This window comes from Mastigoproctus giganteus, chromosome 7, assembly GCF_048544385.1.
Source record: "Mastigoproctus giganteus isolate SK-2022 chromosome 7, ASM4854438v1, whole genome shotgun sequence".
Taxonomy (NCBI): domain Eukaryota; kingdom Metazoa; phylum Arthropoda; class Arachnida; order Uropygi; family Thelyphonidae; genus Mastigoproctus; species Mastigoproctus giganteus.
Window position 1 is genome coordinate 25,673,933 of NC_143581.1, and position 144,179 is coordinate 25,818,111.

General features: G+C 37.1%; 9 protein-coding genes and 6 long non-coding RNA genes across 15 annotated transcripts in view; 9 read left to right on the plus strand and 6 right to left on the minus strand.

Moving 5' to 3' along the window:
* Positions 1-16,123: 16,123 nt before the first annotated feature.
* LOC150082680 (uncharacterized) lies at positions 16,124-19,572 on the minus strand. Its single transcript, XM_090378745.1, has 3 exons — positions 19,452-19,572; positions 16,431-16,924; positions 16,124-16,311 (listed from the first exon to the last, which is right to left on the minus strand). The coding sequence occupies exons 1-2, from the start codon at positions 19,461-19,463 to the stop codon at positions 16,451-16,453; spliced, it is 486 nt and encodes a 161-aa protein (XP_090234871.1). The 5' UTR covers positions 19,464-19,572; the 3' UTR covers positions 16,124-16,311; positions 16,431-16,450.
* A 12,899-nt stretch (positions 19,573-32,471) lies between these two features.
* Positions 32,472-34,865, plus strand: LOC150082681 (uncharacterized). The gene is made up of 3 exons (XM_090378746.1): positions 32,472-32,567; positions 34,191-34,503; positions 34,740-34,865. The coding sequence occupies exons 1-2, from the start codon at positions 32,556-32,558 to the stop codon at positions 34,470-34,472; spliced, it is 294 nt and encodes a 97-aa protein (XP_090234872.1). The 5' UTR covers positions 32,472-32,555; the 3' UTR covers positions 34,473-34,503; positions 34,740-34,865.
* A 4,273-nt stretch (positions 34,866-39,138) lies between these two features.
* On the plus strand, positions 39,139-43,057 carry LOC150082682 (uncharacterized). The gene is made up of 3 exons (XR_016547234.1): positions 39,139-39,180; positions 39,702-39,966; positions 42,933-43,057. It is a non-coding gene; the product is annotated as an uncharacterized LOC150082682 (long non-coding RNA).
* A 3,741-nt stretch (positions 43,058-46,798) lies between these two features.
* Positions 46,799-48,673, minus strand: LOC150082683 (uncharacterized). Its single transcript, XM_090378748.1, has 3 exons — positions 48,592-48,673; positions 47,733-48,116; positions 46,799-46,925 (listed from the first exon to the last, which is right to left on the minus strand). The coding sequence occupies exons 1-2, from the start codon at positions 48,601-48,603 to the stop codon at positions 47,754-47,756; spliced, it is 375 nt and encodes a 124-aa protein (XP_090234874.1). The 5' UTR covers positions 48,604-48,673; the 3' UTR covers positions 46,799-46,925; positions 47,733-47,753.
* A 2,943-nt stretch (positions 48,674-51,616) lies between these two features.
* On the plus strand, positions 51,617-52,556 carry LOC150082684 (uncharacterized). The gene is made up of 3 exons (XM_090378749.1): positions 51,617-51,686; positions 51,928-52,181; positions 52,410-52,556. Exons 1-2 carry the CDS (start codon positions 51,675-51,677, stop codon positions 52,162-52,164), a joined length of 249 nt encoding a protein of 82 aa, XP_090234875.1. The 5' UTR covers positions 51,617-51,674; the 3' UTR covers positions 52,165-52,181; positions 52,410-52,556.
* A 5,107-nt stretch (positions 52,557-57,663) lies between these two features.
* LOC150082685 (uncharacterized) lies at positions 57,664-58,815 on the minus strand. The gene is made up of 3 exons (XR_016547235.1): positions 58,734-58,815; positions 58,087-58,351; positions 57,664-57,817 (listed from the first exon to the last, which is right to left on the minus strand). It is a non-coding gene; the product is annotated as an uncharacterized LOC150082685 (long non-coding RNA).
* Positions 58,816-60,844: 2,029 nt separating this feature from the next.
* On the plus strand, positions 60,845-64,415 carry LOC150082686 (uncharacterized). Its single transcript, XM_090378751.1, has 3 exons — positions 60,845-60,941; positions 61,927-62,260; positions 64,291-64,415. Exons 1-2 carry the CDS (start codon positions 60,930-60,932, stop codon positions 62,227-62,229), a joined length of 315 nt encoding a protein of 104 aa, XP_090234877.1. The 5' UTR covers positions 60,845-60,929; the 3' UTR covers positions 62,230-62,260; positions 64,291-64,415.
* Positions 64,416-73,768: 9,353 nt separating this feature from the next.
* On the minus strand, positions 73,769-74,953 carry LOC150082687 (uncharacterized). Its single transcript, XR_016547236.1, has 3 exons — positions 74,876-74,953; positions 74,243-74,504; positions 73,769-73,880 (listed from the first exon to the last, which is right to left on the minus strand). It is a non-coding gene; the product is annotated as an uncharacterized LOC150082687 (long non-coding RNA).
* A 1,817-nt stretch (positions 74,954-76,770) lies between these two features.
* LOC150082688 (uncharacterized) lies at positions 76,771-80,749 on the plus strand. The gene is made up of 3 exons (XM_090378752.1): positions 76,771-76,853; positions 77,751-78,093; positions 80,637-80,749. Exons 1-2 carry the CDS (start codon positions 76,842-76,844, stop codon positions 78,060-78,062), a joined length of 324 nt encoding a protein of 107 aa, XP_090234878.1. The 5' UTR covers positions 76,771-76,841; the 3' UTR covers positions 78,063-78,093; positions 80,637-80,749.
* An 8,476-nt stretch (positions 80,750-89,225) lies between these two features.
* LOC150082689 (uncharacterized) lies at positions 89,226-90,593 on the minus strand. Its single transcript, XM_090378753.1, has 3 exons — positions 90,468-90,593; positions 89,806-90,074; positions 89,226-89,396 (listed from the first exon to the last, which is right to left on the minus strand). The coding sequence occupies exons 1-2, from the start codon at positions 90,477-90,479 to the stop codon at positions 89,841-89,843; spliced, it is 246 nt and encodes an 81-aa protein (XP_090234879.1). The 5' UTR covers positions 90,480-90,593; the 3' UTR covers positions 89,226-89,396; positions 89,806-89,840.
* A 2,184-nt stretch (positions 90,594-92,777) lies between these two features.
* Positions 92,778-96,520, plus strand: LOC150082690 (uncharacterized). Its single transcript, XM_090378754.1, has 3 exons — positions 92,778-92,885; positions 93,790-94,189; positions 96,395-96,520. The coding sequence occupies exons 1-2, from the start codon at positions 92,874-92,876 to the stop codon at positions 94,156-94,158; spliced, it is 381 nt and encodes a 126-aa protein (XP_090234880.1). The 5' UTR covers positions 92,778-92,873; the 3' UTR covers positions 94,159-94,189; positions 96,395-96,520.
* A 5,855-nt stretch (positions 96,521-102,375) lies between these two features.
* On the plus strand, positions 102,376-106,041 carry LOC150082691 (uncharacterized). Its single transcript, XR_016547237.1, has 2 exons — positions 102,376-102,448; positions 105,815-106,041. It is a non-coding gene; the product is annotated as an uncharacterized LOC150082691 (long non-coding RNA).
* Positions 106,042-118,053: 12,012 nt separating this feature from the next.
* Positions 118,054-119,603, plus strand: LOC150082692 (uncharacterized). The gene is made up of 3 exons (XR_016547238.1): positions 118,054-118,120; positions 118,458-118,743; positions 119,446-119,603. It is a non-coding gene; the product is annotated as an uncharacterized LOC150082692 (long non-coding RNA).
* Positions 119,604-120,776: 1,173 nt separating this feature from the next.
* On the plus strand, positions 120,777-126,901 carry LOC150082693 (uncharacterized). The gene is made up of 3 exons (XR_016547239.1): positions 120,777-120,845; positions 123,053-123,361; positions 126,785-126,901. It is a non-coding gene; the product is annotated as an uncharacterized LOC150082693 (long non-coding RNA).
* Positions 126,902-142,206: 15,305 nt separating this feature from the next.
* LOC150082694 (uncharacterized) overlaps positions 142,207-144,179 on the minus strand; it is a 2,120-nt gene continuing 147 nt past the window's right edge. The window contains exon 2 of the mRNA XM_090378756.1: positions 142,207-143,300. Coding sequence (XP_090234882.1) covers positions 142,221-143,300 — 1,080 coding nt within the window. The 3' untranslated portion in view covers positions 142,207-142,220. The remainder of the gene's footprint in view (positions 143,301-144,179) is intronic.

Consider the following 144,179-nt stretch of genomic DNA (forward strand, 5'->3'; position numbering starts at 1 on the left):
TTATCCTACAACCGTCTTTCCTCAATTTGAATTTATGTCTCCTCAAGCGATTAATCTGGACAAGAGGAAAAATCCCATCAGCATTGAGCATTCTCAAACCATTCAAGGCTTTATACACCTCAATCAGATCATCTCACAGGTGCCTAGTCTTCAGACACTGTAATTTTCAAAACTTAAGCCTTTCTTCGTAAGAGCAACCCTTCGTTCCATTCACTAACCTTGTTGCCTTTCTCTGTACTCGTTCCAGCAGTTCTACATCCTTCTTGAAATGAGGCCTCCAGACCTGTATACAGTACTCTAGGTGTGGCCTGACCATTGCCTTATACAAGGGAATAATCACCTCCTTATCCCTGCTGGAAAAATTCCTGTATATCATTGACAAGACACCAGAGCTACTCTTGCAGACCGTCTGCACTGCTCAGAAAACTTCATATCTGACTGCACAATTACCCTCAGGTTCTTTTCATTTTCTACCACCCTAAGTGTAGCACCACACAATTGATATGTTCCTCTGGGATTACTGCTTTCCATATGCAGTATTTTGTCAATGTTAAACTTCAGTTGCCACCTCTCAGTCCATCTGCTTAACTTTTCTAGATCCTGTTGCAGTAGCGCACTATCATTAGTGTCATTAACAACCCTGCCGACCTTCGTATCGTCTGCAAACTTGGACATTAAGCCTGATATACCATCATCAATATCATTAATGATGATCAATGATGATGGTGATCAATATCATTTATAAATACAGAAAACAATGGACCCAACACTGAACCCTGAGGGACTCCACTAATAACATTAGTCCACGATGAGCAGTGACCATTGATTACCACCCTCTGTCTTCTCCCACTCAACCATCCCTTTATCCAGAGCAGCGATTTGCTTCCAATGCCACACTGTTCCAATTTGTGCAGCAGTCTTCCATATGCAACAAAACATTTTGACAGAGTTGCTCATGAGCTGGATTTAGGGAACAATTTTGACAGTTTATTGGGATTTTAGCAAAGCATTTGACACGGTCCGTCATGAGAGGAGATTGTAAAAGCTTCAACAGGCTGGGATTACTGGTATGATTCTAAGATGGACTGCTGAGTGGCTGCAAGCAGAGGTTGCGATTAATGAATATTTTTGAAATTTGCTGTAACATCAGCAGTGGGGTCCCTCAAGGATCGCTTTTTGGCCATTGTTGCTTTTCATTTTCATAAATGCATCGACGAAGGGATAGAAGGCATGATGTCAAAATTTGCAGGTGACGTAAAGATTGACAGAGCGGTTAATAACCAGTGCCAAGCAGCGCCCCATCAGGATGACTTGAACAGTCTTCAAAGATGGTCAGAGAAGTAGCAGCTGTGTTTTACTGCTACTAAATGCACGGTCTTACACTTGGGGAATGGGAATAACAACCCTTGGTGGGATAGAATTAAAAACAGTGGAGGAAGAAAGAGATCTGGGAGTTACAATACGGGCAGATATGAAGTTTTCTGAACAGTGTAAACAGGGTACCAGGACTGCCCATGTTGTCGTATCGATGATGTATCGAGCGTTATCCTGTAGAGATAGGGAGATCACAATCCCATTGAATAAAGTAATTGTAAGACCACTTTTGGAATACTGTGTTCAAATATGGAGAAACTCGAATGGTGCTATCAGCAGGACGACAGCATGAGGATAGACTCCGATTATGTGGGCTACGGAACTTGGTAACCAAACACTTCAGAGGCGACTTGATTGACGTTTATAAGGCTTTGAGAGGGATTAGTAAAATGAATGCAGGTGTAACCCTCACTGTTATAAAGAATTCCAGAACTAGGGGTCATAAATTCAAATTACTGGGCTTAATGTTTAGATTAGATTGTAAGAGGTTTTCTTTTAGCCAGCGAGTCATTGATTTTTGGAACAAGTTGCCTTCGCAGTTAGTTGAGGCTGACAATTTGAATGAATTCAATGGTCAACTGGATAGTTGCCTTTGGAGGAGGGAAGCATATAATTTGTATTTTCTTATCTACTTGTTTTTTTGTCAGTGCAGCAAAAGCCTGTAGCTTCTTTGCACTATGTGGAAAATACTATTATTATTACTATTACTATTGTTCTCCTGTTGCTATTAGAACATATGAAAAGGAACACACAATATTGCATATACACGTAGCGCCATGGTTCAGTACCCAAGCTGAGAATTTTTAATCTGTCTTCGCTCTCAGCTGCTCTAAAGTGATATAAAAGTTGTCCTCGGCTCACACGAGCGCTGTATGATCAGCCACACAGCTGAAATTTACAAGAGCATTTTGCGCAAATTACAAAGTTATTGAATAATAAGCAATAAAAGAGAGAAAACCATGGTTATGATATAGGTAAAGCTACATGGCCTCAGAGAAATTATAAGTTTTCAGGAATATTCTGTCCTTTTATCTGATTTTGCAGCCAGCAGGATTTAAGCAGCATGGATAACGCAATAATATTAATTCCCACACCAGAAGAAACTCGTCTGTGCAAGGAATTTCCCCTGTATTGAAACATTTAAAATCAGGGCCATTTATTCAAAAGGTGAGACTACTTTTGCTACCTTTCTTCACAATTTCCTTTAATTTAGAAAATAATTTATGGCGTCATTCGCGAGAGAGTAGGGCTTTGAGTTCCTGGTAGTATATGTGCTGCCCTCTAGTGTCTTTAATTCAAAGTTCAGTTATAATCTAAATTACAGTGTACTTTTTAAATACTACAATTATAAACAATTTATAAATATTATATTATAACTTAACTTATAAAAATTTATAAATTGTTTAAGCTGTGTTAAAAAACTTTATAAACTATAACATATGGCACTTTTATGTATTTTTTATATATTTCTCCTTTTTTTTTTATATTTTTATATTTTTCTTCTATGGAGGAGAAATTAGTTTGTTATTTCTGTCAGAAATTCAATTGAGGAACACGAGTGAGCAATCAAGAAAAAAATCACTGATTTTGGGGGACGTAGCTCGAAGATTTTTGAGCATCACCTCCAAATATATTGGAGAGAACGGCAAACATTTTAGTACCATTTATGCCCGTTAGAGGGAGGCACTTCTCTCACAACTTCAGAAGTTTACGTTGCAAGTACAGCGTATCACACAGTCTTCAGGATTTCAAGAATGTTATGAAAATTTAAATAATATTAGACTTTTATATTTTTCTGTCCTTATTGAGTGGAGTTGACCTTGACACGTTTCTGTGTCTTCTAGTAGCAGTTGAGCAGCTGATTAAGCTTTTTCAGTGAAGAACTGGTTCCAGGAACGTGGCAATGAATTCAGCCTACTGCGATGGTCTTCCAATCGCCAAATCTCAATCTAATTGGGCGTCTTTAGGATGAGGTGGAAGGAGCTCTTCGGAGGGGAAATGTGCAGCCGTCTAATTTGCAATGACTGGGAAGAGAAATTGGGTTAACACAGACTAGTGTCCCTGTAAAACATTTTGGATGAGTCTATTCCAGGGTACTGGTACAGCAGACATTGTCCATTATTTCTGAAATCCGTTAAAATCATTGAAAGCGAAGACGATATGTACTTGACTTTTGGGAAAAGGAAAAAGAGAAAGGAACAGATAAAGCACCTTGTTTTATAATATATCCTTCTACATGTTTCTTTTTCTCCAGTTTTTTAGATTCTAATTCTTAAAAGTTCTTTGAACTTTATCTGTTTTCTTTATTTAATTCCTGATAATGAAAACTACAGCAACTACGTATAAACACAGAATAAATAAAGTAAAAGAAAAGGAATTATACAGCAATAAAACTGAATGTGACTCAATTTTCAGATTAACGCTCTTCATCATCATGAAGAGCGTTGATTTGAAAATCATCACGAACGTTTGTGACGGTTAAGAAAAGATTGGTTAAGAGAACATACGGTTCTCTTAACCAATAAGCGTGAATTAACAGATAGTTCTTTATTTTTTTCTATTTTAGTGGAAAAAAATTAAATATATTATAGGCGCATCAGCGACTAAGGCCATATTGCTCCATGTATACGGTCTGCAGGTTGCGCGTGTTCTGAGGTTGTATCTGGACGAAAAACCCAAGTTTCCTGGAGGAAACTCCACGCTTCCCTCACCTGAGACCGACTAACTCAGCCACGTTATCAAAAAAGGCCTATAAAAATTTCTCAGAGTATCGACGGGACTCGAACTCAGGTCTTTTCCACCGGGTGTGCGATCCTTCCAACTGTACTACCGCGTCAGCTTCCTAAATTTAAAAACAGTTACTTTTAAGTGTTTTTTCTGTTAATTTGGAAAATTATCTTAATAGAATCAGAGAAGCTGCAATTTCTGTTGTCTTTTTTGCTCTAACGAGGCAGGGAAAACTATTATGCACAGTTTATAGTTTTTCTCTATTAAAACTATTTTGTGTACAGCGTTAGAATATTTTCTTCTTCAGCGAATTCCATTCTTCGAGGTTGAGGGAAACCAAGTCACTTGTCAACTTCATCATTAAATAACAGCTCGACATTGTGTCATACAACATTCATTATAATTGTGTCATTCTGTAGAACAGCTTGTTGCGCATTCGACCTTGGCCACAACGGTGCTACTCCACTTATTGCTACTCTACTTCTAGGAAGTGTCACAACAGCAGTGTTTTGTTTCCCTCTCTCCCTCCCTCTTTCTGGCTTTGTTATTATTATTATTATATTTTTTTCACGCACAATTCCTATGTGTACAAATGATAGTTATTACAGAATGCGAACATGAATCAAGGAGCAGCATCAGATCTCTGCTTAGCGTTACAGTGTGATGTCATGGAACCTTTCTTTAGTCTACATTTCTGTACTCACTTTCTGATGACGTAAAAAAACTACACAAAGCTAACAACTGAAGACATGATTGAAGTTAAACTACACCGTCTTTTTGATAATGATTTTAAGCACACGAATTGAAAATTCGATGGTAATAACTCTGACAGAATTAGAAAAATCTATAAAGAAATTTTTAAAATTTTCTTTAAGATTCAACATGACCTCCATCATTACCACATAAGTACTTGGCCTATCTCTACCAATCCATCTATCTGGGAAGTCTTTGTCTAAAAATTGTTGAAGGATCCGAGCAAAGTGGAAAGTGCTCCTTTTTGATAAATGGTATTGACTTCAAGTCTTAATGGTCTTGGTTCAGGAATTAAAACATCCTGTAGCGTTGCAAGATAACTACAACCATTAACCATTGTTTCATCAAAAAAGAGCAGATGAGTTATGCATCTTTGTCTTGGGGCACAATAGACATTGACTTTAGGGGAATCCCTTCCATTTTCCCAGCCTTCTTGTGGTTTCTCTGTACCCCAACTGCGCCAATTATGGCAATCAACTTCCCCACTAATGTGAAACGTTGCTTCATCAATAAAGATTAAGTTCTCAACAGATAAGGTGCCGTTTTCAACGTTTACATTAAATTAATTACAGAAAAAGCTAATCGTGCATGGCAGTCCTCTTCCAGCAACGTTTCATGCACTTGAATCTTGTAAGATTTATTGCGCAATATCACTCTAAGAATTTTATGCACTGTTGCTTTTGGAACACCGAGTTCCAGAGGTGCTCGTCTTAGTGATTTTCGTGGGCTTTGCTATAAAAGCTTACTATACAGATACCACAGTCATCTGTCGATTAAAACTGGGTTTTCCAGTTCGCGGCTTGTTTAAAACAAATAAAGGCAGTTGGTTTGAGGTAAACGATTTTGATCAGATGGACTGACATTTAAAGCTTAAAGTAGAATCGCACGCTCTCAAGCCAACAAAATAAAAGATTAGGGACAGAACGATATAAAGAAAACATACAGTAGTACTCTGTTTCAGAGTTTCTCACTTTCCAATATTTGTCTAAAACCTCTCCTTTGTTTTTCTAAATTAAGTAATTAGTGTCCAAGATTAGTTCGAATGATTTGTGTCCTAGGATTAAGTGCTGTCTGTACTGTGATTCCTGATAAGGAATTAACTTTCATCCCGCTTTAGAAAGACAATTTATTTGACACTAAAGTTGTTTTTTTAATGCGTTCAAGCTACTTAATCTTGGCAGTAATACTGGCATTTAGAAGAACACAATGGACAATGCAACGATTAAGCTCAACCCACGCAAAATCATAAAAAGTATGATTTAATGTCAGGTCGGTAAGCGAAGGGCATTCTCGAGCTACTGGTCAGACAGCTTCCTAGAGCATCCTATGTATGCTCCAACAAGTAACAATCAGGAAAGAAAGATGGCCAGTTCATGCCCTCAATAGCATCCTCATGTAGCTGTAATTGGTATAGCTTATGAATGAATCTACCCATGGAGGAGGACATTATCAGCAGTTTCCAAAGATACAGGAACGAACTTCAATTGTCCTGGTTGAGCTTTCATTTAATAATTTTTAAGCTGTTATTTAACACGCTGCAAAAACTACTAGTAGTGCATTGTGGGAAGTTAAAAAGGCTAAGCCAGTTGGATAACTCAACGCAGTATGGCACATTAAATTCGTAACTCTGAGAATTCTTGATTGATTGGTTTTATAGACATTTAAATATTTAACAAGACACTAGAAGAATTTCGCAACACTCAACAGAGATAAATTTGCAAGGTTGGAGAAAACCATCTTTTTTACGCTTGCGCTTTAAAGGTCAATAGGTTAAAGCATTAGCAAAGGTCACACCAACGCTTGTGAAAATCCCCGACTGTTCGTTTGTGTTCGGAGACTTTTTCCTCCTCGACTGAGCAGCTGCGATAGGTTGAAAAGGCGTACAAGTTTCCTTTTCACTCCTTTAGACGTCTGAGTAATTTTTACTTTAGCAATGTCATTCAGGGAAAAGATCCGTGAAAAGACAAGCGTGACACCACTTATCACGGCCCCTACCAGAGATTTACCCTTAAGAAAAGGCGAACGGTTACAAATATGCTTTGTCACTGGCAAAAAAAGGAAAAAGAAACGCAAGTGATCCATCTTCAAGACCATCAAACGAATGACAGATCGCTGTAGCAGCAGTGACGTCAGGTTAAAACCAGTTGGTATCTTAGATGTGCGTGCTTATCAGAGATTAAGTACACCTTTAATTAGCACGTGATAGTGCTGTTAAAGCTGTTGCTGTTACCATAATGTTATTTCCAAGCCGATTACATTGGCATTGTTTTTCCATCCCAGGAAATGCAATACTGAATGACTTCAGCAACTCTTCATAGAAGATTCCCTGAAATAATGGCGCTTAATCAAAGTTGGAACCAACAATTTGAACATTGGTAATAAATATAGCATCCACCAACACAAATTCTCCAATGTCTTTCATTATAGTAAACTTTTCAAAGTCATTTATTGCAAATTAAATTTATGAATACTAATTCTAATCAAATAAAACAGTTATTTGAATATAAGAATTGGAAATACTTTTAGGTACAATGTCCTCAATTGTAGTTTCGTGTGATTATTAGCAACATCTTTCTCTAGAATGCTTTATAAACTTCTTGATAGGCAATATTTTTAGTGAACACTTTCATTGATGGAGATCTAGGTCCATCTTTTGTAATGAAATATTGCTCAATATTTTACTCATATTCTTTAATGAATTACAAAGTTGGTTCTGTGAGTTTGGAGTTGGACAGTGAATGGATGCCAATTGGTTGCAGCCCGTGTTAGGACTAGTTTTCAAGAGAGTGTGGAAATTACAGATCCTAATTCGGAAGTTTCACCAACCTTTTATATCGAATTCGTCTAAAGATGAGTAATATAAGCCAACATATTGACACAAATGGAATCAGTATTGGCGATCATTGTTCAAATGGAAGGTTTCAAGATCTTTTAGGAGTTGGCGTTTAGTGGATTTTCTACATTACTTTGGAATGAGTAGAAGAAAGTTGAACGGATGGATTTGTCGCCCTTTTTAGGAACTGGCTGGACACGAGCAATTTCCAAACAGCAGGATAAATACAGTGGAGTAATTAAGTGTGAAACTCAGGAACACCACAGGTTTGAGGAGTGGAGAAATTCCACCAAGAGGTCATTTACCGAGATCATCGTAAAGTGATTAATTTTTCTGTCAAGGAATAATTAGAACAACAACAACAAACTTATTCTTTTCTTCATTTCATAATATTCGCCTTTCCACGAGCATCAACAGTTTTCTACGCAGTTGATTATCCGCGTATTCACTTATTTTTGAAAACCGTATTCGACTGCGGCTACCAAACCAAGGCCAGAAAGTATCCACACAACATAAAACAACAGCGGAGATCCCCCAGTGAACTTATTTATGAAACACGTGCTCGAAATTACAATAAACTCTAGGGGACCTGAGAATTCTAGATAAGTACTTCATAAACACATCTTAAATCACTCGAAGGACTTTCCACGGGACTGCTTCTTGAATTAATTTTCTTATTTACCGGTGATTATTGTGAGGGGAATTCAAAATATAAAGGTTATATAGGTGTGACTTAACTCAGATTTCTGCATCCTGTACTGCTCAGGAGCGACATTTTCATTTTCTAATTGCTTTACAGTTTTAGTATTCATTGTCAGTCGACCTTGCACAAACTTAAGCTCATAATTGTACTACTCATCTACTGCTTATTTCCTTGTATGCTCTTAAGTAACAGTAATGAAGCTTCCTTAGAGCCATCAGTAACTGCCTTCCGTTGGGGGAAGTCCAAAGAGGTGGAGGGGACACTTGTCTTTCTTTGGAATAGTCCCATTTATTTTATTTTACCCATGAAAAAGATTATTATCCACTCATATTTTATTTTCTACCAATACCCTATTTAATGACACTCTAGCAGTATTAAGGTACAATTTCCGGTACATATAGCATTATCATTAGTAGTGGCATAGATGCAACACGCACACACACACTTCCCATTTCACTTAATCATTCCTTCCTCCAAAAGTTGTCCAGCTCTTCCTTGAATTTATTTAAACTACCAACTTCCACAACGACAGACGGATGTTTATTCCAGCAATCATCCACTCGCTGGTGGCTGATTGCTGGAATAAACTACAACAGTCTTTCAATTTCAATTTATGCCCACTCAAGTGAGTAATCTGAACAAGAGGAAGAATCCTATCAACATTGAGCTTGCTCAAACCATTCAAAGCCCTGAACACCTCAATCAGATCACCTCGCAGGTGCCTAGTCTCCATACGCTGTAATTTTCAGAGCCTTTCTTGGTAAGAGTACCCCTTTGTTCCTCTCACCAATCTCGTTGCCCTTCTCTGCATTCGTACCAGCAACTCTACATTCTTCTTAAAATGAGACGCCTCCAGTCAGTATGCAGTACTCAAGGTGTGCACCGATGCCTTATACAAACGGATAATCGCCTCCTTATCCCTGCTATCAAAATTCCTGATATCATTGACAAAACCCCATGAGCTGTCCTGGCAGCCTGTGTGCACTGCTCAGAAAACTTCATATTTGACTGCACAATTACCCCAGGTCTTTTTCATTCTCCCCTAACCAGAGAAACAGTTGATACATTACTCTGGAGTTACTGCTACCCATATGCAGTACTTTACCTTTCTCAATGTTAAACTAGAGTTGACAAATTTGAGCCCATCCGCCTAACTTTTCTAGATCTTGTTGATGTAGCATACAGGCATTAACAACCTTGCCAACCTTTATACCATCTACAATCTTGGACATTAAGTCCGATATACCATCATCAATATCATTAATAAACATAGAAAACAACAATGGGCCCAACACCGAACCCTAGGAGACTCCACTAATAGCATTAGTCCACGAAGAGCAGTGTCCATTGATTACCACTCTCTGTCTTCTCCCATTCAACCATCCCTGTATCCATAGCAGCAACTTGCCCTTAAAGCAACACTATTCTATTTGACTATTCTAAAAGAGTATCTCTGGAACGTCAGCAATTTTTTTTTTTCTCTCAAGCGTTATGACGTCATCATCACATTTTTAGTTCATTTGTTGAAAGCCAATGAAAAATGAAATATGTTATGAATTTATTTATTTTATTTCAATTTATTTTCTTTTACCTATGAAAAAGGTTATTATCACTCATATTTTCTTTTTCACATTACCTTATTTAATGACACTCTCACTCTATCAATATTAAAAGAAAACTATGATAATTATATATTTCACTTAAGTTAGATAATGATATTTCCACATTTTTCTTTCTTTCTATTCGATTATCAGTGCAACGTGGGCGATGCTATTTTTTCTCCAGTGACGTCATAACGTTTTGCGATGCTCTTTTTTTTCTCTCAAACGTTATGACGTCATTAGCACCATTTTGGTATTTGTTGAAAGCATGAAAAATGAAATGCGTTATAAATTACAATTAGATGATCTTTCTAATCGATCCATTGTGTAAAAGAGGCTCTGAAATGGTGTGTCTAATACACAATCATAATGACCTCACTTTCGCCCCCTTTTGATGTCCTACTTTAGATTTGACCCACCTTCTAGATATCGGGGTGCACGTGGAAACACGTTCCTTATTCTCATAACGATGATGGGCCTCGCCTAGTTAAGTCAGGGACTCTGGAAAAAGGGAGCGGCACAAATGATTTTCAACATCTTTTTGTTGTTGCTGTTGTTTGTTGATGGTCTAAACTTGCAAAGGTGGCACGTGCAGTACTTGTCCATGACGTCCAATTCCTTTGAAATTTTTCTTCAGGATATCAAACTTCAGTCTCTTTCGCTTAACTTGAAATTGGATGATTCATACTTTAATTTCTCATTGATATGTCACGATTAAATTATACACTCACTGCCCAAAAAAATTAGAAACCATTCTTCAGTATCTCATTTAACTCGTACACGTCGTACCAGGGGAATTCAATAAATCATCTATAATCCCGATGGTGGCTGTGTTTGGCAGCAGTGCACGTTCAGAATACCAGCTGAAATTCTGGTCAAAACAATTCAAGTGGGTAGAGAGTCCATCGAAGATGATCCACGTCCAGGAAGGCCTGTAACAGCAACCACTCCAGAAATGTGGTGTCCAAATCTCTACGATATATATCTGAGAGAACAGTTATAACCATCTTTCATGAACATTTGTGGATGAGTAAGGTCAGTGCAAGGTGTGTCCCCAGATTTCTGACCCCCTGTGCAGAAGCAATTGAGAGTACGGTATTGTAAGGAGAATTTAGAGCTTTATGGAAGGGACTTGAAACTTTCATCTACAGAATTGTTATGGGTGACGAAACATGGGTTCATCACTGGGATCCGAAGACTACAGAATCCCAATGATTCCAACAGGTGTCTGAAGAACTCTAGCTCCAGATTTCACCATATTTCAACCAGGATATTTGTGAGCTACTGTATTGAGGTTTGTGGAGAACCTCGAAGCCGAACTAGCCTTGATGACCATGGTAGATATTAGAAATCTTGGAAATGTTCCAAGATTTGTAATATCTTTACAGAATAAAGGCTTCTTTCAGTTTATAAGATCAATTACGCCAAACGCATAATTCTACAAATAGGCCATAGCCTAACTTTGTAGAATGAACTTAAGTTGAAGCAGTGCTTTTTGTTTAAAGCACGTAGTGCAATACTTGGGCAACCCGTGGCAAGATACTTCCCCAAAATGAAATCGGTGTTGCAGAACGTGTAAAGTCTAGCGGAAAATTCCGAAACTGAGCAGCGTGTGTTTTGTTTAATAATAATAATAACTCATTGATCACCCTGTATAATCCAATAACATTGATATTATACACTCACTGCCCAAAAAATTAGAAACCTTTATTCGTTTTTTTTTTTTTCATCCCGAGTAATTCGCGATTTGGTCACATAATTAAGAGGGTGGAGCATTTACTGGGGAGATTACTTGGATATTAAAGGACAGTCACTCTGTGGTAAAATTACCTATTAAATGTATCGATTACTGCGCTGGTTCCGTGTCAGTGATTTCAAAATCATAATTATAACAATCCTAAATTCCATTAAGGATTTCTCAGAAACTGGCTGATCAGCGCGTGACACGCCGAGTTTTAAGACCAAAATTTGGTAGACAAGACGGCTACAATAGCCTGTCTTTTAGCAACTCCCCCGTAATACTCCCCAAGGAGTGGGTCAAGGACTCGCTGAAAGATCCTCTTTGCACACAAGAAGCGATCACCTAGCCCTAAGGGGCCGGCTGATGCTTCAGGAAAAACCGTCTCGTTGGTGGCACAGTTCTATCGCGGCAAGGCCACTGATGATTGGAATGATCATCACGTTCAAGAAGCTGTCCCACTGTTAGGTCAAGCGGGTTAGAAGAGAAGAAGCAGATAAGGAAATGACACCAGACGGTTTTCTTTTTAATCAGATGTACCTTATGATACCAAGATCGCAGGATCCGTTGGTGTGCGTCATCCTCAGAGCAAAACGCACACGTGAATATCACAGTTTTTCTCTCAATAATAAAATAAGATGAGAGCAACACACTCTTCCGAGTATGCAGCCGACTCAAGATGGGTTATCTCCTGTCAAATTGTGTTGCGAAGAGAAGATCCTTGAACAACTTTATAGATTTTTTAAAGGATCATTAAGAGCCGAATTCCTCCTAATGGATAATAATATTTTCATCCATAAAGGGCAACTCGTAGAAGACTTTCTTGTGAAGGTATTTTCCCATTGGAGTAGCCACTGAGGTCTGAATCCCATTGAGCATGGAAAGATGAATTCCGATTGGTCAAACATCCCACCTTTTCCGAATGAATTACGAACTATTCTCCTCAATGCAAGATTGTCTCTCTCGTTCTATTACCATGCACACGGAAAGAAAATAAATATATAGCCATGATTTCTTACTTTTACCCTGTCAACATTAAGAAAATGTGCTTATATTTTAGAGGGTGGTACTTTATTATCGGTTTATGTGCATGCACGCACGCACTTTACACTGGCGGTAGCAGAGTGGTTACGTTTCAGTTCCATCAAGACGTGAGGAATTTTTATGGACTTTCTTGACAACGTGGCTGTGTTCATTGGTCTCGGCGAGGGCACATGGTTTCTTTCTCCCAAAAATTAGGGGTTTTCTTCAATAAAATAGCAAACCGACCGAAGAATCCAAACAATTACAGACATGATATATGATATACTGATCCCTCGTAGCCTTAGAGGCTTTTGGGCTTAACGCACACCTAACCTAAAACAAAATAGCGCGCATTTTAGCATGGGCCATCCTTCAATACGTGTTATCTGACTATAACCAAAACTTCTAAACAGTTCCAAGCCCTAATTTCAGTCCTTGTGAGTTGAAGAACTGAAGAAGAAAAAAAGAACGCATTGTGCAACCCTCAACCGAGACCGATTAACTCAGTCACACCGGAACAAACCGTTCATAAAATTCAATTTTGTCTTAGCAGGATTCGAATCTAGGTTCTTGCATATGGTGTGAAAGAAAAGGCTAAGATTAGGAAACGTGTTTCTTGTCCAAATGGTAGTTGAACATTCTGGCCTCTTGAAAAAGCTATTGACTATAGCTTCTGTCAATCCCTTCTGCTTGTGGCAAGGGTGGCCATGTCTTCTTTATTATATGCTCTGAGGAAAGGAGTTCCCCTATACATTTTTGGCTTCCGGTCGTGCCCGAGTGAGGTGGTGGCTGACGGCCTTGATTTTTCCAATCGATCGGATTTTCTCAGAGTTGGTCTTGCGCCTGCCATATGGCAGGCGCAAGACCAACTTTGAGAAAGGAAGAATTTATTTTCCTTCATGCTCTTCGTTCATAATGTTGACCGTCTGCAGAGTCCGTGGTGCAGTTTTGGTTGTCGATCATTGCTGTCCTGACCGGACATGGCTTGAGGTCAAGGTAGTTTTACCAGTTGGGGTTAACTCCATCAGATCTGTTCTTCTGTGGAAGCCAGAAAGTGGCCTCCACATTGTGCTTATTTGCCCTTGTTATCAGGAGCTCAGACCTCACTTGGAGCGTCCATCGCTCCAAGTGAGGTCTGAGCTCCACGTGGGCCATCACATCCCCACTACGATAACTCGTAGTGGGAATGTGATGGCCCGTCTCCATCTTGAGGCTAAACGGTCGCTCTTCGCAAACAATTATTATTTTGTTTTTCTTTAAAATTTATTCATCTATATATTTGGTTAAGTTCCAATACACAGCTGAGAACTAGTCGAATATGGACGAAACCCCTGGTGGCGACTAGGATGGTTGCTTATTCAAATAACGAATGATATGTCTTCTGCTTGGAAATTTGTTCATATCCAGCCTGTTCCTAAAAAGGATGACAAATCCCTCCCATCCAATTATCGTCCCATTTCCCTTACTCTAGTCTTTCCAAACTAATGGAGAAATCCCTTAAACACCAACTCCTGAGCTGACTAGATACCTTCTATCTGATCAATAATCAGTATGGATCCCCATCAGTGTCGATTCACTGCTGATGTACTGGTTTATGTTACCCATCAATGGACAAATTTAATGGAAACGTTTGGTGAAACTCAAGCAGTTGCTCTGACATTTCAAAAATTTTTGATCTAATTTGACATATTGGTCTTCTAAATAAACTTCTATCTTATGGGTTGCCGATGTGATTGGGTATACAGATTTGTCCTTTATGACCAAGTCAGATTTGACCCGTTAGAATCGGTCTCCTAAAAATAGGATCGTATCGAATCATCAATCCCTCTTTGAAATCAAACAGAATCTAATATCTTCTCAGGACCCCTAGACAGTATATTGATTTTCACTTTCTAGTTTGGTCAACGCTGGTCTGTAGAAAAGCCTCGAATATCCACCACCAGTTCCTTAAATGCTGATCCCCAGATAATTCTTCAGTGGAGAGAAGAAATATTATTTAAAACGCAGTCTTCTGCTATCGCACTCATCTTAAGCAACACTAAGATTACATAAAGTCTTCTATGTGTACATATCGCATCAATCAGAGCAAATCCACATCTACATCTGTAAGTTTTCATTTCGTGATCCTGTACACACGGAAGTAGTACTAAATACGCTTACCGCTTTCTTTACAATCTACTGCTGTGTAATAAAATGTTACAATGAGAACTCAAAAGAAAGAACTTTTAAAATAATAAATCACTACATGAGATGCGACAGATGATGGTCTACGAAGCTTAAAGCACGAATTACGTTCAGAGTAAAATATAGAAGTCGTCTTATAGTCCGAAATATACGGTAATTAGCTTATGGATTGAATGTCTTGGGCTACAGATGTTTGGAAATAACTGAGGTAGGATTGATTATTCTTGTCCAAATTATTCTTATCCACTTTGGACATATGTTGTGTACATTATATGAGAAATTAGAAACTGGTCTTGTTTTCTAGCTGTTTGGTCGAATTTCTGATTGTTTGGTCATTGAAGGAGTCATATAAGGGTGTTGGTCATATGAGGAGTGACTTCGTGGTAAACGCATGGAGCGTGTACAAGCTCTTCGAACATGCTTGCAGGACAAAAATCTTAGGTTCTCACAGAGGAACAGACTTGCCTTTGCAACGAGTTTCCATGGTATTGTACAGCTTTCAAACAAATGGCCTCTCCTAAAAGTTAACTGCCATTTGTTTAAAAGCTGACACTGCTGTGAGAGCGTGTTTCAGGACTAACTGGTCCCTCAGCAGACAGTAGGTGGTCTCTAGTGACAACACAAAGAAGCAAAGATGTAAAGAATTGTTTCATGCTTTGCCTATACACGAAATCAGTTTTGAAAGTTGTAATATAGAAAAAGCTGTCCAAAGTAGTGCAATGCCAGGGCAACGCGTTATAATGGCAAGTCTGTTCCTCTGTGGGAATTAAGAATTGCATTACTCATCCAGTTTAAACACTGTTGCCCTCCAAAACAAATGAAAGGGCAAGATAGTCATTACATCTTTACTACGAGTTGCCTTAGTATTACACCACTTCAAACAGCACTTTCATTTAGAGACAGGAAAGTGCTGTTTGTAGTAGTGTAATGACAGTTAGTGTTTTTATTAGAGTTACTGAGAACCTATGAAAATTTAATGCCATTCACAGAAGAGTTTTATTTTTAATACAACTTAGTTGTCTTCATTTGAAGTAATGCAATATCAAGGCAACTCACAGTACTAATCTAAATCGTCCGAAACTAAACTTTAAATGTCTTTTCTTCATTTCTAGCGTATTCTTCGAGACATTATTTGGATGATTAATTACGCATGTGTTAATGAAAAGTAATGAACGAAAATAACAAAATTTTTAAAAAATTAAATAATGAAATTTATTTTAACATGCAGTGACAAAAGGTAATTACAAAAATGCAGAGAGCACAATGAAAGAGATTTAGTACATTTATACATGACCGCCAGGAGGTGCTGTCTGGATCCCTTCCACGTATTAGAGGCGATGAGACTGCTTCCAAATAGTTTTTGATTTTTGGGTGGCTAAAACAGAAAAAATACAAAAATTAATATTTTTATATTAATAAATTAATTAATATTAACATTAACAAAACTTAATTAAAAAATGTTAAAAATCTATGAAAGAGATTAATCAAACTCACCTTGAGCGGGAATTAGTTCTTTAGCCTTTGTACTTTCCATATCCACCGCCTCCATATCCTCCATATCCGCCTCCGCCGAATCCTCCATAGCCACCACCGCCGTATCCACCCTTACCTCCTCCACCCCATCCTCCACCTCCACGTCCTCCCCATCCACCACCACCGAAACCACCTTTTCCACCTCCTCCGTATCCTCCTCCATAACCGCCGTAACCACCGCCTCCCTTTCCACCTCCAAATCCGCCGCCTCCGTATCCCCCGTATCCACCACTACCTCCGTATCCACCGTATCCACCTCCGTATCCTCCCTTTCCACCTCCAAATCCGCCACCGCCGTATCCTCCGTATCCACCACCTCCGTAGCCTCCCTTACCTCCTCCTCCTCCGCCGTAGCCACCGTATCCACCTCCGCCGTAACCACCGTAGCCGCCTCCGCCGAAACCTCCGATGGCATACGCCGCCGATATGGCCACCACGAGAAGGGAAATCACGGCCTGCGGAAGAGAAAGTAGGTTCACACACTCACACTTTTAAATTATTATAAAATACACATCTTTCTGTCCGTAGGGCCGGCGCTAGGGGACTCAAGTGAGGCACAGGCGCCACCTAAAATAGGCGCTGCTAGATGCAGTACTTGTGTGTTAAGATACGATATGAATTAGGGCCTACAATGTTTTGCCTCAGGCGCCAAAAATGCTAGCGCCGGCCCTACTGACAGCAGATATCTTTAAGATAAATGCAAAAACCGAAATAGTCTCTTAAGAAAATGATTCCTTCCGTTATTTTTTTTAGCCAACTGGCTGAGCACGCTGTTGTCGCTCCAGTTACAGTAACAGCGCTCTGGCTTAAGCACTTAGAAACGACTACAAATATCCACGTTAGTAACATCATCGTTTTTAATCGGATAATGTCCCCCATTAACGAATCCGTTATATATTGAAAACTCAAGGAGCTGCTGTGACCAGTTTCGGAACTGTTTTGTTTCATTATTTATAGCGTGTAGTTCCTATTAGCAACCTGCCTGATGATGGAACCAAATAGTTCCGAAATTGGTCACAGCAGTGATTTGAGTTTTTAATTGATAATGGATTCGCCTAATGGGTGGTGGTATCCGATTAAAAGCGATATTAGTTATTTTAGGTTGAATACATGAACAAATTTTATTTAAATAGCAGTTATTATTTATTAATATTAACGAATAATTTATTATAAATAATTACTATATTTAAATAGTAGTTTTTTCTAAAGAGCTTAAGCTCCAGCAGAGTCACCGTCACTAAAGTGACAACAGCGTACCCAAACGGTCGATTGAGAAACATGAAGTAGAGAACGGTTATTGATTAGGTTATTTCAAAAGTATTAAATTAGATAAATATTCGCAGATTCACAGATAGAGAGAAAAAGAGACAAACAGGTTGAGATAGAGGGGAGATATAGCGGAGGAAGAAGAGATTATGTGGGAGAAAATTGTAAAGAAAGAGATATAGAGAAAAATAAAAAGAAAGCAAGATTTAGAGCAGACATACGGGAGGAGAAGAAAGGCATTACGAGAGAGAAAAGTGAAATTCAGAGAGAAAGAAAGACAGAAGGAGAGGGGAAGAGAAAGCGTAAATATCAGAGAGAAAGAGGAAAAGAAAGAAAGAGAGGTTTAAAGCAGACATAGCGGGGGAGGAGGCATATGTAAGAGAAAATGAAATTCAGAGCAAAAGAAAGAAAAAGTAAGAAAGATAGATAGAGAGGCACACAGATAGAGATGGAGAAAGACACGTAGCCGAGTATAGCGGTTGAGAAGGAAGGCATTATGCGAGAAAGTGAAAATCAGAGAGAATGAAAGGAAGAAATAAAAAAGTAAGAAAGACAGGAGTGAAAAGAGAGAAAAAAACGTGAAAATCTGAAAGAAAGAATGAAAGAAAGATTTAAAGCAGATGAAAGAAGAGAAAATGAAATTTAGAGGGAAAGAAAGAAAAAGTAAGATAGATGGAATAAAAGAGAAACACAGACAGATATGGAAACAGGAAATATAACTGAGATGGAAGAGATTATGTGGGAGAAAACGTAAAGGCAGAAAGAAAGAAAGAAGGAGGAAAAAGGGGAAAGGGAAAGAGAGAGAAAAGAAAGAGAAAGAGAGAGAAAAGAAAGAGAAAGAGAGAGAAAAGAAAGAGAAAGAGATTTAGATCAGACAGCAGAGGAACAGGAAACCATTATGTGAGAAAGTGAAATTCAGACAGAATGAAAAAAAAAAAAAAAGAAAAAAGTAAGAAACACAGAAGGAGTGAGGGAGGGAGAGCGAAGTGACATAGTAGAGGAAGAGGAAGGGATTATGTGAAAGAAAACGTGAAAATTAGAAAGAAACAAACAAAAAGAAAAGAAAAGAGAGATTTAAAGCAAACATAGGGTAAGAGGAGGAAGGCATTAAGTGAGAAAAAATTAAATTCAGAGGGATAGAAAGAAAAAGTAAGAGAGAGAGAGAGAGAGAGAGAGAGAGAGAGAGAGAGAGAGAGAGAGAGAGAGAGAGAGAGATAGGAAACATAGCGGAGTAGGAGAAAAATATTATGTGGGCAAAAACGTGAAAACAGAAAAAAGAAAACGAAAAAAAGAGATAGAGAAAGAGAGAAGAAAGGAAAAGGAGAGAGAGAGAGAGAGAGAGAGAGAGAGAGAGAGAGAGAGAGAGAGAGAGAGAGAGAGAAAGAGAAACGAAGGAAAGAGAGAGGGGGGAAAGCAGTGAGAGACCAATTTAGGGAGAAAAATAGCGGGTGAGGATGACATCAGGAGAGAAAGAAAGAAAGAAGAGAGAGCGAGATTTAGAAAAGAGAAGAGATTGCAGAGAGTAAAATAAGATACTAAGAGGATGTAAGAGTAAAGCATGCAAATGTAAGTTCCAGTCTAACACACTCTACCGTTGTGTGTCATCCTCAGAAGAGCACTGCTAAGCCAATACACACGCACACACACACACACACAATCCAAGCGCGCAATATTTCCACGGGCAAACAGATCTCAAGCAATGAAAGGAATACTTACAAGGGTCCTCATCTTGTATCGCGATGGAGTGATCCAGTACTCCTCCCGTTCGGAAGCCCACTTTATATAGTGTACGCGGGTTCCCGTATCGCACGAAAGGTGACGTCATTATGGCCTTGCTCACCCAATTATTGCCGTGGATTATTGGTTCGAAAGACCAGTTTGCCAGTAGAGAACTCTACGAGGATGGGTTTGCCCAAATGTCACAAGAGACGATAAGACGCGAGGCCATCGGGAAAAGTAAGGTCACGAGCGGTTGGCCAACGGAGAGAGAACATTGGCGAGTGACCCACAAAACACAACCGCTCTGAGTCATTATGCACATAAACGCAGAAAATACCGGTAATTATTCTGCACGATTTATGAGTGCTTCAGGAGCCAGACGAAGCGTGGAGAAAGTGCCATTGGGGGGGAGGGGGGGCCCGACTTACACGGGACCGTCGTTAACACTTGCTTCCGTAGGCGGAAACGCGGTTCTGCACCGTCACTCTGTATTATGAACAATTCGAAAGGAAAATTTGAGGACCGATTTATCTTTCTCTCTCGGTTTCTATTTTCTTCTCAGACCATCTCTTAAACGGACGTTTAAGGTACCGGAAGTGACCAATTCAGTAAACAACAACAACATCCTGGCATTTTCACGATTTAGATAACATTGTGCGCAGTAATTTCATAGAAAATTAACGAATAAGATCTACGTATAAAATCTATTTTTACAAATGTTTGCAATTGTCCTGAATTTCTTGCCTCTTTACAAGGACTACATTATAAAAAGTGTTCCTGTTTCCATTTTTAATTTCTTCTTCCTGGTGTTAGAAATAAGTTGAGTACGAATTTTTCCAATAGAGGGAGCTGAAAATTCAGACAAAAATATCCTGAAAATTGAGTTCCTAATGCGCATGCTTGCGGTTTCAATACAGTACTGTAATTGGAAAAAAGGTCTCTAAGAAACTTCAGTAACGTCATAATTTACTAAATAACGCTAAGCTATTTTGTTTTAGGTTAGGTGTGCGCATTAAGCACATCTAACTTTAAACAAAATTAAGAAGATAATGAATAATTTATAAAAAATATAATTATAGATTTAATTTAAAAATATTCTTTTAATAAAATCATTAAGTGATAGGAGTAATTCCTTACGTATTTTATTAATATGTGCGAACAGGAGAATAATCAGTTTGGCTCAATTTTTAATCATTGATCTGGATTTTTTAATAATCAGTCAGGATTCAATTTAATTTTTAATAATACAATTCTGGATTAATTTTTTTAAAAGTTTTTTTCTATTTTTATATTTTTTGATTTTGTTTTATATTTACGTTTTTTTTATTTTGATTTTATATAAAAGGGAAAAGGAGAAGTCCTGCCTTCCCATTTAAACTAACGAATTTCTTTGTAATATGCATAAAAATTCAAAATAATTTTGTTAAATCAATAAAATTATTTAAAAGAAAATTTGTTGTTAAAAAAACATTTATTATATTTCATATAAATAACTTTTATATATTATATTATATATATATATATATGTACATTTTTATTATATATTCACTTTCTTCCCTGAAGAAAGTGAAACTGTTCAGAACACATTAACCCGCAACGTTTTGCAAATACCCATGTGATTTGAGATCATTTCTAGAACTTTCAGCAGTAAAAGTTGTTTTATTTTATTGATGAGCATGATTAAATATAATTTTTAAAAATATATTTTCTTATTAAGGAAGAAAAGAAGATGGCATGTGTCTTTATTAGCTCTTACGAAGCACACAGTATAACTTTAAACCAATTCTTTCTTTAACAGGCCTGGGAAGACTCAGAAAATCCTCAGTGCTGCTAATCACATAAAAGATTGGTCACTGATCTGATGCAGACTAAGATTTGATTGTAGTACTTTCCTCGAGGAGACTAGTGGAATATAAGTAACGAAAAATAAGTTAAGATTTTTGCCTTAAAAATAAAAAAGTGGGAGAGGAGCAACTTCGAGACATTTTTTTTTAGTATTAAAAACTGGGATGCGGTGATTAAATTGTGAAACACAAGTGGGTGTGAATATAAAAAAAATAATAAATAATAAAAAAAAACATTCATCTTAACATATTAGTATAGTTCTATTTTAAATTTTTTCAACGCTTGGGTCTGTAACATTAAAATATAATCACAATAATAGCAGCCGATTTTCCCTTTGGAAAGGGGCGTATTTGTATCAATGGTCCCTTTCCAAAGGGAAACCAACAGTTATCTTTTTTATTTTCCAAAGGGAAAAGGGAAACCAACAGGTACAACAGGTGCCTGTTGATACAAATACGGTGCTTGTTTATACAAATATGCCCCCCCCTTTCCCTTTGGAAAGGGGCCATATTGGTATCGACAAGTATCATAGTAAGGGAACAATTCTTACAGCTCCAAGAAGGTCATAATAATATCATTCATCATATACACTACCCTACCATTAACTTCCGGACGCCCCTGCATGGATGGGAAAACATGTCCTATACATGCAGCACGTCACAGAACCTGATATAAATATGCACACTGGGCTTCGAACAGACCATTGCAAAAGTGGGCATACAAGAGGATACGTTCAACAGAATTAACAGACTTCCAACATGGAACGATAGTAGGATGCCACATAAGCAAGCGTTCTGTACGAGGCATCGCGGTCACTGGGTCAAAGTTAGTGACGTCATATGCAAATGGCAGAGGAATGGGACTCAGTCTTCCAAACAAAACGGCATGATAAACACCGAAAACTGACAGAATGGGACAAGAGAGGGTATTATTCCCAATACTCTCTGTGAGAGTATTATTCCCAATACTCTATGTGAGAGTATTGGAACTAATGTCAGCACTAGTACAATGCGAAGGATACTCTATGATATGGGTTACAATGGTAGTGCATCTGTTCACAAGCCACTGATCACCTCAAAAAATGCTAGACGCTGATTAACATGGTGTAAGGAGCGCGAATCCTGGACTGTAGAACAGTGGAAAACAGTCCTATGGACAGACGAGTCAAGGTTCGCACTTTACCAGTCTGATGGCCGTTCCTGGGTGTGGTGAATGCCAGGGGAATAGTTCCTTCCTGATTGTATCCTCCCAACAATGAAGTTTGGTGGAGGTATGAGGCTGCTTTTCACGGTTTTTCTTAGGCCCATTAGTCGTTATCGACAAAACCATGAATGCTGTGCAATACCAGGACATTCAAGACAATTCCGAACTTTCAACATTATGGCAATACCTATATCAGCAAGACAACGCGCCATGTCATACTGCTCGGGTTGTAACAGAATGGTTTCAGGACATGGGTGTGGATAGGTTGGATTGGCCAGCCCAAAATCCTGATCTGAACATCGAGCATCTTTAGGATGTATTGGATCGTCGTGTACGTGCACGTCGAGATCGCCCAAAGAACAAGGCCGAACTGGTGGCTGGTTAAAGGCCGAGTGGAGGAACATATCACCTGAAATTTATAAAAAGATGGTTGAGAGTATGCCGCGAAGATTAAAGGCCGTCATAAAGGCAAAAGGTTTCAGCACAAAATATTAAATGACACAATAAAAACTCTTTTTTTTTGTCTAAAGGCAGGTGTCCGGATATTAATGGTAGGGCAGTGTATATGCATTCAATGGATTCTTTTGAATATCCTTCACGTTCAGTCAAAATTACGAATTCAATTGCTATGAGCACCTTGATTGCTATCAACGTGACTATAGTACACTGTACATTGTATCTTTCTCAAGAAGCTCTTTAGTATTCTGAGGAGCAGTCCAACATGCGCTATGTTTGTAAGATAATAAATTTTCTCTGTACTCATTCACATGGGAAACAGAGGAAACAGTCCATTTATCAGCCAGAGAGAGGGACAACCTGTACGTTACGTAAAATAAAAATAAATAATAAATAAAAACTGTCAGAGAAATGTTTGTTTTTCCGGTACGCGTGTTCGTTCATATTTCAAGGTAGTGCATTAACTAATTCTAATTCTTCGCGTGACATACTGTGCTGTGCCCCCTGACAGGGGATAGATAGATAGTAGCCGTGATAAATTATTCACAAACAGCGAGAGAGAAATGCGTGTGAGAACAGTGGTTAGTGTTTAACTATAATTAACGATAAAATGAAGAGCTAGTATTGGAAGCCACGAAGGAGGGAAGGTATTCACATCAGCTGTTAAACCGGAAACACTGGCCTTAATTTCTTTGAGAGACTGAATGATGCAGAGAGAGAGAGAGCGAGCAAGGTGAGTCTCATTCAACGAGATGTTGCCGTTCCCACTTCACGATATACCATTGTGATGTTGGGTCACTTTTCTTAGGTCAGATTAACAAATTAGGCCATATCAGTTCTTTCACCTGGGTGAGTACTGAAGCGCCACCTTCTGGCACACTCTCGCTTCAAGGTCTACTTGAGATATTTCGGAGAAACTTTCACTTTCGTATTCTTTTTTGGAAGCTGTTTGTAAATCCTGGTATTGCATTACATTCAACATCGCATTAGACATACACTATTACAGTTTTGAAACTTCTTTACAACTATATTGTATGCGTGTTGTCACTAGAGACTAGCTACTGTCTAATGAGGGACCAGTTAACCCTGAAACAAGCTGTCCTACCAATCTCATCATTTAATGGACAAGTATCTTTTTTGGAGAGACCAGCTATAGTGCGATACCGAGGCAACTCATTGCAAAGGCAAGTTTGTTCTGCTCTAAGAATATAGGACAAGAAGGATTTAGGACGTTGAAGGATTAGCGCTGGATTGCTTCCTTTTTGATAAGCAACTGTACTCAACTTCTTCAAATTCCTGGAAAAGGCACTCCTTCCAGCATTAAGCCAGCAGCTCATGCATAGAAACCCAAAGAGTTCCACTTCAGAAACTTCATGGCAGCACAGCATTCATCCTTCTGGCCTTTGAAAATAAATTTGAATTAGTTATTGTGCACGCTGATATTGAAGCTGCTTTTGACAAGCATAGACATCACAGTCCTTCTCAGCTTCTGCAATTCTTCTTCAGGATTAAAGGCGCTCTACTAGCTTTCTTCACCGCTTTACTGAAGAATAAAAATGTCCACCTGGCAAATGAAAAAGTCCCACTATATCTGAAAGATCACTGCAGGAGTCCTACAAGGTGGGGTCCTTTCTGGCCTCCTATTCTTAGACATTTTTATTCATTTTGTATGTCCCCGCGACGATACTTTAATATATGGCGATGATATAAATTTGCTTGCCTTCAGGAAATTCAATGGTAATAGCTTCTTAAATCACCGAGAGCTTGATTGCTCTTTCAACTGGCTTGCGGATTTTCGGGTTAAATCTTAACACTTCTGCAATAATAATTTGGACTTCAACGACTCGTTGGCTAAAAGAAAATTAGTACAATCGAATCTAAACCTCAACCCATCTAATTTGAATTTATGGCCCCTTGTTCTGGAATTCTTTATAATAATGAGAATTCCACCTTCATTCATTTTACTAATCCCTCTCAGAGCCTTATAAACCTCAATCAGGCCACCTCTGATGTGCCTGGTTACCAAGCTCTGTAGCCCACATAACTGGAGTCTTTCCTCATATGGTCGTCCTTCTGCTGATGTCGTTCGAGTTGCCCGTCTTTGGACCCTTTCAAGAAACTCAATGTCTTTTTTTTAGATGAGGTCTCCATACGGTGTTAAAATTGCCTTATACTGTGGGGTTATGACCTCCTATCTCTACAGGACAGCGTTGGATACATCATCGATAGGACACCACCTGGCTGTCTGTTTACATTGTTCAGAAAACTTCATATCTGCCTATTGTAACTTCCAGATCTCTTTCCTCCTCCACTGTTTTTAATTCAACCCCATTGGATTATGCCAACGGAGGAGCCCTCTTGACAACCTAAGGGCCATCATCCTTCAGTTGAAAGACAGATTCCTGCCTGCTCAAATGCTTCACGCAGCACAATGCCTGGATGCCGATCTGAAACGCTTTGTGGGAGAGGACAAATATATGTTTATCTTCGAAAGGGTGCTTCAAATGTAATTAGGGAATGTGCCTTGTCGATAGTGACTGTGCAAATAGCGAATTAATTGGAACCTGTGCACAGGTTCCAAATAAATCTATTTTTTTTTTTTTTTATCATAATGCTCCTGTAAAATAAATGTTTCTGTCACAACGAGTTGCCCTGATAGTGTACCAATTTTAAACAAATGACATGTCTCTCTCTCTCTCTCACTTTCGAATTGTAGATGGATGGAATAAGAAGTGATCTGCCACTGGATTAGGGAAAAACTGCCTCTAGCATATTGGGGGGAGCAGATGACAGTGAAAGTTGTTTTTGGAAATTGCAGGTTTCTTACCTAAAGAGGTCAAGGGTGTTTAACGCAGACGGTTCTTCGAGGTCCAAGCGGATTGCTGTTAATACAAAATAAACGCAAGGAGCTAATTTTCTTTTTTCCTTCTAAGAATGAGAGACAGAGAGATATAAGAGGAAAACTAACGGTCAGGAACAAAAATTAGAAAAAAAAAAAGAAAAAGCAAAAGCTACACATATCTGTGCGCAAAAAAACATCACAAAATCATAGTGATAAAAATTATAATAAATCTGTCATATAAAAATTATAATAGATCTTAGAAATCACTAAATTGATTTTAGTTGCAAAATATCGGAATCGCATTTAATAAAGCCTGATGATCCTTGAATGATTCCTCAGGAGGTTATTTCGGAGAGTTAAATGATTTTAACCCGAAATATTGGATTTAATAAAGCCGGATAATCCTTGAATGATCCCTCAGGAGTTTATTTCGGAGAGTTAAATGATCTTAACCCAAAATATCGGATTTAATAAAGCTTGATGATCCTTGAATGATTCCTCAGGAGGTTATTTTGGAGAATTAAATGATCTTAAACCGAAACAGGAGGATTTAATAAAGCCGGATGATCCTTGAATGATGCCTCAGGAGTTTATTTCGGAGAGTTAAATGACTTTAACCCCAAATATTGGATTTAATAAAGAAGGATGATCTTCAATGATCCCTCAGGAGTTTATTTCGGAGAGTTAAATGACCTTAACCCGAAATATTGGATTTAATAAAGCTTGGTGATCCTTGAATGATTCCTCAGGAGGTTATTTCGGAGAGTTAAATGATCTTAAACCAAAATGTCAGATTTAATAAAGATGATCCTTGAATGATCCCTCAGGAGTTTATTTACAGTTAAATGATCTTAACCCGAAGTATCGGATTTAGATTTAACAAAACCTGATGATCCTTGAATGATTCATCAGGAGATTGTTTCGGAGAATTAAATGATCTTAATCTCGGAATAAAACGATAGAATTTCCTCTTTTATCGTATAACCAAAACTAATTCCACGTGATATAAATCTATACTGAAAAAATTTAGGAGGAAAAATTCTGTTCTTCAAACAGGTGTTTAAAAAAAATTATCATTTAATAACCGGAAATTAGGATTCTAAAAAGAATCCTAATTTCCACTTAAAATTTCATAACTATTTAAAAGAATATATTTTTTATAAAAATAAATAAACAAAATAGTAAAACAGATAAATAAATATCTATTATAAAAGAGTTAGTTAAATGTACTTAAAGAGTTATATTACTAGTAGTAAAGTGAAGTGTAAAGTGTATTTAGTGTCTAACGGCACCAAGGATTCTTCTCCCCCTCACCATCTTCGCGTTGCCTTCATTGTAGGTGTAAACAGTACCAATCCTGAGTCCCAGGGTGCAACTCGGAGGACTGCAGTTTGCACTCCGTCCATCATTATTTGGGGATATCCTCCGTTCACTATTGTCCCAGTGGGCTTTCAGTCTCGCTCGTTCTTGGTTCTTGGTCCTTTTAAGTGGATATGTTTTCCTCTTCAATTTGGGTTTTCTCCTGTTCCTTTCAGTTTTGGTCAGGTTTTCTCCTGTTCCTTTCAGTTTTGGTCAGGTCAAGTCAATGTTCTGGCTTGTCGGTCGTTGTGGAAAGCAAGTTCAGTTCTTCTTCATCTGTAGGCATCTTGCGCGTATCGGCTGAAGGATGTATGCTCATCTTCTATGTCCAGGAGATGACGTTCTTGGTTCTTTGGTGGTGGTAGCAGAGCTGCGGTCTTAGTCAAGTCTTGGGAAGTCTAAGGATGGAGTCAGCCTAGCATCCAAGTTATGAGGTGTTCATCATTTTGTTTTAATTAGTCTGGTCCGTAAATGGTTAGTAGTGTTCTTCTTCTGGAGAACAAGTCCTGGGAAAATTGCGAGAGTGCCCTGTATTCCTCCTCCTGGTCCTGCAGTGTATGTCTAATTACTAATCCTGGTAATTAGGAGGCATCGTAGATTCTCGTAATATTCGCATCTATGCATAAAATGATGCCAGGTCTCTGCCTCTCCACAGAATCAGAGCGGGCTATCGACCAGACCAAAGGCTCTCAATTTGGCATTGAAAGGGCCATGTCCTGTTATCAGATAGGTTGCGTTCTGTCCTGGGGGGGGGTCACCCTGTCAATGTCTGTGATGAATTTTCTTGTAATCTCTGCCTTGGTAGAGTGGGCCCATCCACTCTGCCATGCCTGCCGCAGGTGTTCAGTCAGCTTCGTTTTCTCGTGTCTTATGGTTGTTTGTGAGGTTGATGGTATGTCCCACATGGTTAATTTGTGCTCCTTTGGCAAGGTAATATAGCATCGCTGTTCTAGCAACTTCAAGATCCAGCTGTAGAGCACCCGCCAGGACCTGGAGGGCGTGTTTACTCACAGTGCGGCAGGCACCGGTGAGCAAAAGGGGGACAGATCTGTGGATAGCATCACGCGTTCTTCTGTTGACTGCAGTTGTGGCTTCTTGGTACCAGACTAGTGAGGCATACATGATTATGAGAAAAAAGGTGGTTTTTATAGTATAAGGTTTGGGTGCGTTTGTTCAGTCCCCAGTGCCTCCTGGTAACTCTGGCCACGAAGGCTGAGTAATTCCTTATTTTGCTTCTTATGTATTTCAAGTGGGGTTGAAATGAGAGGTTGGGGTCCAGAATGACGCCCTGATATTTGAGCTGGTGTTAAGTTCGAGAGTTGTGTTGCCAATCTTGATATGCGGCGGTCTTCGTGGTTATAGATTTCCTTTCAGGAGCATTGTGCTGGTCTTTGTCAGAGAGAGAGAGAGATCCGCAAGCAGTGGGTTAAGGCCCATTCATGAAGTATTGTCAAAGCTGGATTTTCAATGGCTTCTATGGCTTCTATTTGGGCTCTGGAGTCCACAGTTATTGTCATAATAAGGTCATCCACAAAGGCCTGAGTGCGAGCTTCTCCCAAGTCCATGGCCAGGAACTCATCCAAAACCATGTTCCACAGGAGCGGCCCCATGACAGATCCCTTGGGACAACCCCTGTAGACAAGTCTAGCTAGACTTCTGTATTCTTCTTCCGGACAAGTAGGTTTTCATTATGCTGTATAGATTCATTGGTATGGACACTTTCCGGCGTATGGCTAGGACGCTTGGCCACCATATAGTGTCAAACGCCCCAGCAAAATAAATTGAGATGACTAGGAAATGCTTCTTGTCACACGCCGCAGCAGCGTCCAGAAGGGTCTTTAGCGCATCAATAGTCGAGGTTCCAGGTTTGAAGCCAAATTGGTTCGGGATTGAGAGTTCGGCCGCATTGTAGTGGTTTTGAATTCTTTTATGTAGAAACCCCTTTAGAAGCTTGCTGGCCACGGTTAGCAGGGCAATTTTCTGGTACGACTCTGGTTTCTCTTCGTTGGGTTTTTGATGATCGACTTTACGTTTGCAGTGTTCCAGTCTTCTGGGAAGGTGCGTGTAGAGAGAGACATGTATTGAACAGTCGTAGCAGTAATTGTGGTGCGGTTTCCACTGTTTTCTTTACAGTTTATGGTTCCAGGAGATCGAGTTCTGGACACTTATTGTTTCTGCTCTGTGCGGCTGCTGTTTGGAGTTCCTCAACAGTGAAGGGCTCCTCCAGTTGCTCCGTGTGGTATTCCTCATTGGCTTGGCAGATCTGATGCTGCTTCAATGTGTAAAGCTGGACTAGTTGTAGGATTTTGTCCGTCCGTTCACATTTAACAACTCGACTCCCAGTGGTGAGATTTTGATGAAATTTTAGATTTGGAATTTATAAAAGTTTTGTCGATCCATTCCAAATTTCATTACACTCGGATCAATAGAAGATTGTGTTCGGCAATTATTATTTATTTTTTATACTTTCTCATGTAATAACTCGACTCCAAGTAGATGGGTTTTCATGAAATTTTATATTTGGCCTTTCAGAAAGACTTGTCATACCAAATTTAATTAAAATCGGAGCAAGGAAAATCCGAGAATTATTATTTATTGTCCGTCCGTTCTCATGTAATAACTCGATTCTTAGTGGATGGATTTTCATGAAATAGTTCTACCAGAAAGAAATATAAAATTTCGTTCTGTTAGGAGAAGTACTGTTCCAAATAACCCAAAACCGATGTCGGGTTGAATAAAATGAACCCCAGTTAACTATGCACATGATTTTAATGAGCGAAATTCTCTCTTTACGTACATGAGTCAAAGAGTTAAGAAATGACTTCCGGCATCTACTTAATCAAGTCACGACTTCCGTTGCATGCCCTTCTGAAGTAGAACGATATTTTGTACCAGGGATATCACTGTGTTTGCTATCAGTAGGCCAAATCAACAATCTTCTCCGAGATCTCGAATGTATTCGTCAACTTCCTTAAAAGTAGTGGAACTGAAACGAGAGAATGTAAGGGAACAGATTCGTCCTTTCCTTATATCGCTAACCGTGGAGGGTTCAGCGAGTTCTGCATCACGAATCTCAGCCAGGTAACAGGAAATATTCCCACCTTACTCGTGTGAGGTAATATGTGCACAGAAATGTCGGGCACTTGAGCAAGCAAAGTGAACGCGAATTCCACGCTTACCTTGAAGAAGTGTTCCTTCCACGAAAAAAAGAAAAATAGACCGCTTCGAAAGATAGATAGAAAGACAAAAATCGACAGATTGGTTATTTTAATTAAGAGAAAATGAATAATAAAATTAAAACAAATAAAAAGTACGCAATTCGATCACAAGAACACCTACTGGTACATACCTTACGTTTTAATTATAAGCAAACCACATTATTAGAATACTTGTAGGTGGACATTTCTAGATTGTAGAGATTGCGATACTGTCAGCAGTTTAACTCTCACACATTAGAGTTATCTTCCAATTGGTACTTACTTAATCCTGTAGGAATCGCAAGGGACTTTAGCAGGTGGATAGCACAGTGGTTGTAATCACCATCTTCCCCGCATCGGGTGGAAAAGACCTGAGTTCAAATTCTGTCAATGACGTGAGAAATTTTTATGGGTCTTTTTCACAACGTGGCCGAGTTAGTCGGTCTCAGGGGAGGTTAGCATGGAACTTTCTCAGCGGAACTCCCGTTTTTCATACGGCAAACAACAAATTGACCACAGGACACACACGCAGTTTAGAGACATAAGTTGCTGATGGCCTAAAAACCCTACAAAAAGCCTCTTTTAATCCAGAATCTCCTGAACATTTGCAATTTTTTCTGGAGTGGTGGAAGTTCTTCTTCAGTACTCAATGAAAGAGATATTTAAGGGCTTTGAAAGTAACGCGATGCAGGTCTTTGATAACAGCTAATTACTGTTCCAGGAGCTCTTTGATCCTGCCAAAATCAAATAAAATCATTCAAATGAATGCGCTCTACTTTTTTAACGTACACAAGTAATAATTTCAGCTTTAATTTATCAATATCGATTTAAAAATTCAAGTCAAAATACATTATATACTAAAAAGATATGGCACAGAGTAAGATGTCTGACAAATTTATCTCTTTTATCCGTAGTTGAACAAAAACAGGTTCTTTTTGGAAGAAATCTTAATATTTTAATCCTGAGATAGATTTATATTAAATTCAGACTGCTTTTATTGTTATTAGACTGGACTCTGCGAAGACTATATTGGAATTCTGATTTGTATACTGTGGGGACTGAAAAAAATAGGAATAACTCACAAGAAAGTCCCATTCAATCCTCCTGAGAGCAGTTAACTACAGTCCTGATTGAAAAAGCCTTTAGAAATTCTTCGTCAGACGGGATTAAATCCTGAAACCACTAATCACGAAGAACCATTGCTGGTTGTGTTACTGTTCTTTCTGGTTAGGTATTTAAACTCTGCAAATCTTCTTTCAAGAACAATATTAAAAAATAAAGAAATAATTGAAACAAGGCAATTAATGCAAAAACCACAATCATTGGCTGGTTGAATTGGATAGGGTTGTTTGGGATGAACTCTAAGAAAATAGCGTAGCCTAAATAGAGATTAGTGACACTAACTCAGCTACTGATTGTAAGTCCCTTTAGAATTCTTCTGATTCAAACAAATAGCATACTATATGTTCTAATCTGAAGAATTGGAAAAACCAAACAATCATCATCTTGACAAATATCATCCACTACAGCTACTTACTAATATTTTTGCAGTTCATAGTGTTCTTCCCCATCTATGTCAATTTGGGCACGTTCAGTAACATCCACTGGTGACACAACTATTGCAAAAGCAGTTTAAATCTATTTACAGACTGAATGTCAATGGTTAATACTTATCTCTGATATCAGCAGTTGTTGTCACGTGGTGGGCATTTCCGAATTGGAAAGTTCACCGAGAGACATCGCCCTGAGGGTTTCGAAACAAGAGCTAAGCGAAAATATTACCGGGAATTATTTTAATGGCACTTGCTGAAACCCAACAGTGTGGTATTTAGAGAAAATCAAAGGTCCTCGTTATTTCCCCTTGTTGTTAAAGAGTGACCTTGGACTGAACTACCAATAAGGAAAACTGGATAAGTGTCTTTTTGTCGAGTAGCTCCAGTAAATTGCAGGTGGGCTTGAAACAACCCCTCCTACGTACAGCAACCCCTGTTGATAACGTCCACTATGATGTATTTTATAATTATTTTTATTTCTTGTAGAAATTTGATCTCCGAGACCCCTGGATGAAAAATGTTACTTCGGTGACCTCACCGTGTCATTACAACGGTCTGGAGGTGTATATAAAGCTGAGCAGCAGTCCACAATCACTGAACTAGTGAGCAGGAATTCTAGTGACCTACCACTCACTCGTAACTCGCAATGAGGGCTTTGGTAAGTATATTCTTTGTTTCTTCAAATAGTTGAACCATGTGTGTTATAAGATTACCATTTCTGTTCTGAATAGGCGACAAATCTTCCTTGATAACAGTCCTCGATCATCTTTGAATATATTTTACTACGTTACTCTAAATTGTATCACTTTTATCTGAAATGGGTTTCCATAGAAAACGTTGGGACCTGCATCATATCAGAGAACTGCTTACCATACAAGAGGACTTCAAGGATGTGGGAGAAGTTTGGAGTGTTGGAAGTTTAATCTGATATTTAAACTCGAGTGCATGGATAAAATGTTTCTAGATATGAACTGGTTGCTTTTGTTTTTATCCTAAGCCGAGAAACTTATGTATTATATATTAATTTCTATTGTATATTCACTGTTCAATAAATTAGAAATCCTTTGCAATTGGCGTCAACAGATGCAAATATAAGTTATCAGATGGTATTAATACAAGTTGCTTGTTAAATACCATATGCTTTCTTGGAGCTTCTTAGCTTTCCGATTTTCAGAAAGGTGGCAGAAAGTTGGCATGGAAAATCTTTCAATTTCTGCAGTGGAACGAGCCGGAATTTAAAGAGTCAGAAGAGAACGTTCAATGTGTAGCAAATTACTGAAAAATTGAATTTAGGCAACCGAAGACCAATTTCCAATTGACCTATGAGACGGTGATTGAAGGACCTGAGATCTGGTAGTCGTGTGCCCATGATAAAAGTCACTTCTTTCTGAAAAAATTCGAAAGATTCGGCGGAATGGAGTCACCAAACGCCAAGGCTAGACTGTGGAACAGTGTAAAAAGGTCATGTGGTCATATGAGTCTCAATTTACACTTCTTTGCATGTAGAGAGAAAATGTGGCATGAGCCACATGAATCCATGCTCCAGAGTCCACTACTCAAGCGGCTGGAGGTCGAATCATGGTATTAGGTATGTTCGGTTGGTACGGAATGAATCTGCTCATACCGTTAGATGATTCTGTTACCACCAATGAATATCATTCTGTTGTTGGACCCAAGACTTCTAACATATGCTGTTGGAAGTCTTGGGAATGACAGTTCGACTTCACAGTTTCTCTACAACCATAATAGGACTGTATTTATGTATGTTGTAGGGTTCAAGGCACATCAGCAACTTAAGCCATATTGTGTCAAGTTTCGGGGAGAAAAAAACCACGCTCTCCTCTCCTGAGACCGACTAATTCAGCAACGTTGTGAAAAAACCCGATTTCTCGCATCATTGACGGGATTCGAACTTAGGTCTTTCCCACCCGGTGTGCGAAGGATGGAGATTATACCACCAGTGCTATCCACGAGGGCCCAATCATAATACAGCAGTTAATAAATATTCTGATGGAAGAATGATGAAATCTGGAGATGGACTCTCTGAAGCACCTAGAAATATCCATGCCAAAGACGGGTACCGACTGTAATTCTGGCAAAAGGATGGCTCTACTAGATGCTGAATAAAGTTTCTATTTTTATGGCCACTGAGTGTGTAATAATTCATAATAATTAATTTCTCCCAAAAAGCAAGTGCCAATTTTAAAAATTAAAAGTAGATAAACAATTATTTAATTATTATTTTTGTTTATAAATTTATATGTAATTACTTTTCTTCCAGATTTTAGCAATTTTTGTGGCAGTTGCGATGGTTGGAACAGTCGTTGCTGACAAATCCGGAGGCGGTTATGGAGGAGGATACGGTGGATATGGTGGATATGGTGGAGGAGGATATGGTGGTTATGGTGGAGGAGGATATGGTGGTTATGGAGGAGGCGGAGGATACAAAGGGGGTTATGGTGGAGGTCTCGGAGGAGGAACCGGTGGATACGGAGGCTACGGAGGTGGTGGATATGGTGGTTATGGAGGTGGATATGGAGGTGGCAAAGGATGGAAGGGTTAAAGGATAGCATCTGCACCCCATCAAACTTAAAGTAAGTATTCTTGTAGTCTGCACAATTTTACTGACATAAATAACTGAAAATTATTTTTCTGTTATTATTTATTTCTATAAACAAATTAAAAACTTTAATTATAAATTTAAATAATGAATAATTTGTCTAAAGCGATGTCTGTATTTTCCTTATAATATCTTTTTTAAATGAATTGTAAATTATTATTTAAATCCAAATTTTTCATAATATTCTAATATGTCTTATTATTTTTGTAGGATGAAAGATTAAAGTTCTTGACCGATCCAGCGCGCCTTAACAGCCTCCTCACTTCTGTCTATGTTCAGTTAGAACTACAATACATTAATTTCTGTAAACTTTACTACGTAATAAAGGTTACAAACTTCATCTGAAGACTTTAAGTGAATGTTTATTTTGTGTTAAGATACATAAAATTGAAATACAATATAAATTTTACAATTGAAAACTCTCATCTTTGGCACAGGGTAGAAAAGACCTCAGTGCATAGGTAGTGTGTCTGAATTCATCGTTCATGGTGTTCATGTTGTGTGCTGTTATCCATTGTGCCAGCGACTAACTATGCCGCAGTCGACAGCATTGTCCCATACATTTTATGTAGTCGTTTATAAATGTATCCAATAGTCTTCTCATACAACAAGAATTCAATAACAGCATGCTGCTCTAACAACACATTCATGGAGACATCCATATTTCACAAATACTATAGCAACAAGTAGCCTTCGTGTAACATAGTGGGCTTAATCACTGTCCAAACCACCCCGAGTGGCAAACATCTGAGTTCGAATTCCGTCAATGACATGATGCAAGAAACGTTTATAGGTCTTTTCGCAATGTTGCTGAGTTAGTGGGTCTTGGGTTAACGGTGCATGGTTTCTAATAGTCTCTATTCCAAAAAGTAGACAACTCAACCACAAAACACATGCAGTTTATAAACATAAAATACACGACACAATATGGTCGAAATTGCTAATCCGCCTAAAACCCTACAAGGGAAAAGTAACATGGCTCTAAGAGAGCTCATCCCATTGGCATATGAATGTTTATGATACACGAAATCAAGTTTATACAGCATCAGCATAACCTACCCCCTCCTATCCTGTCTATTTCACCCATCAGGTCACTCCAAATGTTTGTCTACTTCAGCCTTAAATTTATTTAGGCTATCAACTTCCACAACAAGAGATGGAAGTCTGTTCCACCAATCAACCACCCTCTGACTAAAGGCAAACTTCCGCACAGCTATCCTACATCTATCTTTGCTCAATTTGAATTTATGCCCCCTCAGGTTCTTAATCTGAGCAAGCGGAAGTATCCCGTCAGCACTGAGCATGCTCAAACCATTCAAGGCTTTATACACCTCAATCAGATCACCTCGCAGGTGCCTAGTCTCCAGATGCTGCAACTTACAGAACTTAAGCCTTTCTTGGTAAGAACACCCCCTTCGTTCCTCTCACCCCTTCGTTAAAAGAAAGAGCTGGAGGTCTTGATCTGTTTAACGCATTCAAAAATATTATTGAAAAAACCAAATTACCACTATTTAAGCTCGTATCAATAACAACAGAAGAACTAAAGCAATCTTAACGGATTCATCGCATTGTGCCAAAAGAATGATGAATTCCAAGATTTTTTTGAGTTACCACTGTATCAACCACCAACAAGTGTTAGCCAGCAAAGGATTAAATACTAAAAGTGTTATGGACATCGCTTTCAAAATCGTGAATTCCATCAGAGGACAATCTCTTCAAAGGAAACTTTTGAAAATGCAACTCGATGAAAATAAACCAGATCTGATATTACACACAGATGTGTGGTGGCTGAGTCCGAGTAAGTTTCTACAGAGATTTCAAAATTTGCTGAATACTTTTCTCGGCAAACATATTTCCAAAAGTCTTTTTCTGATAATCTCACTTTTAGGAAGTATTTTTGCCGAGAAAAGTACCGAAACGTAAAAAAAATGCAGTGAACTTTTAAATTCCTGTTTTGGTTCCACCTATCTGTGTGAATTAGCCTTTTCGTATTGGAAACAAACAAAGAGGAAGAATCGCTCTACTCTAACTGGCTTGCGTACAGAAGATTCTTTATGGTTGGACTTATCACGGAATATCCCCGATTTTGAAAGCTTGGCAGATGACACGAAGAAACTAGAATTCTGAATTGTATTTAATTTTAAAATTTATAAACAAAAATTTTCAATAAGTGTTGATTAACTTTTTTAACCTTGTGCAATGAAATTTTTGAGATGGTAGATCGCGGCACATTTTGAAGAAAAAAAACTAGATCGCATCACAAATTAAGTTGGCCACCCTTGCTATATATCATTGACAAAACTATATGACCTGCTCTGCAGCCTGTCTGCACTGATCAGAGAACTTCATATCTGACTGCACAATTACCTCCCAGGTCTTTTTCATTCTCTACAACCCTGAGTGCAGTACCCGACACAGTTTGTACGTTTCTCATAGGTTATGCTACCCATATGCAGTACTTTGCATTTGTCAATGTAAACTTCAGTTGCCACTTCTCAGCCCATCTGCCTAACTTTTCTAGATCCCGTTGCAGTAGCATGCTGTCTTTTATGTCCTTAACAACCCTGCCAACCTTCGTATCGTCTGCAAACTTGGACATTAAGCCTGATATACAGTCATCGATATCATTGATAAATACACAAAACAGCAATGGGCACTGAACCCTGGAGAACTCCGCTAAAAACATTAGTCCACGTAGAGCAGTGTCCATTTATTACCACTCTCTACTGTCTCCCACTCAACCATCCCTTTATCCATTGTAGCAACTTACCCTTAATACCATTCTGCTCCAATTTGTACAATAGTCTTCCATGCGCAACAGTGTCAAAAGCTTTCCTGAAATCCAAATATATGATATCAAAATTATTTTTTGCATCCTGTTCCTTTGTAACCACATCATAATATCCTATCAAATTGGTCAGGCAAGACCTGCCCTTAACAAAACTATGCTGCGTCTGAGCTATAACTGAATTCTTGTCTAGATGATCCTGCAATGCATCTTTAACCAGCGACTCCATTATTTTACCCGGAACAGAAGTTAAACTAACTGGTCTGTAATTACTCGTGTCACCCTTCGATCCACCTTTGTGAATTGGGGATACATTTGCACATCTCCAGTCCGTGGGTCCTCACCTGAATCCAAGAATGCTCTCATAATTATGGCTAAATGTTTGCTTATTTCCCTCGTTGCCTCCTTCAATATAACTCGAGAGATTCCATCTACCACAGGTGCCTTTTTTATGTTTAACTTCAACAATTTCTCCTCCACTTTGCTCTCAGTTATTACAAAATCACTTAACTCCCTGTTAGAGTTTGATAAACTTCTGGCATTCCTCTCCTTGAATAACTCCTCATGTGTGAATGTAGATGCAAAATAGTCATTCAGTTTATCAGCTACTTGAGCAGGGTCATCAATAGTCGAACCATGTTAAGTGGTCCAATCAGATTCATCCCATTCCTTCTAAAATTTACATAAGTAAAGAACTCTTTGCTGTTTTTCTTTGCATCCTTTGCCAAAGATTTGTCGTAATCTGCCTTCGCATGCCCAACCTCCTTTGTGACTTGATTACAGACTAGCTGATAGCTGCCATAGGCTTCTGTGTCGCCTGATGGGGCTTTCCATTTAGAATTCACCGTTGGTAACATCGTCAGTTGATCCCATTGTAAAGAATTTAAAAACTGTCTCAGACCTCTGTAGTCACCTTTACGAAAACAAAAACCTTTCCCTTTACCCTTGATCGTAGTTACATCTTTAAATTAATCCCACGTGATTACTGTGATCACTATCACCTAGTGGTTCATTTTTCTGCAAATTCCTAATGCATGCGTCATCACTGCTGATAATCAGATCAAAAGTATTATCCCCTCTGGTTGCCCCTCGAACACGTTGCTGTAGAAACCAATCCTCTAATAAATCCACAAAAGTCTTGCTAGCGTGTGACTGACCAACCCACAAGTTCCAGTCAATATCTGAAAAGATAAAATCCCCCATTGTAAGACATTCTGATTTATTGGCCCATTCTATTTCTCTGCACAATTGTTCATCAGAGTCCAATGCGATCAATAAATAACTTCTGTTAACGTTAAACGAAGATGGGTTTATTAAATTAATTGATTTGCTGAAACACAGAAGAATCCATTTGTAAAATAAATATCGTTGGTTTATATTTTTTAACTCTGATTCCAGCATGTGTCGTCACGAACAATGAGTATTTCAGAATGCGGAAAGTTCCCTGAGCAGCATCGCCTTCTAGGGTTTCGAAACGAGGGCTAAGAATAAATTTTACCAGGAATTACTGATGGAACTCGAGTTTGCTGAGATCCAACAGCATACCAATTAATGTAAATCAAAGGTATTTTCCCATTTTTGGGCTTAACCACCAAGGAAAACTAGGCAAGTGTCCATTTTTCGAGTGAATCAAGTAATTTTCAGATGACTTGAAGTAACTCCACCCATGACCTCTGTTGATAACCTCTGCTACGATTTGAGTTATGGTTTTTCTTCTTATTTCTGGAAATTTGATTCTTCGGACCAAAATGCCAATGAAAGGGAGTAACGATGGAGTGGATTATATAAACAAGCTCATAGAACACATTTGAGCCGGTGACTGATTCTGGTATTCCACCACTCACCCTTGCAATGAGAACTTTGGTAAGTATGCTACTGTTTTGAAAATAAGGTATTTATTATGGTGGCAGAATTTTCGTTATTATCTATCGTAACCAAAGAAATTGCTGTTTTAAGAAAATTTTATTTTCGCAGCTTAATCTTTTGGCAGAATATCCTCCCTATTGACCAGACTTGTCTCAACGTTTTTGCCTTAAGCAGCCCAGAAAAGAAAAGCTTATAACTCTTTTTATTGCCAACAAATCTGTCTCCTTTTAAAATTTTACTTTGTAGCAAACTAGAGAAAAGTCATTGATAAAACTGTCTCACTGGCTGTGCTGTGTGAGAAGGTGCATTGTCGTGAAGACATCCAAGGTCTAACCCCATCTTATTTGACACCAAAAATATCGCGTTGAACGTTTAAAGATCAGCGTTGATTGTTTTAAATTTATTTTATGTAAATGAACTCAGTATGCAAAGATGATGTCTATTCTTGCTAAAAACGTGCGCAAAATTATATGAAAATTAAATCATGTATTAATTTAATTCTTTTTTCTTGTTGTTAGGTTATTGGTCTTTTTCTGGGGACAGTAATTGTCGCAATAGTCATTGCTGACAAATACGAAGGATACGGTGGAGGTTATGGTGGATATGAAGATGGTTATGGTGGATATGGTGGTGGCTATGGTGGAGGTTTAGGAGGCTATGGCTATGGAGGATATGGGAGATATGGCGGCTATAGCGGTTATGGAGGTGTCGGTGGTTATGGAGGTTGGTATAGCGGTAAATGGAATGGAAAAGGATAACCAACTGTACCACAGAAAAATTAAAGTAAGTGTTTTAGTAGTTTGAATCCTCATGAAATTTAACTCGAAGGGAAGAAGATATTCATATTGTCTTTATTTATTTTACTCATTTCAACTGAAATATTTATATTACTATATGTACACTTTGTTTGTTTTGCATTAGCCACGCCCGTTGTGTAGGAATGAACTGCTCTGTGGCGCTGGTGAAGGCTCAAATTCGGGAACGGCTGATATAATATGGTAGATGGGTTATGGCATTCGATGGCCGTCCCAGGTACCCATGCTTACTGCAAGATACAAGAAATTGTGCCTTGCATGGCCACGTCAACAAGAACACCGGACCACCGACATGTGGCAATCCATCACCTGATCTGAATCCTGTTTGCAACTCTACATTCTGATGGCTGTATCCGCATTTGGAGAAAGCAACATGAGGCCGTGGCATCGGGATGCCCTGTTGGTGTTTGGTAGGCAAGAAGCGGTGCTGTTATGGTCTGGAGATTGTTTTAGGGCAGGGCTCTCGGTCCTCTGATCATCATTATTCAGCGCCTCGATGGGAACGCCCATTTTTTCATCGTTTTCCATTTTTCCATTTTTCCTTTTCCATCATGCAGATGGTAAGGAAAAAATCTTTTGAGGACTACACCGTTGCTCAACCATCTCACTGCTAAATAATCAACCTACTTCAGTCTCAAGGAAATGGTGGAACCGACGGTGTATACAACCAATAAAGTTCATTCTTGAGGTAACAACGTCATAAAGTTCTTCAGTGGTGGAATCCTTGCTAATGAAAGATAGAGCGAAATACCATAGGAATTTTAAAGTCATTTAGCATAACGTCCTTGAAGATCCTCCCTCCCACACCGGTCTTACAACCAGCCATGTTTTTACCACCACTTGTTGTTACACCAGTCAGATCAGTTCTGAAGAAGCTAGTGTTTCCTTTTGATTCCAAGAACAAATGCTTTCCGGTACTTATGTCTTACAGACTGCGCAAACCAGCTTCATGAGCCTTAAAGGTTACATCTACTTTAGCCCTCTGCCAGTGAATGACACTCAAATGATTTTGTCCTCAGCTTGAGTTGTTCAAATGAATGTTCTACTTGGGATGTTCAATAAATATCATTCCATTTCTTCTGGTTGTCTTGCACAAGTTCGAGCAACGTTTTCAAAAGCTTCTTTTTCTTATTTGAAGACGCTTCTTCAGTCACGCCTTATGTGCATTATTTCATAAGCCTTTTTGCAATTACATTGACTTCTTAAAGGATCCTAAACACTTCTAAAGGCTGTGAAAATAAGTTCTATATTTTCTTGGAAAAACATTGTTGGATTTAATTCACATAATGACAGCGCCACTGTACAACCGCTGAAGTTTCTGCAAAACTACCGGTAGATGGCAGGACACCATTTTTTCACGACTATGTGACCATAGGGTCTTCTGCCAAATAAAATTCTTTGTCCTGTCCACCAAAGAACACAGAAATAGCAGACTTCAGTTTATTGTCATCAGCAAAGAGACGTCCACGTTCGTTTTTCTTCAGGTGTCCAAACAGGAAATAGTCACTGGGGGCCAGATCCGGCCTATAAAGTGGATGGGTAAGTTCTGTAAAGTCACGTTCATTCAAAGCAGCAGCAACAGCATGTGACCTATGCACTCGTGCGTTGTCATGAAGGAGCAGCACACCTCTGGAAAGTTTTCCACTCCTTTTTTCTTTGACATCCCTTAGGTTGTACAGTAGGGATGCATATGACTTCCCAGTGACTGTCTGCTTGTGTTCGAAGTAGTGAATGTGCAAAAATCCCTCAGCATCCCAAAAAAACGGTGGCCATAATCTTGCAAGCTGAAGGTGGTGTCCGAAATTTTTGTGTGTGGAGAACCCTTGTATTTCCATTGCATTGATTCTTACTTGGTCTCAGGATCCCACTGATGAATCCATGTTTCATCACTCGTAACAATTCTGGAGATGAAAGTTTCAGGATCCCTTCTATAAAGTTCTAAATTCTCCTCACAACACCGTACACTGGATTGCTTCTGCACAGGATCAGAAATCTGGGGACCCACCTTGCAGTGACCTTAGTCATCCCGAAATGTTCATGGAGGATGGTTATAACTGTTCCCTCAGGTATGTCACATTCCCTAGAGATTTGGGACACCTTTAAACCTCTATCATTCAATATAAGGGTTTTCACACACTTGGCATATTTCTGGAGTGGTGGCTGTCATAGGCCTTCCTGGACGTGGATCATTTTCGATGGACTCTCTATCCCCCTTGAATTGTTTTAACCAGAATTTCACCCGGTACTCTGAAGGTGCACTGCCACCACCCTTTCATGAATGGCCTTTGGACTATTTCCTTCTTTGCTGAGAAACTTGATGGTTGAACGATGCAAATCCGTAAATTTATACAGGCGTCTTCCTTCTTTCTGTTACAGCAGCACAACCTAAAAACATAGTGGGATCAAAATTGGTATGATTCAAGTTGAGATATGTATGAACATGATTAATCATGAATCATTGAAATATAACTATGGAAAGTACCTTAGGTAGATAATTAATCGAACGCCCCTTGTACAATTGTTTTAATATCTAATGGCAGAACAGCTCCTCATGTTAAGAAAACAACGTCCATTTAAGAATGAACAGAATAATATCTGCTTCCACATAAATCTCAGTCCTTGGAGAAGTCTGGAACGAGTTCGATCAAGTAATTAGTCAAGAAGAGCATATTGACCATTGGTCCAAATGAAGCATGTTGGTACAAGTACTTTTTTGGTTCATCAAGATTCATATATATGAAAATATAAGAACCAAATATAAAATTTGATGAAAATCTAGCCATTAAGAGTCCAGTTATTACATGCGGACGGACAAACATAGAAGATGGCACATTACTCATATTTAAAACATATAAAACTTATCTGAAACGATATTTCTTGTTTCAAGTTTCTTATAAAATGGGCTAATACCATTCTTTGTTTTTATTTCTTTAGATGGAAGATGAAATAGTTCTTCGATCCTTGACAGGATTCAGCAACAGAATGAATAAAATGAAATTTCCTTTAGATGATTCCGCTATAACTGTTGAAGAATAGTTTATGTAAACCTTAATAATTTAAATAATAATAATAAAAGTACATCACTCCATCCGAAGAAAATTGTTTATTTGTGTTTATGCATATTAACGCACATATTTATTTATTTTATTATTATTTTTTTAAAGTTTAGTATAAATTACTTAGTATAACTTCCATGTTCTGTAAGAGCAAAACCTGACATTTAATTAAAGATAATAATAATAATAATAATTGTATCACAATAAAATAATCTAAAAATGGTTATTGTGGTTATGTCTGTAGTGTTCGGTTCCTAGTACGTTTAAATTTTTTGTGAATTTTCTTGCATGCCCAATATTCCCATTCATTCCTCCAATCAGCGCACTGCAAGAAGCATAATAGTAATGCTTGTGAAAAAAAATAAAATAAAATAATAATAATAATAATAATAATAATAATTTCTGGATTTCTATTGGTTCGATTTTAATGAAATTTTGGATGGCTCGACAAATTTTTTAAAAGAACCAAATATAAAATTTTATGAGCCATTAAGAGTCCAGTTATTACATGCGGACGGACAAACATAGAACATGGCACATTACTCATATAAGCAAACGCGCCTAATATTAACTACCCAGTGGTTTTAACACGCTATCTTCTTACAACCTGACTAAACTCACTTGATACAAAGAATCGTCTAAGGAGTTTCAATACACAAACAACCTACAAAGTAGGCAAATGGAAAGTGAAGGAAACCACAGCAATTAGCTGACCACGATTCTTTATTACTAGAGACAAAACTTCAAACGGTTAAAGATTGCCGATATCTAGCAGCAGCATCAACATTGGAAGTAGATCCCATTAGGGCCCATTATAATCAAAATGCACTAAAATATTCTCAACATCCATCGAAAATAGTTCCCATCTTGAGGGATCGATCACTGAAGAGTTTTAAAAGATGCCTTGAATCGATTTTTTTAAAAATATCTTCAATGGTGAATCTACACTTCTCTCCAAAATGGACCACTGGACTATGAAATGTGAGAAGGTCCAATTAGTTATTCTTTTGGATAATTTCATGCTCCCATGATGTGGCAGTTGTCTGGTACAGCCCAATGCTTGTTTCAATAAGATAACCAGACATGCCATACTGCTGGTGCTCTTCGAGAATGGGTTATGCACTTGAACGTACAAGAATTAGAACGGCTCGCACAGAACCTATAGGATGAACTGGAACGTCAGGTGAGGGCCAGACCAACACGAGCCACATCGGTTTGTTGCGGAAAGCCTGCTCAGGAGGGTGGTGTGTGTCTTATAATGGACAAAGTCCGACCCACATGCTATTGAATTGAGTCCTCAATAACTTAAATATGAAATCGACGTGTTGTACTTCAGCTGCACTTCCATTTTAACAGCTGCATGTGATACATGATTGAAAGGCAGACTTCCTTTAATGAGTCCAGTATCAGCAGGAAGTGAAACAATAAGAGTGACAGCTCTAAGTTCTTCGAAACTAGCTGTCAGGGTTTCCCAAATAGCAGTTAGTCATTCGTTTCCCATCACTGCATCGTTACCTCACTACCTCCTCTTCGAATTTCAGCAGAGCATGACTAGAAGAGCCTTTCAGAGTGATGTTCAATATACCTTTCACAGTGATAACTCCAGGTATTTCCCATTTGTTTGAGGATTGAAATATCTTTGGGGCTGAACCTACATCGAGAATTTGTGATCTCTCCAAGAGGTATTAATAAAATTATGAGAATTGAATACTCCTAAGTCTGTACGCATATTTTCCACCGAAATGAGACGTCCGTATACAGAAGTTTGGACTTTGACGGGTGGGCGCTTGAGAGTGGATTATTTGGACTGATTGGGAAACAGTAGTCAAAATTTACTGAGATTAGGTCATAAGTGGTATAGCGTTTGTTTGATCCAGATGTTGATGTCTGAAGTATGGTCATTAAGATTAATCTACTCTCACATCAGGGCCACCCGAAGATGAACTCATCAGCCCATGTGGCATATCAATATCAAACTGAAAATCAGAAGTTTCTTTTGAGTGAGCCTAGATGAGAGATGAGGTCAATGGGCCTTCCAGTAAGATCTTTTGGATATTCGAAGCACCGATTCAAGTTTTGACACACGATTTAAATGGGTATTGTTTCATTTAACAGTTTTCGTTTGGTATTACATATTCTGAATCGCTACAGAGGGAAGGGTCAGGTGAAAGATTTCTAAGTGGTTATCGCCAGCAGTGTTAGATGTAGGCTTGGGAAGGTTGCCTTATTCGAGTCCATGTAATCCTCCTGGGATTGATTAGTGTCTTGTTGTCATTGGACGAAATGCGAAAGAACCACAACCCCTTTGAAGTTGTGGCTCCTTTGAACATTTAACTCGTGTACCATTTCCTTCTTCTGGATTGTTTGTGGGAGTTCCTTGGCCGCGTTATTGATGCAGCGTTACAGATTATATTTCTTTCTTTTGGTTTCAGTAAGCCTACTAGTTGATGTACTTGATAATTTAGGAGACCTGTTTCATGTTTCATACCATTATTGCAAACTAATGGAGATTGATGCGGATTTCCACGCTATGTTGTCCATGAATTCTGCTGTTTGCATGGAAAAAAAAGGTACTGAGGGGAATCCCAATAAGATTTATCATACTGATCGGGAAATTCCTCACCAGAAATTTCCCTCCACTGTGTGAGTAGGTTGTTGTAGGGTTTTCGGAACATCAATGACTAAGGCCATATTGCTTCGTGCATTCTGTGGTTGATTTTCTGTTTGCTGGATGAAAAATCCGAGTTTCTGGTTGAAAAAACCATACTACCCTCGCCTGAAACCGACTAACTCAGCCACGTTGTGAAAAAGGCCCATTAAAATTCTTCTTGTCATTGACCGGATTCAAACTCAGGTCTTTTCTATCATGGGTTGGGAGGATGGTCATTCTACCAACTGTGCCATCCACGAGGGCCTTCAGGCAGTGTTTTCGAATATACTTTACTGTGTTCAGTTATGTTTCGATCACGATGGCGATCTCTTTGAACATTTTTGTAATAATTTAAGTAACGTTAAAGAATAAAGGCTGTAACTTTTAAATTTCGTATCTCTAGCACTCTTTTACTCGAAATTTACATTTTCTTCTCGTTCTATTTTTTTAAAGCTATTTGCCGTTTTATTTGGGAAGGAGACGCTATTAACGTCTAACCCGTCTAGACTAACCTGAAAGTTTAGAGGAATCATTAAGAGGAATCATAATAAACAGGATCGAAATGTTTATAGAATTGTAGCAGTCAATAGACGTTTTCACAACAGAATATGACTCACTTCTTCCAACAACACGTGATTAGGACTTTCGAAATACATTACAAAGAAACAAGTTATTAACTTCAGTAGACCGTCTCCTTTTTCGACTGTTCACCATCTTTGTTTCAGCTAAGTATTCAAACGAGATTTGCTTTTGAATGTTTTTTTATCATTTAAATGATTCAGAGAGTTCTGTCTTCTTGTTGAAGAGTTGAAGAGTTCTGTCTTCTTCTTCAGATACATGACTTCAGTGTTCGATCTTCTTGTTAGCACAAGAAATACACTGCTCCATTTTAAACATAAAAAATTGAATTTTTTCAAAAGCTTTCTGTTTAATTTTTGTTTTTGTAAGTTTGTATTAAACCTATAAAAAATAATTTTCTTAAATAAATCATAATTTAGATTTGTACCCTGCAATATTAAAATTCTTTGTAGTAGTTTAGTTGCTTCGAAACTATGTACGAAATATTCTGGATTTTATAAACGCACACTGGAAAATACATTTTATAAAAAGCATTTTATTTTACAGAATAATTTTATCAACAAGATAGCCAAAGATCATTGCTGCAGAAGGCAAAGCTCGGATTTCATGACATCACATGATTAGTTGTCGGGAAAACTCAACCTAAAATAATAATAATAAACTATTATTAAAGTCCTATTATTAAAATTTCCAATATGATTATGTCAGTTCTTTATGAATATACTTTTAAAATGCATTTAAAATCGAATATTTAGACTCAAGCGTTTAGGGCATAAGCCTCAAGCTATGAAGGAGTCTAGACTATGTATAAATATAGTGCAAATGCATCAGGAATACATAGCTATATCTGAATAAATCAGATTATTAATAAAACGGCATCGTTTTAAGTTATATCTCATATTGTGAATACCTTCACAACGAGTTGCCATGATATTGCACTACTTCGAATAAGTAACGCTTCACCTAAGGAGAAGACTAATGTTACTTATTCTCAAATGGATACCACCACCCAGACGGCACCGTTTCAGGGCTATTTGGCCCTTCTTCGGTGGGTGGGTAGGTACCCGAGTGATGCAATGATGGCAAAACAGTTATGAAGTATAACTCCACAATATGAGAGATGCCTGATGGTGTATCATATATTTAGAAGAAGGGCCAAATAGCCCTGAAACGGTGCCGTCTGGGTGGTGGTATCCATTTGAGAATAAGTAACATTAGTCTTCTCCTTAGGTGAAGCGTTACTTATTCGAAGTAGTGCAATATCATGGCAACTCGTTGTGAAGGTATTCACAATATGAGATATAACTTAAAACGATGCCGTTTTATTAATAATCTGATTTATTCAGATATAACTATGTATTCCTGATGCATTTGCACTATATTTATACATAATTTAAAATCGAATTAAAACAAAACAATTACTTTAATATAGATTTATTAAAATCGTACCTTTTTTGTCCTATAATTCTATTAACCTTTCAATCCACCACCGTGTCCACCTCCTCCATAACCGCCGCCACCAAAACCTCCTCCCCCAAATCCTCCTTTACCTCCGCCTCTGAAGCGACCTCCTCCTCCGGCTGCTCCAAAACCCTCATCATATCCTCCACCTCCAAAACCACCTTTGCCACCACCAACACCTCCGTAACCACCTCCTCCATATCCTCCTCCTCCCAATTCACCTCCTCCATATCCTCCACCGCCCAAGCCACCTCCTTTTCCACCACCACCTAATCCTCCTCCGTAACCACCTCCTCCGTAACCCCCTCCTCCACCATGGCGGTCGGCAACCACCTCTGCAGCTATGACAACTGCCAGAAACAGAACTGCAACCTATAATTAAAATAAAGCATAAATCAGTGAACATGCAACTTACCTCAATAAGAACGTGCTCAAAATTTCAGTTTTATGCAAAATTTAGCCATACGCACACGCTCATTTTCAATTTAAAAAAAAGAATGAAAGGCAAGTTTGAACAAGTTACAATTCAAGGACCATGGCCCAAACTGGTATTAAACATGGAACGTTGACTATAATTAGAGAAAAAAGGATGAATATAATGGTGTATTTTCACAAACAGGTTCCCAGAAGTATTTCTCCTCAAAGATTCGAAAATATTAGACTACTCAGTCTGGCTTAAGATTCTACCAAAGACTAGAAAAATTTCTTAAATGTCTTTCAAACTGACTAAAGGCATATCCTTTATATGTCTACGGTTATAGATCATTAAAAAGAAAATTTAAAATTATATTTCTCCAATAAATAAGCTTAGAAGTCTTAAAACTTTAATTAGCAAAACTCCACTCACCGAGATCCTCATTGCAAATCACAGGTTCAGAACTACAAAAAAGATGTCGTCTTAACCACTGAAGAGTTTGTGGTGCTACGCAGCTTTATATTAAACATTAGCCTCCCCCAAATCCCCCCCTTCTAATTCTAGCTTAGTACCTTTTCTAAAATACCCAAAGAATAGATTTCTCCAAGAACATCTGCAAATCCTGTTCCATACCGGACATTAGAAATGTCACTGGACCAGATAGAAGGCTTTTTTTTCAGTTTACTTATAAATCGTGGGAGTTAACAACTTCTCCACTTTTTCCTTACGATAATTATCAACGTCAAGCAGGAATTTTACAATTCCGGGTAAATGATTAGTGAGAATTATTTCTCAATTATCTTTGAAACCTTTTTTTTCTGTAAGATCTTTATCATGAAGAATAGATAAGGCTTTCTTGGCTTCTATACGTATAATTTTCTTTTGCAATTTAGCTTAAACACATCGAATTATTTGTGTTAAGATTGGATTAAGCTTTCACAGGATTAGAGTTAATTGTCAGTCCAAAAAATATTTGACAAGGATTTCATTAATTCTTGAAAATATAAAGTTTCTTTTGTTACATTAGCTAAAGCTTTATCTTCATATAAATTTGAATATTCGAAATTTTCAATAGTTTATTTGGTTTGTATTTCATTTAGATACGTTCAAGATTACTTTAAAATCCGGGAGAAAAAAACAGGCTATATCGAGACTTTAAAGGGCCCTGATGCAACTAGAAAATTCAGCCCCTCCAACCCAAACTACAACATTTGTTTGGTAGACAAAGCAGTTAAAGTGAAATAGTTGACGTTCCCCTAACCGAAGCATAACTGAACTGCATGAATGACCTACACAAGGACATTTAAAACTTCAGTCAAACAACAGAACTACTACTCAGAGGTGACTGATGACACATAAGTGCGTGTACAAATAAGGGAATTTACCTTCGAGGAATTACCACACTGGAAATAAAAAGTTATGCAAGGAATAAATTTGGAAATATCTTTCTCAAGGCAGAGATGGATGTTGAACTGGAAGTTACATTTTAATGTTTGATTCCTCGTAAACTTCGAAAGCAGAACAAGACGCGGTTAATTACTTTTTAAGAAAAGTGCCTTTTCTTACTTCGATGACACAACTAAAGTAGATGTAGTATGGTTACTAATGATTCTTTCCCTCACCAATGTGAAGAGGAAGAAAATTCTAAGTTTATTTCTATCTTAAATAAATTACGCTTCCATCTTATGGATTGCCGATTTTTGTAATTGGGTATTCAGTTTTCTGTATGACTGCTCAATGCGGGTGATGGTAGATCTCTCTGCCTTTAACTCCTCCACTAAACTGCTGTTCTCCAAGGTTCGTTCTTTCTTCCGCTCTTTTCCTTTTGTATATTAACGATCTTCTTCCATTGACTGGAAATTCCATTCATCGATTTGCTGATGATAGCACATTGCATTCCATCTTCCAGTTCAAGAAACCTTGTCCTGCACTTCTCGAATCTCCACTACCAATTCCTTAAATGCTAATCTCCAGTTAATTTTCCAGTGGAGAAAAGATAACTTAGTTAATATCAATCCTTCTAAAACTGAATCCTGTCTTATATTTCGCAAAAGGGATTCCAGTCATGTGCAACTGATGACCTTCCTACAGGAAGCGAAACATCCTTGCCGGGACTCCCCAACTTGAAATAGGAAGTTGTGCAAGAAATGATCTTGTACTTCTACGTAATAATTCTTCTAAATAAATAATATACTTTTAAAAGACACGCGATATTCAACCAAAGCCCATTCCTTTTGTCAAAATGAGTTCTCTTTAATTAATAGCAGCCATGAAAATTAAACAACTTTAAATGATAAATAACTTCAAAATGTCAATCATGTGTCACTGCTTGTTGAACAAGTTATGGAACCATTTAAAGTTGCACGGATCAGTGGAGACGTTAATACGTCACTGCATACGTCACAGTCTTCAAATATTCTTGAACTGAATGGGAGAAACTTCTCTTCCCAGGCTAAACCCAAGCTCAATTTCCAGAAATTGAATTAGAATTAAATAGAATATGCAATTAAATTGAACAGGAAACCAAATGAAATTTCCAGAAATGATTAATTTTAGTATCTTGGTTCGTACAAAGTGACCTCGGCAATCCGAAACGTCGATTATTCGAAGCAATTAGAGAGTGCCATCAATATATGCTTGTTTTATTTTCTTTAAAAAGATTTACTCATTAATTTACACTTAATAAGACGGATGAAGCCCTAAAGTAAGTCATGTTTATATTTTGCAATATTTACTGTTGCACTATCCTTCAAAATGTATCGGAACACAACCAGTTCGGTAAACAATAGTCCATTCCAGAAGTGAAGTAGTAGGTAAAAGGGCAGAACTGGTTTAGAAGGATACGAAAGAGGACAGTGGACTTACAAACCGGCAATTAGAAGCAGAGAAAAACATTAAGTCCCCTTCCAAAGACGATGACACATTCTTGGCATGTTCATTTGTCAGACAGGAGAGAAATTGGGTCAATTTAATAAAGAAACATCTTACGGTATAATGCCATCATTCACGCAACCCAAATAGACAATCATTAATGACTCTCAGAGCCTGTCGATCTTGAAATGTCTTGTTTTCAAGTATGAATACTACACTTGACGTATGAATTTCGAAACGTTAGCGTATTCGGGCAAAGGTATTTCCCCAAGCTAATGAAAAGATTAAAAATAAAAGTGTCTTCTAATCAACCATCCTTGCTATAAGGAAAATGGATAAGTGAAAACCACTTTGTTTCGAAATCTCACACCCACTCACAGTGATTAATGATTAATGACTGTCTTAAGGTAAAATTTGCGGTTTCTCTAAGAAAAATCTAATATTTTGACAATTCCACAAACAAAAAAGGTTAACTGCTTGACCAGATCACGATATTAACCTTTTGTTTTTCCTTTTTTAAATGAAAATAAGTGGATTTAAGGCGGGCGTTGAGGAACTGGGATTCATATATAAAGCCCTGTAGAATTATACACACACATTGGGGTGGTGAAAACGAATTTCTGTGTTCCAAACTGACGTTAGCCATGAAGTTCTTGGTGAGTATAAGTTTATTTTAGACTTATGGAAGTCATAAATTAATAGAGAAGAATCTTCAGTATAAATTAATTTAATTAGAATTATCACGTTAATGAAAACTGAACACTAAGTTTCGAACTAGTCGCCATCTATTATTTTATTCCAATATAATATTGATGTTAATGAATTTTGTTTCTTATCTTACCTAAATGAATATATTTTGATAATTTTATGACTTTCTGTCTTTCTTTTCTATCGCAGGTTTCAGTTCTGTTGGTCATAGCTGTTGTAGTAGCAGCTGTGGTTGCAGTTAGGAAAGGTTATGGTGGTGGTGGCTATAGAGGAGGAGGATATGGTGGTGGTGGATATGGTGGAGGCTATGGCGGCGGGGGATACGGTGGTGGAAAAGGAGGTTTCGGAGGTGGAGGTTATGGAGGATATGGTGGATATGGTGGTGGTGGTGGATATGGAGGAGGAAAAGGAGGCTGGAAGGGCTAAACGATTAAGAGGAAAAGGTACGTTGGGCGGTTAAGTTAACAGAAATCGTCCATCTTTAGTCTTATTTAATAATATAAACATGGCTGGAAGAGGTGTTGTTGCAATTGCTGATTCAATACATAGTCTTTCTTAATTAGTCACTCTGATGTGTCTTTCTCTTAGTTTCTTTTTAAATGTTCTTTTAATTAATTGGACTTCTGATTTCTAAAAAAATAAAATGCAATAAATCTTTATTCTTTATGTAGGTTTACGACGCCAAATATGATTCTCCCAACATGGCACCGGACATCGCCAACCGACATCATCTGCAATTTATAATTCATTTTCTGTACAGGTCCCTTAACCGCCTTCTGTAATAAAATGCTCATCTGTAAAACTGAATATTTGTAATAAAATGTTGAAAAGAGTTCATTATTGTTCAGAGAATTAAAAACATGCGCACAGTTGTCATGTTTAAAGTGGATGAAATGTGATATTGTTATAATGGAGATGCTTATGATGGTAAAAATATAAATCTCAGTGGTTTTTTTCTCAAAATGACTAGTATTGGCAAAATGATGCAAGATGCAAACTTACATATTACCCCAAAAAGAAATAAAATTAAATAAAGGAGTCAATGCCGCTCTCCCATACCATTTCTTTCTAATAACTAAGCCAGGGTATGAAACAAATAAATAAAAAATCATAAAAGCTTTTCATAATTTACGGGATTCTAGCCCGGACCTTTTGAACATGGCGTTGGGGAAGACGGTAATTACAACTTTGATTTCTCAAAGTGCATCCTTCATTCTGCTCCAATAGAAGTCTCCATTTCGTTGCTAATTAGGTGCATGCCAACTAGTGGGGTAATTCCTATCTACTAGCTGTCACTTATATACAGATTGAGCATAAAATAACTTCCTGTCATGACTTCAACTTCTATAAATGGATATATCCTCGCGAGTAACACAGTGGTTATAATCACCGTTTTCCACACACTGGGTGGGCCTAAATTTGAATCTCGTCAATGACGCAAGTAGCATTTATGAGGTTTTTCACACAGTCGCTGAGTTAGTCGGTCCCAGGCGAGGAGAGCAGGACTGCCGGTTGACCCAATTGGGAAATATTATCAAAATTTGAATCAGAGCTATCTGTGGGATATTTAATATCAAATTTCGGCCAACGACATTAACGTTTGATGTATTCTTGAAAGGAATAAGAACTGCCATACCGGAGAACGACGTCATCCACCCATGTGTTTTATGTTCATAAATTTCGCGTTCTCTGATCGGTTTGTCCGTTTTGCTGAACGAAAAACCGAAGTTTCTGGAAAAATACCCAGCTCTTCTCGGCCGAGAGACCGACTAACTCAACTACGGAGTGAAAAAAGACAATAAAATTAATCGCGTCATTAACTGAGGCCCTACTTCACCTGGTGTAAGGAGGACGGTGATTATAGCCACTGTGTTATCCACGAGGTACTCTTGAGAAGATTAACTACACTTCAAAGGTAATGAGGTAGCACTCCATCTTGATGGAACATTGTTGTGAACGAAGGGACCTTGACATTTTGTCAAGATCGTTTCGTTCCTCGAATTCACGCCCACTTACTGTGTCAATTTTGAGTACCCACTAACTTTTTCCCTCAAAGAAACATGGACTAAACAAGGATCGAGATGTGAAGCTACGCCAGTTATTTTTCCATCATGGAAAGGTTTTTCCTGATTTCTCCGTTTTTGTAATGAGATAATTATAAGTACAGTATTGAGTCATAAGGGAAGAAATGAACTTCATCTGTCCACAATACGTTAGGCAACCAACCTGAGTTTTTAACCAGCCACGATAAGCAAATGGTTGCAAAATCCATCCTACTGACGTGATCGGCATTGTATGGACGAAGCTTTACCATTTGCATCATGAACTTTAAAACAATCCTCGGAAAAACATCTGCTCGTCAAGCAACATCCCAGCAAAGTGAATGCCTAAATATCTGAAGCTGAGAAATATCATTGAAAGGTTTTGAGAAATTTTTCATTTATCTTATCAGAGAGTCGATGGCTTAGATTTCTGTGGATCTGAGGCTTGTAAATTGTGTATATTTTATGGTTGATTTGCCAGTTTGCTGGACAAAAACCTCAGATTTTCGTAGAAAAAAGACATGCAACCCTCGGCTGAAACAATATTTGTGAAGTGTTTATGTGAAAATGGATTAGAAGTCAGGGTAATTCCTATCAAAGAAATGTCCTTTTTGGAGATCTGAGTGTCATCACAGATAAGTGAAGGTGCAATAAACTATTTTGTGAAGACTTAGTTTTAAAAGAATTAATATTAACTGTTTTCTTTCCCCGTTGGAAAATTATATGGATATCTGCGTTTAAGAAATTGGCCATGGACATTGAAGAAACTGAAGGTGTGTGCAGGTCAAGATTTCTCAAACTGGAAGGTGGAATGTAATGTGTTGCTGTTGTCAGAGAAACTATGGATAGCATTTCCAGTCAAGAGAAAAGAGTGGAAACAAGACTGGAACCTTGAGGAATACCAGCATTTAGTGGAGAAATTCGAAGATAGAGTGCCATCTACCATCATCTACAGCAGGGGGCTCAGAAAAAAAACTGGATACTCAATTGTAAACAACAGTCGGCAATCCATAACATGGAAGCTTATTTATAAAACCTATACGCCAAACCCGATCAAAATCCTTAGAAATGTCAAGTTTCACCAAACTTTTCCATTGAATCTGTCCACAGATGGGTAATATACGTCAGTATTTCACCAGTGGATCGGCATTGAAGGAATTCATATTTGGCGATCATTGTTCGAACCGAAGGTGTCTTGGTCTTTTAGGAGTTGGTGATTAATGGATTTCTTCATTACATTGTAGGAAAGAGTAGATGTAAGCGCGATTGGACAATAACTTGAAGGGAGAGGTCTGTCATCCTTTTTTGGATCGTGTTGTATATGAGTAAATTTCTAAGCTGAATCGCTACTGGAATAAGAAACTGTAAAAAGGCGATGCAAAACAGAAGTAAGCTCAGGAGCACAGGTTTCAGGATCGAGTGGAGAAATACTATTAGCATCTGGAGCTTTCTTATCATAAAGGTTATTCAGAGATCTAACATCATTCTGTTGGAAGACCACAATAACCTGAAGGGAGAGATAGTTGGGTGTAAGTAAGTCTGCATTATTTTTAGCTGAGGATGCAACAGAATCATTAGGTTTTAACAGAGGTGGGAGTAAAGATGGACAGAAGTTGCGGCCAATAGTTTGACAAGGGACCAAGTTCATATTTGGACAAGAAACATGTTTTCTATCCTTAGCCTGTTCAGCATCGAATTTGGACTGTTAATAACAGTTTTACAGTTGTTGTGAGCTTTGGTATAGGCAGAAAATTAACCTGAAGGTTCCGATGTCAGTCAATTGCGATATGCAATGCAGTATTTTTATCTTGGACATCCTTAGCATATTTATAGGAAAACCAAGCTTTTTGGATAAAGGACGAGGTTTTAATGTGGTGTGGAATAAAGGATTTTATCCCTACAAGAATAATTTCACTGACACAATTTGAGCAAACGTTGACATCAGAAGTTTTGAAAAGGTTATCCAACCAAGGAATGGAAATGAAGAACAGAAATCCTGCAGACTGCCCCATTTCGCATTCTCGTAATGCCAAACACCTCGAGGATGAAGGTGGTTATAAGAGACAGGCTCCATTTGATGAGATCCGTATCAAGTGTGAGTGTACTCTGAATTATTGTTGAAGAAAATATGAAGAGTGCATTGGCGGTTAGGGTTCCCTATTATCTTTATTAGTTCTTTTCTCTCGCTCTCTCTCTTTGCCAGCTCCTTTTAAATTTTTTGAATCCTCCTTAGTATAATTGTGATTACTTCCAGAATTACTTTATTACAGGTTAACTCAGACTTTTCATAGTATTTGGAAATAAAGTCAAAAGAGAGGAAGTCCCATCTGGCTTTGTTTTCTGTTTCTGACTTCATCAGTTCAGATAGACATTCTGCTAAGACAGTCATGAGGTTCTGTAAGGGATATACAGGATTTTTTTGCCAGCACCATAAGGAAGCGATTATCCTAATCATAGCATCTTAAGTACGGTATGTAGGTCCGAAGGCCTGATTTTTAGGAAGAATGTAGAGCTGCTGGATCGGGTAAAGAGAAGGGCAGCGAGTTGTTGTTGTTGTTGTTGTGTGGTTTTAGGAGCATCAGCCATTAAGGCCATGTTGCTCCGTGTATATTGACTGTAAACTGCGTGTGATCTGTGGTCGATTTTCTGTTTGCAGAACAAAAAGCCGAGTTTCCGAGAGAAAAACCATGCTACCCTTGATTGAGATTGAATAACTCAGCAACGTTGTGAAAAAGCCTCATAAAAATTTCTTACGTCATTCTACGGGACTCCAACTAAGGTCTTTTCCACACAGTGTGGGTAGGACAGCGATTCAACTAACTGTGCTACCCACGGAGGCATGGCAGCGAGATTGATGAGGGGAACAAAAGGATGATCGTACTAAGAAAGGCTTCAGTTTTGCAAGTTGTTGCGACTGGAGACTGACCACCTGCGAGGTAATGTGGTTGTGGCGTTTATGGATTTAAATAGAGAGGGCAAACTGAATGCTGTGGGAACCCTTCATGTTCCTTATATTAAACACATGGGGGGGGGGGGGGGAATTCGAAAATGAGGGAGGATGGTCGCAGGATAAATATTGGGAGTAAGCCTTCGACAAGCGGGTGGTTGGTTGTTGGAACAAACTTCCATCTGTTGCTGAAGAAGTGAGTACTTTGAATGAATTTGCAGAAGAATTGGACAAATTATTGGAAGGGACAAACGATGTTGCTATTTTATATTTTTGGCTGATGCTGTATAAATTTTATTCCTTGCATCATTTTCAACTACTAATACTGAAATTAATTCTGATAACGCTTTAAAGGTAAAAAACAATTAGTACCCTTAGAATTACTTTGAGCAGTTTCCGCTTAGTATTTGTACTCGTTAAATTCATCAACTGCTCCGATTAAATAGAATTCAAATAATTCCTAAGGCCATTATAAATTCCAGTTAGAAAATAAGAACTACTCCTTTATCTCTTCAGGTAACTCTCTCATTAATACGTCATCATCATTATCTGCTGATGATCCCTAATGTAAATTTTCAAAAATCAGTTCAGCCCTTCTTAGACTTTATTGGGAAAGAAATGAGATTAAAGATATTGTTCTCACCGTGTGGCTTCTCTAACATACTCGTAAGAGACAGTCGTCCATAATGGATTCAAAGAGCTGTGCAGACCACTCAGCTATGTGCTCTGGATGAATCTCTTGGTTGCAACCAAAGAATCATATTGGTACTGACATTGTTATTTACCTGAAAATGTGCTCTTAATGTTTTAATGTGTGTATTTATATGTGGTTGTACACATGGATGTTAGATTAAAACGTTACATACGTCTGCATTTTACAGAATTGAAGACTCTTTGGAATGGAAACTATTTAAGAAGTCTATAAATTCTTTTCTATTTATTAAAAGTATTCAGTTTTTACAGAAAAATGGTGTTTTTTTCACAGAAGGCATTTAAGGGACATGTACAGAAAATGAATACTGAATTACAGATGATGTCAGCTGATGATGCCCGGTGACACGTTGGGCGAAGCACATTTGGAGTCGTCAACCTATTCAAATAATGAAGAATTATTGAATTTTTTTTTTGAGAAATCAGAAGTCAAATTCGTTAAAAGACCATTAAAGAATTAAAAACTAAGAAAAATAATATTTTAAAAATGACCACGTTTCGAGGACAATTACACATTCTCTTCATCCAAACTATCGCTTTCAAACTACTGGAAGCGATATACCACATTTGTATTATTAAATAAGACCGAAGGTAAACTCCGAAAACAGCTTAACAATTTTTATTGTTAGTTTAATCGTTGCAACGTACCTTTTCTTCTTATTACCACCATCGTTATGCTCGTTTAACCCTTCCAGCCTCCTTTTCCTCCACCACCATATCCACCACCACCATATCCACCATATCCTCCGTAACCTCCACCTCCGAAACCTCCTTTTCCACCACCATATCCCCCACCGCCATAGCCTCCACCATATCCACCACCACCATAGCCTCCTCCTCCATAGCCACCACCACCTTTCCTAACTGCAACCACAGCTGCTACAACAACAGCTAAGACAAACAGAAATGAAACCTGCGATAAAAAGGAAAGACAGAAAGTCATAAAATTATCGAAATGAAGGATTATTAAAGAAAGACATTGCTAACTTAAAATTTCAAAAGAAAGGCAAGTACGCTTAATTAAATAATGGACAGGCTTTCTATCTGGTTTTCTCTAAACAAATTTTAATTCACCATCCACTAAAAAAGAAATTCGAATTTAATTTTCTGAAAATTAAATCAGTGGAAGCCATTTTGTTATGAAGCCAAAAATAAATTTTAAAGATTTACTCAGTTATGATTATTGGAACTTTTAAAAATTTTTTCTAGGGAAAATCTACTGCTAAATAGCAGATTTAAACGTTTATATTAATTTATAAATTCAATAAATAAATCGATATAAAGCTTATACTCACCAAGAACCTCATGGCTATCGTCAGGTAGTGCACAGAAATGTCTTCACCACCGGAGTGTCTGTATACAATACTACACGGCTTTATATATGAAATCCAGTTCCTCAACGCCCTCAATTCAAATCCACGTATTTTCATTTTAAAAAGAAAACCAAAAGGGTAATATCGTGATGAGGTCGAGGTGTTAACCTTCTTTTGTTTCTGGAATTATCAAAAGATTAGATACCGCGAAGAAAAACCACAAATTTATCTTAAGACAGCTGCTAATCATTAATCGCTGTGAGTGGGAGGGAGAGGTGTCGTTAGAAACAGAGTGGTTTTCAGTTATAAAGTTTTCCTCGTAATGATTTCAAGGCTGTTTTTGATTCTCTCTCTCTCTCTCTCTCTGTTAGCATGGGGAAATACCTTCATAATTTCATCAAATACTCTAAATTTTACATTCCTCATAAGCGAGTTATGTCATCTTAAGTTGTGGAAATTCTATAACACGTACTATAGGGTATATAATTAAGATTTGGAATTTGTATTCCAATTTTATTAAGTTTCTATGATTGATATATTTTTTTTATATAAAAGGAAAAAATTATTTTCATAAAAAATGGTGCAGCGCCATCCAGCGAAAATTATAAAAATAACTAGATAGCGCCCGCTAGTGGCAATAATAAATTCAACAGATGATGCCTCAAAGGATCATGGGAGATGAACTTTATTTTTTTTTTCTTATTTAATTATTTGAAAGAGTGACGATACGTTGTGTGCCATCATTTTTAATTTTAAAATTAAAAATGATAGCAAATGATGGCAAATAAATTTGTTTTGAGATGTTAATTGAAATGTTATGGCATCAATCTACACAATCAGGTTTGGCTACATTTAAAGGTTTTGTTGGACATCATCTTCAACCCTCTGGGACCGACAGACACAGAGAAAGAAACAAATCACAATAATTCATTTTTGTGATTTGCTATAGTATATGAAGTAAGCATAGACATTAGGACATTAGGATGCATCGCACACTAAAATACAACTAAAAAAAAAAAATAGCATAAAACAAGCAAAACTAAAATTTAAAAAAAAAATCCAAAATGAGAAGGTTACATTTCCACAATTTTTTTTTTTAAATGGCTGCAAATTTTTAATTCTAATTCTCAATATTTTCACATATCAAGAAGAATAATTTCTTTGTTATTTTCGCAATTAGTTCTTTATTTTGTGATATTTGCATCCAAATCGAATGATTTTGATAATCTCAGTGATCATAATAGAAAAACTTCAGTATTTATTTCAATAAATCAAGAAATTCATTTTTTAATTCTAATTTTCACTATTTCTTAATATCAATAGACTATTTTCTTTATTATTTTCATAACTAGTTATTTATATTGTGATAATTGCATCCAAATCAAAAAAAGCTTGATAATCTCAGTGATCATAATAGAAAAATTTCAGTATTTCTTTCAATAATCAAGGAATTCATTATTCTAAAGAATATTTTCAGTATTTATATAACATAACTTGGAAATTATAAAACAATATATAAAAATATTATTAAATGATTAATATGCTTGCATAAAATGTAAAGTATATTAATTATATTATCATACATCTCTTAGAAATTATATACATTTATTACAAGAAATAATTTTCCAGGAGTTCTGGATGCGTGACGTCACTAAAACGTCACAATACGTCACAAACAAAAGAATTTTAGATTGAAACCAGAAAACAATTTTCGTAATAAAAATATGCAAATCAGTTAGCAGGAATACTGCGTTTGTAAATTTGATATCTTAGATTCAAAATAATAATAACAAAAAGGTATTTCCCCGCATTAATAAAGAGCAGCCTTGAGATCAAGTACCCTTCCAACAAGGAAAACTGGATAAGTGAAAACCACTGTTTTGAAATACTCACCCTCAGCAACCCCTCCCACTCACAGCCACCAGCTATTACTGTCTGTCTTCACACAAAATAAGTGGTTTCCTTTGAAAAATCTTATGACACTTCTTGAAACACAAAAGGTTAACTGTTCAACTCCATCGCAATATTTACTTTTTGTATTTCAAGAAATGAAAATTACGTGAATTTAAGGGAAGGGTTCTGAGGGAGGGAGGAGAATTAGGATGCATATATAAAGTCGTATGCCACTGAACGCGACCAGTTCAGGCCGAATCTTGGTGTGCAACACTGAAAATAGCCATGAAGCCCTTCGTAAGTATACGATTATCTTGATTAATTTAAAAATATCAAATAAGTTTTACTGAAATCCAAAATTAATGTAGAAAAGCTAACCCCCTGATAAAGAGTTTAATTTTTTATATTTTGTAAAGCCTTAAATATCTATTGTGGTATTCGAACTCTGATCCTCATCTCAATTTGCAAAAAGAAAACAAAAATCTGTTCAGCGTTGAGTACTCATATGTGGATCAGAGATCTTCCTTTATTTCTTAAATGACTTTTTTTCTTAAGTTAAGGGATTTATATTCACATTTTTCTTATCTTCTTTCATCACAGTTTTAGTCAGTCTTATCATGTATTCGGAAAGATTTGCACTTCCGAAATAAAGAAATCAAGAGGGATGTTCTTCAGATGGTGCGAAAAGTTAATGTAGAAAAGGAAGAGTTGTAGATCACAGAACAGAGATAAGACAGTGAGAGAGGCCATAAACGCCTTTGGGGATCACACCTCAAACTACTTCATACATTACTGAAGTGTATTTTATGCCCTCGCTAGTGGCACTGTGGATATACACACCTTCCTCTCCAGACAATGTGGAAAAGACCTGGATTTGAATCCTGTCTTTGAGGAATTTTTATGGGCTATTAACAACGTGACTGAGTTAGTGGAACTCAGATGAGGGTTTTGTGGTTTATGTCGGTTTAGCAGTTTGCTGTAGGAAGCTCCAGCAAACTGGTAAACCGACATGAGAATGCACCAAATTTACAAACGCTATATATTGACTTTTTGTGGCCCTAGTTGTTGTGCTATGAATCATTTTATAAATAAACTTTAATCTCGATTAAAGAATTGGGATTTTAATTTATATTTTGATAGTTAAGAATGGAATAAATACTATTAGTAACATCTATCCTTACAGAGTAAATACTTAACTATGTTTTTTCAGTGTAATTTGTTGATAACAATAACCAAGATCGCTTCTCTAATTTTGCTTTTTTCTTTTTTTTTTTCATTTCAGGTTTCCTTTGCGTTGCTGGTGGTTGCTATCGTAGCGGTGGTGGTTGCCGATAGAAAAGGAGGAGGTTATGGTGGCGGTGGGTATGGAGGAGGAGGATATGGAGGTGGTGGCAGAGGAGGTTTAGGTGGTGGTGGCAAAGGAGGTCTCGGAGGTGGTGGAGGATATGGAGGCGGTGGCCTTGGTGGTGGTGGAGGATATGGAGGCGGCGGCCTTGGTGGTGGCAAGGGAGGTCTTGGAGGTGGTGGAGGATATGGCGGTGGTGGTGGCGGATTAGGCGGTGGAAAAGGAGGATGGAAGGGCTAAACGAATGCAACGATGGAATTAAGTTGAAAAGGTAAGCTGACTTTAGCTGAAATGCGTTATCATCAATCCTTAATTCAATTGTTAATTTTCTACTGAAAGATTTTAAACCAAAAAAATAAAATAATAAAATAATAAATGAAAAATACGGTAAACTCTGTAGAAAAAGAAAAAAAAAACTAAAGAGGAAGCTGACATCTAGTTAACTAGTATCCTTCATGCCAGGGGTTAATTGGAGTAGTATAGAGTTAGTCATGAAAGTCGAAACAAAACCTACACTTCAACATATCCTTAACAGGAATTGCTATTTTAACAGAATTAACAACTTTACAGAGATTATTTAGTTACAATAATAGAATTCGTCTGAATTTGTAGTCAAATAGGAAGGGGGTGGTACGAGAGGTTTGGTGGTGGTGGTTCTTATACTCTATTAGAGGATAAGAACCACCATGACCATTCTCATCACTAGGAACACAGAGCTGTTCTTATCCTCTATTATAAGATAAGAACAGATGTGTTCCGAATAATAGAGAATTTATATAGGTCACTTCCAGCGACCATGCAACCTTGATCATTTGCCAAGGGGAAAAATCTCTCAGACATTTGCAGTTTGTTTCTATTCGTGGCTAAGGACGAAGTCCCGCTAAGAGTATAGAATGGGATCCTCCAGTAAACACTGTCCCATAGATCACAAGCTGAAAGATGTCCTATGAGCATATTTATAACAGTAGTGAGCCTTTTTCTCAAAGACTAAGCTATCGTGCCTTGGGATTTTAGGAATTACACCAGTGATGTAGTACTGCTAATAGGGAGCATACCATGTTTTTGAGATGCCCACCGAGTAGCCAGTATTCATTATTCACTGTACTGTTAACCCTTGATATGGAGGATACTGGATATATGCTGAAACATCATTTAGTTTATCAGAGATCGGTTTTGAAAAGACTTATCTCATCTGATGAGCTAATACGCGTGATTAATTGATATCATCTGCACAGCATATTATATTTTCTCTCCCTGAACGAGAGGAACAAGCAGAGCGGTAAATATTAGAACAAATAATACTCCACCTTGTGGAACACCAGTCCGCACATCGCGGGTGAGGGTTTAGATTCTGCATTTTATAAGGAGCATTCGTTTGTACAGTATACAGTTCAAATTGAGACCATGTTTCTAGGAATATGGAAATACCTCTGACATAGAAAGAGAAGTTCTTACGCATCAACGGAGTCAAAAATAGATCTGAGATACAAGTAAGTGACAGAAATTTCTCCATTATTTTGGAATGCCTTGAGAATTGTAGTCGATAATTGAGAGAAGGTGGGTCGTAGTGGAAGGTTTTTGTCTTGCATAGTGGATTTTCGGAGGTCTGTCATCCAGAAGCCTTTGGTTAGAATAGGTAGCAGGGTTTCTCGAAAACGTTCAGTAGATTTGAGGCAAGTGAAATGGGTCGGTATAGGTTTCACACTGTACACCTTCCACTGTTGCGGAAAAAAGTTCTGGGAAGGACTGTATTCAAGATGTTCAGCAGAGGTTCTAATATGAAATGACTTTGGCATCTGATTATAAATTGTGGTAACCCATCAGCTCCGGAAGAGGCAGTCGGTGGTAGCATATTAACAGCTTTAGTCTTTGCATTATTCGTGTAGTATAACGCCTGCTGTCTACAGTAATAGATAAAAAGATTCATTATTCGCTGAACTGTGCTCCCCTAAACCGTCAACTACTAGTTTCACATCTATAAATTCCTGATAATTTAAAATTCCAACATCTCATAATCCCCGAGGGTGACATATTTTAAAGAGTTTACTGTATATCATAAAAGTTTATAGAGGAACTGTTTTTTTCAAATCATATTAGGAACAAAAGTCCTTTGGACTTTTGTTCCTAATATGATTTCAGAATTACTGATTTTAATGATTTTTTCTGCGATGGAAAAGTTATTTAATCATCTTTGGAAGGTAAATCTGGTTAAAATATTGTTTTTCATAATTAGTATAATATGTAATAGTCTTTCATAATTGCTTGATCTCTGATGTCCAAATATCTTGATTCTTTTTATAGGAGGACAATTCGAAACGTGATTTCCCCAACTTTCACCGGATGTCATCAGCTGACCTAATCTTCTTGCCTTTTGTAATTAAATGTTATTTCTGTAAGACTAGATGCCTGTAATAAAGAATACGAAAAAAAAATGTTCGTGAACTATTGAGAAAGACAAAATTGCACCTTACACAGGTTTGAACCCAAAAACAATGACATCACATAATTTTAACTAACGATCTCAGACATTACTTGCAGTGGCCATCAAAATATACAAGCCATCATTATTTCCAAAGACAACTCAATTCCATATTTTGTAATGTCCCGTCTGATACAAAACAATGGCAGTGAATGATAAAATGGTGGAAGGTTAGAGTTTTGTCAAGGGTTTGCATAGGAGAAATAACGGAATTACTAATTAAAGAAATAATGCAGAACCATTTGGGCAGGAATGGAACTGTTAGGGCAATCATAGCAGGCATTAGTCAACGGGCGGTCTTGTCTAACAAATCTGATAGGGCGCCTTCGTAGCCAGGTGGGCAGGAGCAGCAGTTCTTCTTGATTAGACCGGGGTTCGAGTCCGTGCCCACCAAAAAACGGAGGATGCGGAAAGGTCAGTGGCCTTAGTTGCTAATGCTCCTAAAAACCAAACAACAAATGGAATGGAAACAAATCTGATACCTTACTATGATGCAGTGACCAAGGACCCGGATGTAAAAAGAGAATTCTGATATCATATACTTGGATTTCAGGAAGGCTTTTGATACTCTTGTACATAAAACATTGCTGTACAAACTGGACCAATGTGGCCCTACGGGTAAGTCACTGCTATGAATAAATGGATGGTTAACTGGATGAAAACAGAGAGTGGTATCAATGGGTACTGTTCTTCTTGGAATAATGTTATTAATGGAATTCCCCAGGGTTCGGTGTTGGGCCCATTGTTGTTTTCCATATTTATCCATGATATTGATGAAAGTATATCAGGCTTAATGTCCAAGTTTGTAGATGATACAAAGGTTAGCCGGGTGGTTAATGATGGTATGATACTGCAGCAAGATTTAGAAAATTATGTAGATGAGATGAGAAATGGCAGTTAAAGTTTAACATTGACAAATGCAAATTACCGCACATGGCTAACATTAACCCCAGAGTAACTTATCAACTGTGTGGTACTACACTCAGGGTAGTGGTGAATTAAAAAGACCTTGGGATAATTGTGCAGTCAGATATGAAATTTACTGAGCTGTGCAGACATGTTGCCTGGGCAGCTCATGGAGTTTTGTCAATAATATACCGAAACTTTGCTAGAAGGGATAAATATGTGATTATTCCTTTGTATAAAGCCATTGTTAGGTCACACCTTTAGTACTGTATACAGGTCTAGGGGCCTCATTTTTCGAACGATATAGAGCCCCTGGACGAGTAAAGAGAAGGGAAGCGATATAATTTAGATCATCGGCATATGCCAGTAGATTTGGATTTTCTTGTAGAAGTGGTTGAAGAGATGCTGAAAGTATCGTACTGGAGAGAACGGCTCCTTGAGAAATGCCCGTTGAGGTTGTGACGAGAATATTGTCAGTACTAGTGGGGAAGAGGAGAAATCTGCGGTTTAGGCTGTATTGAAGATAGGAAATAATCATTGTGTCAACAAGAAAATGATTTTTTAGTATTTCAAAAGCTTTTTTGAGATCTATGTTGTCGAAAGCACCTTTGATGTCTAAATAAAATACATCGCATTGTGCCTTATCTTGAAATGCAGTTTGGATGCGTACAATGGTGTCAGCTAGGCTTGTTGTTGTGGAGCGCCCTCCAGGACCAAAATGCATATTGACAGGTGCATTAGCGAAGATTACATATTGAAGATAATTTTTTCAATGATTTTAGTAATTATTGACGAAACAGCAATTGGTCGATGGCCGGGATGGTTATTTCTGCAAGCTTTTTTAGGAATCAGCGTAATCCTGAAAGTTTTCCACTGTCTTGGAAGGAATGGCTGGTAGATGCACCTGGAAATGATATGCACTAACGAATCAATGATGTATACGCTGGACAATAATAAAACCACGGATGCCGTCAGGACCTTTACTACTATCAGGGATACTTCACTACTATGAACAGCTACCTTACAGATCATGCTGTAAGGAAGCTGTTGTTTTTGTAGAAAGTGCTCTTTTGTTGTGCTTTAGCGTGGACATAACATAATTTTTGAATGACTGAATTTTTTTGAGTTGAAACAAAGCTCTGCTATTTTTATATTTTATGTGCGCTGATGACGTGCCGTATTTCTTCCACTGTCTGTGGCATTTTTGCTTATTTTTAAAGTATGGTTTCAGGTGGGATTTGAGCCAAGGTTTGGAGTGAGAAGATATTCTAACAAGTTTTGATGCCAACTCTGTTTTTAGTCGATTCAGCCATTTTATAAGAAGAAAGGTGGGGCGTCCTGTATAGGAATATTTTTAAGAGAATCCCATGCGTAGTATTTTAAGAGCTGAAAAATCTTTTCTTTCTGAAGGAATTTAATTGATGATATTCTTTTAGTGATTTCCAGAGGGGGGGGCGAGGATTCCCGCAGCAAATTGTTGCTTGCAGTTCTATACTTTTCTGGTCAGATTTAAATGTAATGTTCCTGCTAAGTTTTTCATGCAGTGGAAAGTTAGAGTATACAAGATCAAGCGCTTGATTACCTCTTGTAACAGGACGTTGATTTTTTTAGCTCCTAGGACGAAAAATGAGTTGGACAGCAGCTTCATTTGTAAATATATTTGGGCAGGAAGAAATTAAAGTCGCCCATTATAATGATGTTAGTTTGAAGCTTAAGAACAGTAGTGATCCAGGTTATTACTTCCCTAAAGATGTCATCAGTAGGTCCAGGCGGAATATAAATTTGAAGCAGAGAATCCTTAACTTGGATTAATAGGGAAATTCCCTCAAAGTTGAAGGTATTAGAGTTGTATGTGTTCAAAACTTTAATATTGGATTTGAAAATTATTGCTGTCCCACCACCTCTCCGATTAATTCTTGATGTCATTTAAGGCGTGTAGCTGAGATTCTTCGGCAGTAGGAAAACATCTTGTAAAGATTCCTGCATCCACGTTTCAACTAAACATATGATGTCATGCGATTCTTCAACCATTAATGAAATGAGCGTAGTCAGTTTATTTTGTATGCTTCTTACATTTTGAAGAAAAATGCTGAGATGGACATATGTGTTGGAAAGATGTTTGCAAAGAGATGTGTTAAGTGGCAGGTTAAATGATGGATCAGGATGAGAATCAGAAATATCATTCTCCAGCTATGCAGAGAGTTCAGCAGATTGAGAATTGGTTGGTAACTTTTCACTAGCCTTGTTGACCGATCCTCCAATGGCTGCATAAAATGGCATGAAGAGTAGACCATTTGTCCAGATATCAGGATTTAGATATTGTTGTAGGTCACAATTCTTTAGCTCAATTCGAATGATGAATATGTGGGATGTTTGGTTTTTATTTTGAAAGCTCTACCTGGAATTTCTAGCTCTAATAGTAGGTGGTCCATCTGCTGGGAGGTAGTATTAGGGTCAAGCCTGCTAACAAAATTGTTACTAATCCAATTCAGATAATCCAATTCCGTTCTGTTTTTTTACATATATTGCATGAAACCGCTTCCTTAGATGTCATGTTGAACAGTTGAGAATGGCTTTAAATATCAGCAAACAGAATGTAACAAATAAGCAGGTGAGCCGTTATTGACACAGCAGGGAATCGAAGTATTAAGTTTTAAGTATTAATACTATGGAGTATTAAGTCTGAAGAAATGAGACGACAGTCGGACGTGGGAGTGGCTAACTAAAAAATTGCTAGAGGGCTGCAGGACTTTACCAAAGCAGGAACACTGCCAAGGTCACGAACAGCTTGTTGTCAAGGTAAGCACTTCAGGTCAAGTCAATAACATTGCTGTTTGTAGTTATGCTAAACAAAGGCACAGAGAATAACGTTGCACAATAAAAATTTAAGCTTAAATAAATAGTACTTATCTTGATGAATACTTCATAAAAACCATCTAAGTTGCTTGATAGTCATCTAAGGAACATGTCAGTACACAGATTTTATAAAGATGTCCTTTAAAAACTACTTAAAATCACTATAAAGCAGGAGCTGATTCACACACGTCTCACACCTCAAATGTATCATCAATTCACAAAGGGAGTTCAAAAGGTAACTACAGATCTGTTAGTTTAACTTGTGTTCCGGGGAAAATAATGAAATCACTGGTTAAAGAAGCATTACAGGATCATCTAGACAAGACTGCAGTAATAGTTAAGATGACACAGCAAGGGTTTGTTAAAGGGAGGTCTTGTCTGACCAGTTTGATTGGATACTATGATGTGGTCACAAAGGAACTGAATGCCAAAAATAATTTTGATACCATATACTTGGATTTCAGGAAAGCTTTTAATACTGTTGCGCATGGAAGATTGCTGTACAAATTGGAGCGGTATAGCATTAAGGGCAAGTTACTGCAATGGATAAAGGGATGGTTCAGTGAGAGATAACAGAGAGTGGTAATCAATGGACACTGCTCTTCGTGGACAAACGTTATTAGTGGAGTTCCACAGGGTTCTGTGTTGTCCCTATTGTTGTTTTTTATATTTATCAATGATATTGATGAAGGTATATCAGGTTTAATGTCTAAGCTTGCAGATTACAAAGAGGTTGTCAGGGTTGTTAATGACAGTAAAGACAGTATGCTACTCCAACTGGATCTAGATAAGTTGGGAAAATGGGCTGAGATGTGGCAACTGGAGTTTAACCTTGACAAATGCAAAGTACTGCATATGGGTAGAAGTAAACCCAGAGAAACGTACCAACTGGATGGTACTGTAAGATGTAAAATCTTACATGTTAATATTTTAGAAATGGGTGAGATTTATTTAAAATAAAGCTTAGGAAATAGCAAAATAGGACAGTAAACATTTTTAGTCACAAATATTATTCTAGGTCACTCACAAGGAATTAAAAATTAGACAAGGTTGAATTAGAGAAGGGCGCGGTAAGCTATCAGCAATTAAGGATACATTTCAGTTCCCACCGTGGCAAAGAACAAACAATAACAATGGGAATGGTGACAGCGACTACTGGCGTGCAGGTGCGAATAACTATGGCCAGAAAGAACAAAAGGGCTGTAGACTGAACATTGTGGGCCATCCCTTTGTCCAGTGACACCGAAATATCGGCCAGGTTGTAAATACGGATCAAATTACTCCGGTTAGCAATCTATTTGCGTCTGACTGTCGGCGATGGCTAGGTTGTTAGAGCATATAAAATAAATCTGCTAAGTTTAACGAGGGGTGGCGAAGGTGACGGCGAACTTAAAAGCAGCGGATTGCCTGGGAAAAATTTGCAAATTTATTAAAATGAGCTCTGAATATACAGCTTGGGAAATTTTAAAGGACGAATAGGAAATAATGAAAGTTGACAAAAATGAGAAGATTGGGTAAACAAAAAAAAAAAAGGCGGGCAGGAATTATGAGGGGCGTTGCTGAATTCAGAGTAACAAAAAGTCAGTGAGCAGGGGGAAAAGAGAACAGTTCCCTCAGTTGAGCTTTATGTGGGTGGTTATAGAAATGGGTTAGTAAGATCAGATCCAGCAGTTGAGCTTTATGTGGTGGTTATGAAGATGGGTTAGGAACAGTGAGAACCCCGGGTTGAGTATGTGGGGGTGTGTGGAAATGAATTAGGAAAGACAGAGTTGAGTTTTGACAATGTTAGTGGGAAAATGAGTAATAAGTTGTGTAGGGTTAGATAAGTCCTGTCCTATCCTGTCAGCCAGCTGGGAAAGATCTGACAAAGTTAAGATGGAGTAGTGAAGGGTTAGATAAGTTTAGTGCAGTCAGTAAGTTAAGAAAAGTTAGAGATCTGACAAAGTTAAGAGTGAAATTCCTAAATCAATTTATAAGGTAAGGATTTGATTTAAATAGGGTGTACCTAATCCTCTTAAGTAATTATTCTTCATGTGTGAAGAAGAAGTTATAGCAAGTTTTGTAAAGATATTAAGTTTGTTGTGTATAAAGAAATAACCTTTCTAGTGTAAAACCGATGTATTTAATTGCCATATATAACTGATAATACATAGGCAAATTTGAGTAATAATAATATGTGCTTGAGAGTTGTTAATTTTTATATTGTGTATATAAGTGTAAATAAAATGTTATGTTATATATTAATGTGTGTGTTGTTTGTCATTCTTGAACACTCAGCCTGTCCGAGGGGAATTATAAATAATTGAGAAGTTCCCTTGAATCTGGAATTCTCCTGTAAAGTAAAGTCAGTTGTGTTAGTGGGGAAATTAAATTAAGGTGGACAACAACTCATATAAGGGAACAAATAAAAACAAAAATAATAATTAATATAAATATATAAAATATCATTCTTTAATTTCCACCCCCCACAGTACTACACTCAGGGAAGTGGAAAGTGAAAAAGACCTGGGGGTAATTGTGCATCCAAATAAGTTCGCTGAGCAGCGCAGACAGGCGACCAGGGCAGGTCATTGCAGTCTCGTCAATGATATATAGGAATGCTAGCAAGGACAGAGAGGTGATAATCCCGTTAACTAGAATAAGTTTCTCACCAATAAACCAAGAACAATATCTCCTGGAGAGCGAGGACAACTATAAAGCCTTAACGCAGTTTGCGCAGGATCTTTTTACTAGAAGAAGAACATACTCACAACCTTAGCTGGAATTTTCCCACAAATTGACCACTCATCATCGACAATAAAGATCCTTAGATGTGTCAACCAAACAAAAACCTAACAGCTACAATCTGAAAAACTAATCATTAACTTAACCTGGATCTGACCACTGGCTTAAACTGGAGTCATTATCTGGACTTGACCACTCAAACGGACGGGACAACATGTCCCAGGAATGGCATACGAAGACCTGACAAAGACATTGTGCAGTTTGCTGCCGAAACATCATTAGGCGATCTGAACCGGGTACCCTCACTTGGTTCACTTTCTTTCCCTTCCCTTGGCAGGGAATGGTTACTCTGTAGCCCCCCCCCCTGCCATCCCCTATCTTCACCTGGTGAGGCATGGGCCTGCCCCGCCGACTTTTGGGGTTATCTTCACTATTGACCCCATATTTCTGTCTTTCACCCCCCAGTCTTCAGTCTCCCTTCCCTCTCTAGCTATCTTGCGACTAGCGTTTGACCCTTGCCAAAACTACACAAGCCCCACACTAAAATAAAAATAAAAAAAAAAAAGAACTCTAACCCGTATAACTTATATCTCGGCCTGACCCAATTTCTAGCGTTTCTCCCCCCCCCCTCCATTTTTTTTTTTAGGTCCTAGCCACTGAAATCTCAGGAAATTAGGTGGCAGGACCTGCCAGAGTAAATAGTAAATTTCTAAAATACTGGTCTGCCTCCACGAGGTATAGTGTGGGCAACAGTGGGCCTCATTTGAGACCCAACGGCTAAAAGACCAGATGAACAACGGTACAAAACATTACACGCCACAATATCCACACACTTTTAAACCTCTGGCCTCTGCAGTGTTCTGTATAACACCACAATGTATATTACGCGGAGATGGGGGAAACCCCTGGTGCCGTTAGACCCTAAACACACTATACACTATACACTATACAAGACAATGGTCAGGCGACACCTAGAGTACTGCGTACAGGTCTGGAGGCCTCATTTTAAGAAGGATTAGAGCTGCTGGAACGAGTACAGAGAAGGGCAACAAGATTGGTGAAGGGAACAAAGGGGTGCACTTAAGAAGAAAGGCTTAAGTTCTGCAAATTGCAGCGCCTGGAGAGTAGGCACCTGCGAGGTGATCTGATTGAGGTGTATAAGGCCTTGAATGAATTTTAGCTGAATGCCGATGGGATTCTTCCTCTTGCTCAGACTAAGAACCTGAGGGGGCACAGTTTCAAATTGAGGAAAGACAGTTGTGGGACAGATGTGCTGAAATTTGCCTTTAACCAGCAGGTAGTTGATTGGTGAAACAGGCTTCCATCTTCTGTTGTGAAAGTTAATAGCCTAAATAAATTTCAGGCTGAGCTGGACAGGCATTTGGAACGAATGGAGGGGTGAAATGGGAGGTTGTTTTTTTTTTTTTTTTTTTTGGCTGATGCTGCATAAGCTTGCTTTCTTGCATCGTATGCCTTTACTAATGCTAATGTTCAGCGACTCCAACCAGACTCACCACCGGTAGTGGCGGGACCTCTTTACAATCACGACATCGCGGTGTGGGTCAATGTCTTGGTGGGTTAACCAGAACTGATGCTGTGCTTAACAGGTGATGCAATTATGTTCAACGAGTCCATTTACCAACAGGTGCACAGCACAGCCATGGGTTCCCCAGTTAGTTCAGTCGCGGCAAATATCGCGATGGAATAATTAGAGGATCGTGCATTTACGAATGTACCAGATCGCATTACCTTTTAGTGACTTGGATCTAATTGTGATTGTCCCCAGAAATTCGGGTGACCGAATTTCTGGGGACAATCACAATTAGAGCACCTCAATTCTCTGTCGCCTTTCATAAAATTCACCATCGAGCTAGAATCGGACAATACCACACCATACTTAGACACCCTTGTCCAACGTGAGGGCACCCGCTTGAAGACAACTGTCTATTGTAAACCAATGTGTGCTGGCCAATTTACCAACTTCCGGTGAGCACACGCACACAGCCATCTTCCTGCAACTGCACGAACCGAACCTTATTAGCCAGTGTCTGGAACCACTCTAGTTCTGTAGATGAGAGGCGCACCGAGATTGCTAAATTCAAGGCGGATCTTGCGAGGTGTGGTTATCGCACCAGTACCCTTGACAGGTATGGCCCTCAGACACATGACCACGTAGCGACTAACAGGAGCATCCTAGGTAATGACTCAACCGCGAGCGCCTTTATCCCATACTACCCAAACCTATCACAACAGGTTTCTAGGGTCCTAAAATCACATGGGATAAAATGCGTTCAACTACCAGGCAGAAAGTAACGATCCCTCATCTGTAAAGTGAAAACACCGCCGGTTCCCACCTTACTACAAAGTTGTATAGTCTACTGCATCTCTTGCTGTTACTGCACTGGCTGCTAAATTGGGGAAACTGAGAGACGTCTCGGAAAACGTCTTTCGGAACACGAAAGAGCCATCCGCTTATCAGACATAGAACACTCGGCCATTGTCGAACACTTCTGGTCAACCCACCACGACATTAACCCACACCGCGATGTCGTAATTGTAGATAGGTCCCAACACTACCGGTGGTGAGCCTGGTTGGAGTCGCCGAACATTAGCATTAGTAGAGGTTGTACACATGGATGTTAGATTAGAAAGTTGTAGCATATGTGGTTGTACACATGGATGTAAGATCAGAACGTAACATGCGTCTGCATTTTACATAATCGAAGACTCTTTGGAATGAAAACTATTTAAGAACTCTATAAATTATTTTCTATATTTTATTAAAAGTATTCAGTTTTTACAGAAAAATAGTTTTTCACAGAAGGCATATAAGGGACAGATACAGAAAACGAATGCTGAATTCCAGATGATGTCAGTTTATGATGCCCGGTGACACGTTGGGCGAAGCACATTTGGAGCCGTCAACCTATTCAAATAATGAAGAATTATTGAATTTTTGTTAAGAAAACAGAAAGAAGTTAAATTCGTTAAAAAAACATTAAAAAATTAAAAACTAAGAAAAATAATATTTTAAAAACGACCACGTTTCGAGGACAATTACACATTCTCTTCATTAGCGTGACTGACGAAGAAAGGCCATATATTAAATAAGCCATTATAATGTTCATTTGGAAATCTATTTAAAAATTAAACCCGAAATACTAATTTAAATAAGTTAATCAAAATACTGGAAACGATACACCATATTTGTGTCATTAAATAAGACTGAAGATAAACTCCAAAAACAGCTTAACAATTTTTATTGTTAGTTTAACCGTTGCAACGTACCTTTTCCTCTTATTTCCACCATCGTTATGCTCGTTTAACCCTTCCAGCCTCCTTTTCCTCCACCACCATATCCACCACCGCCATATCCTCCGTATCCTCCACCTCCGAAACCTCCTTTTCCACCACCATATCCTCCACCGCCATAGCCTCCACCATATCCACCACCACCATAACCGCCTCCTCCATACCCACCACCACCATAACCTTTCCTAACTGCAACCACAGCTGCCACTACAACAGCTATGATCAACAGAACTGAAACCTGCGTTAAAAAGGAAAGACAGAGATTCATAAAATGATCGAAATGAAGGATTATCAAGGAAAGACATTGCTAACTTAAAATTTCAAAAGAAAGGCAAGTACGCTTAATTAAAATCTAAATAATGGACGCGTTTATTCTTTGGTTTGTTCAAAACAAATTTTAATTCGCCATCAAATAGTAAAAAGGAAAATTTAATTTAATTTTCTCAAAATTACATCAGTGGAAGCCATTTTTGTATGAAGCCAAAAATGAATTTTAAGGATTTACCCAGTTTGGAACTTTTATGAAAAATCTACTGCTAAATAGCAGATTTAAACGTTTATATTAATTTATAAATTCAATAAATAAATCGATATAAAGCTTATACTCACCAAGAACCTCATGGCTATCGTCAGGTAGTACACAGAAATGTCTTCACCACCGGAATGTCTGTGTACAATACTACACGGCTTTATATATGAATTCCAGTTCCTCAACGCCCTCAATTTAAATTCACGTATTTTCATTTTAAAAAGAAAAACAAAAGGGTAATATCGTGATGAGGTCGAGGTGTTAACCTTCTTTTGTTTCTGGAATTGTCAAAAGATTAGATATCTCGAAGAAAAACCACAAATTTTATCTTAAGACAGCTGCTAATCATTCCTGGCTGTGAGTGGGAGGGAGAGGTGTCGTTGGAAACAGAATGGTTTTCAGTTATGAAGGTTTTCCTCATAATCCTTTCAAGGCTCTCTCTGTCTCTGTCTCTCTCTCTCTATTAGCAAATACCTTCATAATTTTATCAAATACCCTAAATTCTACATTCCTGGAAATCGAGTTGTGTCATCTTATGTTGTGGAAATGGAATAACACATACTATAGAGTTTATAATTAAGATTTGGAATTTTTATTCCAATTACATTAAGTTTTTATAATTAATATTTTTTAAAAAAATTAAATAATTTTTATAAAAAATGGTGCAGCGCCCTCCAACGAAAAGAATAAATATAACCATGCAGCGCCATCTAGCGACAATAAGAAATTCGACAGATGATGCCTCAAAGGATCATGGGAGATGATATAATTCCGTACACACTCACATGACATAATTATAGAGACATCACGTGACTGTCTTTGATTAACTCTCAGTTCAGTCCGTCCGCATGTAATAATTCGAATCTCAATTGATGGATTTCTTAAAATTTCATATTTCCTTCATTTAAAAAGATACCTCCTGCCATCCCAAATTTCATTAAAATCGGAAAATTAGAAATAGAGCAATTATTATTTGTTACAAGTAAATGGGTTTTGATGAAATTCTATATAAGCTATTTCGTGTTTTTCATCACGCACAACTTTCACGTATTTAGAATTAACACAATAAATTCCGTTTGTTCATTTGTGTAGTGTAACTGTGGTAACTGATTTGACCGTAAATTAAGCCACAGGGAAAATAAATTAGGGTAAAATTCAACTGTGTTTAACTAGTTGTAAAATTTTATTTTATTTTTCTTATTTTTTTTTTCACATTTAATTATTTTTAATTACTTCAAAGAGTGACGATATGTGGTTTGCCAGTTTTGCAAATTAGAATTAAATTTATATAAAAATTCTCCATTTGACCACGTGAGAATTCGTTTCAAGATGTTTATTGAAATGTTTCAGAATCGAGCTACACAATCAAGTTTGGCTACGTTTCAAGGTGCTGTTGAACGTCATCTTCAGTCCACTGGGAGCTACAGACATAGAGAAAGAAAAAATCACAATAATTCATTTTAATATAAAAGGTATAGTTGTTAGTAAGCATACAATTCATATGAGATTTAATTAATAGCAAAAAAGTTAATTAAAATAATTAATTTTTTGTTATTTTAAAAACACTATTCGTAATAAAAATATGCAAATGAGTTAGCAGGAATACTGCTTTTGTAGATTTTATATTTTAGATTCAAAATAATAATAACAAAAAGGTATTTCCCCGCATTAATAAAGAGCAGCCTTGAGATCAAGTACCCTTCCAACAAGGAAAACTGGATAAGTGAAAGCACCACTGTTTTGAAATACTCACCCTCAGCAACCCCTCCCAGCTATTACTGGGGGCTGTGAGTGGGAGGGTGTCTGCCTTCACACAAAATAAGTGGTTTCTTTTGAAAAATCTTATGACACTTCTTGAAACACGAAAGGTTAACTGTTCAACTCCATCGCAATATTTACTTTTTGTATTTCAAGAAATTAAAATTACTTGAATTTAAGGGAAGGGTTCTGAGGGAGGGAGGAGAATTGGGATGCATATATAAAGTCGTACGCCACTGAACGCGAACAGTTCAGACCGAATCTTGGTGTGCAACACTGAAAATAGCCATGAAGCCCTTCGTAAGTATACGTTTATCTTGATTAATTTAAGAAATAATCAAATAAGTTTTATTGAAATCTAAAATTAATGTAGAAAAGCTAACCCACTGATAAAGAGTTTAATTTTTTATATCTTGTAAATCCTTAAATATCTATTGTGGTATTCGAACTCTGAGCCTCATCTCAATCTGCAAAAAGAAAACAAAAATCTGTTCATCGCACTGTTTTCATGTGTGACAAGAGTTATGACCTCCTTTATTTCTTAAATGACCTCCTTTTTTTCTTAATTAACGGATTTATATTCAAATTGTTTTTTATCTTCTTTCATCACAATATTAGTCAGAATTATCATGGATTCTGAAAGATTTGCACTTCCGAAATAAAGAAATCAAGAGGGATGTCCTTCAGGTGGTGCGCAAAGTTAATATAGACAAGAAAGGGTTGTAGATCACAGAACAGAGATTAAGACAGTGAAAGAGGCCATAAACGCCTTTGGGGATCACACCTCAAACTACTTCATAGATTACTTAAGTGTATTCTATGATTAATGCCCTTGCTAGTGACACTGTGGATATACTCACCTTTCATGTGGAAAAGACCTGGATTTGAATCCTTTTATTGAAGAATTTTATGGGCTATTTACAACGTGGCTGAGTCAGTGGAACTGAGTTAAGTAGAGGGTTTCGTGGTTTATCTTACTCCAGCAATCTGGTAAATCGACATCAGAATGTACCCAATTTACAAACTCTGTATACTGATCCCTCGTGGCCATAGATGTTGTGCTACGAATCATTTTATAAACAAACTTTGACCTACGATTAGAGATTTTAATTTATATTTTGATAATTAAAAGTGGAATAATTTTCAGTGTAATTTGTTGATAACATTTCTTTTTTATTTTTCTTTTTTTCATTTCAGGTTTCCGTTGTGTTGTTCGTGGTTGCTATTGTAGCGGTGGTGGTTGCCGATAGAAAAGGAGGAGGTTATGGTGGCGGTGGATATGGAGGAGGAGGATATGGAGGTGGTGGTGGTGGCAAGGGAGGTCTTGGAGGTGGTGGAGGATATGGAGGAGGTGGCCTTGGTGGTGGTGGAGGATATGGAGGCGGCGGCCTTGGTGGTGGCAAGGGAGGTCTTGGAGGTGGTGGTGGAGGGTATGGAGACGGTGGATATGGCGGTGGTGGTTATGGTGGGGGCGGATACGGAGGTGGAAAAGGAGGATGGAAGGGCTAAACGAATGCAATGATGGAATTAAGCACAAAAGGTAAGCTGACTTTAGCTGAAATGCGTTATCATCAATCCTTAATTCAATTGTTAATTTTCTACTGAAAGATTTTAAACCAAAAAAAAATAAATAAATAAAATAATAATAATAATAAATGTAAAATACGGTAAACTCTGTAAAAGAAAAAAAAAAGAAAAGAGGAAGCTGACATCCAGATATCCAGTATCCTTCATGCCAGGGATTAATTGGAGTAGTATAGAGTTAGTTATGAAAGTCAAAACAAAACCTAGCCTTCAACATACCCTTTTTTTTTTTTTTTTTTTTTTATGAACATCCCAAACACGAAAGGTATCAAAACCTATAGTACTTAGTACCGTGCATGGGTTAAAGGAGAAGTATGGGGGGGAAGGGATGCCGGAAACTTTGCTCTAGAGACTTAATAGGGAATGTTATTTTAACAGAATTAGCAACTTTGCAGAGATTATTTAGTTACAATATTTAGATTTCGGCTGAATTTGTAATCAAATAAGAAGTGGTGGAAGGTGAGGTTTTGGTGTGGTGATTCTGAACCTCTATTAGAGGATAAGAACATGTATTTATAGTAATAGAGAATTTATATAGATCACTTCCAGTGACCTATATAAATTCTTGTTTGACAAATGCTCAAGGTTGCATGACAAATTCAAATTCCTGACAAATGCTGAAGGTTGCATGGTCACTTCCAGTGACCATGCAACCTTGAGCATTTGTCAGGGGGAGAAATCTATCAGACACCTGCCGTTTGTTTCTATTGGTGGCTAAGGAAGAAGTCCTGCTAAGTGTACAGAATGGGATCCTCCAGTAAACACTGTCCCATAGATCCGGAGCTGAAATACGTTCTATGAGCATATTTTTAGTAGTATTGAGTTTCTTCTCAAAGACTAAGATATGGAGCCTTGGGATTTTAAGAATTCCACCAGTGATGTAGTTCTGCTAATAGGGAGCACACCATGTTTATGAAATGCTGTTCTGAGTAGCCAGTATTCATTATGCACTACTCCTATTAACTCCTGATATGGAGGATGCTGGATATATTGATGTCAGCTTCCTGGTGCCTACAGGATTGCTGAGTGAACAACTGTTGTGATGTACTTCCTCGTGATGCTACTATCCCTGACATAGAGGAGTTGATGCTACTTAGCTTGACACCTAAGTTTAGCCTTTTTCGGGTGAAATACATCTAAGTGATTATGAGAGGAACTTGCGATCAAAAATTGCTCCAGGGTCAGTGTGAGTGAACGCATTAAAGATCCTAGTGGTTTTGTGCAGCTAATGAATCGCAGACGGTGCTGGCTAGAGGGAGAAGGCCATTTCGGCTGCTTTGGTTGGGTGGAGACATACTCCGAATTGGTGTAAATATTCTGAAACATCATTTAGTTTGTCAGACAGACTGGTTTTGAAAATATTTATGTCATCTGTAGAGCTAATACGCCTGATTAGTTGATATCATCTGCAGAGCAAATGATATTTACTCTCCCTGAACGAGAAGAACAAGCAGAGCGGTAAATATTAGAACAAACAATACTCCACCTTGTAGAACACCATTGTGCACATCGCCGGTGAAGGTTTGTGTTCCTGGAGTTTATAACGACCGTCCGTTTATACAGTATACAGTTCAAATATGAGACTATGTTTCCAGGATTATGGAAGTACCTGTGACGTAGAAAGAGCTGAGCTTACACATCATCGTAATCAAAACTAGATCTGAGATACAGGTAGGTGGCCGAAATTTCTACATTGTTTTGGAAAGCATTGAGAATTGTAAAGAGAATTGAGAACTGTAGTCGATAATTGAGAGAAGATGGGTCATAGTGGAACGCTTTTGTATTGGCTAGTGAATTTGAGGATGTCTGTCTGCGAGAAGCTCTTTGGTAAGAATAGGTAGCAGGGTTTTTCGAGAAAGGTGAGCAAGCTTGAGGCATGTGAAATGGACCGGTACGGGTTTCATGCTGTACACCTTCGACTGTTAAGGGAAAACGTTCTGGTGAAAGCGGTATTCAAGGTGTTCAGCAGAAATTTTAAGATGAAATGACTTTGGCATCGGATTATAAATTGTGATAACCCACTGGCTACGGAAGTGGCAGTTGGAGGTAGCATATTAATAGCTTTAGTCTTTGCATTATCCATGTAGTTTAAAGTCTGCTATCTGCAGTAATAGATAAAAATATTCATTATTCACTGAAATGTGCTCCCCTAAACCTGGTCAACCACTTGGTACACATCTGTAAATTCCGAACAATTTTAAGGTCCGACATCTCATAATCTCATAGGGTGACAAAATTTTAGGAGTTTACTGTATATCACAAAGGTTTATAGAGGAGGTGTTTTTATTAATTTATTAATCCAGTCCTTTGGACCTTTTTTTCCTAATATGATTTCAGAATTACTGATTCCAATGATTTCTTCAGCGATGGACAAGTTATTTAATTATCTTTGGAAGGTAAATGTGGATAAAATATTGTTTATCATAATTAGTATAATATGTAATAGTCTTTCATAATTGCTTGATCTCTGATCTCCAAATATCTTGATTCTTTTTATAGGAGGACAATTCGAAATTTGATTTCCCCAACTTTCACCGGATGTCATCAGCTGACCTCATCTTCTTGCCTTTTGTAATTAAATGTTATTTCTGTAAGACTAGATGCCTGTAATAAAGAATACGAAAAAAAATGTTTGTGAAGAAGAAGAAGAAAATCTTTATTGTACAGTAAAGATACAATAATGTGCCCGCCACAGCCAGGAGGCCAGGGGCTTGACAATGATATAGGGTAATATAAAAATATGTACAGTATAAAAATTTGTGCAGTATAAAAGATTACATAACAATTAAAAACGTAGCATTAACCATTCAATAGATATGAGTATGTACATAGATGTGAAGCAGACAGTACACCAAGGTATGTACACGTTCATATGTACAAAGCACATATTTAAGCATATTCACACAAGTCAGAATATTTCACAGTGCCAAATTATTGTTCGGTATTGCATTTTCTTGTGAAGACAGTTCGTCGATTTGCCTGCGACGTGCCGTTATGCGCCTCATAGGAGATAGCAGGTGGAGATATCAGTATGAGTCGACATCAGGGGCCAAACAAAAGGGGAACAAGTTCGGCCAACGAGCGCCTGTAATTGCGATCGGAAGCGAATTTCTGCAGGTCAACTCCGATCATTAGCAGGGCTTGTACTATCGGAAGTACTTGTCCAGGTAGGAATCTGTCACTGATCTTCAGCCTGTTCCGTTGTAGCTGAAGAAGAGGGGTGGCTCGTAAGGACGGAAGTGGAACATGCCACTGGCATATATCCCAGAAGTCAGGGGAATTGATTTTTCCAACCAGCATTTTGACTGTGGTCGCAGTTCTCCTCATGCTGATTATTTGAGGCAGCCGCGGGATTTGGAGTTGGTCGGCCATGCTGGTGGTCCTCTGCTGAGGGGGGAGTCGATGCTTGTGGGTTGCCCACTTCAATATCCAGTATTCACTGGCGAAGATGGGCTTCATGAGAGAAGGTACTGCAGATGCCCATATTTCAGAGGCATACAGAAAGGTAGGATACACAATGGTTTCCAGATATCTGATTGTGGTTCTAGCGTCTGTGTTATGAAGAAGATGTTGACGGGCAATCCAGCGCATTCGGTTGATCTTGCGTAGAACACATTCGATGTGACAGTTGAACCTAAGGTTTGGGTCGAAGGTTACACCGAGATCTTTGTGTTTAGTAACACTTGGAATAACTGCGCCCTGCAGTGAGGGTTGTATGGATGTGGGGCACTTCTTCAGAGAAAAAACCATAATAACGGATTTTTGGGGGTTCAGTTTGAGACCGAAATGGTTGAGATGGCTAGAGAAAGCTGTGATTTTATTACAGATTTCCGATGTGATCACTCCCCTGTCAGCTGATGGTGGTATTTGCGTTAGGAACTTTATATCGTCGGCGTAGGTAATGACATCATCTCTGTTACATACAAACGGAATAAGGAGGGCGGTAAAAAGTAACCCCGATAAAACGCCACCTTGCGGCACACCAGCATTGATGGATCGGGTATAGCAGAGGTTACGATGAGTGAGGTACACTGTTCTGTTCCGGAGGAGCGAGTGCAGAAAAGCGAAAACGTCACCTTTGATCCGAAAGAAATTGGTTAGGAGATTCAGAAGGGCTGAGATGTTGAGGCTATCAAAAGCAGCTTCAATATCGGCATAAACAACCGCCATTTCTGATTTGGCCTCAAATGCATTTAAAATCTCCGTTTGGACTGCCAGAAGGTTGGAGACAGTTGATCTATTAGGGAGAACATAATGGAGTTGTTTTGATGATTGTGGAAGAAGATGGCGTGTTATATGCGGAAGAAGGACTTTTTCCAGTAGCTTTAGGAGCGTGGATGCAGTGGAAATCGGTCTGTAGTGCTTCGGCTGGCTTGGTAGTTGAACTTTAGGTAGTGGGGCAAGACTGTATTTGCTCCAGGATGCAGGAAACACTCTATGAGAGAGGATGGAGTTGAACAAGTAGAGCAGAGGATCAAGGATGTATGGACTGAGGCACTTTACGATGAAATGTGGGACATTATCGATGCCAGCGGTGCATGACGGACGCAGCGAGTTGATGGCTTGACGAAGCTGCTGTCGATCGATTTGAATGGAAAACAGCTCATCATCTGGACTTGAAATGGGGTCTGGTTGGTAATCATATGGTTGTGTGATGTTGTCTTGGAATCTGGCTACATAGTTGATCCATTCAACTGGATTGAAATTGGAATCTGGTTCAGAGTTACGGGTATATGGCACTTTGCCTTTGGATAAGGTCTTGTCAGTGTATTCTTTAATGGCTTGCGATTTCAGTCTGTTAAACAGTGCTCTAGCTTTGGAGTACTGAGTTCGGTCATATGCTGTACCAGACTGTTTCCATTGTTTATGGAGGGACTGTTTGCACTTGAAACTGTAATTTAGCTCCGAAGACCACCAAGCATTAGTTCTAGCGGAGATACTGACCTGTTTAGCTGCTGAGAACATAGTAACAGTGTGCAACCATCTAGTTAATATGTCTAGAGCCAGTTCCGGATCTCCTGATTCGAGAACTTCCCAGGGAATTAATCTTGTTGCATAAAGGCATCTGTTCGGTTGTAGGAAGGTGGGAGAGGTGATGATCTTCCTTTTGACGTAGTGGGAGACATTAAAGTTGGGTGTTGGGAGCTGCAAAACTGTTGAGAAAGACAAAATTCGCTATACGCAGGTTTGAACCCAAAAACAATGACATCACATAATTTTAACTAACGATCTCAGAGAACTAAATAAAATTTTATTTATTCTATGAATATTATCAATCAGATGGGCTTACTTACCAAAAAATCTTCTTCTTATACATCAGCATATAAAATTTTATACATATTGTGCTCTTTTTGATGGGAAATATCAGACATTACTTGCAGTGGTCATCAAAATATACAAGCCATCATTGTTCCCAAAGACATCCCAGTTCCATATTTCGTAATGTTCCATCTGAAACAAAACAATGGCAGTGTATCTTAAAATGGTGGAAGGTGAGAGTTTTGTCAAGGGTATACATAGGGGAAATAACGGAATTACTGATTAAAGAAATAATGCAGAACCATTTGGACAGGAATAGAATTATTAGTGCAATCACAGCATGGGTTAGTCAAAGGGCGGTCTTGTCTAAAAAATCTGATAACTTACTATGATGCAGTGACCACGGACCTGGATGCAAAAAGAGAATTCTGATACTTGGATTTCAGGAAGGCTTTTGATACTGTTGCACACAAAAGGCTGCTGTACAAACTTGTGCAACGTGGCACTACGGGTAAGTCACTGCTATGAATAAAGGGATGGTTAAATGGATGAAAACAGAGAGTTGTTATCAATGGGTACTGTTCTTCGTAGACTAATTAATGGAATTCCCCAGGATTCGGTGTTGGGCCCATTGTTGTTTTCCATATTTATCAATGATATTGATGAAGGTATATCAGGATTAATGTCCAAGTTTGCAGCTGATACAAAGGTTAGCGGGGTGGTTAATGACGATGTGATACTGCAAAAAGATTTACAAAAATTAAGTAGATGAGATGAGAAATGGCAGTTGAAGTTTAACATTGACAAATGCAAATTACTGCACATGGTTAACAGTAACCCCAGAGTTGTAGCAGTAGTAGTAGTGGCATGTGATGGAAGAAAGCAAGTGTATGAGCTTATGCAGCATCAGCCAAAAAAAAAAAAAAAAAAATCACACCATTCCCTCCAAATGCCTGTCCAGTTCCTCCTTAAATTTATTTAACCTGTCAACTTCCACAACGACAGATGAAGTTTGTTCCAGCAATTAACCACCCGCTGGCTAAAGGCAAATTTCCGCACATCTATTCTACATCTGTCTTTTCTTAATTTGAATTTATGCCCCCTTAGGTTCGTAATCTGAACAAGTGGAAGGATCCCATCAGAATGCTCAACCCATTCAAGGCCTTATATACCTCAATCAGATCACCGTGCAGGTGCCCAGTCTCCAGCCACTGCAATTTGCAGAACTTAAGCCTCTCTTGGTAAGAGGATCCCTTCATTCCCCTCACCAATCTTGTTGCCCTTCTCTGTACACGCTCAAGCAAATCTACATCCTTCCTAAAATGAGGCCTCCAGACCTGTAAGCAATACTCAAGACGTGGCCTGACCATTGCCGTATACAGAGGGACAATCACCTCCTTTTCCCTGCTAGCAAAATTCCTATATATCATTGACAAAACCCCATGACCTGCCTTGGCAGCCTGTCTGCATTGCTCAGAAAACTTCATATCTGACTGCACAAATACTCCCAGGTCTTTTTCATTTTCTACCACCTTAAGTGTAGTACCACACAGTTGGTACGTTTCTCTGGGGTTACTTCTACCCATATGCAGTACTTTGCATTTGTCAAGGTTAAACTTCAGTTTCCACTTCTTAGCCCATCTGCCCAAATTATCTAGATCCTGTTGCAGTAGCACACTGCCATTAACAACCCTGCCAACCTTTGTATTATCTGCAAACTTCGACACTAAGCCTGATGTACCTTCATCAATATCATTGATAAATATACAAAACAACAGTGGACCCAACACCGAACCCTGTGGGACTCCACTAATAAAATTAGTCCACGAAGAGCAGCACCCATTGATTACCACCCTCTGTCTTCTCGCACTTAACCATCCTTTTATCCATTGTAGCAACTTACCCTTAATACCATTCTGCTCCAATTTGTACAATAGTCTTCCATGCGCAACAGTGTCAAAAGCTTTCCTGAAATCCAAATATATGGTATCAAAATTATTTTTCGCATCCAGTTCCTTTGTAACCACATCATAATATCCTATCAAATTTGTCAGACAAGACTTTCCCTTAAAAAACCCATGCTGTGTCTGAATTATTGCTGCAGTCTTGTCTAGATGATCCTGCAATGCATCTTTAACCAGTGACTCCATTATTTTACCCGGAACAGAAGTTAAACTAACTGGTCTGTAATTACTCGTGTCACCCTTCGATCCCCCTTTGTGAATTGGGGATACATTGGCACATCTCTAGTCCGGGGGACCCTCCCCTGAGTCAAAGGAAGCTCTCATAATTATGGCTAAGGGTTTGCTTACTTCCATTGCCGCCTCCTTTAATATAACTGGATAGATCCCATCCACCCCAGGTGCCCTTCTTATGTTTAACTTCAACAATTTTTCCTCCACTTTGCTCTCAGTTATTACAAAATCATTAAGCACCCTGATACAATTTGATAACCTTCTGCCATTTTCAAACCTTAATAATTCCTCATGTGTGAATGTAGATGCAAAATACTCATTCAGTTTGTTTGCTATCTAAGCAGGATCATCAACAGTCGAACCATCGATATCAAGGATATAAAGAAATCCTTGCTGTTTTTCTTAGCATCCTTTGCCAAAGATTTCTCGTAATCTGCCTTCGCCTGCCGAACCTCCTTTGCGACCTGATTACAGACTAACTTATATCTGCCATAGGCTTCTGAGTCGCTTGATAATTTATATGCATCCCATGCATTTTTCTTCTGTGTCACGAGTCTCATTAGTTCATTTGACAACCATTTAGGCCTAAACCTTGAACAGTATTTCTTAATAGGTATGAAACTTTTAGTAGCATCCACGATTAACTCCTTGAATGCTTCCCACTTAGAATTTACTGTTGGTAACATCGTCAGTTGATCCCACTGTACAGAATTTAAAAACTGTCGGAGGCCACTGTAGTCACCTTTACGGAAGCAAAAAACCCTTTCCTCCACCCCTGATGGTAATTAAATCTTTAAGAAAATCCCACGTCAGTACACTGTGATCACTGCCACCTAGTGGTTCTTTTATCTGCAAATTCCTAATACATGAATGATCACTGCTGTTGTTGTTGTTATTGTTGTTTGGTTTTTAAGAGCATTAGCAACTAAGGCCATATTGCTCCGGGATATGCGGTGGTCATTCCCTGACCTTTCCGCATCCTCCGTATTTGGTGGTGACGGGCTCGAACCCCGGTCTAATCAAGAAGCGTGTGCTACGCACTGCTGCTACTTCCCACCTGGCTACGGAGGTGCCGATTACTGCTGATAACCAGACCAAGAGTATTACTTTCTCTGGTTGCCTCTCGAACATGCTGCAGCAGAAAACAATCATCCAATAAATCCAGAAAAGCCTTGCTAGTGTATGAGTGACCAACCACAAGTTTCAGTCAATATCTGGAAGTTAAAATCCCCCATTATAAGACATTCTGATTTACTAGCCCACTCTATTTCTCTGTACATTTTCTTATTATTAAAGTCATCATAGTAATTAGGCCTATAACACACTACTACTGTTATTTTAGCTTTAGCAGTGGTTATATCACACTAAACTGACTGAAACAGTGCACTGTTCATCTATATCAACTGGATGCACTTCTTTTGATTTTATATTTTTCTTTATTAACAGCACAACACCTCCTCCCTTCCTATCCTGTCTATCCTTTCTGAACACATTGTACTCCCCAAATTCCAGTTCGGCATTCCTTATATCTGTGTGACACCACGTCTCTGATATCCCAACAATATCCGCCTTCGATGTCTTGACCAACACTTCATATTCATCAATTCTATTTACTATTATTCTAGTATTGGTATACATGCAAGTATGCATGCACCTATTCTTATTCTTAGTTACTCTAACACATCCCATATACCCACCTGTTTCACGATGACTGCCATCCGTCCCTGAAACCCCCAACACAGTTGAGTAACTTATCATCTGTGTGGTGCTACACTCAGGGTAGTGGTGAATGAAAAAGACCTTGGGGTAATTGTGCAGTGAGATATGAAATTCACTGAACAGTGCAGACATATTGCCTGGGCAGCTCATGGAGTTTTGTCAATGATATAGAGAAACTTTGCTAGAAGGGATAAATATGTGATTATTCCTTTGTATAAAGCCATTGTTAGGTCACATCTTGAGTACTGTATACAGGTCTGGAAGCCTCATTTTTGGAAGGATGTAGAGCCCCTTGACGAGTAAAGAGAAGGGCAGCGAATTGTTGTTGCAATGTGGTTTTAGGAGCATCAGTGTTCTGTGTTCTGTGGTCAATTTTCTAATTGCTGAACGAAAACCAAGTTTCTGAGAGAAAAATTCATGCTACCCTCGTCTGAGACAGAATATCTCTGCTGCGTAGTGAAAAATGCTCGAAGAAATTCCTCACGTCATCGACGGCATTTGAACTCACGTCGTTTCCACCCAGTGTATGGAGGACAGCGATTATACGAACTGTGCTGCCCACGAGGGCAGGGCAGTGAGATTGGCGAGGGAACGAAAGGATGATCTTACTAAGAAAGGCTTCAGTTCTGCAAATTTGCATCTCTAGAGACAAACCACCTACGAGGTAATCTGGTTGTACCGTTTAAGGCATTGGATAGAGTGAGCAAGCTCAATGCTGTTGGAATCCTCCCTATTGCTTAGTCTACACACACGAGGAAGCAAAAATTGGAATTGAGGGAGAATGGTTGCACGTCACATTTGAGAAGTAATTCCATCTGTTGTTGTAGATGTGATGAGTTTGAATAAGATTAAAGAGGCCTGTGCCCTCTGGATTCATTATTATTATTTTGGATTATTACGTTACACAGAGCAAAACGGAGACAGAATAAGTAATGCCAAGTTTAACATTAATTGGAAAAACACACATATATTAAATTAAATACATACAAAAGCTTTCGGTTAGTTTGCTGACTGTTAAACTGACAGTTAAGAGTGCGGAACATGAGGGCATGTACTGCCATGTACACGTATGGGTATCAGCAGTTGTGCCAAATATGGAAATGCACTTGGTACTGTGGGTAGTCACCGAGCAGGGCCGAACACATAATGAGTGAGATGGGGGGACATCGTGATCATTCCTTTTCCATCACGTGCCGTCAAGGTGCATGAGACGAGCACTGGAGAGTCCAATCATATCTGAGATCCATGTAAACTCTCTAGGATGCTCCCCCTTTAAAAACTGGGTCCTAGGAGACCAAAGAGGAGTTTATTAGAGTAGATTAGAGTTGAATAGAGCCGAGAGAGGAGAATGTTGGGTGGTGTCGTGGAAGCAGTTTTTGACCATAGTGTGCGAAAAATGTCGTGATAGTATTTCTTTGTTATATGGTGTCTGTGTCGTCACCAAGGAGAAGGCCACCGCCATTAACATCACTAGCAACATAACGACCCCAACGACGGCTATAACTAATATCCTCCCCTTACATCCAACAGTTAACCATCACATCATGCAGTACATGAGTGGCATGTACTGCATGATGTGATGGTTAACATGAGGGCAGTACATGCCCTCATGTTCCACTCTTAACTGTCAGTTTGACTGATGAAGGTTAGCAAACTAACCGAAAGCTTTTGTATGTATTTAATTTAATATATGCGTGTTTTACTAATTAAAATTAAACTTGCCATTATTTATTCTGTATTCATTTCGCTCTGTGTCACGCAATAATCCCCAATAAAATAATGAACCCAGAGCACACAGACCTCTTTAATCATATGTTTTCATCTGTTTGTATATATATATATATCGAAGCGTTTATATGTGGTTGTACCCATGGATGTACAGACCCTTGGGAATGAAAACTATTTAAGAACTCTATAAATTATTTTCTATATTTTATTAAAAGTATTCAGTTTTTACAGAAAAATAGTGTTTTGTTCACAGAAGGCATTTAAGGGACACGCACAGAAAATGAATGCTGAATTACAGTTGATGTCAGCTCACGATGCCCGGTAATCCGTTGGGCTAATCACATTTGGAGTCGTCAACCTACACAAAGAATGAAGAATTACTGAAGTTTGTTTTTAAGAAATCAGAAGTCAAATTAGTTAAAAGAACATTAAAAAATTTAAAACTAAGAAAAATAATCTTTTAAAAACGCCCACGTTTTGAGGACAATTACACATTCTCTTCATTAGCTTGACTGACGAAGAAAGACCATATATTAAATCAGTCATTACAATGATTCATTTCGAAATCTATTCAGCAATTAAATCCGAAATAGTCATTTAAATAAGCTTAATAATATAAATAGAAATAAGAAGCTCTATAAATCATCTAATTTAAATAAGTTAATCAAACTACTGAAGCGATACACCATATTTGTTCATTAAATCTGAAGATAAACTCCAATAACTGGTTAAAATTTTTTTTTGTTAGTTTAACCGTTCCAACGTACCTTTTTTCTCTTAGTTCCAACATCTTTATGCTCGTTTAACCCTTCCAGCCTCCTTTTCCTCCACCACCGTATCCACCACCGCCATATCCTCCGTATCCTCCACCTCCGTAACCTCCTTTTCCACCACCATATCCTCCACCGCCATAGCCTCCACCATATCCACCACCACCACCACCATAGCCTCCTCCTCCATAGCCGCCACCACCATACCCTCTCCTAACTGCAACCACAGCTGCCACTACAACAGCTAAGACCAACAGAACTAAAACCTGCGACAAAAAATAAAGGAAGAAAATCATAAAATTATCGAAATGAAGGATTATCAAAGAGAGACATTGCTAACTTAAAATTTCAAAAGAAAGGCAATTACGCTAAATTATAATCTAAATAATAGACACGCTTACTATTTGGTTTGTTCTAAACAAATTATAATTCACCATCCACTAGTACAAAGGAAAATTGAATTTAATTTTCTGAAAATTAAATCAGTGGAAGCTATTTTTGTATGAAGCCAAAAATGAATTTTAAGGATTTATCCAGTTACGTTTATTTCAACTTTTAAATTTTTTTTTCTTAAAAAAATGTACTGCTAAATATCTGATTTAAACGTTTTTATTAATTTATAAATTCAATAAATAAATCGATATAAAGCTTCTACTCACCAAGAACCTCATGGCTATCGTCAGGAGTCCACAGAAATTTGTATTCACCACCGGAGTGTCTCTGTACAATATTACACGGCTTTATATATGAATTCCAGTTCCTCAACGCCCTCAATTCAAATTCACGTATTTTCGTTTTAAGAAGAAAAACAAAAGGGTAACATCGTGATGAGGTCGAGGTGTTAACCTTCTTTTGTTTCTGGAATTGTCAAAAGATTATATACCTCGAAGAAAAACCACAAATTTTATCTTAAGACAGCTGCTGATCATTAATCGCTGTGAGTGGGAGGGAGAGGTGTCTTTAGAAACAGAGTGGTTTTCAGTTATAAATATTTCCTCATAATGATTTCAAGGCTCTCTATCTCTCGCTCTATTAGCATGGGGAAATACCTACATAATTTTATCAAATACTCTTAACTTCTACATTACTGAAAAGCGAGTTGAGTCATCTTATGTTGTGGAAATGGTATAATCTTAATTATATACTTTATAGTATATAATTATAGTATTTTATACTATAAAGTATATAATACTTTATTATATACTATAAAGTATATAATTAAGATTTTGAATTTTGTCCTAATTTTATTAAGTTTCTATAATTGATATATTTTTTTATACAAATAAAATAATTTTCATAAAAAATGATGGAACGCCATCAAGAGAAAGGATAAAAAATAACTATGCAGCGCTCTCTAGCGACTATAAGAAATTCGACAGATGATGCCTCAAAGGATCATGGGAGACGAAATAATTCAGTACACACTGACGTGACTTAACCATCGAGCCATCACTTGACTGTCTTTGATTTACTCTCAGTTCAGTCCGTCCGCATGTAATAACTCGACTTCCAATTGATGGATTTTCTTATTTCATATAACTAGTTTTAAAAATAGCTTTTCTTTTTATTATTTTTTTCTTACTTAATTATTTTTAATTATTTGAAAGAGGGACAATAGGTTGTTTGCCATCATTTGTAATTTAAAATTAAATTAAATTTGTTTAAGATGTTTATTGAAATGCTATGGCATGAATCTACACAATTAGGTTTGGCTACGTTTAAAGTACTTCACAGAGCTATTTATTTAAAAATCAACCAGCCATTGCTCGATAACAGTTAAGAATCGGGCACCCGTTTACATAACTTTTTCTTCTTCTTTTTATTATCCCTTGGACCATAAGATGCATCCCACACTAGAATACAACTAAAAAAATAAAATGAATAAATAAAAAATAGTATATATATATATAAATATATATATATGTAGTATAAAACAAACAAACAAATTAAATAAAAAAAAAGCAAATGCAAAATCAGAAGGTTACATTTCTACAAGTTTTTTCTAAATGGCTGCAAATTTTTAATTATAATTTTCAATATTTGCAGATATCAATTATCAATAAGACTAATTTCTTTGTTATTTCAATGATTAGTTCTTTATTTTGTGATATTTGCATTCAAATCGAATGATTTTGATAATCTCAGTGATTATATTGTAATAAACTGTTGCAAAATTTTAATTTTCACTGTTTCTTAATATCAATAGACAATTTTGTTTATTATTTTCATAACTAGTTACTTATTTTATGATAACTGAATCGAAATCGAATGATTTTGATAATCTCAGTGATTATAATAGAAAAATTTCAGTATTTCTTTTAATAAATCTAGAAATTCATTATTCTGAAGAACATTTTCAGTATTTATATAACATAACTTGCAAATTATAAAACAATATGTAAAAATATTATTAAATGATTAATATGCTTGTATAAAATGTAAAATATATTAATTATTTTATCATACATCTCTCAGAAATTATATACATTTATTACAAGAAATGATTTTCCAGGAGTTCTGGATGCATGACGTCATCAAAACGTCACAAACACGTCACAAACAAAAGAAATTTAGATTGAAAATCAGAAAACACCTTTCGTAATAAAAATATACAAATCAGTTAGCAGGAAAAAATACTGCGTTTGTTGATATTTTAGATTCAAAATAATAATAACAAAAAGGTATTTCCCCGCATTAATAAAGAGCAGCCTTGAGATCAAGTACCCTTCCAACAAGGAAAACTGAATAAGTGAAAACACCACTGTTTTGAAATACTCACCCTCAGCAACCCCTCCCAGCTATTACTGGGGGCTGTGAGTGGGAGGGTTCACACAAAATAAATGGTTTCCTTTGAAAACTCTTATGACACTTCTTGAAAACACAAAAGGTTAACTGTTCAACTCCATCGCAATATTTACTTTTTGTATTTCAAGAAATTAAAATTACTTGAATTTAAGGGAAGGGTTCTGAGGGAGGGAGGAGAATTGGGATGCATATATAAAGTCGTACGCCACTGAACGCGAACAGTTCAGACCGAATCTTGGTGTGCAACACTGAAAATAGCCATGAAGCCCTTCGTAAGTATACGTTTATTTTGATTAATTTAAGAAATAATCATATAAGTTTTACTGAAATCCAAAATTAATGTAGAAAAGCTAACCCCCTGATAAAGAGTTTATTTTTTTATATTTTGTAAAGCCTTAAAAATCTATTGTGGTATTCGAATTCTGATCCTCATCTCAACCTGCAAAAAGAAAATAAAAATCTGTTCATCGCACTGTTTTCATATGTAACAAGAGTTATGACCTCCTTTTTTTCTTAAGTTAACGGATTTATATTCAAATTGTTTTTTTATCTTATTTCATCACAATATTAGTCAGTCTTATCATGTATTGGAAAGATTTGCAGTTCCGATATAAACAAATAAAGTGGGATGTCCTTCAGGTGGTGCGCGAAGTTAATGTAGACAAGGAAGGGTTGTAGATCACAGAACAGAGAAAAGATAGTGAAAGAGGCCATAAACGCCTTTGGGGATCACACCTCAAACTACTTCATACATTACTTAAGTGTATCCTATGCCCTTGCTAGTGGCACTGTGGATATACTCACCTTTCATGTGGAAAAGACCTGGATTTGAATCCTTTTATTGAGAAATTTTTATGGGCTATTTACAACGTGGCTGAGTCAGTGGAACTCAGTTAAGAAGAGGGTTTCGTGGTTTATCTTCCTCCAGCAATCTGGTAAATCGACATCAGAATGCACCCAATTTACAAACCCTATATACTGACCCCTAGTGGCCATAGATGTTGCGCTACGAATCATTTTATAAACAAACTTTGACCTTAATGTCATCTAACGAATAGAGATTTTAATTAAGAGTGGAATAAATACTATTAGTAACATCTATCCTTACATTGTAAATACTTAACTATGTTTTTTCAGTGTAATTTGTTGATAACCTTTCTTTTTTCTTCATTTCAGGTTTCCGTTGTGTTGCTGGTGGTTGCTATTGTAGCGGTGGTGGTTGCCGATAGAAAAGGAGGAGGTTATGGTGGCGGTGGATATGGAGGAGGAGGATATGGAGGTGGCGGTGGTGGCAGAGGAGGTTTTGGTGGTGGTGGCAAGGGAGGTCTTGGAGGTGGTGGAGGATATGGAGGCGGTGGCCTTGATGGTGGTGGAGGATATGGAGGCGGCGGCCTTGATGGTGGTGGAGGATATGGAGGCGGCGGCCTTGGTGGTGGCAAGGGAGGTCTTGGAGGTGGTGGCGGGGGATATGGAGACGGTGGTTATGGCGGTGGTGGATATGGTGGGGGCGGATATGGCGGTGGAAAAGGAGGATGGAAGGGCTAAACGAATGCAATGATGGAATTAAGCAGAAAAGGTAAGCTGGTTTAAACTGATATACATTATCATCAATCCTTAATTCATTTGTTAGTTTTCTACTGAAAGATTTTAAACTAAAAATAAAATAATAATAATAAATGTAAAATACGGTAAACTTTATAAAAATGAAGGGAAAGAGAAAGCTGACATCCAAATATCTAGTATCCTTCACGGCAAGGGTTATTTGGAGTAGTATAGAGTTACTTATGAAAGTCGAAACAAAACATACCTTTCAACATACCCTTAATAGGGAATGCTATTTTAACAGAATTTGCAACTTTGCAGGGATTATTTAATTACAATATTTAGAATTAGACTGAATTTGTGGTCAAATAGCAAGCTCTATTAGAGGATAATAACAGCTCTGTGTTCTTAGTAATATAGAATTTATAAAAGTCTCTTCCAGTGACCCTGCAACCTTGAGAATTTGCCAGGGGGAGAAATCTCTCAGACATTTGCAGTTTATTTCCATTGGTGGCTAAGGAAGAAGTCCCGCTAAGAGTATAGAATGGGATCCTGCAGTAAACATTGTCCCACAGATCAGGAGCTGAAATATGTCCTGGGAGAATATTTATAGACGTAGTGAGACTTTTCTCAAAGACTGAGCAACGTATTCTTGGGATTTTTAGGAATTTCACCAGGGCTATAGTTATGCTGATAGGGAGCACACCATGTTATTGAGTTGCCGATCTGAGCAGCTGGTACTCAGAAGCTTACAGTAATTTCAGTGTTTTGGGGGGGCTGCCGAAGTCCATAATAATTTTTCATAACTAACTCGATACTACTCCTATTAATACCTGATATGGAGGATGCTAGATATCTCGATGTCAGCTTTCTGCTCCATACAGGACTGCTGAGTGAGCAACTGTTGTGATGCAGTTCCCCATGATGCTACTATCCCTGATATAGAGAAGGTGGTGCTTAGCTTGCCATCTAAGCTTAGCCATTTTCAGTTGAAGAGCATATAGGTGATTATGAAAGAACAACTTGCGGTCAAAAACTACTCCGAGATCAGTATGAGTGAACACATTAGGGATCCGAGTGGAATTGTATAGCAAATGAATCACGGCGGGGCTGGCTTGAGGGACAAGATCATTTTAACTGATTTGGTTGGATGGAGACATACCCCAAATTGCCATAAATATACTGAAACATAATTTAGTTTGTCAGACAGACTGGCTTTGATAAGATGTATGCCATCTGTAGAGCTAATACATATGATTAGCTTGATATCATCTGCATAGAAAATTATATCAACTCTTCCTGAACGAGAGCAACAACAAAGCAGTAAATATTAGGAACAACAATACTCCACCTTGTGGAGCACTAGTGCTCACATAGCGGGTGAAGGTCTGGTTTCTCCAGTTTATAAGGAGCGTCCGTTTATACAGTAGAGAGTTAAAAAAGAGACCATGTTTCCAGAATTGTGGAAATGCCCCTGATATAGAAGGAGAAGTTCTGACACTTCAACGAAGTCAAAAGTAGATTAGAAGTGGAGGTAGGTGACAGCAATTTCCGTATTTATTGGAAGACACTGATAATTGTAGTTAATAATTGAGAGAAGGTGGGTAGTAGTGAAACAATTTTGTATTGCATAGTGGATTTGCGGAGGTCTGTCTGTCAGAAGCTGTTTAGTGAGAATAGGTAGCAGGGTTTCTCGAGAACTTTGAGTAAGATTGAGGCACTTGAAATGGGCCTGTATGAGTTTCAAGCTGAACACCTTCCACTGTTGGGGGAAAAGTTCTGGAGAAGGACTGTATTCAAGATTTACGGTAGAGATTCTAATATGAAAGGACTTAGGCATCTGATTAAAATTGTGGTAACCCATCAGCTCCGGAAGAGGCAGTCGGTGGTTCCCCTAAAATTAGCCAACCACTAGGAATACATCTCTGAATTCCGGACAATTTTAAAATCCGACATCTCACAATCCAGGAGGGTGTCATATTTTAAAGAGTTTACCGTCTATCACAAACGTTTAGAGGAGGAATTCTAATAATTTATTTAATCCACTCCTTTGGACTTTTGTTACTCATATGATTTCAGAAATACTGATTTTAATAATTTCTTCAACGAGGGAGGGGTATTTAATTATCTTTGGAACGTAAGTGTAATTAAAATATTGTTTTTCATTCGTAGTGTAATGTGCGATAGTCTTTCATCTAGCTTGATTGCTGACCTCCAAAAATCTTGATTCTTTTTATAGGTGGACAATTCGAAACATGATTTCCCCAACTTTCACCGGATGTCATCAGCTGACTTCATCTTCTTGCCTTTTGTAATTAAATGTTTTTTCTGTAAGACTAGATGCCTGTAATAAAGTATAAAAAAAAGTTCATGGACTGTTGAAAAAGACTACATTGCTTTTTACACCAAATAAACAATGACATCACGTAGTTTTAACTAATGATCTCAGAGAAAAACTAATTAAAGTTTTATTTATTCTATGACTATTATCAATCAGATGGACTTTTACTTTCCAAAAAATCGTCTTATTATAATCAGCATATAAAATTTTATAGATTTTGCGTCCTTTTTGATGGGACATGTCAGACATTATTTGAAGAAGTCATCAAAATATACAACCCATCATTGTTTCCAAAGACACCTAAATTTCATATTTCTTAATGTCCCAGCTGAGACAGAATAATGGCAGTGTATCATAAAATGGTGGACGGGTAGATTTTTGTCAAGGGTATGCATAGGAAAAATAATGGAATCGCTGATTAAAGAAATAATGCAGGATCATTTGGACAGGCATGCAATTATACTGTAATCACAGCGTGGATTTGTCAATGGGTCTTGTCTAACCAATCTGATAGGTCAATATGATGCAGTGACCAAGGAACTGGATGCAAAAAAATAATTTTGACATCATTTACTTGGATTTCAAGAAGGCTTTTGATTCTGTTGTACATAAAAGACTGCTGCACGAATTAGAGCAATGCGGCATTAAAGGAAATTTACTGCTGTAGATAAAGGGATGGTAAATGGAAGAAGACAAAGAGTGGTTATCAATGGACATTGCTCTTTGTGAACTAATGTTATTAATGGAGTTCCCCAGGGTTTATTACTGGACCCATTATAATTCGCAATCCATAATTTCCATGCATAAAACATAAGTCGACTTCTTTCCCATGTTATGGTGCTTTGACATTGCTAAAAACTATACTCAATCCTCTTCAAATTACGAAGTTTTCGCATTCTCATAGGAAACTCGTCACCACTTCAAAATTGTTCTGCCAGTCATCGAAAGGCAATAAAACTTTCTAGTGAGTAAAGTTTATTTCTGGATGTGTAGTTCTCTCTTATTGGTTATATATGAAATACGAATGACACACAAACAAAGATTGCAGATCTTTGTTTATTAATGTGTCATCAGTATTTCACGTTGTATCACTTGTAATTTCTCTCCCTTTCGTATTTCCGTTAACTTGAGTCATTTCGTTAATGATACTTTAAGATTTTCACCAGTTTCACCTACGATTTTCCCTTGAATGCACCAAGGAGTTTCTGCCATTGGAATAAATAATCCTCCAAAAAGAAACAGAAGAAGACGAGGATATAATTTAATAGGTTGAAACAATAATAATTGAGGAAATGGAAGGAACATCCCGAGAATTATTGTTTGTAGCTTAGATGAGAAGATTAATTAGAGAAAAATCTATTTCAAAGAGCTTTTAATCGTAATAAAAACTGTATATTCCTCATAGAGTAGGAAACGCCTTTGAAATTGGTAAATCTACATGGAGTAACCCAATGGCATAGGGACAATTTCGCTAAGGATTTTCTAACTTTAATTTGTTTGGTATCTACGCTAAAATCATACCTTCCAATAGCCCCGGTTTCTTTACTAAGAAAAGGAGTCGAATTTTTGGAAATAATTGTATACTTTAACTTATTCTGCTAACAGCTATAATGCCTACTATTTGATCATTGACTAAAACATTAGAATCATTTAAAAAGGAGGTATTTTACTGATTGATTTGTCCTCGTGGGTAGCACAATTGGTAGGATCGCCGTCCTCCCCTCACCGGGTGGAACAAGACCGCAGTTCGAGTGCTGTCGATCACAACAGGAATTTTTATGAGCCTTTTTCACATCGTGGCTGAGTTAGTTAATCTCAGGCGTGGGCAGCATGGTTTTCTCCCAGAAACTGGAATTTTTCATCCAGAAAATCGAACACTCGCAATTTACAGACAACATACACGGAGCAATATGGCCTGATGCTTCTAAAACCCTACTACTGCTAATCCAGATAAGATTACGTATTGATTTTTTTAGCATACCTGCTCAGTTGAATCCTATGTTTTCCAGAAGAGTGAATTGGTTGAGGGTTGGGAAATTAGAAAAAAATTACGTGGGCAGAAACCAGGTGAAAGGAACAGAAATGAAGAGCATCACTTTGAAAGATTATCACTTGGCCAGAGCGATTTACCATGTAGGGGACTAGAACTCCAATTCCGACCGGTACACAATGTCCAGGAAAGCTTACCCGCCTACCCTTAACCCATCCACGGTACTAACCTACTACTAACTTCTTTCAATAAAGACTATAGCGCGAGCTACAAACCCAACGTCAGAAGATGCGCATTATGTCATCCAAGATCTCTGGAACAACTCCTCCGAACAGAACAGAAGTGAAAGTAAAGTGCGAACAAGGTTCTCTTGTATTCCAATCTTTAAAATGTCCGTGTTTTTAATAGGATCTCCTAAGATAAACAAGAATATGCATTAAGAAGTGAAGGTGGATAGTACACTCCATCAAAAATATAAAATACCAAGAACGGTATCGTGATCGCTAAATTCACCATTTAGAGAACGGCATAAATTTGTTCTAATTGTCATCAGTTAATTAATTAAACTAGATACAGAGGAAGTCTAATAATAAACTAGACTACAGATCATTAGCGTGCGTGTGGTGTCTGTAAATTGCTTGTTTTCTAAGGCTAGTTTGGTTTTCCCCTTTGTTTGATAAAAACACACTGGGGAATTCATACATCTCCAGCTGCGATCAGCTGACTCAGCACGAGAAAGTTTCAAACAATTCTCCCTGTGATTGATGGGGGTTTGAACTTGGATCTTTCTAAACAAACGAAAAATTCCCTTTAGTCAATGGACAACGTCATCACTAGAAATATTAACTTAATGAGGCTAGCTCTTTCCAACTGATCAAGTATCCCACTTAGATTTAATATATGAAATACAAATATCAGTTTAATATATCAAAGAATGATATACGTTATTTAAATTGCTATAAATATATACAATATAAAATACTATATTTATATATCATGTAGTACCAGTTCATGTTTACAATTCATAAAATTTTGTAGAGTCATTTCCCTTTGAACTTCAATATCAATGACGTCATATGTCACATCACATACTTAAAAATAACGTCCCCACACATAAATTGTTTTTTTCCTCCAAGTGTTAAGCAGAGTAACACAAAGCTTAAATGCAGCCATTTTTAACCCACTGCAGGATGAAGGTCTCTCCAGCAACTTTCCTCTCACTGCATTTACTGCCCACGAACTCTTGAAATTCATCTGTCCATCTTCGTTGTTGTCTCCCGGGTTTTCTTTTAGCACCTTCTGTTATTTTCTTAGTCCATCTGTCATCATATCTTCGAGCTGTGTGTTCTGCCCAAGACCATTTTCGTTCTTTAGTTTTGATAAGAATGTCCTTTAGTTGAGTTTGCTGCCTAATCCATGTGTTTCTCTTCTTATTTAACAGTCTGATTCCCAATATAATTCGTTCCATTCTTTACTGTGCAGTTTTCAGCTTCTCTACCATTCTTTTGGTGAGTGCCCAAGATTCGCTTCCATAAGTCATGGTGGGGAGTATCCATTGGTTCATTATTTTACTTTTCAGACAAATTGGGATATTGCTCTTCAGTATGTGACTATATTTCCTGAATGCTATCCATCCGAAATTTATTCTTCTCTTGACTTCCAGCCATTTATCATTATTACAGCTAATAACTTGTCCAAGATAAGTATATGAAGCCACCTCTTCAATGATTATATCTCTTCCTGTGACGTACCTGTTCATCATTACTTTTGTTTTAGCCATATTCATCTTTAACCCGAAATCCTTGCTAACTGTGCATAACTGATTAAGATTTTCCTCTAATTCTTTGGGAACACAGCTTATGATCACAATGTCATCTGCAAATCGTAAATGGTTTAGGTACTCTCCATTCACATTTACTCCTTTCTGCGACCAGTCTAATCTTCTGAAAGCTTCCTCAAGGGCAGCAGTAAACAACTTCTGAGATATTGTATCTCCTTGGGAAACTCCTTTCTCAATTTTAAATTTGCCACAGTCTATAAAGGATGTAGCATTCTCATATATTTTCTCCAAAATCATAATATATGTGGTATCTGTGCCTTGTCTTTGCAGTGCCCGAAACATTGCCTTATGCTGTATGGAATCAAATGCCTTTTCATAATCCACAAATGCCAGGCATAGTGGTGTTTTATATTCATTTGCTTTCTCCATTAGCTGAGATATTACGTGAAGGTGATCCATAGTTGAGAATCCTGTCCTAAAGCCAGCTTACTCTTTCGGTTGATTCTCAATAAGTATTCTTTCTAATCTGTTAATGAACAACTTTGTTCACTAACAGATTAGAACACCACAGATTGTCCCACATCTACAAGTTAGTACAAATGTATCATATTAGTACGCAGCTAAACTCTGAATTAGCACAAATATGCAAAGACGGCATCATTTAAGTAATATCTCATATTGTGAATACCTTCACAACGAGTTGTCATGATATTGCACTACTTCGAATAAGTAACAACAGTCTTCTCCTTTATCGCTTTCCGCTTTATCACTTTCAGAAAGTTGTTGTATTCCTCGTCAGTATCTTGGTCCTGAAAGGTCTGCAGAAGCACAAATTTGTTCCTAATTCTAATACATATTGCTTTTCCTCCTCTTCTGTTATCTCAAAGCCCTTCGTAATATTTACGCGAGTCAGTTTTTTCCTTTCTTTTCTTACATCAAGTGTGCATCTTACCATTCAGTTATCACTTCCAACATTTACCTTGTTTTGGACAGTAACATGGTTCACATCTTCTGTTCGTGACGATGAAGTCAATGTCAAGTTGTTAATCCATTTGGGCTCGTCCGTGTCCACTTTCTGTTCACCCTTTTCTTGAAAAAAATGTTCATTACTGACATCCCTCGAGATTCTGCAAATTCGACAGGTCTTTCACCACTATAGTTTCCATTTCCGCGCTGCTTTGTCTCTTTCCAACCTTAGCATTGAAGTCTCCCATTAGTTTGTACCTCTTAGAAATCCTCTCTTGAAACCCTTGGTGATGTACTTCTGAATTCCAAAATGTTGGTTTAAATATCTTTATGGACCAGAAAGCCAACTCCACCATCAGATTTCCACTGGATAAACTTGTATGAATTTCATCTATAATCAATACCATTTTTGACATTCTCAGTGAGCTATCATCAAAATTTTGTGAAATCTTTTAACAAATTATAAATTAATTATTACAAATATTTTATAAAATTTTATATAAAATGATTAGTAAACTATAAAATCATACAAATCATATAAATATAAACAATATAAAACACTATTTATCTACCATATACTATCAGTTCATGTTTATAAAATTTTTTGCGAAGTCACTTCCTTTCGAACTTCAACAACAATGACGTCATCACTGGACTTCCGCATCTCGCAATGTCACGTCACACATAAGAAATAACGTGATGTATCCTTTCAAAATAAAGACACACGCAACTTACCAGGAATAAAAGGTGACAAATTAGCTTAAAACAAAGAACTATTTGTTGATATAATGAAGGTATTTCCCCCAGTAATAAAGAATAACCTTCAGATTAACTGCTTCACTAAGGGGAAAATGCATAACTGAAAACCCCCTGGCTGTTTTGGAATACATGACGACCCTCCCACTCACAGGGACCAGCAATTTACTGTCTGTCTTCGGACACCATTTGTTTCTTGGAGACTTTTAATCCTTCTGACACTTCTAGAAGTCCAAAAGGTTAAGGTTAACCGTTTGACTTCATTACAATAGAAACTTGTTTGTTTTTGTTTTTCAGAAATTCAAATATGCGAAATGAATAAAAATAAACATACATTGCCTGGCTGGGGGGTGGGAAGGCTAGGGTATATATATAAAGAAACCGTGCATCTCCTCACAGACTCTTGAGTAGTGAAGACGAACTTTAGTGTACCACACTAATACCAATAATGAAGTTCTTGGTGAGTATAGGATTATTTCATTTATTTTTAAATAGATCACAGAATTTTTTTCACTGGGGTGCATAAAGGCAACTATTTTTTTCAGAAAAGAAAGGTTAAATATTTAAAAGGCTATTCAAAGCAATTCTAGTGGAAAACGTAATTTATTATAATACTTAGAAGGGTTTTCAGAATGCTGACTGAAAGTACTCACAGTAGTGCAATACCGAGGCAACTCATAGCTTTGCATTATGAGAGATCAGTGCTAAGTGTGAATATCTGTTTTAATTATTCGAAGTAATTCAAGGCTGTGACTGCTAAATACAGTGCTGTTTCTTGTATTCTCTCTATCTTGTGAACTCCTTGAACCTCGTGGTCGTCCCGGAGTATAAATTTATTCCATTTCCTCCTCTGGAGCGCCTCCGTAGCCAGGTGGGAAGGAGCAGCAGTGCGTAGCACACGCTTCTTGATTAGACCGGGGTTCGAGCCCGTCACCACCAAATACGGAGGATGCGGAAAGGTCATTCAGGGAATGACCACCGCATATCCCGGAGCAATATGGCCTTAGTTGCGAATGCTCCTAAAAACCAAATAACAAACTAACAATAACCTCCTCTGGATATTTATTACTTAGTCACAAAATAGTTCCCAATTGCTATATTTGTGTGTTTAATGACGACATTAGTATGTGAACTGGCGTCCGAAAAAAATGTGACCTACTTTTCATCCCTCTTTTTTATGGTTCCATTGTTATCATCCTGTTTTTCATAATTTTATTCAGCCACGTGTAGTTGGGATGTTTACAATTTTCACATCCGAAAAAACAAATGAAATGCAATGCAATGTCCTTCACGTGGTGAGTTGAAGTTAAATGGAGACAAGGAAAGATTGTAGATTGTAGAGATAAGTGAGTGAGGCTAACACCTTCTGGATCGTTGAACTACACCTCGGGGCGGTCTAATCTCTGTGTTTCTATTGAATGCTATGTTTGTTAAACAGATGATTAAAGATCTCATTCCACAACTGGTGGTCAGCTCTAGATGTTGATTAGTTCTTAAAAAAAAAAAAGAATTTGGAGGAAGAAAGTGAGATTTACCTTGGCCACTTTCTCCAATTAAATCAAATATCTGAAACCAGGGTATTTAAGTTCTATTGCATGCTCAGAGTTTATGCAATAATGATGCATTAAAATTTGATTGAGTTACGATTATGATAAGGAAGTATCACCTGCACTTTCCTTTAGGTTTTAATTTAGCAAAACTTCCCATTTTTTGTACTTTCATTACACAAATAATTACAGACCAGTTAGTTTAACTTCTGTTCCGGGGAAAATAATGGAGTCACTGGTTAAAGAAGCATTGCAGGATCATCTAGACAAGGCTGCAGCAATAATTCAGACACAGCATGGGTTTCTTAAGGGAAAGTCTTGTCTGACAAATTTGATAGGATATTATGCTGTGGTCACAAAGGAACTGAATGCCAAAAATAATTTTGATATCATGTACTTGGATTTCAGGGAAAGTTTTGCTGAAATTTCCATGCGCAACAATTTCAGGGAAATTGTTGCGCATGGAAGACTATTGTACAAATTGGAGCAGAATGGTGTTAAGGGTAAGTTGCTACAATGGATAAAAGGATGGTTGAGTGGAAGAAGACAGAGAATGGCAATCAGTGGACACTGCTCTTTGTAGACTAATGTTATTAGAGGAGTCCCCCAGGGCTCGGTGTTGGGTTTACTTCGGATTATCGAGACTCTCAAAAATGTAGTGTAAACTTTCTAAAAAAAAACAAATTCGCTCATCAGCTTCAGAAAAGTTGCTACTATGCGCCTTTGTCAAAAGAAAGTTTAGTAATGGAAGACTGTTCCTATTATTAAAAAGGACCGGACCAAGTCAGGGGTAACCCTTTGATATGCTCCCTCCTTTGGGAATACATTTGCACATCTCCAGTCTGTGTGAACTTCCCCTGAATCCACGGATGCTATCATAATTATGGCTTAGGGTTTGCTTACTTCTTTTGCTGCCTCCTTTAATAGAGCTGGATAGATCCCATCCACCCCAGGTACCTTCCTTATGTTTAACGTCGACAATTTCTCCTCCACTTTGCGCTCAATTCTTACAAAATCACTTGGCTCCTTGTTAGAGTTTGATAAACTTCTGGCATTCCCCTCCTTTTTGATGAACCTGAGCAGGATCATCAACAATCGAACCATCCACATTAAGTGGACCAATCTGATTCATCCCTTTCCTTCTAGAGTTTACATAAGTAAAGAAGTCTTTGCTGTTTTTCTTTGCATCCTTTTACAAAGATTTATCTTAATTTGCCTTAGCGTGCCTAATCTCCTTTGTGACTTGATTACAGACTAGTTTATATGTGTTGTAGGATTCTGAGTCCGATTAGTTCATCTGACCAATTGCGTTGGTATTGCACTAGTCTGAAATTAATTAGTTTAAAAATAGTGCAATACTAAGGCGACTCATGGCAAACACGAAATTCGTTTCGTTATTAACATTAAAATCATCAGCATTTAAAGCTTAAATTCACTTGTTCAATAAAACAAAAAGAGAACAAGAAAATCATGTTTTCATCATTTTGAAAAGCCTCAAACAGGATTAACTTTTCTTTCTCTCTTTTTTTTTTTTAATTTTCGCGCCGTTCGAATAATATTTAACCAGATTCAGATTACTGAACAGAAAGATGCAGTTTATTAAAAAAAGAAATTTAAATTACATAAAAAAAGTATATAAACTGTTTATAGTTAACTAAAGGTTTTCAAGGGCTTTAATTTCTAAAATATCACTCTTTTAAGAATGATTGCAATTCATTACTTAAGAAACTTTTAAGTGTTTATAATAATAAACTTTTATAATAATAGTAAATAATAATCAAACTTATGTATGTAATAATTTTCATAAAATTAAAATTATAACTTAAAAGTCCGTTATTAAAATTAATATTTCAGGTACTTGCTGAATTCTAAACGTCATTAAATATAAATTTATTTAAGCACCTTTTCTTATAAGTTAAAAAGGATCCGGGAATGAGGTAGATCTAACATAAGAATTTAAATCTAATCTAGATTTGGACCTAGATTTATATTTAAATCTGATCTAAATTTATCCCAGATCCGTTTTAAGTTAGATTTAAATTTAAATCTAAGTTAAAAAGGGCCTGGGACTGAGGTGGTAGATCTAACGAAAGGATCTAATCTAGATTTAGATTTAAATCTAATCTAGATCTAAATCGTTTTCGGCTTATCTTGACGTGAATATTCGTAACCCATCTCACGATGCTTTTCTCACGTTAATTTGATTATAAAACGGATGGTTTCAATCAGCAACACTGATTGAGACCGAACTCAGTTTGACTTTCTTTATTTTATTGCAGTTATCGATTCTGTTGCTGGTAGCTATCATAGCATCTGGGGTGGTCGGTGTTAGAAGAGGTTATGGTGGTGGTGGACTTGGCGGAAGAGGCTATGGTAAAGGTTATGGTGGAGGATACGGTGGAAGAAGTTATGGTGGAGGATACGGTGGAGGAGGTTATGGTGGATATGGCGGTGGTGGATATGGAGGAGGCTGGAAGGGCTAAATAGCATAATGTTGGATTTAAAAAAAAAAGGTATATATTTTTTTGCTTCTATGTACTTAATCCTTGCCATTTGGCTGAAGAGAATTTAAAATTATTTAATAATTTAGAATATAATGCAATGTTCTTGCAGAATTTTAAAAAAATTGTTGTATCAATCTTTCGAACTTGTTCTGAACATCAAAAAATATTAATAATTCTTCTTTTTTCTTTTGTAGGTTGACCGACTGGAAACTTTAATCCACCTACATTTCATCGAACATCATCAACTAACATAATATTCAATTCCGAGTTCATTTTCTACCTTTATCTTTTAAGCTGCCTTTTGTAATAAAACGTAATTTCTGTAAAATTAAGAGTTTTGTAATAAAGTATACCAAAAAAAATTTCGTTTGCATTCTTTCCCTATTTTACACTTGAAATTTCAAAACTAGGGTAATTCTGTGGTCAGGGAAAATCTCAGAGAATAACAGCTCCTCACCCTAGATTGTCTAAGACTACTGGGGCGAAGAGTGCTTTTTGATCACCCTAATGAAGTTATACAACTGCAAGCCAATAACCACTATTAAGGCATTAAAGAAAAGAAATGACACTAATAGTTTTAATGAAATTTGCTTTATAAAATAAACTCATTTTAAATTATCCCCTTTTGGATAAATTACCCGATTTTTTGGAATAACCCTCCTACAAACTGACAATACTTTGGCTTTTAAGTTGATAACAACAAAAATCTCATCAACATCACAATAAGAACGTTGACTCTTATCTAGTTGCCGAAAAGCTTTCTCTAGCTTTCCCCACACTTTCTTAATAGGATTGAGATCACGTGAGGGCCAGGAAGATCTTGCACGATTCTGGCATGATGCCCTGTCGCATTGTCATCCATAAAGTGGCATCACCTTCGCGATAAAAGTGTAATATTGCAGGGTGCAGTACATCTGATACCACACTCAGGTACTCTTCGAATGACATTCGACCTTCCACTGGCATCAATGGAGCCACTCAGATATTCCCATTATGTGAATTTAAGTATATCGGTTGCACAATATACTGGCTAATGGTATTTTATTGGAGAGAAAGTTTGTTAATGTCCAGGACCATGGAATACCATTGAGTTTCTCATTGTGATCAATGCTATTCGATGTGATCATCGATGAATTTGCCGTTGCAACTGAATGCTCAGGTTCATTACTCAATTGTAAAGATCCATTTTTTAATTTATCACTTTGTTGCACTTAACCTTTTAGAGAGGCCATTCATTTTAAATTAGTGCAATACCAGAACAACTCGTTGTGCAGGCAAAGTTTTGGTTTTTGCTGTGTGCATAAAGAATAATAGAATATCCTGTCCACAATAAAGAATTGTCCCAGGTGTTAAAAGACGTGTTTTAAAACCCTTTTAACACCGTCTCAGGTGTTAAAATAATAAATTCAAGTTGAGGTAAATTTGATATTGTAATGAATTTTAATCAATCTCATTGGTACAATCCACTTTGTAATTTATACTTATTGCTGCATTATTTAAATTTTATTTACACTATTTATTAAATTAATAAAAAATAAATAAAAATACAGAGAAGACATATTTCTATATAAATAAAAATTTAAATTATAAATATAAAATAAATAAATTTATTAATTTATAATTTCTAGGATTCTTATAAAGATACTCTCTTTCATTTATTTGATATTTAATGTTGCATGATAAGCAACATTATTGAGTAACAATAACCACTGTATTATTTTTTTTGGTTATTTTAATATTTTTAAACATAAATATAAAACTACATGTTAAAAGTTACGTACTTGATATAATTAATTAAATTTTAAAATTAGTTTGAACAATTTTTAAATTAAATCAAATAAACTTAATACACCATTATACAATACGTATTTATAAGCGGCTACCTTCTCCTTCAGGGTCATTTCTAAAATTTGTTAGGAGATGCTTTGCCACACGTGGGAAGAGCTCTTGAATTTGTTAAGAGATGCTTTGCCACAAGTTGCACGTGGGAAGAGCTCTTGAATTTGTTAGGAAATGCTTTGCCACAAATTGCACGTGGGAAGAGCTCTTGAATTTGTTAGGAGATGCTTGCCACAAGTTGCACGTGGGAAAAGCTCTTGAATTTGTTAGGAGATGCTTTGCCACAAATTGCACGTGGGAAGAGCTCTTGAATTTGTTAGGAGATGCTTGCCACAAGTTGCACGTGGGAAAAGCTCTTGAATTTGTTAGGAGATGCTTCGCCACACGTTGGAAGGGAGGGCTCTTGAGTGCAGCTACATATAAAAAGCATTTTCATGTGGTGCCAGCAATTGGTTCTAGGTGAAAATACATTGTGGCAGAGTGCACAAGAATAGGGCATTTTATTTAAAATGCACTTTCCTGTGGTGGCACTTTTTTTTTTTTTTTTTTGGTGGCACTTTTTTTTTTTTTTTTTGGTGGCACTTTGGTGGATTTTTTTTTTTTTCTTTTTTTTTTTTTATGTGAAAACGTCTTTGGTGCCACCTAAATTTTTGGGACTGAAATAAAATCGATTGGTAACGAAACGAAATGAAGCGAGACGAAAATGACGTCACTTCCTAGATGACGCAAAATCATTCACTAACGTTTATTCGGCTGAGTAAGTAGCGGGCGTGAGTATAAAACGTTGCATCGTTCATACTAAATTTTTCGGACTAAAGTAAAACCGGTTGGGAACGAAAATACGAGACAGAAAGGACGTCGCTTCCTAAATGAAGCTAACTGTCACTAAAGTTGATTCGGTAGAGTAAGCAGCGGGTGTGAGCATTACATGGTTCATAACTTCGGTTCTAGCTGTTCGATTTTAAACGGTTTTGACTTTCATTTATCGTCTGCTATTGAATTGTGAAAAGTGTTGAAAATACAATCTCAAGTGTACGTTTTCTGAGAATGTTTTCACATAAACGAAAACATCTTTCGTGTGAACAGAGTACACACTCTGTTTTGATGTGAAAACATATAGCGGCACCTAGCAATGTAATGTAACGAAAATGCGAGACGAAAAAAGTAATTGTTGACAAATATTTGCATTGTTGCAATCATATGACAAATATTTGTATTATTTCAGTCATACTTCCTGCAGTAGTAACTGCAGGAAATATAAGTGCAATACTTCCTTCCTGAATGAAGTATGCCAGCAGGGTATAGTTAAACTAATTAATAGTAGTAGAACTAATTTTGCCTTTACAACTAGTTGCATTGGTCTTGCACTACTTTTAAACAAGGGACACCAAAGGGTTAATTTGTCATTTATTTTAAGGGGGAGACAGTGGAAAAATGCCAGATTAGTCTTTTAGCATCTCTAAAAGGTTAATAAAATAAAAAAATAAAAGTTTTTTTTAATGTGATTGGCAATAAATGTATGGAATTTCGACAATAACACGTATTCCTGAGGCTAAAGCGTATTGTTATCCTCAGGAAGAAACAATGATTAACCAAAGGAAGAATCGCAAATACGGATGTACACTGTGCCAAATTAGCACAGTGACGTAACGAAACGTCACAGGGAAACTGAATGGCGTCATTGTTATTGTGTTTGAGGTCTATGGCAGCTTCATTTCACGGAACTTAAGTCTTTGTCATCGTTCTTTGCCAATAGTAGACTCGTGGAGGAAATGTGTGTTTGACTTCTAACCACGTGCGACACGAAGCAGCTGTCACGTGGTCAGAGAAATCGTGACTACACGCGCAGATTGCAAACGCAGTGAAGGAATAAAATCGAACTGAAACGTCTCCATAAAGATTGCAGAAAATTAAAACTTTTTTTACCCAAAGGCTTTTTCTGTTGGAGTTTCCTTCAGATTCATGATTCAGTCAGAATAGTGGTATTTTCCTACTCGCTTTGGTACAAATTGGATGCGGTATCTAACCTTCTGTAAATCTCCCATTTTTTTCCAAAAAGAGTTTGTGTATTAGTGAAAGAACTTAATGTAAGGGTCGAATTTGTACCGATGATAATTATATGCAAAGAGAGCCCGAACAGGAGTGTAAACCTGACATTGCCAGCAACAGATTGGTAAAACAAATCTTCCATTGGGAGGACTGGATCTTTATTTCCAATTCATAGCCATACAACCATAATTGCTACCAGTTATGATGGAAGAAACAAACTGTTGGTCAGCAGTGTACACGAAGATCCTAAGAGAACCCACCACTCTTTGTGATCATCAGCGAGCATGCGCACTTTCATGATACAAAGTCAGTCTCCGAACTTTCTGATCACGCCTAATATTTAGAAGTCTGTAGAATGTTCGTGAATAAAATACGTTATTTTTTAATAATCAAAAGTAGTAAATTACATTACCTATGCTTGTGTTCAAGTCCATGATCCAAATATATACTAGATCGTGATCCATGATCCAGTATATATTTGTATCTTTTAAATCTGTGATAATTGTGAAATTTGAACACTTTAAGCCTAAAAAAAGGTATGAAGGAAAGTTGGGTGAATTGCCAATTATTCTTAATAAAAGCAAATGGACCTTGTAAAATATATAAATGTATATTTAGTGTGTCTACTCATAAAGTTCACAATAAGAAAAGCATTCTTTAACACATTTATGTTGCAGTCAACATGCATGAGCGTTTCGAACTTCTGTTCTAGACACTGAGATCCTCTGGTTGGATCTGCTATCATAGGATGGTTGAAACTGTTCCTAATGCCATCGGTAAACCCCTGGACAATCTGAGAATAAATTACTGAGAAGAAGAAGAAATGGAAAAGGGTGAAGGTGTAATTTCAAAGGTTGAAACAATAATCATTAAAGAAATGAAGATCTCCTGAGAATTACTATTTGTCGCTTCACAATGGCCAGACTCAAAAAAAATGGAGAAACCGGTTTCAAACATGCCGAAAATAACAAAGGGCCATTCGTCTAAGTACGTAAAAGACAAGAAAACATCTTTCGACGATTTTGTAAGCCGAAATGAGGAAACACTCGTTGGACTTCATTATTATTCATGAGTTATGAATAAACGCTTCTAGTGAGAGAAGAATAGTCTCTCTTTCTCTCCGAAAAGTTGCTATTAATAGTTGTATATAGTGTCCTTCAGTTCTTCACATTCTGCAATATTGGGGTTGATCAAAAAGTTAGGAGACTAACTAATATTTGAGGAATGAGTAATACATTAACAGCCCTCTTCAATCCTCAAAGTCCAGCTTCATAGAATTATCCTCCTCATAATACCATAGAATGACTTCGATTACGAAATATATATTGCCATAAATCCATATTTCAGCTGTATTATCAAATTGAAATGAATATAATTAAGAATCAATGGAGAAAGGAAATTGCCTTGATCAGTGAAGATAGAAGCGAGCATTTATAAACGCCAACATTCAAACCTAGGATTTGCACACCGGTTTCTACAATGACATCACAAAGGACAGCTTAATTATTTATAATATTTCACCGAATACACCCAAGTAGATTATATCTTTGTTTCTAAGAAACTCGAATGAAAGAGACGTCCTTGGTCGAGGGTGAGTTGTTATTGTCATTGTTATGTCCTTGGCGTAGGGTCAGGAATGTATTTCTGGCAACCCCTGATTATTCATTTTAAATATCCTTTTTGACATCGTGATGACACAGACCTCGAAATTAGGAATAGTGCTGGCGCACTGATCCATCGAGTGGAGATTCAAGCGAGTGTGGACAGAGAAAAAAAATTCTGACAATTATCAAGTGAAGGAGCATTTAGTTTACGCCTTTTACAAATTCGAGTTTGTAAAAGATAATTGACTGGCTTATTGTCTTAAGTATCCTTCCTCTAAGAAGAGAGTAAAACAAATTAAAATAAGCCAATCTAGTTTTTCATTTTTAATTACAAGAAAATGTTCAGAAGTCAAGAAATCTCGAAGAGTTCGCAGTATCTATAATCTTAACATCACACACATCTTTCCTTATAAGGAATCAGATAAAATCCAGTTTTAACTTTTAAACTGTTATGCTGAACTTGTTCGGGCACAATATTTATACGTTTTATCCACTCAAATTGTTTATTCGCTTGTTTACCAAATTAGTTAGTTAATATGATGTTTACAACTGCTATATCACGCAGTTACATATCCCAGAATATATTTTCCCTAAGAATATGAGTAGAACTTAACCTCATGATGTCTTGGATAGTCTTACAGATGGATGAATTTTGTATTTGAGACAGAAACCACAGATGGACAGTAAAAATTAAATTATATAAAAAAATTATTAATAACTATTAATGTATTTTGTATTAACTGTCGAATCTTCGTCTGCAGTGCGATTGTGGCCTTCACATTGAGGGCCTGTGGGACCCATAGAAATTTTCAGAGATTAATATTTCGGAGATTCTTTGCCCATCTATGTATGTCTCAACAATAACATAATTTTCTGATGTTTTGAAACTTTTTAGTTTTCTTAATCACAGTGTAGATTGTAATTAGTGATAGCTAGATACCGGGACTACTTCTGTTTCTTATCTTCCATAGTTTTGATGGCTGAGTGCAGAGGAAGTTGTTAAAGTTGGCTGATGATTTTTAGTTTTTAGTGTTACAATATAGTGCAAGGAAGTAACAGGCTTTTGCACCGACAAAAAAATAATTAAAAGAAAATATATAAAAAAGTAAATAACAAAATAGACTAATTATATGCTTCACGTGTCCAGTTGACCTTTGAATTTTTCCAAGCCGTCAGCCTCAACTACCCGCGGAGGCAACCTGTCCCAATTATCAACAACTCGCTGGCTAAACATCCTGCAATCCAGTTTAAACCTCTTCTCCCGCAATTTGAACTGGTTCCCACTGTTCTGGAATCCTTTAAAAACAACAACAAACTATAATATTAGGGCTACCCGAGAACCAACTCATCTGCCCATGTGTGTCCGTATATTGCGTGTGTTCTCTGGTCGATTTGCCTGTTTTCTGATAAGAAAACTCAGAGTGCCTGCTTTCAATTCCCACTTCTGGAGCAGGATGGGCATCCTGTCCTCGGGATATCCTGCCGTCCCCTCTTTCAATCAGGCGGCTCTCTACTATTGCCCCCCTCTATTCTTCTACCTTTCTACCTCCACTATCTCTTCCCTTTTTCACTTTTACTGGGCTCTCCCTGCTGGCAACGTCTGGTGAAGGAAACAGGAAATGCTGACCCTTGGGGTATAATCTATAAGCTTTCAAGAAATAAATTTTTGTGTGGTGAAATTTACAATACGGTAATTAGAGAGAACCAAGAAACTTCGGACTGGGAATCTACAGTCGAAGGGATAGTGAGTAGCCAATTTCCGGAAGACTTGCCGTATATGGACAGCCCTGACCAAGCGGAAATTAGACGCATTAATCGGGAATATAAGGGGACAACTGAAATTGCTATTTTTAATATTCTTGAGCTAGGAGCTGCAGTAGCTAAATTGAACCATAAAAAATGTCCTGGCATTGACCTCATTGAGAATCAAGTAATTGAAAAATTTTATGAATTCTTCCCTGAGATTTTATTAAACTTATTTAATAAATGCTTGCTAGAAGTGCTTTTCCCACTTGAATGGAAGCTTGCGCTCTTAAAAATCTTGCATAAACCGGGAAAGCCAAAAACAAACCCCAGAGCATACAGACCAATCTCTTTATTGGCCAATCTTGGCAAATTATTTGAAAGGATGATTGCCCCAAGGATTTTAAAATTATTTACAGAACATAAACTCTCCTCTGATTGCCAGTTTGGATTCAAAAAAGGACGTTCCACTGAGGACACAATCTCAATCTTGCTGACTTACATTCAGGAGGCAAACAGCAAATATGTTCTTGCTGTTTTTATTGACTTTGAGGACGCTTTCGATTCCCTTTGGTGGGAAAGTGCTCTCAGGTCACTGCAACTGGCAAAGTGTGATGACTACCTCTTCAAAGTCCTTAGATCTTACTTTAAGGACCGACAAATTAGAGTATGTGCAAAGCATTTATCATACACAACTACCGTTTCAAGAGAATGCCCTCAGGGTTCAGTCTTGGGACCTCTCTTTTGGAATGCAGTGCTAGACAAGTGGCTCAAGAAGGATAGCGATGAGTTCATCAAAGTTGCATATGCAGATGACTTGGTGGCGGCAGTGCAGGGAGGATCAAGACAAATTCTCGAACAAAAAATTGAGTCAGTTTTCAATAATTTAGTGGCATGGACGGGTTTGAATAAACTAAAGATTTCTGTCACCAAGACCAATTTCATGGTGTTTAAACACCACTTCGATTATGGAAGGCCGCCAAAGGTAACCCTATATGGTACTCAAATTCCATATGTACAGAACACCAAGTATTTGGGTTTAACTTTAGATGATCGTCTCAGGTTTCATGTACATGTCACTAAAATCAATGAAAAAATCAAAAAGTTCGTAGCTGCAGTTGTTAGAATTTCCCGCAAGGAATGGGGTTTATCCAAAGAAACTCTGGTATTGTACTACAAGACGATATTTCTTCCCATTGTAGTTTATGGTGCTGGTATTTTGTTTGAGGCTGCTACCAAGGTTACAACTAAAGCCAAGCTTCTGTCCCTGCAACGTAGAATGCTGCTTACAGTTATACGCGCTCCCAGGACAGTGTCGACAAATGCCTTACAGGTTATTGCAGGTACCATCCCCTTGGATTTACACATTATTTTCCGAGGTATTGTATATAACTTAAAGAAGGGAAGGCCGTTACAAATACTGAATATCACCTCTAATCCAAATAACAACATAAAGGAGGAAAAACGTAGAATTTGGGGTGAGCTTGTGAATTGCTGGCAGCAACGTTGGGATTTCAGTGAGTATGGAACCATTACAAGAGGCTTCATTCCAGCCGTAAGCTTTGCAATGGACAGGGTATCTTCTTGGTTTGCTCCCACCATGACCACGAGTTACTTAATCACTGGACATGGCTTAAGGGCCAAACTATTTGAAAGAGGATTAGAACCTGACCCCTACTGTTCGTGCGGTGAGGTTGAATCTTGGAGACATGTCATCCTTGAATGCGGACTGTATACTTCAGACAGGCAGGAATTACTAAATAGGTTACCAAACCTCACTTTTTTTTTTCTTGTTAGTTGTTGGCGCATCAGCTTCTATGGCCATAGTGCACCTCCCAAAGTTTTTGCTTTTTACTGTGATCCAAGCCCGAGGCGGGAATCGAACCCGCGACCTTTGGGTTGCCAGGCAGGCACTTTATTTACCTGGCTAGCCCGGTCGGCTCCAAACCTCACGGAGAATAATTTACCTCTCTTGGTTCAGAGGTGGGACATCTTTGCTTTGCTTCAGGCACACACAGAGAATGGTTGATCCAGGTGTTGGTTAATCCCTGGTGGCGAAATGGCCTGACATAACGCTCTTTTTTCAGGCCTGTTTTGCAGATGTTCTGAGCTTTCACAGGAGTAAAAGGTGGAGATGGGCTTATGTCTAGGAGCCCCCTTCATATCAGGACACACACAATCAAATGTACAGAAAGACTACAGTATATATAAGATAGTATGAATCACTATCATATATATACTGTAGTACCTCAATTCTACGTACTATATTGAGGTAAACTCCTCTTATTATTTTACTATACTGTAGTATATATAAGAGTATGTATATAAAATCTGTATATAAATATTGTATATAAATTGATTAATATGTATCTTGAGAATGTATATACAGTTGTGTGTTAATAAATAAAAAAATAAAATAATGCCCAGTGAAATGAGACGAACCCACAGGTAGCCTTAGCAATTAATGCACAGCAAATCTATGAAAACTCAGTAATCATTGTCGAAGCAGGCTGAGTTCGTTTTCTGTACAAAATGCAAATTGTTACTGCGATTATGGAGCTCAATTACCACAATACAAACCAAAAATAATTACTGTGTTCAGAGGAAAGACATGGCAGTGGGTGAGCATTGGGCTACGCCCTGATGGCACCATGGTTGGCTTACGTCTTCTGCTGGAAACTCTATGGAAAACGAAATAAATTATCTTTTCGGATATTACAATGAGTATTTTTATTCTATATTACGTATTTCGTTGTTGGATCCTCAGTGTCCAAGAAGATGCGATGGACAAGCAGGAGCACAATAATTGAGTTCTGGAACCGGTTGGGAGATGGGGGCATTAGTGTGGCAGTCATCCGACCCGTGAGGTTGGGGGAGGGAACGGATCATTGCCTGTCATTCCAAATGCTCTTCCTTATGGGCAATCTGTCCGAAGGTTCCACTACTCTAGACCAGGTAAGATTTCCCTCACCTCTTGACCTCCTCACCTTTTATTTAGTCAAAATTTGCATTGTTGTAAATAAAGCAAACTTAATATTTCATCTTAGTATTTTTAGGAAGTAAGATTTAAAAATAGATGTAAGACTGGCTATGATTTTCTAGCCCTGAATTACTCAGTGTTACAATTATTAACATCAGACACTTTTCCCCACCCCAATAGGTTTAGCGTTGTTTAGGGATCAGCGATGGGTATGTTAGGTCCCAATTCTAGCAGCACACTGTTGTAGCGAATATGACCGTTAGGCGGATGGTAGGACACGAGATTTTTTTCTACCATACGTAGTTGGGATTTGGCGTATCCATCCATGAAGAGGATGCTCAAAGGGTGGGTGGAGGGTTGATGTGGAAATTTGCTGACATGCACTGCATGTCGGTAAATTTCCACCCATTGAGTTCCTCTTCATTAAAACTCTTGTTACCTTGTTATGAGATAAAATTTTCCACTTTTATATTTTTGTTTAAAGTCTCTTGTATGGAACAATAGCAAATAGTGGTCACAGTTCACAGGACTGTCAGTTTAGGCATCAGATGGAAGCCAACAAAACGAGGATGAGAAGAAGAAGAAGAGAGCGAGGGATAACACCAATCACTTTCCTAAGTAACAGCTCTATTGAAGGAAGAAACTATTTCTGTCAACTTCTGTCGTAAATTGGTGCGAGAAATATGTATTTCTTACCAATGGAAGGCCTGAACCTAATAAAATATGATTTGAACGAAACAATTTGTTTTGAATCCCATCTAGATGATGATTGTCTTATTTCTTGATATTCTACCATTTTCAGTAATGCCAAACTGGGTTTCCAAGGTATAACAAACAGTATACCTCTGTGACTCCTAAGAGCCTCTGTGGCTCTTTCAGCCCTGTCTCAACAACCACGAACGTTGTGTAGTTTTAAATTTCATTTAAAACTAAACGTTGGAGCGCACAAATAAGTTTTTATTAAAAATTACTTTTGTATTTGTGTCTGAAATAAATTTTAGAATAGATAGAACTTCATAGAATACATTGCAAAACATCTGTTGTGAATAAGCACTTAATTACATTTTCTTTTCATGTATGTGGGCGTACAATCTTGGTACAACCATTGCTCGTACAGAATTTTAGATATTATGCGTAATGGCACCACTTATCGGATAATTATTTACCATTTTACAACATACACACGATGTTTAAGTTCGCCAACTTGGTAATGATCCCTGGACAGGAATAGAAAGAAATAATTCCACAGTATTTCAAAAATGAATTTTCAAGGACAATCGGTACATTACATGCTCAGAAATCAAATCATCTTTCTGGGCTTACCTCACAGTGGGAGTCAATTCTTTTCTTGTCATTTACTCTAAGATATTTGACAAAGTGGCTACTTATTATTCGCTGAAGAGCAGCGATTTCCAAAATTATCAAACACCTGATGGAAGGAATCGGATAATTTAGGAGGAGGAAGATTAATGTCAGATATCACCTCTACACCTGTGAGGTACTTTAAAAAACTCGAGAGTACTAGTGATATAATCTCTTTGGCCTTGAGAACTTGCTCCTCTTCCCCTCCTCAAGATTACTAGAGCATATTCTGTCGAAACCTTTCCCCCACAGGGAGGAAAAAACCTAATAGTGGCCAGTAGAAATCGTTAAAACTGGTCACTGTCACCTGAAGGAAAATTTTGCTTGGGACCTCAATACCCCACATCCTGGAAATGTAACAGAATACAAATAGACCTATGACATCACCCTTGTGACATAAGTCAAGTTTTCATCGCCCTCCAGACACACAACAGATGGCAGTATAAAAAGCTGAACACGAAGCTCGAATTCAAGTTTGGTTTCATATCGAAGATGAAGACTGTGGTAAGTGCTCTTCTCTTTGTTTTCTACTTTTAATGATACCAACTGCTGATGCTGAAGTCTGCTCCAAGAGAAAGCGCTTGTTGGTAACAACGATAGTAGTGCTTAAATACATAAATTCATATTATTTAAGATGTTAACGCTTAATGGTGTTTTAAATAATTTACTAAAACTTATAAAAATTCCAATTAATATCAAATTATAGTTATTTTTCAATTGCATTTAAGTGAGAATATTGGATTGTATATTATTACTTGTGAACTTAAGAAAAATCGATATAATAAGACCTAAAATTTGCAAACTTTCTTTACTTATTATTGAATTTTTTTATTGTTTTTAGGTGGCTTTGATCTTTCTGGTAGTTGTGATAGTCGCTGTTCAAGCATGGGGAGGTGGAGGATACGGAGGATGGGGAGGATATGGAGGTTACGGTAAGGGATACGGCGGTTGGGGAGGATATGGTAGAGGATACGGCGGATGGGGAGGTTATGGAGGTTACGGTAAAGGATACGGAGGTTATGGAGGATATGGAGGTGGCTGGGGAGGCTATGGCGGTGGTGGCTACGGATGGAAAGGATAAAGTGGACATGTATGACAGAGCACAAGGAATTAAAGCTGAAATTGAAGTAAGTATTTGTCTCTTAATCTGTTTATGCTTTAATAAATAATTTAATTAATATTTTATGCTTTAATAAGTGCTCTTCTTTATTTTATGATTTGTATATACATAGCTTGAAATATATAAGAAAGTTTTGCTTTCTTTTGTTTTCCAATCATGTATATAAAGATCATGTATATATAAAGAGAGGAAAGGAGAGGCTCCTATGGCCTCTTCTTACAGCGACTTTTGTATTCTTTAATGCGGTCTGGATTTGGGTAAACGAATATCGAATTATATATCAGCTTAAGATGAATTGTGGTAACGTAACGGATCAAAAAGATACCAGAAAGATCATGTAATATAAGCATAGCTTGGATGGGGTTTTTGTGGGTTCGATGGGTGTGGTGAGTTGTTTTATAGTTCATGACTGAATTATTGATGACAAAAGACATCAGATAACCCCCCTACCCACAAAAAAAAACTTAGAATTTAAAATCCAACCATATTTTGTTATTTAAATGGTCACTATAATGGTACAGTTTGCTCTCCTTTAATTTCAATGGTACAAAGTTCGAATAAAGCTGAAAAGAGTTAATGGTGCTTGCATTCCATATAAGAACTGACAGAAAATAAAGTGTAAAAATTACCTAAATCGCATGAATAATAAATAATTTATACTTTAAGAATTATTATGTATTTATATCGATTATCTTTCTGTCTCTTTCAGGACTCCTCTAGACTTGAAAATTGGCACTACTCGGAGATAAAAAAAAATCAACAACTACACAGAGTGGAGAAGCTACAGGAGATTTTTAATTTCTAAACATTCTGTAAATGTAAACCATTTTTTGTCAATAAAACTTTATTTTTACCTATTTTTATAAATTCAGCTATTTATCAATTATTTATTGATTTACTTTATCGATCCATTTAATGTAGACGACACATACAGGGTGGGCTAATCAATATTAGCCTTTATATTTACAGTTTTGCAGCACAATTTCTCATAAATAATTATTGGATGTAGGAACATGATGTCGGATCAAATATTGAAAACTAGAAAATCTACTTAAGTTGCAGTTCTGAGGTTTACTTAATAAAATAAATCTATTTAATAAAAAATAAATCTGCAAAGGCAACTGTTCCCATTCATGGTAACTAACTGTACATAACTTCTTCTGGTATTTACAGTTTTGTTTCCCTAAAAGGAGAAGGACTATTTCTTCTAGGACTATTATTGTCCAAATATTTCAATTCAAATATAAACTCCTCTGGAAAAAAGTAACAGTCTACAGACCTTTTCCATTGGAACTATTAAAATGAAATTTTCTATCTGGCTGAGAAAAAAAGAGTGTGGCGTATCTAATTATTGTGAATTATCTAAAGGGTATTTGGTAAAAGATTTCAAAGACTACAGAGACTATGGACTACAGAGGCGCGAGTTTAAAAAACTATTAATGACGAAATTACGATCCCTTCAGAATGACAAATCGGTTTTAGAAATAAGAGTGGTATCGCCAAAGGATGTCAAATGACTTCATGCAAGGTTTCATCCAAAATTGAGGCGTTAGTTCTCTTCTAACAAATGATTCCTTTCCACCCTAGCTAATAAAGTAACATTTTCAAAAGAGAAAGTCATTTTAACACCCCACCCCAATACTGTGTACAATGTCTATACTTTTCTTATTTCCATTAAAGACTGATTTTAACAAGTTCTTACGAGAATGACAAAGATTTCAGGATTTCCACTTGGAATTCCCATTTCTTCCATCACCGTTTCTTAAACACACATCTACAATTAGAAATGCTTTTATCACCTTCTCAGGTGTGACATCATTTAGCTTTTGTTTACAAAACAATAGTGACATCGCTATTTGAACCTCAAATATCCATGGTTGGCCAATATTACATGTAAGACTCCCCATTTCAGTCTGTAAACGGAAGGTGGGTGAGGAAACATAGCATCACATGGTGTGGCTAATGATGACCTAATGGGTTTGTACTCTTCCTACTTAAATAGAAAGGCTAAATGTGTATAAATAGGAGCCATTTGTAGGGCACATAGATTACTGTCATCTGAAGTTTATTAAAAGTCTAAGCGAGATGCAAAATTCCATGAAGGTTGTTGTAAGTATCATTTAGCACGTCTGATTTACAGTTTAACTATCCTTATAATTTGTTTTCTCTTTTAATATTCATAAATATCCAAGGACCACCGTTTGAAAACCGGTGCTCTACAATTTTCTTTGTTTCTTTCCAACACGACGAGTCTCAGAGGGCCTAGTGCGATAATTTAGAAGTTAAAATAAAAGAGTATCGCTAATTGCCTTTAATGTAACAAGTATTGAATACTCTGTGGAACTATTAGTTTATAACTAATACTAAGGACCTGATTAAATGTATTTACTTTCTCCATTCTCCAATGTGGTCTTCTCCTTTCTCCAAGTGATTTCATCTTGTTTTGTTCCAAAGATTGTTCTTAGAACTCTATTTTCGAATGACTGTATGTCTGATTGAGAACAGTGAATATTTAAAGAACGATGAATTGAGAATAATGAATATTTTCTGGTTGTTTTGGAAGTGGCCAGGTTTCACAGCCATAGGTTACTGTAGGTAGTATTATGGTTCTGTATATCTTTATTTTCAAGTTCCTAGATACTTGTTTTGAGGTTAGGATTTTTTTTAACCGCATAAAAGCATATATTTTCACTCTGAATCCTTTTTATTTTGCGATATTATTACAATCATTCAGAAAGCTTCCCAAGTATTTGAAGCTTGGCACTTTCACGACTTTTTGATTTCCAATGTTTGATTACCATGCGTGGTGTAGTCCATTCGGGTGTACTCCTTTCCCTGTCTCTTATACTTATTACTTTTTCCAAAGCCAAATTAAAAAGGAGTGGCGGAAGTGCATCATCGTGGTTTAATCCTGTCTTGATTTCCAAGGGGTTTCATATTTCAATTTGTATTTTGCCTTTTTTTTTATTGATTATGTCGTGCATATCTTTGTTATGGTGATTAGTTTTTTAGGGATTCCAAATTCTAACATTGTATTCCGAGTTTGTCTAATTTCTATCATACGTCTTACTGAAGTCCATATAGAGCATGTAGAATACTTCAAAAAATTCCAGAAATGCTAGAGGATAGAAATCCTCTATGCCAGAAATGCTATTCCAGGACAAATGCTTCAAAAACTGAGTTCTTAGTATTGTGACAGGTGAGCTCGTATCTTTTTCTGTCACGTAACTGCATTGTCATTTTTTGAAACCAGTACAATACTTGGACAACTCGTTTTCTCTAATCTAAAACATCTAAAACAATTTAGAATATGAATTTCTAGATGTCTCCGGAAGTGACCAAATATAGCCAAAATTGATTTCCGGGAGCAGGTAGTAATTTAAAAACTAAAAAAAAGGTGTCTTAAAAATTTTCAAATTAATAATTTGATACAAAAAAAAATAAAAGAATTTTAAATAAAATAAATTAAAATTTTATTTTAAAGTTTATTTTATATAAATATAAAATTTTAATTTATTTAAGAAATAGCGACAACCTTTATATTCATTTTACAATCCTTCTTAGCTGAAAACAATCACGTGAACAGTAGCAGCGTGTGCCATAGGAAACAGAAACAGTATAATACACACAACACTATTATCGTATTTTAGTTTTTCTTAATTTTTAACATGAAAACAAAATTCAATTTTTCCGTTTTAATCGAAAATCATTCGAAATTTAGTACAAATATGAGAATTTTATTTATAATTAAATATTTACACATGTATTTGGAGGATGGGGCGTAAATTTCCAAACGTATTTGCAAGGATTGTATCTTCGTATTTGAAAAGCTGCTACTCTCATTGGCTGAAATAAGCTCAGTGTAAAAACAGTTATCAGTAACGAATCTTTTAACTCTTCCTTTCATTTCTTCTTTATTTTTATTTCAAGTCATGCAAGTCAACTTTCTATCCCAAAATGTGTTACCACTTAAAGGAGTGTTTAATACTTTAACGATGTTAAGTCTGTAATTTAATAACCGTGTGCTTTTGTCCCAAGGCTGGGTTGTCAGAGTAGTCAGACTGGTCTGACAGCACCTTGGAAATTCATAAATGGAAATTTATTTATTTATTTCGCAAATTACGTTTACATGATATAGAATCAATTGTTTGAAGGTGATAACCAGATTTGAGTTGTCATCTTGAATACCGATCACCAAGGTTAATTTGCTATTAACGTTTAAAATTTCTTTTGATTTAATTTGCTGCAATTTAAACTAAATAGGCATTGTGATTTAATAATTTTTGTCATTATAAACTGGTCCTTTCTATTTGCAGGTGGTATTGCTGCTATTATCTGTTCTTCTTGTAGCAGTTTGCACATATCCAAGCATAGATTTTGGAGGTTACGGAGGAAGAGGATGGGGTAGTGGAGGATGGGGCAGAGGAGGTTGGGGTCGTGGAGGATGGGGTGGAGGAGGTTGGGGTCGTGGAGGATGGGGTGGTGGAGGATGGGGTCGTGGAGGAGGTTGGGGTCGTGGAGGAGGCTGGGGTCGTGTAGGAGGCTGGGGAAGAGGAGGTTGGGGTAATGGCAAATGAGGATAAAAAGGATGAAATGACATCTTTGGAAGTCTAAAGAGTCTGCACGTAAGTACCTTTTTTTATTTTATTTTTTATCTTTTGTCCATATGACCGCAAAATATGGATGCTCTTGGATTCTCTGTCTTTTAAACTCTTATGTGTGGTCTTCTCGGAGTATAAACAGTAAATTTATTTATTTATATGTGAATGTATGCACGCATTTGTCTTGCAGAAACGACAGTTGCGCCACCTACCTACCGAGTAGGAAGTAGAGGAAGTTTAATTATTAGAGTTGCAGAAAATGTATTAAAGGAAAACAATAATTATATAAAGTTAGGATGATTATTTTGTTTTTTCATGCGTTTTTTGCGGCAATCCGAATTTAAGCTGATTAGTTAATACAACTTACACCGCAGACAAACTTTGTTTTCACAACGAGTTGCTCTAGTACTGCACTACTTTCAGTCAAATGACATCGCATTTCAAATATATGAATTATAAAATAGCGAATGCTATTTGGCCTTATTGGAATTATATAAAACTAAGAAAGTTTTCATGTGTTTCAAGAGTTCTTTCATATGATTTTCTAGACAGCAGGATTTAAACTGCTTAGTTAATGCAATGAGCAAAATATACCTCAAAAGAACAAATTTTGCCTTCATAACAAGTTACCTTGATATTGCACTACTTTTAAATAAATTATCATTCTTTACTTAGGGTGCCGATTTTCTGATCCACCTAGGGGGTCGAATCATAAAATTTCTTAAAATGCAAAAATAATTATACTAAAAACTACAGAATATTATGTATATTTTTAATGTACTATTTAATCCCTTAATTGGAATAAATAGCTCTGGAGTTTTCTCATCTAACAAAGGGAACAGTCCAAAGAGATTATGTTCAGTTGGGCGGTTACGTTTTCTTTATGTCCTCAACACCCTGAAATCTCTTTCTTTGAGAGCAATTTTCGCCTTAGGAAAGAGGAAGAAGTCTGCTGATGGTAGATCGGGAGAGTAGGGTGGATGGCTTGTACAATGCCACGTTTCTTCAGAAATATCTTCACAAGTGCGGAATTGGAGGGGGCATTGTACAACAAGAACTAGGTGTCTTTCTATCGAAATTGTAGAAGTACAGGATCAAGACAATGCTGACCGTCTTAATCCTGGACTTCTGTAAACGAAACTTTTTGGGCCTTGGTGATGATTTTGAAGTCCACTTATTGCTATGATTAAGTTACGGTTTCTAGCATGAAAACCTTTAATGAAATATAATGAATTTAATCTATATTTAAGCCGTTTATTATTTTATGTAAGAATTTTATCCAGAGCTGTGTCTTCTTTTTTTGAAATTTGTGTAAAGACAAATTTAAAACTTAATTTAATCTATGATATGCATCCAATTATATAATTTCATTAAATATTTTAGTAATTTTTCCTGTATATTTTCTAATTTCGAAACATGAGTTGCATAGTCACATAACCATACGGAACTAGCAAATTCCGGTGAAGGTAAAACTAATGTTGAAAATAAAGTCTTTATGAGTTTAAAGCTTTTTAAAAGTATAAATCCAAATCTTCTGTTTGCTTGTTTAACCATATTGTCAATGTGTGGAGTAAAAAGAGTATTTATCTAAAAGTAGTGCAATATCAGGACAACTCGTTGGGTTGGTATTGCACTCTATGTCCTGTTATTTTCTTCCTGGTATTGAATTACTTTCTGGAATTCCAATTCGTCCCACAGATGTTCATTGGGGTTGACGTCCGGCCTCTAATTAGGCCCAGTCCAACTTTTCTACATCATTGTCCACAAAACGGTCCATATGATTCTCGTTGGACATGGAGTGTTGCCATGTACTGAGGGAGCCATTTACTTAGTACTGTCACAATGCAAGAAGCGCATAATAGTCCAAAACATCCAAGTAGGTTATGAACTTCATGATTTCTGTCACAATCACTACCAACACATCAAGTCCGAACCAGAGGAAACAACCCCATAACATCAGACCGAGGAACGAAATGTTATATAACGAGATTCGTCACCCCATAGCAGCTTCTGCCACTGTTCCAGAATCCATGAACACCGGGAGAGCCATCACTCCAAACGCTTAATCGCATTAATCAGCGTGATTTTGGTAGGTGCAACTGCTTTACATAAATTTCAAGGCCATGCAGCTCCATTTGGACGGCTAACGTCCTGACTAATGTTTCTGTGGCCTTTTGGACCAACTTCGTGGTATTTTCTATAGACGACATGCATAAGGCACGAACTTTGTGGATTCTCGAACACGTTCTAACAGTTTGTGAGGCTGTCCCAACAGTGTTTTCCTTGAGGTATCACTTGTGGTCTTCAATCTTATAACATCCACTGCAGTATACCTCGGGAAGTCACACGTCCAACTACATGTACAGAAAGGTTACTGATATGCATTGCAAATATCATCCTAGGTTGAATGTCTGTAAGTTCACGACCCATACTGGGTTTTACAAATTGATGATACATAGGAAGACCAACAAGATTTATATTGGTATGTATCTTGGTACAACACACAATATTCAAGGAGAAGTGTCCGAATATTTCTGTTTGTTTCCACCGGGCTTAAATAACAATGTAGGAACGGCGAATTGAATTACTGAGAACCCTGAATCCTCTGTGAAGAGGAGGTCCGGAAGAATTTTTCAAATAATAACCCGAACACTTTACTAGGCCTTCCAAATTAAGGTCCCTTGACAATTGCTTATTAGGCATAATTAACATCCAGGCTTTGGTAACGTTAGGAGCGTCTACCTATAAAAATATATGAAGTTAATAAAATATTAACCTTTTGAAGTGAATCGAAATAAAGCCTATTTGATAATTATTGGTCTTCATTTATTCTGGACGAATAAAGCTGATGGACACTCATTGCTTGTTTCGTGACCTTCAAACAGAATAGAGTTGCGCTTAAAAACGAAAAATAAAAGATTTGTGTGAGTAGAATGACCAGGTGTGACTTCAACCGACGTCCGACTTGAAACTTCCTGACAGCTTGTGTACTGTTATTATGGCTTGTCAGAGAGGGGCGGCATCGTTTTCACAGGTCATGAGCCCTTCAGTCAAGGACGGCGCACAGAGCCTGTCAAACCATCAGTTCCATAAGACGAACAACAAAACCTTGTCTTTCAGTTTCCACGCGTGCTACATTCTTGTCTTTATAAAGTATACGAGAACCCATCAAGAAAATTGTAAGACTGACACAATAACACACTGTTGGAAAGGATGCGATCAAAAATACTCTCATGACTGAGTAGCTAATTGCTGGATGTCTTTCCAGGAGGTCCAATATCAATATAAGTCCATACGACAGGATTATGACTGACTCCATCAGCGTATATAAATAATAATTTATATTATCCCTCAATAATCTTTGAATAATTACATTAATAAAAAGAAATAATTAAAAGTATAAATATTAGTCGAAAATCTAATTTTTAATTTTGGTCTGTTTTCCAGGTTCCCAGCGCCCAATTACTACAAATTACCAAACTCAGAAATGCAGAATTCTCTAGAAGTGGCTTTGACTCAATCCTCATTCAGGAGCAGTTGTCTGTCCGAAGATATCACTCACTCAATTTGAATAATTTCTAAAATATTTAAAAAAAATAATAAAATAAATTTTTTAATAGAAATTAAGTGTTTTTTGTTTTATTAAAGCATGATTCAATTTAACAAGAAATACAGACCCTTCCACCACAGAGCGTTTATGCCAATTGAGCAGGTTTTGAATCCATTGTACCCACTTCGTGTCCACCTTTGAAGCGTGCCTTGAATGTCGAGATTAAAAGGGAAATTTTTTTTTGGGTATTTGGTGGAATGATTTAGAAATAATATTGAGGAATAATACAGTAGTTGTGCAGTTTTAAGGATATTCTTTAAACTGTATACTGTCTGTGAACTGCGTGTGTTTTGAGGTCGATTTTCTGTTTACTGGATGAAAAACCGAAGTTTCGTGGAGAGAAAACCATTCTACCCTCACCCGACACCAACTAACTCAGCCATGTTGTGAAAAAGGCCCATTAAAATTCCGCACATCATTGACGGGACTGGAACTCGAGTCTTTTTCACCCTATGTGGGGAAGACCTACGAGGGCATGCAAAAGATGAACTACAATGGGTATAGGCCTCTGTTCCTCCTGCAGAACAGTGACCATTTGAACTACCAATGTAAGACATGTTGGTCTGGTCCTGATCTGACGTTCCAGTTCATCACATGAGTTCAAATTGGAATTCCGCGCCGGCCATTCCAATTTCTGTACATTTATGTCCATGATCTTGTAAGCAGTCAGCAGTTTATCCTACAATAAAATCCCTCTCGCGCGCAGTGCAAATAAGCTCCGTCCTCCTCACATAGGGTGGAAAAGACCTGACTGAGTTCGAATCACGTCATTAAGCAAGGAATTTTTATGGGCATTTTTCACAACATGGCTGAGGTAGTCGGTCTCGGGTGAGGACAGCGAGGCTTTTTATCCCGGAAACTCAGGTTTTCTATCAAGCAAATCGACCACAGAACACACGCAATTATGATTGTTGTACCACAAAATAATTCTGTCTAAAAAATTATGTGAAAAGTGTTTCTGATTATAAAGAATCAAACAAAATGGCTACTGTATCAATTAACATCCCATAAACTTGTTTTTTAAGCATATTTGATTTGACAACTAGTTTAAAGGGATATTTCAAATACGAGTACAGTAGGTGTCAAAATAAATCAAAACGGATTTCGATTTTGTCGTATATAATTAAAAAATAATAAAAGTAGGAAGAATTTTAAGAAAAATAATAGCACGGAAACTTTTCAGCACATTAATTATAGATAATTTTTTTCAAGGTGTTCTAATTGATACACTTAATTAACTTTAGAGATATACACTTCCGGGATGACCTACTTTAAAAGTGAGTTAGAAATCAAAAGAGATGAGATTTATCTCAGATGCACGGAAGATTTCAAGTATTTATGTTTTATAATTCCATGCGGGTTTTTCAAGGAGTTCCATCTAGTTACTGCGCAAGATTTAGGTCAAGAGACTAACTTACAGCAATAACGAGAAAAGACGCGCATGCATTAAGGACATTGATGGTGTTGTCCTTGTATACAGTCGATATGGGTAGATGAACCCTACTGGTCATCGTTTGAAAATGCCTCGTGATTATCTCAATATTCTTTGCTAAAAATGCCGGGATTCGTCTCCTTTATGGAATATATTTGGGGAATTCAGAAATTCAAACTTCACAGAAATTACAGATTATAAATTTAAGAAAAATGTCTACTCGATATATATGAAAGTGTACTCACTGGTCAAAAAATTAGGAATCTTTACTCAATATCTAGCAGCGCAACACTTTGCCCGTACACATCATGGAATTCTTCCACTAGGTGTCTAAAGAAATCTAGCACCATATTTGCTAAAGAGGTCTAAAGAAATCTAGCTCTTTCCCATATCCCTGATATCCTCAATTGGATTCAGATCTGAAGAATCAGATGGACAGCGTAAAAGGTGGAAACCTTGGAGATGTCCTCGAGCCATCCAGATACAATTTTTGCATGGTGATTAATTGCGTCATCGTCCTGAAAGAATCCATTGCAATCCGTGTAAAAATGAAGCATTGCAGGGAGGATGGAGTTGGTCCCATACGACAGATTCATTGGAGATTCACAAGAGCTTCTATCGGTATGAGCAAACCCAATCCGTACTAACAGAACATATCCCATTCCATGATGCCATCTCCAGCCACTTAAGCTGCATTCTCCTTTTGTGATTCCTGTTAGACTTGCTCAGTAAGAATTTTCTGAAAATCGGAAAGATGATCTGTGTTCCCTAGGATCGAAGAACCTACAGTATTTATTTGATCTAAGGAACTTGTGATCATACCATATGACAACTTACTTTTGAATATCGTCTGTTTAATTTCCTGCTAACAATTTCAAAAGGTTTCTAAAGTTTTGGCCAGTGAGTGTAGATTATAGGAGTGTGAATTATAGTCATTATCACAAGGTGAAAGTAATTTTTCCTTTATATTACTTAATGTTTTTAGTACAATGAAAAGCTTATCATTTTTTTAAATTCCGTGAAAGTTTTATAAGTATTTTTTTTATCTGATTCAAATTAATACGTTGAAACAACAGTGATTTTTCCATATTTTTCCCCTTGATTAAATGCAACATGCGCATGCGTAGTTTTTATTTGTTTCTAATTTCCTCGATTTTTTTTTTAATAATTAATGAAATATAAAATTGCTAACGGTTAGTATAACTCTTTAATTATTTATTTGAAAGGTTTATAAGTAGATTTTTTTTTGTCTGATTTAAATTAATATGTTGAAACAATAGTGATTTTTAATGTTCCATAATTTTATTCTCATTTCTTCAATGCACGTCACGAAAGTAACACGCATTTCGAAAAATAATAAAATTTCGAAAAATATTTTCATAAAATATTTTAAACAACATAAACCATATTTACATAATAAAAAATATTTTAAATAATAATTTATTTTAAATATTATAATACGTGTTTGGCAAATACACCATATGGGATTAAACGAAACTGGAAAAATCGAGATAAAACGTTGGATTGAGCTAGGAGCCATCAATATTTGGACAACTGAAAAATTGAAAAACGTATTGTGGACGGATGAATCCAAATTTAAAATTTTTGGATCCAAGCTTAGAATTTATGTGAGAGGATCAACTGAATTAAAAATAGTGACAAAATTTTTAATGCCTACAATCATGCCCCCAAATCATGATGAAACCATGATCTGGGGTTGCTTCTGTTTTTCTGGAGTGGATGACAACGTCAGAATTGAAAGAATTTTAAGAAAAGAAGGCTATAAAAAAAGATTATTGCAAATTATGGTGTGATCTAACTTAAACCCAATAAATCTGGGGTCCCAATCGCCTGATTTTAATCCAATAAAGCTTTTATGGCATCATCTATTCTAGATGATGCCATAAAAGAATAGATGATGATGCCATCATCATCATCTATTCTAGACCATCAAGCCCATGAAGTCTGCCCATCTTCACAGAATTTATGAAGAACCTTTGGGCGATGCTGTTTGTTTCCAAGTGGTGCAATACCAAGACAACCAAAAGCTGTTCATTCTGCTGTGACAATTATGGTTAAATTCCCTCACAAAATTCTTCATGGGGTTTTGAAACGTGACTAGAGCGCTACTATCGAATATAGACTACTGTCTTATAAGGCACGAATTGAAAATTCTTTCTAATTTTAAAAGACAGAAAGAAGAAGTTTATAAAGAAAACAACTGTAGAAATGTGTGTCACTTTCTCCCTTGAGGTACATAGTTAAGTAAAATTTATGATCTTATAACACCTGAGGGAGGAAATGGTGTCTCCACTATCTATCTTTGGGGTGTCCTTGACGACCATTATGTTCTCGGTTGCTGTATCTGTCAGAGGTGATGGACAATGAGAAAGAGTCTTTGTTCCTTAGAGGTAGCAATTGACCTAATTTTGAGCAGACACTCTCGTCATCTGTTGAATGCTTTGACCTCCACACGTAAAATGGATTCGCCCCCAGATTTTTGTAGCATATCGCAGTTTTCTGGACACCACTTACGGGTGAATTAAGATCTTTTGAAGGTTAAGACAGCAGAATGACTTAAATGCAAATTATCACGAAAAGGACATAAGGGCACGAATTTTGTTTTTCACGCAGGAAACAAAGGAGACAAAATCAAAAGGAGCCTAAATTTGCCTCCACTTCAGTTAAAACTACTATAATTAGTAATGATAGGACTTCGAGTCCTTTATCTGCCAGGTCATTGTTTTTCCCTTTATTATCAGGGGATTTCTGTGAGGGAGAAAAAGCGTGCTGACCTATAGGAGTGTAGTCGTAACAGGTCGAATAAAGGAGAAAGTTTATTCAGTCAGTTAAATTTGATTTACAAACCAGTGGTTTGTAAATCACATACAAGTGAAGTGTACATTGTACACTCCAAGCAAAATTCAAAAAAAAATAAAATACTTTTTGATGTAAGTCATCTTAGGTGGAACCTTCTAAATTTTTCGGACTGCAGTTAAACCGATTGGTAACGAAAATGCGAGACGGAAATGATACAAATGACGTCACATCGTAAGTGACGCTAACTCAGTCACTAACGTTTATTGAGTAAAGTAGCGGGCGTGAGCATAAAACGTTACATCATTCGTACTAAATATTTCGGACTGAAGTAAAACCGATTGGTAACGAAAATGCGAGTCGGAAATGACGCAAATGACGTCACGACATTTTTCGACAATTTAATCAATTTGAGGTTGCAGCAACATATATTGCAACCTAAAATTGATGAAATTGCCAGAAAAAAAAAATAAATAAATGAACACCTTTTGTGCATACAAGGTACACAGATACTTTTTTTTTTTTTTTTCAAATATTAACCTTGCAGATATACAGGACCCTGCCATTAATATCCGGACACCTGCATATCTAGAAATATCCTTTATTTACAGGAAAACAAGTAACGTGTGCGTGTGCTGAAATCTTTAACCGTTATGACAGCCTCTAGTATCTGTGGAATACTCTCTACCTATTTTTGTAAATGCCCTCTGATATTTAAAAAAACTTGTGGATTCCTCACACGCACCCAACGATCCAATTCATGGCAAAGGTCCTCAAACCAGTCCATCACAACGAGAGAATGACATGAAGTGTTGTCCTGCTCATATAGATACGATAGCTGTAACCCATATCATGCAGCGTCCTGCGCACTGTAGTGGTTCACAGATCACATTACCAATCATTGACATAGGGTCTTCAGTGTCACTGAAATGTCACGTATTTATTGCTTGAATCAGCAGCATGGACAATTTCATTGGAAGTGGTCAAGGGTGAGGATAAAATAGTACACACACTTAAGTTGACAGTGGTTCAAACACGTGAGTACTAAATACGATGATGTTCTTGTAATGTTCTTACGCTGGCATTTATTCTAAATGTTGCTGGAACAGCAGTTAACGTACAGTTCGATGACCTTGGACATGGAATCCACATTGTTTTATTTATTTTTTAAAAAGAAAATTTGGATTTTTTAAAAATTAACCAAATTTTACTACAAAAAAACAAATGCTGAGGAAGAGGTAAAAATAAACTTCTAAGCAACTTTGTGCTAAGTACAACCATATTTTACTTAAAATTGAACAATACTGCAATTAGTTTTACTTGATTTATTCGTAGCAAGTAATTAATTTATAAATGACTTATTTATAATTTAGGTTAACTGCGTTTGTACGTTTAAAAATATATTTATTTCTAATTAAATTCAACAAAAGGCATAAGAACCTCTGGAAATCACGTTTTCCATTTATAGTTTGCCGAATTGCTCCTAGATGGCAGTAGTCATCAGCTACCATTTTGTGTTTGTTCATATTGTAATTTCATTTTTTTAATATGTAATATATATATATATATATATATATATATATATTCTCTAAAATATATGATTTAATTTTATATAAAATATAAATGATAGAATAAAAAATAATATACAATTCTACCATTTACAGTATTTCACTAGTCCTGCAGTAATTGAGCTTGATTTTTCCTGCCAAATTTTTTTTCCTGCTTTTATCCCTTGAATTTAAAAAGAAATTTTTTAAAAATCATATATTTAAAACAAAAAAGAATATTTTAAAATAAAAATTATTTATTATTACTAATGTCGTTGGTGGGTTGTGCGTCAGAAGAATTAAGCTAGAGGACCAAATTGATTTTGTTCCTCATTTATTGAAGCATTCGCCAATCATAATGCTTAATTGATAATTAAAACGCTTAGTTTAATCATGGCTTATTCAGGGGGAATCATGCAGAAATGATGCCCCTGAATAAGCCCCAAAAATAAATCGCAAAAAATATATATATAATAACGTGCTTTGACTGTGGAAATCTATGCTGGAACATATACAAAGTATACAAATAAATAAATAAATATTTATTTAGCAGAAAAGTTTATAAAAGGAAGAAGAGAAATTCTTCAAGATTTTCAGCAAGCTAGCAAGAAACTCTTCAATTTTTTAAATAAATTATTAAATCAGAATAGAACAGGATTGTAATAAAAATTGGTTAATATGAAATATGGATCAACAATGATTCAATCAAAGAAAAGATTTAATTTGAAGTAAATTAATAGAAAAAAATTTAATTAAAAGAAATGATTTTTAATCGAAATTTTCAGTTCAATTTTTTTAATTGAAAAATTCCTTTTTAAATAACTTATCTTCTCAATTATGATAGTTCTAAATGGTGGTTGAGTGGGAGAAGACAGAGAGTGGTAATCAATGGACGCTGCTCTTCGTGGACTAATATTATTAGTGGAGTCTCCCAGGGTTCGGTGTTGGATCCTCTGTAGTTTTGTATATTTAGCAATGATATTGATGAAGGTATATCAAGCTTAATGTCCAAGTTTGCAAATGATACAAAGGTTGGCAGGGTTGTTAACGACAGTAATGACAGTGTGCTACTGCAACAGGATCTTCAAAAGCTGGGTAGATGGGGGTGAGAAATGACAACTGAAGTTTAACATGGAAAAATGCAAAGTACTGCATATGGGTAGAAGCAACCCCAGATATACGTACCAACTGTGTGGTAATACCCACTTAGGGTGGTAGAAAATGAAAAAGACCTGGAAGTAATTGTGAAATCAGATATGAAATTTTCCGAGCAGTGCAGACAGGCTGCTAGAGCAGGTCATGGGGTATTGTCAATGATATACAAGAATTTTGCTATCAGGTATAAGGAGGTGATTATCCCTTTGGAGAAGGCAATGGTCAGGCCACGCCTTGAGTACTGCGTACAGGTCTGGTGGCTTCGTTTTAGGAAGGATGTTGAGGGGGAACGAAAGGGTGGTGTTACGAAGAAAGGCTTAATTTCTGAAAATTGCAGCGTCTGGAGAGTAGGCACCTGCGAGGTGATCTGATTGAGGTGTATAAGACCTTGAATGGGTTGAGCACGCTGAATTCTGATGGGATTTTTCCTCTTGCTCCGATTACGAACCTGAGGGGGTCATAAATTCAAATTGAGGAAAGACAGTTGTAGAATAGATGTGCGGAAATTTGCCTTTAGCCAGCGGGTGGTTAATTGCTGCAACAAACTTCCATCTGTCGTTGTGGAAGTTGATAGGTTCAATAAATTTAAGGAGGAACTGGACAAACATTTAGAGGGAATGGATGTGTGAAATGTTTTATGTTTTATTTAATTTAATTTATTTATTTATTATTATTATTATTTTTTGGCTGATTCAACATAAACTTGCTTTCTTGCACCACATGCCTCGATTATTACTACTACTATAACGATTCTAATTAAAAGTGGAACAAATTTGTGTTCATTTGTAGTTTCTATGTCAATCACTAGATGGCAGCATATATCAAATCGATTTTTAATCCAGAAATTTCAAGAAAAAACAAGAGTGGAAATTACCTCAAAATAACATGGAAAGGCCAGTAAATATAGATAGTGGGGATTTGGGAGCATCAGCCAATAAGGGCATATTGCACCGTGTATATTTCTGTTTGCTGGACGAAAATCCCAGATTTCCGGGAGAAAAAACTATGCGTACCGTCCCTGAGACCGGCCAACTCAACTACATTGTAGACATGTATAGTATCTTATGTAAGGCGGCCCCCAAACGCTATTTCAAATCCGCCGTGTTACGCTGTGATGTACAAAACTCTGTAGAAAGGCCAGAAATGTGTGTAATGCTAGGTTTGTGCTGTGTATGTATTTGTCATGTTGTTTAGTTGTTTCTGGGCGCTTTGCTATCAGGAAGCAACAAGCACCAGGGTGGTGTGTCCTGATACCCGTCTACGCCGCGAGGAGGCGGGCCACAACTGAGCGCGAACTGCAGCAAACCTCGAGTGTCACGTACTGAAAATCGAAATCATTCAAAATATGAGCAAATAAAATTAAGTTTAATATTAAATTAATAAAAATTAGAAAAATTAAAGATAAAAATAAGTAAATAAAATTCTGAAAAAAATAAAGATAAAAGCAAGTTAACAAAATGGAAAAAAAATAATAAAATTCAGAAAAAATAAAGATAAAAATAAGTTAATAAAATGGTAAAGAATAAAATAATAAAAAAGAAATAAATAAAATAAAATTAAATTAATTTTTAAAAAATCCCGCACTAGTGTAAGGTGATGCCAGCAGATGACCCCATTGACCGAGGTTAGCAGGAAATAGAAGTCAAAAAAACACAGTGATGTCATTCGGAGTCATACAAGTTTGTTAACCAACTGTCCAAGTCAAAGATGGTGGTGAAGATGGCACTTGAGTTAAAAAATGGTGATAGTGACGATGGTGGTGGTATCACGAGATGGCGACGATGGAGATGCTGGTCTGGACTGGAGGTAGAGATGGAATAGGAGTAGTTCCTGAAATTGGGGCACTACTGATGATTTGTCCACATCTCGCAAGAGCATTAATTCTCCCCTAAAAACGCCCTCGAAGTCAACAAATATAGCAAGAGGATATTTAGATGACGAATTCGATATATGAGGAATATTCAAAGATTCGTTAGAGGAACATTCAAAGTTATCACAACAGGTATTTGAATGAGTTTGTCAGTTAGTTGAGACGTCATCAATAGGGAATAATCTATCCAAAATAGTGCTAACAGTTTCGGACTAGTCAGATGTCTTAATAGAGTTGTTGACCAAAGTACCAAATACTCCTAAAGAAAAGGCATTGTTCCTTGAGATTTTATAAAGAAAACCCCACTGATTAGCGTTACCAGAGCTGTGGACGAAAAGCGCACGTAAGTACTCTGAGCAGGTTGAGTCTCTAACAGAGCGATGACACTCTTTCGCTTTTTACGTTTGCAGTTATCTCAGCAAGCAGGTTTTTCTTTAAAGGGACACTCAGCAAAAATGTGACCACTACGTGCACAGTGGCGACAGGAAGAGGGCTCGTGGGTACAGTACTGTGTGGTGTGACCAAAACCAAGACACAGATAGCATTTAGTAACTATAGTAAACGAACGATGTTTGTGAGAGCTCCAGGTTATGAAAATTCTTTCTAAAGATAATATATCTTTGGGGAGAAACTTAACGCCCGATGCATGTATGGAAAGGACCTTGACTTTGTAGTGAATCTGAATGTAGAATCCTGCTTGATGTCCTCAAGGGTAAAACCGAAATCAGCTAAGTTCTTATTGTAAAGATTTTCTATTATTTCCTCTTTTGTAAGGTCTTGAGGGAAATCATCAATTACCACGGGAGGATTACCTTTCCCAGGAATTGCTGTAGAAATACCAGCAGTGGTAAAGAACAGTGTTGAAGTTTCCAGAACAATACCTCTCTTACGAACTAATCTAAGGGATTAGACCATTACATTCTTAAGATAAGTTTTAAAGGTTTTGGCCTCGGTGCTTGGCTTGAATTTACTATTATCAAAGAAAGCCCCACGGGTTAGTCGTAGATGGGAAATCTAACTGTGGAAGTTTTTCTCCCTCCATTTTGACAACGAAAAGAAATATAATGGTGTATCAGACAGATAACTTAATGTGTTTCTTGAGGTGTTATTGAACAACAGAGTCAGTGTAGGAACAGTTAATCCTCTTCAGGGTCTTCGGGGTATCTGTGCTCATGCCTGCAGTAGAACGAAACCACTTAGGCGCGCGGTGACTGGAGTAAGGGAATTACTCCTGGATAAATTGAAGTACTGTACTGTAGTGAGGGTGGGAGGATTATAGCCCTCACTGACTTTGACAAGTAGCAGTCCCGATGAAGGAAAGGCCAAAAGGACGTGATGTGTTGGAAAGTGGCTATCACAAGACAAGAGGGCGATCGTTAAAAACAACATAAAGAGCTATTATATGCCATAGAAGGTGACCGAGTTGGAAGGGGCGCAAGTTTTTATTTGAAATGCAAGAATTAAAGGATTTAATAGTGTAAGTTCGTATTATATACTCTATAAGAACATTTTGAACTAGCAGCCACAAGATGAGATGATTTTATATTTCATATTTTGCATTTCAACTCTTCCTATGGGTTCGCACAATGGCAAGAAAATCTAGAATTGTCCTTTTAGATTTTATTTAAGAAGTTGACAGCCTCAAAAACATTTTGTCCCACTTCCAGCGATATTCCACTAAATTTTTAAGATGTTAAAGCTCTCAAGCTCCGATGTGCTAGCTGCCATAACATTAGTTCAAAAAAGAAAGAAACCCATCCCTAATCTCCTTACAACTCGAACCAGATTAGGCAGACGTTTGACAACTGTTTCAAACAAGTGAAACCTTAAACTGCTCTGTGACATTATAGTTACGCATGGAGTGAATAGCCTCTATAACCACAGTATTCAATCCAACCCATGTGAACTGCAAACAACTCAATCAGAACAAAGTAATAACTTCTCTGAAACAGAATTGGGAAAACTTGATAAAAATGTAATGATAGTTCTACAACCAACTCCTCCTTACAATTCATATTTGTGCTGCTACTCAGCACAAAAATCCATACGTATGGAGAGCTAACAAGCAACCAGAATGTGAATTTACCCATTTGGATTCACCAATGAGCGAAATATGGCACTGACGTCTCTGAATCTGAAATACAAATGCAAAAAAGAAGCTGACATCATCCTTGTTGCCCAAGATGCCGACGATCCCATCCACAAAACTGAATCACCTGCACAAATGGAAAAGTATAGGAAGACCACACAATCGATAACTCATTCAACAGCGAAAAATACCAGGGATAAAAACCCGAGAAGGATCTCATCTACCAGTGTGTATTATGTCTGCAAATTGCGTGCGTTTTCTGGTCGGTTTGCCCGCTTTGCTGGATGAATATCACGAGTTTCTGGAGAGGGGACCATGCTGCCCATTCCTGAGACCGACTAACTCATTCACGGAGTGAAAAAAGTCCATTAAAGTTGCTCGCATCATTGACGAGATTCGAACCAGGTTGTTTTCCACCCGGTGTGGGGAGGACGGTTATTATCACCACTGTGCTGTTTTATTTACTTATGAACCAGATTACCCATTGGCAGATTCTCTCTCCATTCCATCTTCTAAGTCCTGGAGTAAATGATGGAATTCGCCTTTTTCTGTTCTCTTCCAGTTGATGTCGTGTATCCGTTGCGTACTCTTTTGTTTTCTTGGCTATAAGAAAAGCAGATACATTTTCTAAATCTTTTTCAAAATCTGAAGATGATGATGAACTGTGGCAATTCATTTCGCTTCAGCATTCCTCAAAGAGAATAACACACATACAACTTTACAGTAGGGTTCCCAGACGTACCCCATTTCGGAATTATAATAAATTTCCAAGATACCCCTCTTTTTTTTAAATTTGAAATGGGGTATTTGAAAAAGGCAGAAATCATAAAGCACCCTGTTTAGATGAAATAAAATTCTCTCAAATGAAAAGTATTGCAAGGTAAATATTTTCTTTTTGATAAAATAAATCAGGTTTGAATGTTTGTAAGCAAAAATTCAAACTTCTGGTATAAATACAATTCTTCTGGAACTTCCACAATTTGAAAAAATAACATACCTAAAAATAATAAAACCTAAAAAATTAAAAAAAAAATTATCACACCTAAAAAAAACTTTTAAAAATTATCACACCTAAAAAAAATAAAATTAATACACCAAAGTTTTAAAACTTTTTTATTAATTACAGCCAGAATTTAATTGAAATACAAAATAAATGTGGAATTCAAGTACAAAAAATTACTTATAGACTAACACCTCAATGTCTCCTTATTTAAACAGATGGATTTTATCAAATAGCTAGTGTGGTATGTTAAATATGACCTATTTTCAAATTTTTAAATAATTTATTAAAAAACACGATCTTATTTTACATATAATATTTTTATATTAATAATTATTATAATTTTTTTGTTTTTATTTGATAATTTAAACTTTTTTTCCATGTTTATCTCAAAATCTCCTTTATCTTCGTTATTTATAAGATTTTTCACAAGGTTCCATTGTGGACGTATTGTGAACTGAAACTTTGCACCTTCATTGTATAATTCCACTCCTTTTAGTTAAAATTACTCAGATTTTTTATATAAAATTACTCGAACTTTCTAATCTTGTGTTTCTTCTTAACCTTGACGAATCTATTTTTCTTTCTGTCAGAGAGAATTCAAGTGCATCTTTTTCAAGATCTCTTCGCGAAATCTCTGTTGTCTTAGTACATGTGTTGTGTGAAGTATTTCCCTACTACTTATCACCTACTTTAAATGTCCACAGGACCTTAGAAGCCTTAGAAAGTAAACACAGCTGCACGAAAATCCATCTGATTGTAAGGATAAAAGGCGGAAAACATTAACTCTATATTTTTTTTAGAAGTAGCATATAATATCAGAAAACATCGAACAGTAGTATTTATATACGTTTCGGATCAACCTCTGAAGTCCTTCTTCAGTGCAAAATTACTGTAAAATAGCAAATATTCGCAGTAAAACTTATGCTTCTTATTTTGATGCCCAAACACTATACAGATACAGTTACAAGTTCACAATAAGCTCTAAAACTTCTTAAAGTTCATGATTATTTTTTGCAATGTCTTTTCAACCATGCGCAGAAGGCAATGCTCATATTCAACATTCATATGATGTAATTTTTAATCGAAAATTACAATGCAATAAACAAATAAAAGCTACTATAGCTCTAATGTGTGCATGAATTTTCAATAATAGTGTATTTGGAAATACCTTCGCCATTTTTGCTTCAATCAGATCTATCGATTTTTTCTCTCTTATTATTTTACTCAAGACATTTTAATCTTTCGAGATTACTCGTAAAGGTGAGACAAATTCTTGTAACTTTTTTTTATCAGTTATTTTCTATAGCGAGGAAGTTTATCTAAGTTTTGTGGAGATAAGCATTTGTCTTTTTCAGCTTCCTCAGGGACAGTACATCCGTTGCGTTCCAGGAAGGGCACATCAGGAAGTGTCCTTCCTGGGTCTCAAAGGAAGAATGCATCTTCTGTAGTAGGATTCTGTCTAATGATTTTCTTGCCAATATCATTTGGTGACTAATATTTTTCCTGTTACTGTCACTGCAACTACAATATCAACGGAGGACTTCAAACTATGATGAGACGGCAGCAACCAATGAAACTGCTGTCAGGGCGGTATATTGAAATTATAATTCCATTTATGCAAATTAGGATGATATACGAGGCGTGCTGACATTGGACTTCAATTTCTGTACACTAATTTTCAGGAAATATATGAGGAAAAAGATGTTCCTTCCTCTCTGTGTATTTCCTAAAAATATATAAACAGGAAAGAGGAAATAAATGTAGGAGAAAAGTTCAGTGCGTTTGCAGGTGAATAGCTTATCAATAATCACGATTGATAATTAAAATTCTTTATATCATTAATTAATATTACTAATTACTTTTTAAAGTTAAGTTTAGAACAATTTTATGAGTAAATGCGGTAATCTAGAAACAAACATTGATCTTTTATCGCACGCCTATACTACAACATACAAATTGTGGTTAAAATGAAACTAGAATCAATGCCTTACTACTGCGCATGTCAACAACATTCCTATCATGTTGTAGCTTGTTTTTTTCCTGTACAGATCAGTTTTTGTTTCGAGTGATCGTAATTTAGAGCAAAGAATTGTTATTCAATTTTTATTTATTTATTTTATTGTTATTAAGATCACAACATTAGAGCATCCGCCTTATTAGACAGATCTGGCGCCATGCGACATTTTTTTTTTTATATTCCCGAATGAAATTCAGTGAAAACTTTCTATGAAAAAATGCACTTTATTAATATGAAAATTTACAGATGAAACACAATAATTATCATTTAATTTCATGACTACTCGTTTAGCCGGAAATGAAATGATCAGCCTGATGGATTTCCATTTCCTGTCATTTAATATCTCCTTGGAAGAATCTCCTTAAATTCGCATCCCTGAAAAGAAAAAAAAATATCATTTATAACGTTAAAAGCTACTCAAGAACTTCTGATTTTAGTATTGCTGAAAGATTTTAAAATTTTAATTAAAGTTTAAAAATTTATAAATTGAATGCTAATTAAAAATTAAGATACAAATTTTAAAACAAGATTATCACGAATAATATTTCTAGTAGGGTTTTAGGAGCATCGGCGACTAAGGCCGGCCATATTGCTGTTACTGATTGACTGCTCCATTTCATGAAAATGGTAAGCGCGCCTAATAAAGCGACCACTCAGTGTATATGAAATTTCTGTGAGAGAATTAATTATGAATTATATAATATATATGTGTGCACATGTTTTAGAAAATTTTAAAAATAATAATATTGAATGGACATTAAAGTAGAAATTTTTATTTAAAATAGAATTTCAAATTATACTTTATGAAACTAATTTAAATTTAATTAAAAGCCTGCATAAGGGAATAATTTGTTTCCCTTAAAAATTTCTAATTACAATAAATTTGGATGAGAAGTAAATTAAAAATATTGAGAGAAAATATAATCATTCTGAAAATTAGCCGTGGAAGCTGATATTTTTGTTATTCGGTGTATATAAGGAATGATACACGTTTTATAAACAAATATTTAAATCTAAATAGTTATGGTTTTCTGTGTATTTTTTTTATAAAAAAGAAAGAAAGTGATAGGTTTACATAGTTTTATACTTTAAATCTCTGCTTTTCTTTAATTTTAATACTGTTGTTTATATTAATTTAAATACACCTTCAATAGTTTTATATATTAGTTATTATAAAATCCTTTACAAAAGTAATAAAACTTTTTAATACTTTCGTCCTCATGTTTAATCTATTTATCATAATACACACTCCACTAAATATAAAATTATAAGGGCCAAGTGGATGGCTACTACAAAACTCTTACCGTTCGATCAGTTATCTCTGAGGTCTTCAGTTTTTCTTTCTACTCTTTGAACTTTCCATGTTCTCTGGCTGCTCCATATCCACCCAGACCCTCTCTCACACCTCCACTCACTTTTCCATGTCCTCCACCATAATCCCCAACACCTCTGACTACTCCTTCCACTTTTCCATGCCCTCCACTGCTTCTGTATCCACCTAGATCTCCGCTTCTTGCAAAATCTGAAGCTTCAAATCCGCCGTAGCCACCATCCTGTCTCCCGCCAAATCCTCCATCTCTGATCCCATCGACCTTATCGTGTGATCCAACTCCATGACCTCCTCGACCACTTCCATCAACTTTTCCATGACCTGCTTCCCCATAGCCACCTCCCAGTCTTCCACCATGGCTTCCACCGACCTTTCCGTGACTTCCACTGCTATGTTCGCTAAATCCAATCTTACCACGTTCTCCTCCACCATAAACGCCACTTCCATGCCCGCCATAAACTCCGCTTCCATGTCCACCATAAATACCACTCCCGTGTCCACTTCCACCGACTTTACCATGCTCTCTGCCACCATAACTTCCATGTCCGCTTATTGAACTACCACCGATTTTACCATGCTCGCTGCCACCATAACCTCCATGTCTGCTTATTGAACTACCACCGACTTTACCATGCTCGCTGCCACCATAACTTCCATGTCCACTTATTGAACTACCACCGATTTTACCATGCTCGCTGCCACCATACCCTCCATGTCCGCTTATTGAACTTCCACCGATTTTACCATGCTCGCTGCCACCATAACCTCCATGTCTGCTTATTGAACTTCCACCGATTTTACCATGCTCGCTGCCACCATAACTTCCATGTCCACTTGTTGAACTTCCACCGACTTTACCATGCTCGCTGCCACCATAACTTCCATGTCCGCTTAGTGAACTTCCACTGACTTTACCATGCTCTCCACCACCATATATACCACCTCCGTGTCCTCCATATCTTCCCCCGCTAAGAACTTTACCATGATCCACACCATGGCTTCCAGTTCCATATCGCCTATGACTTTCCCCATAACTGTCTGGTCCCTTCGGCTTCTCTGCAACAACAACCACCAAGATTGCCACAAACAGAACCTGTAAATGGAATAATATTTATTATACCAACAACAGCTACACTGTGTGCTTAAAACCTGAAATAAAATATTGAAATCAAGAAAATATAATCAAACTCAACTTCAAAAATCTACTCAGAACCGTTTTAAAATATAATTTTTAATTAAATATAATCAGAGCTAGGGCTAGTGTTTGTGACGGCGCCTAATTCACATATTATTTTAATACGCATATATATGCAGCAGCGCATCTAGCAGCGCCTATTTTAGGCGTCTCCTATGGCAAGTAACTCTATTGCGCACTCAAAGCGCCGGCCCTGAATATAATAATAACGCGATAAATCTCATTCTTTCTATCTGCAACAATTCAAATTTTTTAATGAAAGTGAAATAGTGCATTTAATTGGAAAATTATAGCTACTTTACTTTCCGGTTTCAAAACAGTGATAGTAGGGGTAAAACACACCGATAAATCACCGATATTCGATAAATCATTAGTGCCATTCGGTGATTTATCGAATAGTATGTTTTTTATAGCAATGGCATTGCGATTTGGACCATTTTGTAGAGGGCCGGCGTGCTTTGGCACTGTATGCCCTGGTCAACTGAGCCTTGCTGCGTTGTCTTCCCTAACCAGGGGTGACAAAGGGGGTTAATAAGCATTTATCCATACTAAATGTATTCCGAATGAGGCCGTTTGATGGAACTAGATTTAAGAATTTGGGATCCAGAAGCACTTTATTAAGAAGAGCTGATTTTTTGTCAAAAATTTGTAATAAAGGACATGTTTCTGAATTCAAAATGATAAGTCCAGCATTAATGATTTTACTTTAAATTTGTAATAAAACAAGATCATGGTAAAGAAAACTGGCAGCGACACCTCTTATTAAAAACAACTAAC